At 39.2% G+C, this 107,852-nt stretch overlaps 4 protein-coding genes across 5 annotated transcripts; 3 read left to right on the top strand and 1 right to left on the bottom strand.

Annotated features, from left to right (window-relative positions):
- Positions 1-49,232: 49,232 nt before the first annotated feature.
- LOC733089 (eukaryotic translation initiation factor 3 subunit 1) lies at positions 49,233-58,871 on the bottom strand (the record flags this gene model as incomplete). The annotated part of the gene is given in 7 exon segments (NM_001044199.1): positions 49,233-49,656; positions 51,122-51,261; positions 52,329-52,493; positions 56,198-56,339; positions 58,354-58,467; positions 58,593-58,678; positions 58,757-58,871. Coding segments are annotated over 7 exon segments (726 nt in total). The 3' UTR covers positions 49,233-49,593.
- A 2,008-nt stretch (positions 58,872-60,879) lies between these two features.
- LOC101743774 (uncharacterized) lies at positions 60,880-80,155 on the top strand. Of its 2 annotated transcripts, XM_021346709.2 has the most exons (13): positions 60,880-60,998; positions 61,901-62,004; positions 62,680-62,751; positions 63,407-63,559; positions 68,271-68,469; positions 69,668-69,835; positions 71,463-71,617; positions 72,034-72,165; positions 72,753-72,824; positions 72,951-73,097; positions 76,269-76,394; positions 78,227-78,318; positions 79,959-80,155. In XM_021346709.2, the coding sequence occupies exons 1-13, from the start codon at positions 60,908-60,910 to the stop codon at positions 80,143-80,145; spliced, it is 1,698 nt and encodes a 565-aa protein (XP_021202384.1). In that variant the 5' UTR covers positions 60,880-60,907; the 3' UTR covers positions 80,146-80,155. The 2 variants fall into 2 exon arrangements, with proteins under 2 accessions (XP_021202384.1, XP_062530091.1); XM_062674107.1 differs by lacking the exon at positions 63,407-63,559.
- Positions 80,156-83,045: 2,890 nt separating this feature from the next.
- On the top strand, positions 83,046-89,748 carry LOC101743631 (chaoptin). The gene is made up of 5 exons (XM_004924173.4): positions 83,046-83,150; positions 83,712-83,772; positions 84,567-84,708; positions 86,000-86,037; positions 87,351-89,748. The coding sequence occupies exons 3-5, from the start codon at positions 84,689-84,691 to the stop codon at positions 89,471-89,473; spliced, it is 2,181 nt and encodes a 726-aa protein (XP_004924230.1). The 5' UTR covers positions 83,046-83,150; positions 83,712-83,772; positions 84,567-84,688; the 3' UTR covers positions 89,474-89,748.
- Positions 89,749-92,900: 3,152 nt separating this feature from the next.
- Positions 92,901-106,446, top strand: LOC101735635 (protein artichoke). Its single transcript, XM_021346708.2, has 3 exons — positions 92,901-93,078; positions 94,162-94,228; positions 103,005-106,446. Exons 2-3 carry the CDS (start codon positions 94,198-94,200, stop codon positions 106,325-106,327), a joined length of 3,354 nt encoding a protein of 1,117 aa, XP_021202383.2. The 5' UTR covers positions 92,901-93,078; positions 94,162-94,197; the 3' UTR covers positions 106,328-106,446.
- The last annotated feature ends 1,406 nt before the right edge of the window (positions 106,447-107,852 follow it).

Below are 107,852 nucleotides of genomic sequence, written 5' to 3'. Positions count from 1 at the left end.
GTGCAGACTCACAAGACATTTTACCACCATGCAAACTTCTTACCGCAACAAATCTTACCAGCCACCACGCAAACTACAATTTTACGGGTTCCACCTCTCTTACACGATGTTACTCCCACACTGAGGAAGCCAACCGCGAACACTTGTCAAGCACGCACAAGCACGCACTTCACCGGAAAAACCTGCATCCGCCAGCGGAACCCGAACACCGCCGCATCGCCAGACACGAACGCACCGGACGTCTTATCTTACAGGTCACGACGACTTCAGATGTGTCAATTTTTCTTCCCCACGGAAACTTGCGTGCTTTCTTGTTTGCTTGCTTGCTGGAGCCCGAAGTCATCGAACGTGTAGTGTTATTGGTATTGAATCGAGTAGATTCTAAAATTTCAGCGACAATTCACAGTCTCATGTCCTGGTTTACTGTACTAGTGCCATATAACTCTAGCAGTAGTCATTGGCTTAAAAACGATTCGTGTCGGAACTACCCACTCGTCATGACAGATCCATTATTGCGATCGAAGTTTCACTTGAGATTTGCACTTGCCTTAATTTCTTGCAATAGCTTGTTACGTGTTGTATTTCCGTTAGTAAATGCCATGTGATGAAGTCGACAGTCAAACTGGGCAACATGAGCCAGAACGTAAGATGTGACGATTTCTTCGTGGCTCAGATCTTCCACTAGTATTCTGATCTGCATCATGTTTTTTTTGCTGTACTTCGAACATGTTCAAACACGTCACGCCAGTGAGAGTAGAGTCCTGATCTCACTTCTGATGTAAGCTTGAGGGTAGACATTATCTTGTTGAACACCAAGTAAAACGATGTCACTATTTGATTCCTGATTTAATCAACAATATGTTATCTTAACAATTCACTTTAACACTTGTCCAACTTTAACCAGTACGTACGACAGTCACTGAATCACACAACGTAACGAGGATATAGTAAGTGCACCAGGCAAGCGCAGTCCAACGAATGTTCATTTCAAGGCGCGTTCCGCCTTTTTATACTAGCCGGCGCAGCTGGCTTATTTATGAGTCACTTCTGTTGCACCTGTTGTTTATGAGTCGAACGACACGGCCGGCGCACCTGGCTTGTGTGAGTCACTCCTATTGCACGTGCTAAACAGAAATATCGTTAACGCCGTCAAATACATTTCATTTAATGTTTTTTTTATAATTGCGTTTTGTATCAGCAAGTTTTGTGCACACTAGGTGCAGGATATCTATATATATAAAAATGAATTGTTGTTCGTAAGTCTCGCTAAAACTCGAGAACGGCTAGACCGATTTGACTAATTTTGGTCTTGAATTATTTGCAGAAGTCCAGAGAAGGTTTAAAAGATAGATTAATATGAATTAAATAAAAATTAAAATTTTGATTGTGTTTCTACTTCTAAGTTAACATGAATCAAACAAACAAACAAACGAGCCGAGCCGAGCCGAGCCGAGCCGAGCCGAGCCGAGCCGAGCCGAGCCGAGCCGAGCCGAGCCGAGCCGAGCCGAGCCGAGCCGAGCCGAGCCGAGCCGAGCCGAGCCGAGCCGAGCCGAGCCGAGCCGAGCCGAGCCGAGCCGAGCCGAGCCGAGCCGAGCCGAGCCGAGCCGAGCCGAGCCGAGCCGTTGTTTGTTTGTTTGTTTGATTCATGTTAATTTAGAAATAGAAACACAATCAAAATTCTAATTTTTATTTAATTCATATTAATCTATCTTTTAAACCTTCTCTGGACTTCCGCAAATAATTCAAGACCAAAATTATTCAAATCGGTCTAGCTCGGCTCGGCTCGGCTCTGCTCGGCTCGGCTCTGCTCTGCTCTGCTCGGCTCGGCTCGGCTCGGCTCGGCTCGGCTCGGCTCGGCTCGGCTCGGCTCGGCTCGGCTCGGCTCGGCTCGGCTCGGCTCGGCTCGGCTCGGCTCGGCTCGGCTCGGCTCGGCTCGGCTCGGCTCGGCTCGGCTCGGCTCGGCTCGGCTCGGCTCGGCTCGGCTCGGCTCGGCTTGGCTCGGCTCGGCTCGGCTCGGCTCGGCTCGGCTCGGCTCGGCTCGGCTCGGCTCGGCTCGGCTCGGCTCGGCTCGGCTCGGCTCGGCTCGGCTCGGCTCGGCTCGTTTGTTTGTTTGTTTGATTCATGTTAACTTAGAAGTAGAAACACAATCAAAATTTTAATTTTTATTTAATTCATATTAATCTATCTTTTAAACCTTCTCTGGATTTCCGCAAATAATTCAAGACCAAAATAAGTCAAATCGGCTTAGCCGTTCTCGAGTTTTAGCGAGACTTACGAACAACAATTCATTTTTATATATATAGATATCCTGCACCTAGTGTGAACAAAACTTGCTGATACAAAACGCAATTATAAAAAAAACATTAAATGAAATGTATTCAACTGATAATTATTTTTAATAATTTATTTTTTATTTGATTTGTTTTGGTAATTTTAAGTATGTTGTCAATGATACTATGTACACTTGTCGTCTATAATAAAAAAAATCATTCATTTATCATTAGAGTCAATCGTAAATCAGTAATTTTTTTTTTTTTATATAACAAAATACCCAGCTAACTTTCTTATACTCGCTTTCTTATACTCGATATATATCGACATGGCTGGGGGCATATAAGGTCGTCCCGCAGAGGTCCGTATGTTGCGGCCACCAGACCCTCGATTCCATATCTCAGGAAGGAGCAAACCCTCGCGAGCCTCCACACTATATATAGGCAGGGGGTCGTCGCCACTGCCTATCCCGTACACTGCTAGAAGCATAAGGGGCACGCTGACTGCCGGACCCAGGAACACCGAATTCTGAAATAATGACATATGTAAAATAAATTGATTTGATTTGAACTAGTTTAGTTTGGTTTGGTTTGGCTCGGCTCGGCTCGGCTCTGCTCTGCTCGGCTCGGCTCGGCTCGGCTCGGCTCGGCTCGGCTCGGCTCGGCTCGGCTCGGCTCGGCTCGGCTCGGCTCGGCTCGGCTCGGCTCGGCTCGGCTCGGCTCGGCTCGGCTCGGCTCGGCTCGGCTCGGCTCGGCTCGGCTCGGCTCGGCTCGTTTGTTTGTTTGTTTGATTCATGTTAACTTAGAAGTAGAAACACAATCAAAATTCTAATTTTTATTTAATTCATATTAATCTATCTTTTAAACCTTCTCTGGACTTCCGCAAATAATTCAAGACCAAAATTAGTCAAATCGGTCTAGCTCGGCTCGGCTCGGCTAGGCTCGGCTCTGCTCGGCTCGGCTCGGCTCGGCTCGGCTCGGCTCGGCTCGGCTCGGCTCGGCTCGGCTCGGCTCGGCTCGGCTCGGCTCGTTTGTTTGTTTGTTTGATTCATGTTAACTTAGAAGTAGAAACACAATCAAAATTCTAATTTTTATTTAATTCATATTAATCTATCTTTTAAACCTTCTCTGGACTTCCGCAAATAATTCAAGACCAAAATAAGTCAAATCGGCTTAGCCGTTCTCGAGTTTTAGCGAGACTTACGAACAACAATTCATTTTTATATATATATAGATATCCTGCACCTAGTGTGAACAAAACTTGCTGATACAAAACGCAATTATAAAAAAAACATTAAATGAAATGTATTCAACTGATAATTATTTTTAATAATTTATTTTTAATTTATTTTTTATTTGATTTGTTTTGGTAATTTTAAGTATGTTGTCAATGATACTATGTACACTTGTCGTCTATAATAAAAAAAATCATTCATTTATCATTAGAGTCAAGCGTAAATCAGTAATTTTTTTTTTTTAATATAACAAAATACCCAGCTAACTTTCTTATACTCGCTTTCTTATACTCGATATATATCGACATGGCTGGGGGCATATAAGGTCGTCCCGCAGAGGTCCGTATGTTGCGGCCACCAGACCCTCGATTCCATATCTCAGGAAGGAGCAAACCCTCGCGAGCCTCCACACTATATATAGGCAGGGGGTCGTCGCCACTGCCTATCCCGTACACTGCTAGAAGCATAAGGGGCACGCTGACTGCCGGACCCAGGAACACCGAATTCTGAAATAATGACATATGTAAAATAAATTGATTTGATTTGAACTAGTTTAGTTTGGTTTGGTTTGGCTCGGCTCGGCTCGGCTTGGCTCTGCTCTGCTCGGCTCGGCTCGGCTCGGCTCGGCTCGGCTCGGCTCGGCTCGGCTCGGCTCGGCTCGGCTCGGCTCGGCTCGGCTCGGCTCGGCTCGGCTCGGCTCGGCTCGGCTCGGCTCGGCTCGGCTCGTTTGTTTGTTTGTTTGATTCATGTTAACTTAGAAGTAGAAACACAATCAAAATTCTAATTTTTATTTAATTCATATTAATCTATCTTTTAAACCTTCTCTGGACTTCCGCAAATAATTCAAGACCAAAATAAGTCAAATCGGCTTAGCCGTTCTCGAGTTTTAGCGAGACTTACGAACAACAATTCATTTTTATATATATATAGATATCCTGCACCTAGTGTGAACAAAACTTGCTGATACAAAACGCAATTATAAAAAAAACATTAAATGAAATGTATTCAACTGATAATTATTTTTAATAATTTATTTTTAATTTATTTTTTATTTGATTTGTTTTGGTAATTTTAAGTATGTTGTCAATGATACTATGTACACTTGTCGTCTATAATAAAAAAAATCATTCATTTATCATTAGAGTCAAGCGTAAATCAGTAATTTTTTTTTTTTAATATAACAAAATACCCAGCTAACTTTCTTATACTCGCTTTCTTATACTCGATATATATCGACATGGCTGGGGGCATATAAGGTCGTCCCGCAGAGGTCCGTATGTTGCGGCCACCAGACCCTCGATTCCATATCTCAGGAAGGAGCAAACCCTCGCGAGCCTCCACACTATATATAGGCAGGGGGTCGTCGCCACTGCCTATCCCGTACACTGCTAGAAGCATAAGGGGCACGCTGACTGCCGGACCCAGGAACACCGAATTCTGAAATAATGACATATGTAAAATAAATTGATTTGATTTGAACTAGTTTAGTTTGGTTTGGTTTGGCTCGGCTCGGCTCGGCTTGGCTCTGCTCTGCTCGGCTCGGCTCGGCTCGGCTCGGCTCGGCTCGGCTCGGCTCGGCTCGGCTCGGCTCGGCTCGGCTCGGCTCGGCTCGGCTCGGCTCGGCTCGGCTCGGCTCGGCTCGTTTGTTTGTTTGTTTGATTCATGTTAACTTAGAAGTAGAAACACAATCAAAATTCTAATTTTTATTTCATTCATATTAATCTATCTTTTAAACCTTCTCTGGACTTCCGCAAATAATTCAAGACCAAAATTAGTCAAATCGGTCTAGCTCGGCTCGGCTCTGCTCTGCTCGGCTCTGCTCTGCTCGGCTCGGCTCGGCTCGGCTCTGCTCTGCTCTGCTCTGCTCTGCTCGGCTCGGCTCGGCTCGGCTCGGCTCGGCTCGGCTCGGCTCGGCTCGGCTCGGCTCGGCTCGGCTCGGCTCGGCTCGGCTCGGCTCGGCTCGGCTCGTTTGTTTGTTTGTTTGATTCATGTTAACTTAGAAGTAGAAACACAATCAAAATTCTAATTTTTATTTAATTCATATTAATCTATCTTTTAAACCTTCTCTGGATTTCCGCAAATAATTCAAGACCAAAATAAGTCAAATCGGCTTAGCCGTTCTCGAGTTTTAGCGAGACTTACGAACAACAATTCATTTTTATATATATAGATATCCTGCACCTAGTGTGAACAAAACTTGCTGATACAAAACGCAATTATAAAAAAAACATTAAATGAAATGTATTCAACTGATAATTATTTTTAATAATTTATTTTTTATTTGATTTGTTTTGGTAATTTTAAGTATGTTGTCAATGATACTATGTACACTTGTCGTCTATAATAAAAAAAATCATTCATTTATCATTAGAGTCAAGCGTAAATCAGTAATTTTTTTTTTTTAATATAACATAATACCCAGCTAACTTTCTTATACTCGCTTTCTTATACTCGATATATATCGACATGGCTGGGGGCATATAAGGTCGTCCCGCAGAGGTCCGTATGTTGCGGCCACCAGACCCTCGATTCCATATCTCAGGAAGGAGCAAACCCTCGCGAGCCTCCACACTACATATAGGCAGGGGGTCGTCGCCACTGCCTATCCCGTACACTGCTAGAAGCATAAGGGGCACGCTGACTGCCGGACCCAGGAACACCGAATTCTGAAATAATGACATATGTAAAATAAATTGATTTGATTTGAACTAGTTTAGTTTGGTTTGGCTCGGCTCGGCTCGGCTCGGCTCGGCTCGGCTCGGCTCGGCTCGGCTCGGCTCGGCTCGGCTCGGCTCGGCTCTGCTCTGCTCTGCTCGGCTCGGCTCGGCTCGGCTCGGCTCGGCTCGGCTCGGCTCGGCTCGTTTGTTTGTTTGATTCATGTTAACTTAGAAGTAGAAACACAATCAAAATTCTAATTTTTATTTAATTCATATTAATCTATCTTTTAAACCTTCTCTGGACTTCCGCAAATAATTCAAGACCAAAATTAGTCAAATCGGCCTAGCTGTTCTCGAGTTTTAGCGAGACTTACGAACAACAATTCATTTTTATATATATAGATATCCTGCACCTAGTGTGAACAAAACTTGCTGATACAAAACGCAATTATAAAAAAAACATTAAATGAAATGTATTCAACTGATAATTATTTTTAATAATTTATTTTTTATTTGATTTGTTTTGGTAATTTTAAGTATGTTGTCAATGATACTATGTACACTTGTCGTCTATAATAAAAAAAATCATTCATTTATCATTAGAGTCAAGCGTAAATCAGTAATTTTTTTTTTTTAATATAACAAAATACCCAGCTAACTTTCTTATACTCGCTTTCTTATACTCGATATATATCGACATGGCTGGGGGCATATAAGGTCGTCCCGCAGAGGTCCGTATGTTGCGGCCACCAGACCCTCGATTCCATATCTCAGGAAGGAGCAAACCCTCGCGAGCCTCCACACTATATATAGGCAGGGGGTCGTCGCCACTGCCTATCCCGTACACTGCTAGAAGCATAAGGGGCACGCTGACTGCCGGACCCAGGAACACCGAATTCTGAAATAATGACATATGTAAAATAAATTGATTTGATTTGAACTAGTTTAGTTTGGTTTGGCTCGGCTCGGCTCGGCTCGGCTCGGCTCGGCTCGGCTCGGCTCGGCTCGGCTCTGCTCTGCTCTGCTCGGCTCGGCTCGGCTCGGCTCGGCTCGGCTCGGCTCGGCTCGGCTCGGCTCGTTTGTTTGTTTGATTCATGTTAACTTAGAAGTAGAAACACAATCAAAATTCTAATTTTTATTTAATTCATATTAATCTATCTTTTAAACCTTCTCTGGACTTCCGCAAATAATTCAAGACCAAAATTAGTCAAATCGGCCTAGCTGTTCTCGAGTTTTAGCGAGACTTACGAACAACAATTCATTTTTATATATATAGATATCCTGCACCTAGTGTGAACAAAACTTGCTGATACAAAACGCAATTATAAAAAAAACATTAAATGAAATGTATTCAACTGATAATTATTTTTAATAATTTATTTTTTATTTGATTTGTTTTGGTAATTTTAAGTATGTTGTCAATGATACTATGTACACTTGTCGTCTATAATAAAAAAAATCATTCATTTATCATTAGAGTCAAGCGTAAATCAGTAATTTTTTTTTTTTAATATAACAAAATACCCAGCTAACTTTCTTATACTCGCTTTCTTATACTCGATATATATCGACATGGCTGGGGGCATATAAGGTCGTCCCGCAGAGGTCCGTATGTTGCGGCCACCAGACCCTCGATTCCATATCTCAGGAAGGAGCAAACCCTCGCGAGCCTCCACACTATATATAGGCAGGGGGTCGTCGCCACTGCCTATCCCGTACACTGCTAGAAGCATAAGGGGCACGCTGACTGCCGGACCCAGGAACACCGAATTCTGAAATAATGACATATGTAAAATAAATTGATTTGATTTGAACTAGTTTAGTTTGGTTTGGTTTGGCTCGGCTCGGCTCGGCTCGGCTCTGCTCTGCTCGGCTCGGCTCGGCTCGGCTCGGCTCGGCTCGGCTCGGCTCGGCTCGGCTCGGCTCGGCTCGGCTCGGCTCGGCTCGGCTCGGCTCGGCTCGGCACGGCTCGGCTCGGCTCGGCTCGGCTCGGCTCGGCTCGGCTCGGCTCGTTTGTTTGTTTGATTCATGTTAACTTAGAAGTAGAAACACAATCAAAATTCTAATTTTTATTTAATTCATATTAATCTATCTTTTAAAACTTCTCTGGACTTCCGCAAACAATTCAAGACCAAAATTAGTCAAATCGGTCTAGCTCGGCTCGGCTCGGCTAGGCTCGGCTCTGCTCGGCTCTGCTCGGCTCGGCTCGGCTCGGCTCGGCTCGGCTCGGCTCGGCTCGGCTCGGCTCGGCTCGGCTCGGCTCGGCTCGGCTCGGCTCGGCTCGGCTCGGCTCGGCTCGGCTCGGCTCGGCTCGGCTCGGCTCGGCTCGGCTCGGCTCGGCTCGGCTCGGCTCGGCTCGGCTCGGCTCGGCTCGGCTCGGCTCGTTTGTTTGTTTGTTTGATTCATGTTAACTTAGAAGTAGAAACACAATCAAAATTCTAATTTTTATTTAATTCATATTAATCTATCTTTTAAACCTTCTCTGGACTTCCGCAAATAATTCAAGACCAAAATAAGTCAAATCGGCTTAGCCGTTCTCGAGTTTTAGCGAGACTTACGAACAACAATTCATTTTTATATATATATATATCCTGCACCTAGTGTGAACAAAACTTGCTGATACAAAACGCAATTATAAAAAAAACATTAAATGAAATGTATTCAACTGATAATTATTTTTAATAATTTATTTTTAATTTATTTTTTATTTGAATTTGTTTTGGTAATTTTAAGTATGTTGTCAATGATACTATGTACACTTGTCGTCTATAATAAAAAAAATCATTCATTTATCATTAGAGTCAAGCGTAAATCAGTAATTTTTTTTTTTTAATATAACAAAATACCCAGCTAACTTTCTTATACTCGCTTTCTTATACTCGATATATATCGACATGGCTGGGGGCATATAAGGTCGTCCCGCAGAGGTCCGTATGTTGCGGCCACCAGACCCTCGATTCCATATCTCAGGAAGGAGCAAACCCTCGCGAGCCTCCACACTATATATAGGCAGGGGGTCGTCGCCACTGCCTATCCCGTACACTGCTAGAAGCATAAGGGGCACGCTGACTGCCGGACCCAGGAACACCGAATTCTGAAATAATGACATATGTAAAATAAATTGATTTGATTTGAACTAGTTTAGTTTGGTTTGGTTTGGCTCGGCTCGGCTCGGCTTGGCTCTGCTCTGCTCTGCTCGGCTCGGCTCGGCTCGGCTCGGCTCGGCTCGGCTCGGCTCGGCTCGGCTCGGCTCGGCTCGGCTCGGCTCGGCTCGGCTCGTTTGTTTGTTTGTTTGTTTGATTCATGTTAACTTAGAAGTAGAAACACAATCAAAATTCTAATTTTTATTTCATTCATATTAATCTATCTTTTAAACCTTCTCTGGACTTCCGCAAATAATTCAAGACCAAAATTAGTCAAATCGGTCTAGCTCGGCTCGGCTCTGCTCTGCTCGGCTCTGCTCTGCTCGGCTCGGCTCGGCTCGGCTCTGCTCTGCTCTGCTCTGCTCTGCTCGGCTCGGCTCGGCTCGGCTCGGCTCGGCTCGGCTCGGCTCGGCTCGGCTCGGCTCGGCTCGGCTCGGCTCGGCTCGGCTCGGCTCGGCTCGGCTCGGCTCGGCTCGGCTCGGCTCGGCTCGTTTGTTTGTTTGTTTGATTCATGTTAACTTAGAAGTAGAAACACAATCAAAATTCTAATTTTTATTTAATTCATATTAATCTATCTTTTAAACCTTCTCTGGACTTCCGCAAATAATTCAAGACCAAAATAAGTCAAATCGGCTTAGCCGTTCTCGAGTTTTAGCGAGACTTACGAACAACAATTCATTTTTATATATATATATATCCTGCACCTAGTGTGAACAAAACTTGCTGATACAAAACGCAATTATAAAAAAAACATTAAATGAAATGTATTCAACTGATAATTATTTTTAATAATTTATTTTTTATTTGATTTGTTTTGGTAATTTTAAGTATGTTGTCAATGATACTATGTACACTTGTCGTCTATAATAAAAAAAATCATTCATTTATCATTAGAGTCAAGCGTAAATCAGTAATTTTTTTTTTTTAATATAACAAAATACCCAGCTAACTTTCTTATACTCGCTTTCTTATACTCGATATATATCGACATGGCTGGGGGCATATAAGGTCGTCCCGCAGAGGTCCGTATGTTGCGGCCACCAGACCCTCGATTCCATATCTCAGGAAGGAGCAAACCCTCGCGAGCCTCCACATCATATATAGGCAGGGGGTCGTCGCCACTGCCTATCCCGTACACTGCTAGAAGCATAAGGGGCACGCTGACTGCCGGACCCAGGAACACCGAATTCTGAAATAATGACATATGTAAAATAAATTGATTTGATTTGAACTAGTTTAGTTTGGTTTGGTTTGGCTCGGCTCGGCTCGGCTTGGCTCTGCTCTGCTCGGCTCGGCTCGGCTCGGCTCGGCTCGGCTCGGCTCGGCTCGGCTCGGCTCGGCTCGGCTCGGCTCGGCTCGGCTCGGCTCGGCTCGGCTCGGCTCGTTTGTTTGTTTGTTTGTTTGATTCATGTAAACTTAGAAGTAGAAACACAATCAAAATTCTAATTTTTATTTCATTCATATTAATCTATCTTTTAAACCTTCTCTGGACTTCCGCAAATAATTCAAGACCAAAATTAGTCAAATCGGTCTAGCTCGGCTCGGCTCTGCTCTGCTCGGCTCTGCTCTGCTCGGCTCGGCTCGGCTCGGCTCGGCTCGGCTCTGCTCTGCTCTGCTCTGCTCTGCTCTGCTCGGCTCGGCTCGGCTCGGCTCGGCTCGGCTCGGCTCGGCTCGGCTCGGCTCGGCTCGGCTCGGCTCGGCTCGGCTCGGCTCGGCTCGGCTCGGCTCGGCTCGGCTCGGCTCGGCTAGGCTCGGCTCGGCTCGGCTCGGCTCGTTTGTTTGTTTGTTTGATTCATGTTAACTTAGAAGTAGAAACACAATCAAAATTCTAATTTTTATTTAATTCATATTAATCTATCTTTTAAACCTTCTCTGGATTTCCGCAAATAATTCAAGACCAAAATAAGTCAAATCGGCTTAGCCGTTCTCGAGTTTTAGCGAGACTTACGAACAACAATTCATTTTTATATATATAGATATCCTGCACCTAGTGTGAACAAAACTTGCTGATACAAAACGCAATTATAAAAAAAACATTAAATGAAATGTATTCAACTGATAATTATTTTTAATAATTTATTTTTTATTTGATTTGTTTTGGTAATTTTAAGTATGTTGTCAATGATACTATGTACACTTGTCGTCTATAATAAAAAAAATCATTCATTTATCATTAGAGTCAAGCGTAAATCAGTAATTTTTTTTTTTTAATATAACAAAATACCCAGCTAACTTTCTTATACTCGCTTTCTTATACTCGATATATATCGACATGGCTGGGGGCATATAAGGTCGTCCCGCAGAGGTCCGTATGTTGCGGCCACCAGACCCTCGATTCCATATCTCAGGAAGGAGCAAACCCTCGCGAGCCTCCACACTACATATAGGCAGGGGGTCGTCGCCACTGCCTATCCCGTACACTGCTAGAAGCATAAGGGGCACGCTGACTGCCGGACCCAGGAACACCGAATTCTGAAATAATGACATATGTAAAATAAATTGATTTGATTTGAACTAGTTTAGTTTGGTTTGGTTTGGCTCGGCTCGGCTCGGCTCGGCTCGGCTCGGCTCGGCTCTGCTCTGCTCTGCTCTGCTCTGCTCGGCTCGGCTCGGCTCGGCTCGGCTCGGCTCGGCTCGTTTGTTTGTTTGATTCATGTTAACTTAGAAGTAGAAACACAATCAAAATTCTAATTTTTATTTAATTCATATTAATCTATCTTTTAAACCTTCTCTGGACTTCCGCAAATAATTCAAGACCAAAATTAGTCAAATCGGCCTAGCTGTTCTCGAGTTTTAGCGAGACTTACGAACAACAATTCATTTTTATATATATAGATATCCTGCACCTAGTGTGAACAAAACTTGCTGATACAAAACGCAATTATAAAAAAAACATTAAATGAAATGTATTCAACTGATAATTATTTTTAATAATTTATTTTTAATTTATTTTTTATTTGAATTTGTTTTGGTAATTTTAAGTATGTTGTCAATGATACTATGTACACTTGTCGTCTATAATAAAAAAAATCATTCATTTATCATTAGAGTCAAGCGTAAATCAGTATTTTTTTTTTTAATATAACAAAATACCCAGCTAACTTTCTTATACTCGCTTTCTTATACTCGATATATATCGACATGGCTGGGGGCATATAAGGTCGTCCCGCAGAGGTCCGTATGTTGCGGCCACCAGACCCTCGATTCCATATCTCAGGAAGGAGCAAACCCTCGCGAGCCTCCACACTATATATAGGCAGGGGGTCGTCGCCACTGCCTATCCCGTACACTGCTAGAAGCATAAGGGGCACGCTGACTGCCGGACCCAGGAACACCGAATTCTGAAATAATGACATATGTAAAATAAATTGATTTGATTTGAACTAGTTTAGTTTGGTTTGGTTTGATTCATGTTAACTTAGAAGTAGAAACACAATCAAAATTCTAATTTTTATTTAATTCATATTAATCTATCTTTTAAACCTTCTCTGGACTTCCGCAAATAATTCAAGACCAAAATAAGTCAAATCGGCTTAGCCGTTCTCGAGTTTTAGCGAGACTTACGAACAACAATTCATTTTTATATATATAGATATCCTGCACCTAGTGTGAACAAAACTTGCTGATACAAAACGCAATTATAAAAAAAACATTAAATGAAATGTATTCAACTGATAATTATTTTTAATAATTTATTTTTTATTTGATTTGTTTTGGTAATTTTAAGTATGTTGTCAATGATACTATGTACACTTGTCGTCTATAATAAAAAAAATCATTCATTTATCATTAGAGTCAAGCGTAAATCAGTAAATTTTTTTTTTTAATATAACAAAATACCCAGCTAACTTTCTTATACTCGCTTTCTTATACTCGATATATATCGACATGGCTGGGGGCATATAAGGTCGTCCCGCAGAGGTCCGTATGTTGCGGCCACCAGACCCTCGATTCCATATCTCAGGAAGGAGCAAACCCTCGCGAGCCTCCACACTACATATAGGCAGGGGGTCGTCGCCACTGCCTATCCCGTACACTGCTAGAAGCATAAGGGGCACGCTGACTGCCGGACCCAGGAACACCGAATTCTGAAATAATGACATATGTAAAATAAATTGATTTGATTTGAACTAGTTTAGTTTGGTTTGGTTTGGCTCGGCTCGGCTCGGCTCGGCTCGGCTCGGCTCGGCTCTGCTCTGCTCTGCTCTGCTCTGCTCGGCTCGGCTCGGCTCGGCTCGGCTCGGCTCGGCTCGTTTGTTTGTTTGATTCATGTTAACTTAGAAGTAGAAACACAATCAAAATTCTAATTTTTATTTAATTCATATTAATCTATCTTTTAAACCTTCTCTGGACTTCCGCAAATAATTCAAGACCAAAATTAGTCAAATCGGCCTAGCTGTTCTCGAGTTTTAGCGAGACTTACGAACAACAATTCATTTTTATATATATAGATATCCTGCACCTAGTGTGAACAAAACTTGCTGATACAAAACGCAATTATAAAAAAAACATTAAATGAAATGTATTCAACTGATAATTATTTTTAATAATTTATTTTTAATTTATTTTTTATTTGAATTTGTTTTGGTAATTTTAAGTATGTTGTCAATGATACTATGTACACTTGTCGTCTATAATAAAAAAAATCATTCATTTATCATTAGAGTCAAGCGTAAATCAGTATTTTTTTTTTTAATATAACAAAATACCCAGCTAACTTTCTTATACTCGCTTTCTTATACTCGATATATATCGACATGGCTGGGGGCATATAAGGTCGTCCCGCAGAGGTCCGTATGTTGCGGCCACCAGACCCTCGATTCCATATCTCAGGAAGGAGCAAACCCTCGCGAGCCTCCACACTATATATAGGCAGGGGGTCGTCGCCACTGCCTATCCCGTACACTGCTAGAAGCATAAGGGGCACGCTGACTGCCGGACCCAGGAACACCGAATTCTGAAATAATGACATATGTAAAATAAATTGATTTGATTTGAACTAGTTTAGTTTGGTTTGGTTTGATTCATGTTAACTTAGAAGTAGAAACACAATCAAAATTCTAATTTTTATTTAATTCATATTAATCTATCTTTTAAACCTTCTCTGGACTTCCGCAAATAATTCAAGACCAAAATAAGTCAAATCGGCTTAGCCGTTCTCGAGTTTTAGCGAGACTTACGAACAACAATTCATTTTTATATATATAGATATCCTGCACCTAGTGTGAACAAAACTTGCTGATACAAAACGCAATTATAAAAAAAACATTAAATGAAATGTATTCAACTGATAATTATTTTTAATAATTTATTTTTTATTTGATTTGTTTTGGTAATTTTAAGTATGTTGTCAATGATACTATGTACACTTGTCGTCTATAATAAAAAAAATCATTCATTTATCATTAGAGTCAAGCGTAAATCAGTAAATTTTTTTTTTTAATATAACAAAATACCCAGCTAACTTTCTTATACTCGCTTTCTTATACTCGATATATATCGACATGGCTGGGGGCATATAAGGTCGTCCCGCAGAGGTCCGTATGTTGCGGCCACCAGACCCTCGATTCCATATCTCAGGAAGGAGCAAACCCTCGCGAGCCTCCACACTATATATAGGCAGGGGGTCGTCGCCACTGCCTATCCCGTACACTGCTAGAAGCATAAGGGGCACGCTGACTGCCGGACCCAGGAACACCGAATTCTGAAATAATGACATATGTAAAATAAATTGATTTGATTTGAACTAGTTTAGTTTGGTTTGGTTTGGCTCGGCTCGGCTCGGCTCGGCTCGGCTCGGCTCGGCTCGGCTCGGCTCGGCTCGGCTCGGCTCGGCTCGGCTCGGCTCGGCTCGGCTCGGCTCGGCTCGGCTCGGCTCGGCTCGGCTCGGCTCGGCTCGTTTGTTTGTTTGTTTGATTCATGTTATCTTAGAAGTAGAAACACAATCAAAATTCTAATTTTTATTTAATTCATATTAATCTATCTTTTAAACCTTCTCTGGATTTCCGCAAATAATTCAAGACCAAAATAAGTCAAATCGGCTTAGCCGTTCTCGAGTTTTAGCGAGACTTACGAACAACAATTCATTTTTATATATATAGATATCCTGCACCTAGTGTGAACAAAACTTGCTGATACAAAACGCAATTATAAAAAAAACATTAAATGAAATGTATTCAACTGATAATTATTTTTAATAATTTATTTTTTATTTGATTTGTTTTGGTAATTTTAAGTATGTTGTCAATGATACTATGTACACTTGTCGTCTATAATAAAAAAAATCATTCATTTATCATTAGAGTCAAGCGTAAATCAGTAATTTTTTTTTTTTAATATAACAAAATACCCAGCTAACTTTCTTATACTCGCTTTCTTATACTCGATATATATCGACATGGCTGGGGGCATATAAGGTCGTCCCGCAGAGGTCCGTATGTTGCGGCCACCAGACCCTCGATTCCATATCTCAGGAAGGAGCAAACCCTCGCGAGCCTCCACACTACATATAGGCAGGGGGTCGTCGCCACTGCCTATCCCGTACACTGCTAGAAGCATAAGGGGCACGCTGACTGCCGGACCCAGGAACACCGAATTCTGAAATAATGACATATGTAAAATAAATTGATTTGATTTGAACTAGTTTAGTTTGGTTTGGTTTGGCTCGGCTCGGCTCGGCTCGGCTCGGCTCGGCTCGGCTCGGCTCGGCTCGGCTCGGCTCGGCTCTGCTCTGCTCTGCTCTGCTCGGCTCGGCTCGGCTCGGCTCGGCTCGGCTCGGCTCGGCTCGGCTCGTTTGTTTGTTTGATTCATGTTAACTTAGAAGTAGAAACACAATCAAAATTCTAATTTTTATTTAATTCATATTAATCTATCTTTTAAACCTTCTCTGGACTTCCGCAAATAATTCAAGACCAAAATTAGTCAAATCGGCCTAGCTGTTCTCGAGTTTTAGCGAGACTTACGAACAACAATTCATTTTTATATATATAGATATCCTGCACCTAGTGTGAACAAAACTTGCTGATACAAAACGCAATTATAAAAAAAACATTAAATGAAATGTATTCAACTGATAATTATTTTTAATAATTTATTTTTTATTTGATTTGTTTTGGTAATTTTAAGTATGTTGTCAATGATACTATGTACACTTGTCGTCTATAATAAAAAAAATCATTCATTTATCATTAGAGTCAAGCGTAAATCAGTAATTTTTTTTTTTTAATATAACAAAATACCCAGCTAACTTTCTTATACTCGCTTTCTTATACTCGATATATATCGACATGGCTGGGGGCATATAAGGTCGTCCCGCAGAGGTCCGTATGTTGCGGCCACCAGACCCTCGATTCCATATCTCAGGAAGGAGCAAACCCTCGCGAGCCTCCACACTATATATAGGCAGGGGGTCGTCGCCACTGCCTATCCCGTACACTGCTAGAAGCATAAGGGGCACGCTGACTGCCGGACCCAGGAACACCGAATTCTGAAATAATGACATATGTAAAATAAATTGATTTGATTTGAACTAGTTTAGTTTGGTTTGGTTTGGCTCGGCTCGGCTCGGCTCGGCTCGGCTCGGCTCGGCTCGGCTCGGCTCGGCTCGGCTCGGCTCGGCTCGGCTCGGCTCGGCTCGGCTCGGCTCGGCTCGGCTCGGCTCGGCTCGGCTCAGCTCGGCTCGGCTCGGCTCGGCTCGTTTGTTTGTTTGTTTGATTCATGTTAACTTAGAAGTAGAAACACAATCAAAATTCTAATTTTTATTTAATTCATATTAATCTATCTTTTAAACATTCTCTGGACTTCCGCAAACAATTCAAGACATAAATTAGTCAAATCGGTCTAGCTCGGCTCGGCTCTGCTCGGCTCGGCTCGGCTCGGCTCGGCTCGGCTCGGCTCGGCTCGGCTCGGCTCGGCTCGGCTCGGCTCGGCTCGGCTCGGCTCGGCTCGGCTCGGCTCGGCTCGTTTGTTTGTTTGTTTGATTCATGTTAACTTAGAAGTAGAAACACAATCAAAATTCTAATTTTTATTTAATTCATATTAATCTATCTTTTAAACCTTCTCTGGATTTCCGCAAATAATTCAAGACCAAAATAAGTCAAATCGGCTTAGCCGTTCTCGAGTTTTAGCGAGACTTACGAACAACAATTCATTTTTATATATATATAGATATCCTGCACCTAGTGTGAACAAAACTTGCTGATACAAAACGCAATTATAAAAAAAACATTAAATGAAATGTATTCAACTGATAATTATTTTTAATAATTTATTTTTAATTTATTTTTTATTTGATTTGTTTTGGTAATTTTAAGTATGTTGTCAATGATACTATGTACACTTGTCGTCTATAATAAAAAAAATCATTCATTTATCATTAGAGTCAAGCGTAAATCAGTAATTTTTTTTTTTTAATATAACAAAATACCCAGCTAACTTTCTTATACTCGCTTTCTTATACTCGATATATATCGACATGGCTGGGGGCATATAAGGTCGTCCCGCAGAGGTCCGTATGTTGCGGCCACCAGACCCTCGATTCCATATCTCAGGAAGGAGCAAACCCTCGCGAGCCTCCACACTATATATAGGCAGGGGGTCGTCGCCACTGCCTATCCCGTACACTGCTAGAAGCATAAGGGGCACGCTGACTGCCGTACCCAGGAACACCGAATTCTGAAATAATGACATATGTAAAATAAATTGATTTGATTTGAACTAGTTTAGTTTGGTTTGGTTTGGCTCGGCTCGGCTCGGCTCGGCTCGGCTCGGCTCGGCTCGGCTCGGCTCGGCTCGGCTCGGCTCGGCTCGGCTCGGCACGGCTCGGCTCGGCTCGTTTGTTTGTTTGTTTGATTCATGTTAACTTAGAAGTAGAAACACAATCAAAATTCTAATTTTTATTTAATTCATATTAATCTATCTTTTAAACCTTCTCTGTACTTCCGCAAATAATTCAAGACCAAAATTAGTCAAATCGGTCTAGCTCGGCTCGGCTCGGCTCGGCTCGGCTCGGCTCGGCTCGGCTCGGCTCGGCTCGGCTCGGCTCGGCTCGGCTCGGCTCGGCTCGGCTCGGCTCGGCTCGGCTCGGCTCGGCTCGTTTGTTTGTTTGTTTGATTCATGTTAACTTAGAAGTAGAAACACAATCAAAATTCTAATTTTTATTTAATTCATATTAATCTATCTTTTAAACCTTCTCTGGACTTCCGCAAATAATTCAAGACCAAAATAAGTCAAATCGGCTTAGCCGTTCTCGAGTTTTAGCGAGACTTACGAACAACAATTCATTTTTATATATATATATATCCTGCACCTAGTGTGAACAAAACTTGCTGATACAAAACGCAATTATAAAAAAAACATTAAATGAAATGTATTCAACTGATAATTATTTTTAATAATTTATTTTTTATTTGATTTGTTTTGGTAATTTTAAGTATGTTGTCAATGATACTATGTACACTTGTCGTCTATAATAAAAAAAATCATTCATTTATCATTAGAGTCAAGCGTAAATCAGTAATTTTTTTTTTTTAATATAACAAAATACCCAGCTAACTTTCTTATACTCGCTTTCTTATACTCGATATATATCGACATGGCTGGGGGCATATAAGGTCGTCCCGCAGAGGTCCGTATGTTGCGGCCACCAGACCCTCGATTCCATATCTCAGGAAGGAGCAAACCCTCGCGAGCCTCCACATCATATATAGGCAGGGGGTCGTCGCCACTGCCTATCCCGTACACTGCTAGAAGCATAAGGGGCACGCTGACTGCCGGACCCAGGAACACCGAATTCTGAAATAATGACATATGTAAAATAAATTGATTTGATTTGAACTAGTTTAGTTTGGTTTGGTTTGGCTCGGCTCGGCTCGGCTTGGCTCTGCTCTGCTCGGCTCGGCTCGGCTCGGCTCGGCTCGGCTCGGCTCGGCTCGGCTCGGCTCGGCTCGGCTCGGCTCGGCTCGGCTCGGCTCGGCTCGGCTCGGCTCGGCTCGGCTCGTTTGTTTGTTTGTTTGTTTGATTCATGTAAACTTAGAAGTAGAAACACAATCAAAATTCTAATTTTTATTTCATTCATATTAATCTATCTTTTAAACCTTCTCTGGACTTCCGCAAATAATTCAAGACCAAAATTAGTCAAATCGGTCTAGCTCGGCTCGGCTCTGCTCTGCTCGGCTCTGCTCTGCTCGGCTCGGCTCGGCTCGGCTCGGCTCGGCTCTGCTCTGCTCTGCTCTGCTCTGCTCTGCTCGGCTCGGCTCGGCTCGGCTCGGCTCGGCTCGGCTCGGCTCGGCTCGGCTCGGCTCGGCTCGGCTCGGCTCGGCTCGGCTCGGCTCGGCTCGGCTCGGCTCGGCTCGGCTCGGCTAGGCTCGGCTCGGCTCGGCTCGGCTCGTTTGTTTGTTTGTTTGATTCATGTTAACTTAGAAGTAGAAACACAATCAAAATTCTAATTTTTATTTAATTCATATTAATCTATCTTTTAAACCTTCTCTGGATTTCCGCAAATAATTCAAGACCAAAATAAGTCAAATCGGCTTAGCCGTTCTCGAGTTTTAGCGAGACTTACGAACAACAATTCATTTTTATATATATAGATATCCTGCACCTAGTGTGAACAAAACTTGCTGATACAAAACGCAATTATAAAAAAAACATTAAATGAAATGTATTCAACTGATAATTATTTTTAATAATTTATTTTTTATTTGATTTGTTTTGGTAATTTTAAGTATGTTGTCAATGATACTATGTACACTTGTCGTCTATAATAAAAAAAATCATTCATTTATCATTAGAGTCAAGCGTAAATCAGTATTTTTTTTTTTTTAATATAACAAAATACCCAGCTAACTTTCTTATACTCGCTTTCTTATACTCGATATATATCGACATGGCTGGGGGCATATAAGGTCGTCCCGCAGAGGTCCGTATGTTGCGGCCACCAGACCCTCGATTCCATATCTCAGGAAGGAGCAAACCCTCGCGAGCCTCCACACTACATATAGGCAGGGGGTCGTCGCCACTGCCTATCCCGTACACTGCTAGAAGCATAAGGGGCACGCTGACTGCCGGACCCAGGAACACCGAATTCTGAAATAATGACATATGTAAAATAAATTGATTTGATTTGAACTAGTTTAGTTTGGTTTGGTTTGGCTCGGCTCGGCTCGGCTCGGCTCGGCTCGGCTCGGCTCTGCTCTGCTCTGCTCTGCTCTGCTCGGCTCGGCTCGGCTCGGCTCGGCTCGGCTCGGCTCGTTTGTTTGTTTGATTCATGTTAACTTAGAAGTAGAAACACAATCAAAATTCTAATTTTTATTTAATTCATATTAATCTATCTTTTAAACCTTCTCTGGACTTCCGCAAATAATTCAAGACCAAAATTAGTCAAATCGGCCTAGCTGTTCTCGAGTTTTAGCGAGACTTACGAACAACAATTCATTTTTATATATATAGATATCCTGCACCTAGTGTGAACAAAACTTGCTGATACAAAACGCAATTATAAAAAAAACATTAAATGAAATGTATTCAACTGATAATTATTTTTAATAATTTATTTTTAATTTATTTTTTATTTGAATTTGTTTTGGTAATTTTAAGTATGTTGTCAATGATACTATGTACACTTGTCGTCTATAATAAAAAAAATCATTCATTTATCATTAGAGTCAAGCGTAAATCAGTATTTTTTTTTTTAATATAACAAAATACCCAGCTAACTTTCTTATACTCGCTTTCTTATACTCGATATATATCGACATGGCTGGGGGCATATAAGGTCGTCCCGCAGAGGTCCGTATGTTGCGGCCACCAGACCCTCGATTCCATATCTCAGGAAGGAGCAAACCCTCGCGAGCCTCCACACTATATATAGGCAGGGGGTCGTCGCCACTGCCTATCCCGTACACTGCTAGAAGCATAAGGGGCACGCTGACTGCCGGACCCAGGAACACCGAATTCTGAAATAATGACATATGTAAAATAAATTGATTTGATTTGAACTAGTTTAGTTTGGTTTGGTTTGATTCATGTTAACTTAGAAGTAGAAACACAATCAAAATTCTAATTTTTATTTAATTCATATTAATCTATCTTTTAAACCTTCTCTGGACTTCCGCAAATAATTCAAGACCAAAATAAGTCAAATCGGCTTAGCCGTTCTCGAGTTTTAGCGAGACTTACGAACAACAATTCATTTTTATATATATAGATATCCTGCACCTAGTGTGAACAAAACTTGCTGATACAAAACGCAATTATAAAAAAAACATTAAATGAAATGTATTCAACTGATAATTATTTTTAATAATTTATTTTTTATTTGATTTGTTTTGGTAATTTTAAGTATGTTGTCAATGATACTATGTACACTTGTCGTCTATAATAAAAAAAATCATTCATTTATCATTAGAGTCAAGCGTAAATCAGTAAATTTTTTTTTTTAATATAACAAAATACCCAGCTAACTTTCTTATACTCGCTTTCTTATACTCGATATATATCGACATGGCTGGGGGCATATAAGGTCGTCCCGCAGAGGTCCGTATGTTGCGGCCACCAGACCCTCGATTCCATATCTCAGGAAGGAGCAAACCCTCGCGAGCCTCCACACTATATATAGGCAGGGGGTCGTCGCCACTGCCTATCCCGTACACTGCTAGAAGCATAAGGGGCACGCTGACTGCCGGACCCAGGAACACCGAATTCTGAAATAATGACATATGTAAAATAAATTGATTTGATTTGAACTAGTTTAGTTTGGTTTGGTTTGGCTCGGCTCGGCTCGGCTCGGCTCGGCTCGGCTCGGCTCGGCTCGGCTCGGCTCGGCTCGGCTCGGCTCGGCTCGGCTCGGCTCGGCTCGGCTCGGCTCGGCTCGGCTCGGCTCGGCTCGGCTCGGCTCGGCTCGGCTCGGCTCGTTTGTTTGTTTGTTTGATTCATGTTATCTTAGAAGTAGAAACACAATCAAAATTCTAATTTTTATTTAATTCATATTAATCTATCTTTTAAACCTTCTCTGGACTTCCGCAAATAATTCAAGACCAAAATAAGTCAAATCGGCTTAGCCGTTCTCGAGTTTTAGCGAGACTTACGAACAACAATTCATTTTTATATATATAGATATCCTGCACCTAGTGTGAACAAAACTTGCTGACACAAAACGCAATTATAAAAAAAACATTAAATGAAATGTATTCAACTGATAATTATTTTTAATAATTTATTTTTAATTTATTTTTTATTTGATTTGTTTTGGTAATTTTAAGTATGTTGTCAATGATACTATGTACACTTGTCGTCTATAATAAAAAAAATCATTCATTTATCATTAGAGTCAAGCGTAAATCAGTAATTTTTTTTTTTTTGATATAACAAAATACCCAGCTAACTTTCTTATACTCGCTTTCTTATACTCGATATATATCGACATGGCTGGGGGCATATAAGGTCGTCCCGCAGAGGTCCGTATGTTGCGGCCACCAGACCCTCGATTCCATATCTCAGGAAGGAGCAAACCCTCGCGAGCCTCCACACTACATATAGGCAGGGGGTCGTCGCCACTGCCTATCCCGTACACTGCTAGAAGCATAAGGGGCACGCTGACTGCCGGACCCAGGAACACCGAATTCTGAAATAATGACATGTAAAATAAATTGATTTGATTTGAACTAGTTTAGTTTGGTTTGGTTTGGTTTGGCTCGGCTCGGCTCGGCTCGGCTCGGCTCGGCTCGGCTCGGCTCGGCTCGGCTCGTTTGTTTGTTTGATTCATGTTAACTTAGAAGTAGAAACACAATCAAAATTCTAATTTTTATTTCATTCATATTAATCTATCTTTTAAACCTTCTCTGGACTTCCGCAAATAATTCAAGACCAAAATTAGTCAAATCGGCCTAGCTGTTCTCGAGTTTTAGCGAGACTTACGAACAACAATTCATTTTTATATATATAGATATCCTGCACCTAGTGTGAACAAAACTTGCTGATACAAAACGCAATTATAAAAAAAACATTAAATGAAATGTATTCAACTGATAATTATTTTTAATAATTTATTTTTAATTTATTTTTTATTTGATTTGTTTTGGTAATTTTAAGTATGTTGTCAATGATACTATGTACACTTGTCGTCTATAATAAAAAAAATCATTCATTTATCATTAGAGTCAAGCGTAAATCAGTATTTTTTTTTTTAATATAACAAAATACCCAGCTAACTTTCTTATACTCGCTTTCTTATACTCGATATATATCGACATGGCTGGGGGCATATAAGGTCGTCCCGCAGAGGTCCGTATGTTGCGGCCACCAGACCCTCGATTCCATATCTCAGGAAGGAGCAAACCCTCGCGAGCCTCCACACTATATATAGGCAGGGGGTCGTCGCCACTGCCTATCCCGTACACTGCTAGAAGCATAAGGGGCACGCTGACTGCCGGACCCAGGAACACCGAATTCTGAAATAATGACATATGTAAAATAAATTGATTTGATTTGAACTAGTTTAGTTTGGTTTGGTTTGGCTCGGCTCGGCTCGGCTCGGCTCTGCTCTGCTCGGCTCGGCTCGGCTCGGCTCGGCTCGGCTCGGCTCGGCTCGGCTCGGCTCGGCTCGGCTCGGCACGGCTCGGCTCGGCACGGCTCGGCTCGGCTCGGCTCGGCTCGGCTCGGCTCGGCTCGTTTGTTTGTTTGTTTGATTCATGTTAACTTAGAAGTAGAAACACAATCAAAATTCTAATTTTTATTTAATTCATATTAATCTATCTTTTAAACCTTCTCTGGACTTCCGCAAATAATTCAAGACCAAAATTAGTCAAATCGGTCTAGCTCGGCTCGGCTCGGCTCGGCTCGGCTCGGCTCGGCTCGGCTCGGCTCGGCTCGGCTCGGCTCGGCTCGGCTCGGCTCGGCTCGGCTCGGCTCGGCTCGGCTCGGCTCGTTTGTTTGTTTGTTTGATTCATGTTATCTTAGAAGTAGAAACACAATCAAAATTCTAATTTTTATTTAATTCATATTAATCTATCTTTTAAACCTTCTCTGGATTTCCGCAAATAATTCAAGACCAAAATAAGTCAAATCGGCTTAGCCGTTCTCGAGTTTTAAGCGAGACTTACGAACAACAATTCATTTTTATATATATAGATATCCTGCACCTAGTGTGAACAAAACTTGCTGATACAAAACGCAATTATAAAAAAAACATTAAATGAAATGTATTCAACTGATAATTATTTTTAATAATTTATTTTTTATTTGATTTGTTTTGGTAATTTTAAGTATGTTGTCAATGATACTATGTACACTTGTCGTCTATAATAAAAAAAATCATTCATTTATCATTAGAGTCAAGCGTAAATCAGTAAATTTTTTTTTTTAATATAACAAAATACCCAGCTAACTTTCTTATACTCGCTTTCTTATACTCGATATATATCGACATGGCTGGGGGCATATAAGGTCGTCCCGCAGAGGTCCGTATGTTGCGGCCACCAGACCCTCGATTCCATATCTCAGGAAGGAGCAAACCCTCGCGAGCCTCCACACTATATATAGGCAGGGGGTCGTCGCCACTGCCTATCCCGTACACTGCTAGAAGCATAAGGGGCACGCTGACTGCCGGACCCAGGAACACCGAATTCTGAAATAATGACATATGTAAAATAAATTGATTTGATTTGAACTAGTTTAGTTTGGTTTGGTTTGGCTCGGCTCGGCTCGGCTCGGCTCGGCTCGGCTCGGCTCGGCTCGGCTCGGCTCGGCTCGGCTCGGCTCGGCTCGGCTCGGCTCGGCTCGGCTCGGCTCGGCTCGGCTCGGCTCGGCTCGGCTCGGCTCGTTTGTTTGTTTGTTTGATTCATGTTAACTTAGAAGTAGAAACACAATCAAAATTCTAATTTTTATTTAATTCATATTAATCTATCTTTTAAACCTTCTCTGGACTTCCGCAAATAATTCAAGACCAAAATTAGTCAAATCGGTCTAGCTCGGCTCGGCTCGGCTCGGCTCGGCTCGGCTCGGCTCGGCTCGGCTCGGCTCGGCTCGGCTCGGCTCGGCTCGGCTCGGCTCGGCTCGGCTCGGCTCGGCTCGGCTCGGCTCGGCTCGGCTCGGCTCGGCTCGGCTCGGCTCGTTTGTTTGTTTGTTTGATTCATGTTATCTTAGAAGTAGAAACACAATCAAAATTCTAATTTTTATTTAATTCATATTAATCTATCTTTTAAACCTTCTCTGGATTTCCGCAAATAATTCAAGACCAAAATAAGTCAAATCGGCTTAGCCGTTCTCGAGTTTTAAGCGAGACTTACGAACAACAATTCATTTTTATATATATAGATATCCTGCACCTAGTGTGAACAAAACTTGCTGATACAAAACGCAATTATAAAAAAAACATTAAATGAAATGTATTCAACTGATAATTATTTTTAATAATTTATTTTTTATTTGATTTGTTTTGGTAATTTTAAGTATGTTGTCAATGATACTATGTACACTTGTCGTCTATAATAAAAAAAATCATTCATTTATCATTAGAGTCAAGCGTAAATCAGTAAATTTTTTTTTTTAATATAACAAAATACCCAGCTAACTTTCTTATACTCGCTTTCTTATACTCGATATATATCGACATGGCTGGGGGCATATAAGGTCGTCCCGCAGAGGTCCGTATGTTGCGGCCACCAGACCCTCGATTCCATATCTCAGGAAGGAGCAAACCCTCGCGAGCCTCCACACTATATATAGGCAGGGGGTCGTCGCCACTGCCTATCCCGTACACTGCTAGAAGCATAAGGGGCACGCTGACTGCCGGACCCAGGAACACCGAATTCTGAAATAATGACATATGTAAAATAAATTGATTTGATTTGAACTAGTTTAGTTTGGTTTGGTTTGGCTCGGCTCGGCTCGGCTCGGCTCGGCTCGGCTCGGCTCGGCTCGGCTCGGCTCGGCTCGGCTCGGCTCGGCTCGGCTCGGCTCGGCTCGGCTCGGCTCGGCTCGGCTCGGCTCGGCTCGGCTCGGCTCGGCTCGGCTCGGCTCGGCTCGGCTCGGCTCGGCTCGGCTCGGCTCGGCTCGGCTCGGCTCAGCTCGGCTCGGCTCGGCTCGGCTCGGCTCGGCTCGGCTCGGCTCGGCTCGGCTCGTTTGTTTGTTTGTTTGATTCATGTTAACTTAGAAGTAGAAACACAATCAAAATTCTAATTTTTATTTAATTCATATTAATCTATCTTTTAAACCTTCTCTGGACTTCCGCAAATAATTCAAGACCAAAATAAGTCAAATCGGCTTAGCCGTTCTCGAGTTTTAGCGAGACTTACGAACAACAATTCATTTTTATATATATAGATATCCTGCACCTAGTGTGAACAAAACTTGCTGATACAAAACGCAATTATAAAAAAAACATTAAATGAAATGTATTCAACTGATAATTATTTTTAATAATTTATTTTTAATTTATTTTTTATTTGATTTGTTTTGGTAATTTTAAGTATGTTGTCAATGATACTATGTACACTTGTCGTCTATAATAAAAAAAATCATTCATTTATCATTAGAGTCAAGCGTAAATCAGTAATTTTTTTTTTTTAATATAACAAAATACCCAGCTAACTTTCTTATACTCGCTTTCTTATACTCGATATATATCGACATGGCTGGGGGCATATAAGGTCGTCCCGCAGAGGTCCGTATGTTGCGGCCACCAGACCCTCGATTCCATATCTCAGGAAGGAGCAAACCCTCGCGAGCCTCCACACTACATATAGGCAGGGGGTCGTCGCCACTGCCTATCCCGTACACTGCTAGAAGCATAAGGGGCACGCTGACTGCCGGACCCAGGAACACCGAATTCTGAAATAATGACATATGTAAAATAAATTGATTTGATTTGAACTAGTTTAGTTTGGTTTGGCTCGGCTCGGCTCGGCTCGGCTCGGCTCGGCTCGGCTCGGCTCGGCTCGGCTCGGCTCGGCTCGGCTCGGCTCGGCTCGGCTCGGCTCGGCTCGGCTCGGCTCGGCTCGGCTCGGCTCGGCTCGGCTCGGCTCGGCTCGGCTCGGCTCGGCTCGGCTCGGCTCGGCTCGGCTCGGCTCGTTTGTTTGTTTGATTCATGTTAACTTAGAAGTAGAAACACAATCAAAATTCTAATTTTTATTTAATTCATATTAATCTATCTTTTAAACCTTCTCTGGACTTCCGCAAATAATTCAAGACCAAAATTAGTCAAATCGGCCTAGCTGTTCTCGAGTTTTAGCGAGACTTACGAACAACAATTCATTTTTATATATATAGATATCCTGCACCTAGTGTGAACAAAACTTGCTGATACAAAACGCAATTATAAAAAAACCATTAAATGAAATGTATTCAACTGATAATTATTTTTAATAATTTATTTTTAATTTATTTTTTATTTGATTTGTTTTGGTAATTTTAAGTATGTTGTCAATGATACTATGTACACTTGTCGTCTATAATAAAAAAAATCATTCATTTATCATTAGAGTCAAGCGTAAATCAGTAATTATTTTTTTTTAATATAACAAAATACCCAGCTAACTTTCTTATACTCGCTTTCTTATACTCGATATATATCGACATGGCTGGGGGCATATAAGGTCGTCCCGCAGAGGTCCGTATGTTGCGGCCACCAGACCCTCGATTCCATATCTCAGGTAGGAGCAAACCCTCGCGAGCCTCCACACTACATATAGGCAGGGGGTCGTCGCCACTGCCTATCCCGTACACTGCTAGAAGCATAAGGGGCACGCTGACTGCCGGACCCAGGAACACCGAATTCTGAAATAATGACATATGTAAAATAAATTGATTTGATTTGAACTAGTTTAGTTTGGTTTGGCTCGGCTCGGCTCGGCTCGGCTCGGCTCGGCTCGGCTCGGCTCGGCTCGGCTCGGCTCGGCTCGGCTCGGCTCGGCTCGGCTCGGCTCGTTTGTTTGTTTGTTTGATTCATGTTAACTTAGAAGTAGAAACACAATCAAAATTCTAATTTTTATTTAATTCATATTAATCTATCTTTTAAACCTTCTCTGGACTTCCGCAAATAATTCAAGACCAAAATTAGTCAAATCGGCCTAGCTGTTCTCGAGTTTTAGCGAGACTTACGAACAACAATTCATTTTTATATATATAGATATCCTGCACCTAGTGTGAACAAAACTTGCTGATACAAAACGCAATTATAAAAAAACCATTAAATGAAATGTATTCAACTGATAATTATTTTTAATAATTTATTTTTAATTTATTTTTTATTTGATTTGTTTTGGTAATTTTAAGTATGTTGTCAATGATACTATGTACACTTGTCGTCTATAATAAAAAAAATCATTCATTTATCATTAGAGTCAAGCGTAAATCAGTAATTATTTTTTTTTAATATAACAAAATACCCAGCTAACTTTCTTATACTCGCTTTCTTATACTCGATATATATCGACATGGCTGGGGGCATATAAGGTCGTCCCGCAGAGGTCCGTATGTTGCGGCCACCAGACCCTCGATTCCATATCTCAGGAAGGAGCAAACCCTCGCGAGCCTCCACACTATATATAGGCAGGGGGTCGTCGCCACTGCCTATCCCGTACACTGCTAGAAGCATAAGGGGCACGCTGACTGCCGGACCCAGGAACACCGAATTCTGAAATAATGACATATGTAAAATAAATTGATTTGATTTGAACTAGTTTAGTTTGGTTTGGTTTGGCTCGGCTCGGCTCGGCTCGGCTCGGCTCTGCTCGGCTCGGCTCGGCTCGGCTCGGCTCGGCTCGGCTCGGCTCGGCTCGGCTCGGCTCGGCTCGGCTCGGCTCGGCTCGGCACGGCTCGGCTCGGCTCGGCTCGGCTCGGCTCGGCTCGGCTCGTTTGTTTGTTTGTTTGATTCATGTTAACTTAGAAGTAGAAACACAATCAAAATTCTAATTTTTATTTAATTCATATTAATCTATCTTTTAAACCTTCTCTGGACTTCCGCAAATAATTCAAGACCAAAATTAGTCAAATCGGTCTAGCTCGGCTCGGCTCGGCTCGGCTCGGCTCGGCTCGGCTCGGCTCGGCTCGGCTCGGCTCGGCTCGGCTCGGCTCGGCTCGGCTCGGCTCGGCTCGGCTCGGCTCGGCTCGGCTCGGCTCGGCTCGGCTCGGCTCGGCTCGGCTCGGCTCGGCTCGGCTCGGCTCGGCTCGGCTCGGCTCGGCTCGGCTCGGCTCGGCTCGGCTCGGCTCGGCTCGGCTCGGCTCGGCTCGGCTCGGCTCGGCTCGGCTCGGCTAGTTTGTTTGTTTGTTTGATTCATGTTAACTTAGAAGTAGAAACACAATCAAAATTCTAATTTTTATTTAATTCATATTAATCTATCTTTTAAACCTTCTCTGGACTTCCGCAAATAATTCAAGACCAAAATTAGTCAAATCGGCCTAGCTGTTCTCGAGTTTTAGCGAGACTTACGAACAACAATTCATTTTTATATATATAGATATCCTGCACCTAGTGTGAACAAAACTTGCTGATACAAAACGCAATTATAAAAAAAACATTAAATGAAATGTATTCAACTGATAATTATTTTTAATAATTTATTTTTAATTTATTTTTTATTTGATTTGTTTTGGTAATTTTAAGTATGTTGTCAATGATACTATGTACACTTGTCGTCTATAATAAAAAAAATCATTCATTTATCATTAGAGTCAAGCGTAAATCAGTATTTTTTTTTTTTTAATATAAAAAATACCCAGCTAACTTTCTTATACTCGCTTTCTTATACTCGATATATATCGACATGGCTGGGGGCATATAAGGTCGTCCCGCAGAGGTCCGTATGTTGCGGCCACCTGACTCTCGATTCCATATCTCAGGAAGGAGCAAACCCTCGCGAGCCTCCACACTATATATAGGCAGGGGGTCGTCGCCACTGCCTATCCCGTACACTGCTAGAAGCATAAGGGGCACGCTGACTGCCGGACCCAGGAACACCGAATTCTGAAATAATGACATATGTAAAATTAATTGATTTGATTTGAACTAGTTTAGTTTGGTTTGGTTTGGCTCGGCTCGGCTCGGCTCGGCTCGGCTCGGCTCGGCTCGGCTCGGCTCGGCTCGGCTCGGCTCGGCTCGGCTCGGCTCGGCTCGGCTCGGCTCGGCTCGGCTCGGCTCGGCTCGGCTCGGCTCGGCTCGGCTCGGCTCGGCTCGGCTCGGCTAGTTTGTTTGTTTGTTTGATTCATGTTAACTTAGAAGTAGAAACACAATCAAAATTCTAATTTTTATTTAATTCATATTAATCTATCTTTTAAACCTTCTCTGGACTTCCGCAAATAATTCAAGACCAAAATTAGTCAAATCGGCCTAGCTGTTCTCGAGTTTTAGCGAGACTTACGAACAACAATTCATTTTTATATATATAGATATCCTGCACCTAGTGTGAACAAAACTTGCTGATACAAAACGCAATTATAAAAAAAACATTAAATGAAATGTATTCAACTGATAATTATTTTTAATAATTTATTTTTAATTTATTTTTTATTTGATTTGTTTTGGTAATTTTAAGTATGTTGTCAATGATACTATGTACACTTGTCGTCTATAATAAAAAAAATCATTCATTTATCATTAGAGTCAAGCGTAAATCAGTATTTTTTTTTTTTTAATATAAAAAATACCCAGCTAACTTTCTTATACTCGCTTTCTTATACTCGATATATATCGACATGGCTGGGGGCATATAAGGTCGTCCCGCAGAGGTCCGTATGTTGCGGCCACCTGACCCTCGATTCCATATCTCAGGAAGGAGCAAACCCTCGCGAGCCTCCACACTATATATAGGCAGGGGGTCGTCGCCACTGCCTATCCCGTACACTGCTAGAAGCATAAGGGGCACGCTGACTGCCGGACCCAGGAACACCGAATTCTGAAATAATGACATATGTAAAATAAATTGATTTGATTTGAACTAGTTTAGTTTGGTTTGGTTTGATTCATGTTAACTTAGAAGTAGAAACACAATCAAAATTCTAATTTTTATTTAATTCATATTAATCTATCTTTTAAACCTTCTCTGGACTTCCGCAAATAATTCAAGACCAAAATTAGTCAAATCGGTCTAGCTCGGCTCGGCTCAGCTCGGCTCGGCTCGGCTCGGCTCGGCTCGGCTCGGCTCGGCTCGGCTCGGCTCGGCTCGGCTCGGCTCGGCTCGGCTCGGCTCGGCTCGGCTCGGCTCGGCTCGGCTCGTTTGTTTGTTTGTTTGATTCATGTTAACTTAGAAGTAGAAACACAATCAAAATTCTAATTTTTATTTAATTCATATTAATCTATCTTTTAAACCTTCTCTGGATTTCCGCAAATAATTCAAGACCAAAATAAGTCAAATCGGCTTAGCTGTTCTCGAGTTTTAGCGAGACTTACGAACAACAATTCATTTTTATATATATAGATATCCTGCACCTAGTGTGAACAAAACTTGCTGATACAAAACGCAATTATAAAAAAAACATTAAATGAAATGTATTCAACTGATAATTATTTTTAATAATTTATTTTTGATTTGATTTCTTTTGGTAATTTTAAGTATGTTGTCACTGATATTATGTACACTTGTCGTCTATAATAAAAAAAATCATTCATTTATCATTAGAGTCAAGCGTAAACCAGTATTTTTTTTTTTAATATAACAAAATACCCAGCTAACTTTCTTATACTCGCTTTCTTATACTCGATATATATCGACATGGCTGGGGGCATATAAGGTCGTCCCGCAGAGGTCCGTATGTTGCGGCCACCAGACCCTCGATTCCATATCTCAGGAAGGAGCAAACCCTCGCGAGCCTCCACACTATATATAGGCAGGGGGTCGTCGCCACTGCCTATCCCGTACACTGCTAGAAGCATAAGGGGCACGCTGACTGCCGGACCCAGGAACACCGAATTCTGAAATAATGACATATGTAAAATAAATTGATTTGATTTGAACTAGATTAGTTTGGTTTGGTTTGATTCATGTTAACTTAGAAGTAGAAACACAATCAAAATTCTAATTTTTATTTAATTCATATTAATCTATCTTTTAAACCTTCTCTGGACTTCCGCAAATAATTCAAGACCAAAATTAGTCAAATCGGTCTAGCTCGGCTCGGCTCAGCTCGGCTCGGCTCGGCTCGGCTCGGCTCGGCTCGGCTCGGCTCGGCTCGGCTCGGCTCGGCTCGGCTCGGCTCGGCTCGGCTCGGCTCGGCTCTGCTCGGCTCGGCTCTGCTCGGCTCGGCTCGGCTCGGCTCGGCTCGGCTCGGCTCGTTTGTTTGTTTGTTTGATTCATGTTAACTTAGAAGTAGAAACACAATCAAAATTCTAATTTTTATTTAATTCATATTAATCTATCTTTTAAACCTTCTCTGGACTTCCGCAAATAATTCAAGACCAAAATTAGTCAAATCGGTCTAGCTCGGCTCGGCTCAGCTCGGCTCGGCTCGGCTCGGCTCGGCTCGGCTCGGCTCGGCTCGGCTCGGCTCGGCTCGGCTCGGCTCGGCTCGGCTCGGCTCGGCTCGGCTCGGCTCGGCTCGGCTCGGCTCGGCTCGGCTCGGCTCGGCTCGGCTCGGCTCGGCTCGGCTCGGCTCGGCTAGTTTGTTTGTTTGTTTGATTCATGTTAACTTAGAAGTAGAAACACAATCAAAATTCTAATTTTTATTTAATTCATATTAATCTATCTTTTAAACCTTCTCTGGACTTCCGCAAATAATTCAAGACCAAAATTAGTCAAATCGGTCTAGCTCGGCTCGGCTCGGCTCGGCTCGGCTCGGCTTGCCTCGGCTCGGCTCGTTTGTTTGTTTGTTTGATTCATGTTAACTTAGAAGTAGAAACACAATCAAAATTCTAATTTTTATTTAATTCATATTAATCTATCTTTTAAACCTTCTCTGGACTTCCGCAAATATTTCAAGACCAAAATTAGTCAAATCGGCCTAGCTGTTCTCGAGTTTTAGCGAGACTTACGAACAACAATTCATTTTTATATATATAGATATCCTGCACCTAGTGTGAACAAAACTTGCTGATACAAAACGCAATTATAAAAAAAACATTAAATGAAATGTATTCAACTGATAATTATTTTTAATAATTTATTTTTGATTTGATTTCTTTTGGTAATTTTAAGTATGTTGTCACTGATATTATGTACACTTGTCGTCTATAATAAAAAAAATCATTCATTTATCATTAGAGTCAAGCGTAAATCAGTTTTTTTTTTTTTTAATATCACAAAATACCCACCTAACTTTCTTATACTCGCATATATCGACATGGCTGGGGGCATATAAGGTCGTCCCGCAGAGTTCGTTCGTTCGTTCGTTCGTTCGTTCATTCGTTCGTTCGTTCGTTCTTTCGTTCGTTCTTTCGTTCGTTCGTTCGTTCGTCCGTTTGTTCGTCCGTTCGTTCGTCCGTTCGTTCGTCCGTTCGTTCGTTCGTTCGTTCGTTTGTTTGTTTATAGCGGTTTGTCGTGTGGCTGAGGTCTCCAAATTTAACCCAGACAGCCAATCGACCCCCTACTAAACCACAATGGCATTGCAGAATTGAGAAGCGAATTGATAGGGCCAGGATTCTTATAGCAAAGCTTATGTGCTTCCAGAAAGGAAATACTTGTCCACGGGTTATGTGTTTCGTCGATCAGGCCTTTGCCGGAACTGGAATAAGCTCAAACGAATACATGACCTGTATTATTGAGCGCATAGACTTCTATAAGCAAAAAGTTTATGCTTGGGCAAGCCGTATTCGTCGGTATCGTCTAAGATCTGAGCGATACCATTTGAATAGAGTTTTCCAAAGAGATCAAAGAAGTGTATACAGAAACTGGGAGTCGTCTCAATCCCAAGTGACCGATGAGCCATACAATGTCAACGAAGAGGACATATCAACATTTTGGAATAATATTTGGTCGATACCCATTGGTCACTCTGAAGGAGAATGGATACAAACTGTCAGGCGGGAATGTGAATCGTATATAGAGATGGATCCAATAACAATTTCCGCTGTTGATGTTTCTCGTGCAGTACGTTCCATGCCAAATTGGAAAAGTCCGGGACCGGACGGACTGCACAGTTACTGGATCAAGTGGATCCGAAGTTCACATGAATGCCTGGCAGCTCAATTCCAACAGGCCCTTGAGTTGGGATCACTCCCAGATTTCATGACATCTGGTATCACTTATTTGATTTATAAATCTGGCAATACCTCGGATCCCAAGAATTACAGACCAATTACATGCTTACCTACCATCTATAAGCTACTTACATCCATTTTGAGAATCAAAATTCAAAATCACATTTTTAATAATAACATCTTATCACCTAATCAGAATGGATGTAAGGCAGGGTCTCGAGGTACAAAAGATTTGCTACTCATTGACATGACCATTACTCAACAAGTTCGGCGGGGTAAGAGGAACGTTCATATGGCTTGGATTGATTATAAGAAAGCGTATGACTCTGTGCCTCATACATGGCTAATGAGAGTTTTAGAGCTATATAAAATAAATCCCATACTATGCTCCTTTCTTAGCTCATGCATGGGTCAATGGTCTACGTTTCTTAGTCAACCAGGTCAGATGACTTCTTCTGCTGCCCCGAATTTAATAAAGATTAAGCGGGGTATCTTTCAGGGCGACAGTCTGAGTCCTTTGTGGTTTTGTTTGGCGCTTAATCCTTTAAGTACATTACTTAAAGATTCAACGCTAGGCTACCGACTTCGCAGAGGAGCTGAGGCTATATCACATCTCTTGTTCATGGATGATCTCAAATTATTTGCTTCCAAAAAACCTGACTTAATGACTACTTAAAATAACCGACAGTTTTAGTAAAGCCAAAAAAAAAAGTAAAGGATGGAATTTGGTGTTGATAAATGTGCGTTCATAGATGTACAGAGAGGTAAAGTTGTAAGCTCAGATTGCTTACTACTTAACCATAGTGTGGTCCTCAAGTCTCTTTGTGAATCGGAAACTTACAAGTACCTTGGTATGTTTGAAGTGCTGAATATTGTTGACGCAGATATGAAACAATCGTTTAGAGATCGGTTTTTTGGTCGTCTTCCTCCTTGCGTCGTATTCCTCATTGCTGAGGGTCGTGACCACCCTTTTGTATCACCTTCGCACGCACGATTTTTCTCCATCCATTCTTGTCTCTGGCGGTGTGGAGGGCGTTGTGAAACGTGGAATCAAGAGCGGTGCGGATCTGGTCGGACCAACGTATTGGGCTGCGCCCCCGAGGTCTTTTCCCATCTACTTTACCAGTCACGATGAGCCTCTCGAGATTGCTACCATCCTTTCGTGCGATGTGACCAAAGTATTCAAGGACTCTGCGAAGACACTCGGATGACAGCCGCGAGGAGATTTTGAGTTCTTGCAAGATTGATACGTTGGTCCGAAATGCTGTCCACGGAATACGCAGCATCTTTCTCCAGCACCACATCTCAAAGGCGTCAATGCGTCTGCGGTCTGCAGATTTCAGTGACCAGGTCTCAGCGCCATACGAAAAAATCGAGAAAACTAGAGTCCGTACCAGTTTGGTTTTGGTCTTTACGGATATGTTGCGATCTCTCCAGATTTTTCCGAGCTGAGTCATGGCACTCTTAGCCATACCAATTCTCCGGCGCACTTCCCTCTCGCACGAGCCATTGTTACTAATGTTGGAACCCAGGTAGTTAAAATTGTCCACTATTTCTAGGTCTAATGCGCCAGTGAGTTCCAATTTTCCAGACCTATCCACCACCATGACTTTAGTTTTGGACTTGTTTATGGAAAGTCCCATCTCCTTGCTTATCCGCTCCATTCGGTCCAGAAGCGCAACCATTTTCGACTCATTCGCTGCAAGAAGAGTAGTATCATCGGCGTATCGGAGGTTGGTGATTTTCACGCCACCAACTGTAATGACACCGTCTCAATTCTCGCAGGTCCGTCTCATTATGTGCTCCCCATAGGCGTTAAAAAGAATGGGCGATAAAATACAACCTTGGCGTACTCCTTTGTGAAATTTAAAAGGTTTCGAGGTTGTTCTATCGACTCTTACGACTGCCTGACTTGAGCCATACAAGTTGCGAAGTAAGGCGATGAGATGATTTGGTACCCCAAGTTCTCGTAGAACCTTCCATAAACAACTCCAGTTGACACAGTCGAACGCCTTGCTATAGTCGACGAAACATATTATCACTGGCGTATCAAACTCAAATGCTTTCTCAACAATCTGCCTGATGTTGAGAATCTGTGCACGAGTACCCTTGCCCTTCACGAAACCCGCTTGCTCTTGCGGAATTTGCTAATCAAGGTAGTAACGGATGCGGTTGTTGAGGATGTGAAGCAAGATTTTGCTTGCATGTGAGATGAGAGACAAGGTTCGATAATTGTCGCAATTCTTGGTTGATCCTTTCTTGTGTAGCGGAAGAATAATGGATTCCAACCAATCCCGCGGCCAATCACCGTGTTGCCATATATGTGAGCAGATCTTATATAGAGTCATAACACCCAAGTCACCCATTGCATATAGCACCTCCGCTGAAATCCGATCGCTTCCAGGAGCCTTATTCTTCTTAAGAGATTCCAGTGCGGTGGATATTTCGGAAGGTAAAATCATGGGTTCCAGTTCTAGATCCTTCCATTCAGGGTTAATCCCGGATGTCGAGTGGGAATCTGTATACAATTGCTCACAGTACGCCCGCCATCTCTCGGCAATGCGGTCGAACTCGTGTAGTACAGTTCCGTCGGCATCTCTTATGACCCACGATTTAGCCTTGAACTGCCTGGAAAGGACTCTAACTTTCTTAAAAAGGTCTGCAGTCTGCAACTTGTTCGAGAAGCGCTCAATGTCACGGCAAATACCCTCAACAAAGTGGTTCTTGTCAAGGCGACAACTGACCCGTATAGCTCTGCTAAGTTCGGAGTATTTAACCTTTGCACCATCTTGCAAACCGCTAGTTTTTAAGTCTTTCCTGCGTTGAATAAGCTCCCACAAATGATCGGAGATCCAGCATTTTTTCTTCGGTTCTGGCTTTTTCTTTGAGGAGTTTCACTGATGCCTAGTATAGAGATGTCATGAGATTCCATTTCCTTTTCCACGATTGTCAGCTTACCCGCCTCCAGCAGACCTCGGACGTTCCAAGCGCCAATACGATGACTCGATCGTATAGAGGTCTTCTCGCTTTTAGAAGCTGCAGTACCGACAGTAGTATCTCCTCCTTCTGAAGCCTGTCGATTTACCCCAGGGGAAGCTTCCATTGGGTCCTTCCGTTGGGTCATACCTATGTTAACATATTCCTTTGGCATACTAAAGTGGACGCAATCAGAGCTGGACGTACTGGACAGAAAAGTCAGGCGATTGTTAACGGCATACAGAATGCATCATCCACGTTCATCTGTAATGAGGTTGTATATTCCTCGGAAATGTGGGGGTCGTGGTATTTTGAATGCCAAGGATCTGCATAACCGAGAGATATACAACCTTAGGGAATATTTCCTTAAGATGAACGTGAATATGTATCGGGATGTCGTTGCAGTCGATAAGGGGCTAACTCCGCTATCCTTAGCTAACGGGAATTGGAAGAGGCTGAAGGTAGAGAGTATTTCAGATCGCATAACCGTATGGAGGAGCAAGGAGTTACACGGTAGGTTCCACCGGGCTCTCACAGGGCCTGATGTAGACCAATTAGCTTCCGTGGCCTGGTTACGATTCAGTAACCTCTTTGGGGAAACTGAAGGTTTTATCTTTGCAATTATGATCGAAGTTATCATGACGAACAACTACCGGAAATATATACTAAAGGATGGGACGGTCGACATTTGTCGGACATGCCACCGTCCGGGAGAGTCTATTAGACATATTGTTTCTGGCTGTTCTCGGTTTGCTAACGGCCAGTACTTGCATAGACATAACCAAGTGGCTAGGATTATCCATCAACAACTTGCTCTGAAATATGGTTTTCTTGATTCTGCTGTACCTTATTACCAATACCAACCTCAACCAGTTCTTGATAATGGTCATGTTACGCTCTACTGGGACCGATCTATTATCACGGATAGGTATATAGTTGCCAATAAACCTGATATTGTGATAATAGATCGATCTGCGCGTCGAGCAGTGTTGGTTGATGTCACCATTCCTCATGACGAGAACCTCGTGAAGGCAGAAACGGACAAATTAATAAAATATTTAGACCTGGCCCACGAGACTACCGCCATGTGGCATGTTGATTCAACCATCATTGTTCCAATAGTTGTGTCGGTACACGGCTTGATAGCGAAAAGTTTCGATCAACATCTTAAGAAACTTTCGTTATCCAGCTGGGTTAAGGGCCTAATACAGAAAGCAGTTATCCTCGATACTGCACGCATTGTGAGGAGGTTTCTCACTCTGGAGTCTTAACACTCTTAACCACTGGTGGCTTGTGTCGTAGACACCGCCATCAGCGGCAATCTATTTTTATAGTGTTTTTTAAAAATTGTATTTTTGATATATTTTTTTAAAAATATTATGTAATTAATAAGATTTTAAATAAATATAAATAAATAATAATAAAGTCATTTATTGCCTTTCACACATCTCCAGATACATATCAATACATTTAGATAAAAAAAAGAAAAGAAAAAAAAGGCAAGTGGAGGTAGTATGTGATGATGATATTAGATGTTTGAACGACTATAATGATCCAAGAATAACTAACTAATTTAATCTAGGCTAATCTCGAAACATTCAATCTAGGCTTGATCTACATTTTAATTCGGAATTATGTAATATTTTTTTTTAAAAACACATTTACCTAATGCTTTAATTATGTTTTGTGTTAGTATTAACTAATTTTATATAAAGTGCGTTTTTAATTCAACCTAGGTATTTAAATTTATGAACCTCTTTATAGTATATACGATTTATGGTTTTAATTGTCTCACTTGACGTAGTCGTCAATTAGAAAACAATTGGCGCATACTTGTGGGAATTTAACAAGTTACGAAAGCAAACCCTTTGTCTAGTCGCCGACGAATAAAACGGCAGAACACTTAAGAGAACCAGTCTGTTAATTTAAATAAAATAAAAAAAACATTATGACTCTAGTTAAAAACCCATATTTTTTTCTGTTAAATCAATTGATTTTTTTATTTTAGTTGCGTAAATAATGGAACTGAAAAATTTTAACACCTTCCAGACTTTTAAATGGTATGAATAATTAATAATACATCGATTTCTTGTTGTAATCATAGCAGGTTCACTCATGGCCTGGTTTGTCGGCCAAGCATGTTGATTGTGATTTATTTAGCTTTACCGATAGGTGAGATGGTCCGCGAACACAAAAGTCACTATTGAGCGATAATCGATTAGAATTCAATGCGACTGACGGTAAGTTTGAATACGTCCGTATTAAATTAAGTGATTAAGCTTATCAATTAATCTATCTCTAGATAAATTGTGCCATATATGTTTTTTTTTAAATCGATCCCCGAATGAGACCTTAGAACTCATGTCTTATCCTCCCAACTATGCAATAAAAAAATAAAAAAATTAACAACTCTTATATCTTTATTAACATAAGCGGTTTCTCGCGTCTAATTTAAAAATTAAAATAGTTGAGAGTTGAGTCATTTCACATCAGATGGCTGTGTGTCTTGAATTTATTTAGGTAATAAATTAGGTCTACTAATTTAATTGATCGAAAAAGCGTCACGATGACCCTCTTATCGTGGCTGTCTCTATCTGTAAGCCCGACCTAGTCGACGGGGCAACATAAAGCCGCCGGATCTTCTGAGTGGGTCACGCTAGTGGTGGTAGATTCAGCGAAGCACTGCTCCTGTTAGGATTAGTGTTAGCAAATTCTTTCAGGTTGAACCCGCAAGCTCACCTACCCATCCGCGCGTAGATAAAGTAGCTCCGTAGGCACTATAGACGAATAAGTAGGAAAAAAAGTGAATGTTAATTTATGCAAAACCACATATGCACTTCCTAGCTGAGATTTAAAAAAAAAATGACTCGTGTTGGTTTGCTCGCAGATGTTTTTCTCAAGTGCCGATTAGTCATTAATTTTTTTTACTGTAATGTGGTCGTTTGCCGCTCTTTTACATAACAGCGTTCAAGTGACCAACGTTATCATTGCGTAACGCCGCTACAATGTACCGTTTCTCGTATGATACAGATTACATGTCCGAATCGACTGAATTTATCTTGAATGATGTTGCATTGTGCATAATTTGCACATTTCGACATTCTAGTACATTCTAGTACTGTGAGTTTTGGTTCTGAGAAACGTTTACAGAAATTTCGCCATTTGTGAATAAAGAATGTTTTTTATTTATTTTTTATTGCTTAGATGTGTGGACGAGCTCACAGCCCACCTGGTTAAGTGGTTACTGGAGCCCATAGACATCTACAACGTAAATGCGCCACACACCTTGAGATATAGTTCTAAGGTCTCAGTATAGTCACAACGGCTGCCCCACCCTTCAAACCGAAACGCATTACTGCTTCACGGCAGAAATAGGCGGGGCGGTGGTACCTACCCGTGCGGACTCACAAGAGGTCCTACTACCAGTATTAACAGAATGTAACTCCTTTCAAAGATTTATTTATTCATTTGTTCTAAATATAGTAGTTATTCTATTGAATGTAAGGAATCTGTTTATTGTATTTAATATTGTTTTATGAATTTGGTTTTTGTTAATTTGTTAATAAATAATGGTTTTCTTTGATTCTGCTAAGTTGTACCAGTAGATGTACATTTAGGTACCTTCAAAAAACCATAAATAAAATTATAAGGAGATGAAATTACTCAATTTTGTTAGATTTTCTGACATATTTTTTATATATCATTGCGGCTATCTTATACAATTAACGCTATTCCTGAAGTTTGATATGTTTTTTTCAAGACTGCTTAACAATTAAGCTACAAATTATCTGGTCCAGTATGTAGTAGGACTAGATACCCTAGAGCAGTGATTCTCAACAACTGTTCCGCGGCACTTTTGTGTGCCGCCAAATTTCAAAAGTGTGCCGCCAAATTTTGCGAATATATAATAATGTTCATATTATTAAATTATATCATTTTAAAAGAAAAATATTTTAAACGTGAATATATATTTAAATCCACAAAAAAATTTTTATGGTATATTTTAGTTTATTTCGTATATTAAAATTTTTTGATAAACTATTTATGCAGTGTGTTGTAATAAGTAAATAATTATTTTTATCTTTTTTTTTGTGTGCCGCCAAATTTTGAAATCGTTAAATATATGCCGCAACAAAAAAAAAGGTTGAGAATCACTACCCTAGAGGCAGGATCTAGGAGGAACTATGACGAAAATATCAAAAAAATCATATTCGATTTTTCTCAACTTGATTCGGTTCCATTTATTTTTATTTATGATTAAGTATTGTTAGACGTACATATTATGTATATACGAGTAACTCTTATAAAGTACAGCGAATCACAGTTCGGGACCAGTAGCTGCAGATCATGCGTGATTTGTATCGGACTATATCATTTATATATTTTATCTATTTTTTGCTTTGCGCGCAATGTAAATTATTCACGATCAAATTTGACGCGCAAGGTTTGCGGTCTCAATACTCACAATGGAAACGTGGGGCCGGCTGTTCGTTTTGTTCGTGTTGTGTGGCGCGTCTACGAATCATAAAACAGACGAAAATTACAAATATTACATACGTATCTTCTTCGGTCGTCGCTAATTAAAAGGCTTATTACATTTGGCTGAATTTCGTCGACTGAATTCAGAAGCAAATTTAGAATCTTCTGATTACACTGTTCTAAATTCATTTACTGAATCAATTGTCATTTTAAACGCGACGTAGTAAGACGTGTTGTGTGCGTAAGAGGATGGATTTTGCTTTTGTTCCTTGTTTCAATTTCTCCCCAAAAAAAAAAAACAAGAATCGGTGAAGAAATATTTATTGCTGTGCGGAATGTTAGCAAATATGAACATTATGAGTAATTTAGAACCAGCAGACTTAAAAAATTATCTATAAATGGATTCGATCTCGTTTGACCTAATATTAAACCTTGTGACACCGTTTATTCAAAAGGATATTGTAGTAGAGCAAGAGCCCGCGACAGCCAGACCTTCGTTATTTTATAAAAGCTGAAAGTTTCTCTGTGTATGTCTCCAACACAGGTAAGAACGACCCGCGATTATAGAGTTTCGATTGTGGTTACTTGGGCAGGTAACAGGCAGTAAAGGTATATAAAATAGTACCTTAAATTCGTTAAAGTATAAAGGTTTTTTTTTTTAATATTTACTCCAGAATATCTTTAGAAATCACGATATCCGTTGCCGGACACTTTTTCCAGTTGTTACCCCCTGCCAGACACCCCTAAACTTTAATAAATTTTAATTATACTTTCGTTATACTATAAAAGCTAAATTTTATATATGTTACTTAGGGACTTATAAAAATATGTTACCCCAATAGCCGGACAGTTTTAATGGTTCTTACATCTTGCCAGACACATTGAGAGCCCGCTGTAGGTGCGAGCGCGAGGTAGCAACTGTTCAAGCGGGTGTGAGCGAGATAGAGTGCTTAGTCTATTGTGATCTTTTACTGCACATCAGCTGTCGTTTATAGGATTTATCCGTTCTAAGCAGTGATATCGAGGCGCTACTCGGCATGGGAAGCTCTGTCATTCTGGCGGGCGACCTAAATTGTAAACACATCAGGTGGAACTCACACACCACAACCCCTAATGGCAGGCGGCTCGACGCGTTAGTCGATGATCTCGTCTTCGATATCATCGCTCCGCTAACCGCGACTCACTACCCGCTAAATATCGCGCATCGCCCGGATATACTCGACATAGCGTTATTAAAAAACGTAACTCTGCGCTTACACTCGATCGAAGTAGTTTTAGAGTTAGATTCAGACCACCGCCCCGTCATTATGAAGCTCGGTCGCGCTCCCGATTCCGTTCCCGTCACGAGGACTGTGGTGGATTGGCACACGCTGGGCATTAGCCTGGCTGAATCTGATCCACCATCGCTCCCGTTTAGCCCGGACTCTACCCCGTCTCCTCAGGATACCGCTGAAGCCATAGACATCGTAACGTCACACATCACCTCGACATTAGATAGGTCATCGAAGCAATTTGTGGCGGAGGACTTCCTTCACCGCTTCAAATTGCCCGACGATATTAGGGAACTCCTTAGAGCTAAGAATGCTTCGATCCGCGCCTACGATAGGTATCCTACAGTGGAAAATCGTACTCGAATGCGTGCCCTACAACGCGACGTAAAGTCTCGCATCGCCGAAGTCCGAGATGCCAGATAGTCTGATTTCTTAGAAGGACTCGCGCCCTCTCAAAGGTCTTACTACCGCTTAGCTCGTACTCTCAAATCGGATACGGTAGTAGCTATGCCCCCCCTCGTAGGCCCCTCAGGCCGACTCGATAGTTCAATATCGACGACAATGAGGAAAATTATAAGAACGATTAAATATTTTTCTTTGACATGTAATATTTTGTTTGTACTTTATAATATTAAAATAACCTTTTTTATTTTCTATAATATTGCTATGAACGTAATAAAATAATTTTTTTATTGGATATCTTAAAAGATCACAATAGACTAAGCACTCTATCTCGCTCACACCCGCTTGAACAGTTGCTACCTCGCGCTCGCACCTACAGCGGGCTCTCAATGTGTCTGGCAAGATGTAAGAACCATTAAAACTGTCCGGCTCTTGGGGTAACATATTTTTATAAGTCCCTAAGTAACATATATAAAATTTAGCTTTTATAGTATAACGAAAGTATAATTAAAATTTATTAAAGTTTAAGGGTGTCTGGCAGGGGGTAATAACTGGAAAAAGTGTCCGGCAACGGATATCATGATTTCTAAAGATATTCTGGACTAAATATTAAAAAAAAAACCTTTATACTTTAACGAATTTAAGGTACTATTTTATATACCTTTACTGCCTGTTACCTGCCCAAGTAACCACAATCGGAACTCTATAATCGCGGGTCGTTCTTACCTGTGTTGGAGAACATACACAGAGAAACTTTCAGCTTTTATAAAATAACGAAGGTCTGGCTGTCGTGGGCTCTTGGGCTATAGAGGATATCGTAAAAATAAAGATAAAGGATATCGTAGGATACTATCCTACGATAGTCTATTATATATATTATATATATATATATGTATTATATAATAGACTATCGATTAGATATGTAACTAATCCTACGATAGTATGAGTCCAAAAGAAAGATTGGTTGTAACATTAAGATTTCGTGCAACAGGAAATTCGTATCAAGATAAAATTTAGCTCTTCAATATCCCAACCCCTGATGACAAAAACTATCCCTGAAACTTGTCGGGCTATTTATAAATGTCTGGCACATTAAATAAAGGCGACCGAAATTAATATTTTTTATATTCATCGGAAGCAGAAAACAAACTAAAACGTCCTTACGCACGGAGAGCTACGGGACGACTGAATGAAACCATTCAGTAACTAAATGCGATTACACCTTCCTAAATGCGTTTCTAATTAGGCTTCGCTAAATGATTCAGTTAGTCAGAAACCATCCTTGCTACTGAATTCAGTAGACTAACTTACTTAATGCTATTACACTTGACTGAAATCAGTAGCGACTGAATTCAGTCGTCTAAAATCAGTCAAGTGTAATAAGCCTATAAGCTGTAGCGTGCAATATTCGGTCGCACTCGGGCGTCATCGGAGTTCCCGAACGCGCAGGTGTCCCGTGACGTCATGCAACAAAATTCGCGCGCGTCGATTTAAGTTGAATGTAAAAACGTAATTTTAGTTTTAATTTGTTTCTTCTAGTGCCTAGCGTTGTTTACTTTACTTTTGGTTTATATTTTAATATTATATACATTATAGATATTGTTGAAATGGTGTGTTTGACTTTTATATGTTAGGAGTAAAACATCCCGCGAATGCGAGGGACAATAATAATTAACAAACCACAAAGCTACTTTTACGGCATAATCTTCCTGTATTAATGAACGAATAGCACCAAACGCACCATTACCAAACCCTCAAAATACTATTAGTTCGTTCTGTGTGAAATGAAACGTAAAAGATGAGATTATTAAAAAAATAGAATTTATTCAAATGTCGAATAACAATACAAAAACGAGAGATTAAAACCTACAATTATATTCATATATTCATAGTTTATTAAATGCACAATTTTTTCCTATTCATTTAAGAAAATAGCTAAATCTCGTTTGGGCTCCTTGAAGTAAATCTGTCACTGTTTGTCATTTTAAGAAATGATTTCAAATTTACTATGCACTGTCAAAACCTAATCGGATTACAAGCGACTTTCTCTCGACAAATAGATTGTGATCCAGGAAGCTAAGCTATAATGAAACTCAAACAAAAATATTACCGCGTTACATAAAATCATCGTGGTCTGCCTCTTACCATTGTTGGTGTTCTTCCGCTAATGGATTAATTAGGCGCTAACCGGTCGTATTGTGACCCAAATATACGGTCGTGAAGCTTATTAATAACAGAGTGAGATACTGCTATTCATGCATGCAGGCAGGGACGTCTTAAATTAGGCTGGGGCCCTTGGGCACACAAGAATTTGAGGCCCATTTGGAAAGTAAAAAAATATTTTTTTACTGATTATGACCAATCAAATACAGTATGATATAATATGTCATTAATGATATTAGAATGCTGCTGGTTTTTTGGTTACGATTACGATAGCGGAAACCTTTATCGTGATCGCTAGATGGTGTACTTAGTAAATTAGGTAGGATGCGTTCGGAAATATTATTAATTAGTACAGTAGGAATAGGCGCAGTCATGGATGTAATGGCGTAGTATATGCCTTGAAAATACCTTCTGATAAGATAATGGATTTGTGAAAAAAGTGTAATGTGCCCGACAAAAATGTTTTGAGAATAAATGTGTGAGAGATTTTGTCGGTCCTTCGGGGCCCCCTGAGAATGGGGGCGCTGGGCACGGGCCCCGTATGCCCTTATGGTAAAGACGGTATTGCATGCAGGCTTCTAATAGGTATCCCCTTTGTTGTTAATTTCAGAAGATATGCCGCGAAAATGGTCTGTATTCGTTAGATTAAATTGGGTTTGTAAGTTTATTGCACTAGACTTTTTTATATAGCTTAGTTGGAGGGACGAGTTCACAGCCCACCTATTGTTAAATGGTTACCGGAGCCAAGAGACATCTACAATGTAAATACCGCCACCTACCTTGAGATATGAGTTCTAAGGTCTCAGTTTTCACAGTACAACGGCTACCCCACCCGAAATTCAAACCGAATAATATATAAGGTTAATTCTTGAAAGTTAAACACGTTCTTAAATTATTACACATATTTGGCTTACATCATAAAGTTGCGAAACAAGATACATTCTGAATCCAGTTTTCGATCGGAAATGCGAACCTATTCGTTACTGATACAGGATGTTATGTATATATATATGCTATAATAAACTAAATTAATGTCGTTTATTGTCCCACCCACTGCCACTGTCTATCCTTTTTTTTTATTGCCTTTGTAGGCAGACCAGCGTACGGCCCACCTGATGGTAAGTGGTTACCGTCGCCCATGGACTTCAGCAATGCCAAGAGCAGAGCCAAGCCGCTGCCTACTGCTACAATATAATAATATATAAGACAAGCAAAGTTAGTTTCGTGGTAAGATCTCTTGTGAGTCCGCACGGGTAGGTACCACCACGCTGCTTATTTCTGCCGTAAAGCAATTATTTATTTATTTTTATTTATTACACTTCATGTAAAATTTACATTAGCGGACTTAATGCCTAAGGCATTCTCTACCAGTCAACCAAAGGTAGTGCAGAGTAAATAGTGGTAGGTGCAATGAAATTTATATTAGGTAACGAATACATACAAAAAAGTATATCTACATATATACACACATACATACATATAATAGTTTATACAGTATTAAAAGGAATATATTAATAAATTTCCTTAACAAATAACTTCATCAAGTTCATGACGATTCCGCTAACTTTTCCAACAGCATTCGCCGAACCCTTAACTTGAACGTGCAGCGGTTAGTAATAGTCCTGATCTCGAGAGGAAGCGCATTCCATAGCAGAACAGATTGCACGACGAAAGAGTTACGAACATAACTAGAACTATGTGTGGGACAACGAATTAATAGGCTATTGAGAGAACGTAGGGCCCGCTCATGGCTGGAGTGAAGATATTGAAAATAGGAAGTTAGATAGGAAGGAGGTTCGGGAGACATAAGTAAGGAATGAAGAGTCGTCAGTGCACGTAAATTACGACGCTGGCGAATCGGTAGAAGTTTGAGCTGAGCACGATAGGAAGATATATGATCATATTTACGAAGATTAAAAATAAATCGAATGCAGTTATTAAGAAGACGATCAAGTTTATTAAGAAGGTCTGCATTCAGGTCAAAATAACACACATCACCATAATCAATTATAGGGAAGATCAAGGCTTGTACTAGCATAGTCTTGGTCGCTGATGGTAAGAAATTCTTGAGGCGATACAGAGCACGAAGAATTCCAGAGGTTCTTTGTCCAACGTAAGATAATTATGCGTTTCGGTTTAAAGGGTGAGGTAGCCGTTGTAACTATACTGAGACTTATAGAACGTATATCTCAAGGTGGGTGGCGCATTTACGTTGTAGATGTCTATGGGTTCCAGTAATCACTTAACACCAGGTGAGCTGTGAGCTCGTCCACCCATCTAAGCAATAAAAAAAAAATATTTTGTATTTGTGCTATTTCCCAGTGCAACCTTACGACAGATAAGCAATGAGGGTTCCAATGGTAGACACTCACTCCATCTAAGATTTACAACATACAATTGAGGCTTCTTCCACACTCATCAGGACGTGGCGTCAGATTTTAGAATGTGCAAGGTCACAATACACGAATATCGAAAGACTTTTACTGCTTACATAGGTGGACGAGCTCACGGCCCACCTGGTGTTAAGTGGTTACAGAGCCAAGACATCAGTAACGTAATTGACGGCACCTATCTTGAGACAAGCGTTCGAAGTCTGTTTTTATAGCACGACCCCATCCTGCAAACCGAAACGCATTACTACCTCACGGCACAGACTGGGTGGTGGTACCTATCCGTGCGTGCTCACAATACCAGTAATTAGGTACGCAAATTATAATTTCTGCCGGTTTAATTTTTATTACACGCTGTTTATTCCTTCACCGCGTGAGTCATTCGCGAACTCTTCTTAAGTACGTACTTCATTAGAAAAATTGGTACCCGAGTGCGGGATTTGAACACCCGCATCGAACGATAAGAATGCACCAGGCGTCTTATCCTTTAGGCCACGATGACTTTAAAAGGCAATGTGTTCGAAGTTTACTTATGAGTCTCTCTATTCCATCGCAACTTTTCAATGTCTGTCCAGATTGGAATGTATAGGATACATAATTATTGATTATAACTATGAATGATCTGTCTGTAATCTGTTTTTGAATAGTCGAAATATTTTTTTGAGTCTGTGTTTATACTGGAACGTGTATATTGTGCGAGGTGATAAAGACAAAGACACATCAAGTTTGAGACCCGTTTAATGTGAGAAGATTTGACACAGACTAATCTAATCCCAACAAAAAATGCTTTTGGCAAATACCTTTAAATATGTAACACCAGTGTTTGGTCATTTGCTAACAAATATTGAACACACAAATAATACAATAAAACGTGTTGATCAAATAAAACAAAAATAATATCACAATAAAAAAATTTATTCTCTATATATAACATCGGACAAATAATCGTTCAATGAAACTGTACATTACATGTATATAGTATGTTTATATGCTATACAATGGCATATTATATATTTATCGAGTTGGATTGCTAAATTGTGTAGATTAGTTTATAGAAGTAACAACAATGGATTAAGGTAACAGCCCAATTACTTACAATTCAGTTCGATTTTATGTCACCAAAGATACTCTATGTATTACATAATCGATAATTTAAGCATTCCAACCGGATGTTTAAAACTTTATCATAGCAACACCATTACCATTACCGTTAGCGTAAACAATGCTATGATTATTTTCTTACCTGATGTCCGAATTACATAAATCGATTGTTGTTATCGACAATATCGATTTTGGCCAGTGCCAAATCGATTACCGACAATAAATAAAACGAGATTACAAGAAAACAGACTAACGCAATATCATTCTACAAAAAACATTTATATATATATATAGGAAAGTATTTTTTTTTATATAGTAAATGAAGTTGAAAATTCAATGAATTCGGACATCAAATTTGTGTATAAGTTCCTTATTGGCTTTATTTAAATGAAATCATCGTAGTCGTCATCGAAATTCCCATATGATTCGTATTGATTGAGATGAGCCTGAAACGAGAAAAGTGTAAATATATAAATACCCACGATTGAGAAAATAGTGAAAATTGAAAAAAATTGTACGAGTGAGCTCAACGAGTTTCTTTATTGAATGAGATTTAGTGCAGTATAAAGATCCGTTTAATTGGCTTTATATGCGACTAGCCGTACTCGCCCGCTTCGTTGGGCATTTAAAATTAACATTATTATTAGGGAGTCCAAAACTCATAGAAATATTAGCCTATCTATTAAGTACATGTATTTTCTACATGGATACCAAGTTTCAAGTCAATCGGATGCATAGTTCAGTAGTTATAATGGAACATTCGTAAAAACCACTGTAGATTTATATATTAGTATAGATGTACATTTGATTTCTCTACTAGTCTACTTTCGTAGCGTCAGAAATTCACCGGATCAATGAAGTTATTGTAATATTTAAACCTGTTAATCACACTGATCATCTCACAATCGAATGAACAACTATCAATATATTTTTCCAATTTAGCAATTGCAATGTCTAATAATACCAACAAAGTTCCATCCGTAAAGAATTGGAATGACTTTAAATGTTCAAGAGACGCTATAAGCATTATGTACTGTAGGTTCATGCAAGGGTAAATTTTGTTTCAATCAAATGTTTTTGTTTTTCTCTCACAAAATCAAACTGGCTAAATATACAATTATTGTTCAAGTATAGATTAGGCACGAACTTGACCTATGTCGATACTAGCGCGGTCTGATATCAGCTTATCGACAGCCTACACTTCCTTATCAATCACGTTTATCATTATCACACGAATTATCATTATTTCGTGAAATTTGCACGGTAATTTTACAAAAGTTTTCCTTGGTACAAACACAACTTTTTTTTTAATGTAAATTGTCTGCGCTAATGCAAAATTCTGCTGTTTATAAACATCAAAATATTGTAATTGGATTATTAAGATGTGAAGTCAAAGGACTGTGTGTTTTGAGTTGTTTTTGTTTTTTTTTATTCGTATTGTAGACTTTAGGGAGATTACATATCATGTGGATACTTTAACTCATGTGAACTGCCTACATAAAAACATAATTTAGTCTCAGATTTAAACTGGAATGTTGATTGTTTGTTGTAGATATTAACAGAACCGCTATGCCCATCAGAGCTGACTGTTTTGTTTTTTTTATAGCTTAGATGGGTGGACGAGCTCACAGCCCACCTGGTGTTAAGTAGTTACTGGAGCCCATAGACATCTTCAACGTAAATTCGCCACCCATCTTGAGATATAAGCCCTAAGGTCTCAAGTATAGTTACAACGGCTGCCCTACCCTTCAAACCGAAACGCATTACTGCTTCACGGCAGAAATAGGCAGGGTGGGACCTACCCGCGCGGACTCACAAGAGGTCCTATCACCAGTAATAAACGCAACCTTACAACATACCTTAATTACTGGATATTCGAGTTACTGATAACTAAATAAAAAATAAACTCACATTGTCCCCTTCAAGTTTTAACTTGGCCTTGCCCTTGCCCTTTGTGGCCTTCTTAGTTTTATCATTCTTTTCTGCCTTCTGTTTTTCAATATATAGATTATCGACAGTCAATTTTATTCGTCGGATATCCGCTGATGACACTGTAATTATAGATTCTTCGTCATACTTCAGTCATACTTTATCATATTAGTCATACTTCACCCATTTTAAATACACTTTCACATACAATTAACACATTACATAAGTATTAACTCTCTAAAAAGATCATATGACAAAATAAATTTATTTGAGGATCACAATTAGAAGAAATATTATTCTCTTATGGAGATATTGAAAGCTAGATATGTCATTAAAATCTTAAACGTTCAATGCATCATGCCAATGATTTAACATGCAGCCATGAAGCCTGATATCTCATAAAAGCATAATGGCTGCTGCACAACAGATAAAAGCAGATGACATTTCTTGTAATATGAAAAGATCTAAGCATAGTAAGAAAATTTATTTCCTAATGACTTTAGATGAGATCTTGCGTACCAGATTAATCTGGATATGTTTTTTTATTGCATAGTTGGGTGGACAAATTTACGGCTCATCTGATGTTAAATGGTTACCGGAGCCCATAGATATCTACAACGTAAATACCGCCACCCACCTTGAGACATGAGATGTAAAGGTCTCACTTTTAACAGTACGACAGCCGCCCCGCCCTTCATAGCGAAACGCAACAAAAAATCCAGAATTTATTAAATTTTATAAGACTTTTTACACTTTAGCGGCATCTAATGAAAGAAAGTTCACAATCATAATAATGGAGTTGCTCTGAATTAACTTCAATCTAGAAATGAAAGATTTCATTTATAAATGTCATATTCTACATTGGTGACCACCACTGACAATGAGAAGATATTTACTTCACGATGATGATTACGTATTAAGCAGAACCAAGCCCCATATTAAGCATGAACTATATGTTTATTTATTATTAGGTGAATGAGCTCACGGCCCACCTGGTGACAAGCAGTTACTGTGACATCACAATGTGAATGCTGCCATACTCCTTGAGACATTATGTCGAAAGTCTAAATTGTGCAGTACAACGGCTACACTACACTTCAAACTGAATGCATTACTGTTTCACAGCAAAAATCAGCAATTTGAATTACAAACACAATCAATGAAGTCATAAACAATGAATTTTACTTACTCTGGACTAAAATATTCTTGACTAGGTCATCAATGAATCCTGGAAATTCATCCTTGGCTTTATAGAAAGTGATCTTCTTTGTAAGGAGATCAGCAAACTCTGTGTACTCTTCTTTTGTAGTTGGGTGGAAATTGTCAAGTTTACCAATGTTACCTTCTGTTACACCTGTAATCATTTTCATGGGTAAGTTATCTAATCTGATAACTAGACATATTATAATAAAAACATTGTCTCATATGACTTGAGGCAGTTTTAAGACTTGCCAAGAAATTGTGCCAAGTAATCTTAATATATATTTTGGACAATCAATCATTACATTTGCTAGTAGTTTTGAACACAATAAAATACGATTATTGTATGAGAATATGAATGTTTATTATTTTACTCAAAAGCCTTATTGTTATTAATAAATAATAAAATAAAATAAAATAAAAAGCCTTTTATTTCTTGCATTTAAAAAAAAGTTACATTACAAAAATTATAAAAAAATTGTTGATAATACATTAATAATAATCGATATTAATTATGATAGAATTCTTAATAAATTGTGTATAATATTAGTCGGATCAACATAAAATATGTAAAAAAGGTTATATTAATTTAGCATGCAGGCATGCAAGAACCCCTCTTATGTGAGGGTGAAGGCCTCCTCCAGACTTTTCCATTTGTCTTTATTTTTGGCAATTGTCTTCCAGTTTTTACCAGCGATTTTTATTATATCGTTGTCCCAACGCGTTACCGGTCTTCCTTTCCTTCTAATACCTGCAGGCCCCCGCCATAGCGTGAGTCTACAGGTCCAGCGGTCGTCGCTCATCCTGGCTACATGGCCTGCCCAGCGCCACTTTAACTTTTGTGAGAAATCTAGTGCATCTATAACTTTAGTCTTTTCCCGTATGACATTATGTGGGATTTTTTGTATTTTTCTCACATTCGTAATGCTTCTCTCCATACTTCGTTGACAAGACCTGATTTTGTTCTTTACGCGTAGCGTATATTTCCACGTTTGGCAGCCGTAGGTAATAGAGGGGAGCAGGCACGTGTCCATTAGTTTCTTTTTTAAGTTAATAGGCATCGTTCCCTTTAGTATGTCTTTTAGACTCCAGAATTTTTTCCATGCGCCTGAAATCCTTCGTTCAACCTCTAATTCATTGTTTTGTTTTCCAAAGGAAATTTGTTTGCCTAAGTATATGTAGCTATCTACGTATTCTAATGGTTTTTCGTCGAGATATATGGGATGTTTTATACTGTTCGACATAATTTTTGTTTTATCTAAATTCATTTCCAAACCCACTTCATAGCTCATAGTTTTTAGCGAGTGTATCATTGATTCCATCTCTTTAGCACTTTCAGATAATAGAATAATATCGTCCGCAAATCTTAGATGGTTGATGAAATTGCCGTTAATATTCAGCCCTTTTCTTTCCCAATTTAGTTTGCTGAAGACCATCTCCAGTACCGCTATGAAAATTTTCGGAGATAGTGGGTCGCCTTGCCTCACACCTCGCCTTATGGGTATCGGTGGTCCTGTCGTCTCAAGTTTGACTCTACTTGTGCAGTTGTTATACAAACACTTTATTATTTCTATATATTTGTGTTCAACGCGTTGTGAGATTAGGGCGGTCCATATAGAAGAGTGTCGGATTGTGTCGAAGGCTTTCCGATAATCGATAAACACAACATAGAGTGTTTTCTGATATTCATTATATTTTTCGACAATTTGTTCAATTGCGTGGATATGGTCTATTGTAGAATATCCACGTCTGAAACCAGCTTGCTCTATTGGTTGGTGTTCCTCTATTCTCTTACTAATCCTCTTTTCGATTATTGATGAAAAAAGTTTGTAGAGTGTGGGTAGCAGACTGATAGGACGATAATTGCCTATATCAGTGGGATCACCCTTTTTGTAGAGTAGAATCATGTTCGACTCTGACCATTGAAAAGGTGTGGTGCCTGAATCTAATATAGAGTTAAAGAGCTGTGTCAGAGGATGTGCAAGATATTTAGAGCCTATTTTTATTGCCTCGTTAGTGATTCCATCGGGCCCTGGACATTTTTCAGCTTTAAGTTTTTTTATTTCTTCTATAACTTCTAAATCATCTATCTTTTTTATCTGTGAGACGTCTTCCGCTGGTACTTGTATGCTGGTGCTGACAGATATATTTGTAAAGTTTTGGACTTGACAATCATACAGTTTTTTGTAGAAATTGGTTGCGGTTTTCATAATATCAGTCCTATTATGTGATAGTTTATCTGACTCTTTTAGTTGTTTAATCCAAGGCTTGTAGGTAATTAGCTCCTTGTACGCCTTTTTAATGCTCCCAGTAGTATATGTTTTTCAAATGTTTTTGATCGATGGAGCATGTAGTCTCTCCTTATGTTCTTACTTATGAGTTTATATAAAGCTTTTAGTTCATTTTTCAATGCTCTTGTTTTTGGTTTGGTTACATGTAGTTGCTGTCTCCGCTCCATGAGTTTCCTAGTATAGGCTGATATTACACTAGGTTTAGTAGTGTGTTTTTGGGTGTTTTGTGCGCTACGTAGACTTTTTTCTATATTGTTATTATAATGTATTAATTATTGGAGGAATAATTATTATTGCTCAAATTTATGCAATAATAAATGCTATTGTTACACCACAACCAGTAAACATAAAAAAGCAGTGTATTTATATTTCTTATTTTCCTCTGCATGTTGTGAAAGGCAACTAAGGATTTCACCAGAGAATGGGTAGAAGTATTCTCTGTATAAAATCAGCATACTATGATTGTCAACTGACATTTAATGAAAGAAAGGCACAACATAAACCCACACAGGTAGATACCACAATCCTGCCTAATTCTGTCGTGAAGCAGTCATGCCTTTTGATTTGAACAGCTATTACACAATTCAATGAAGACTTTATGTTTCAAGGTGGGTGGTGGCATTTATGTGACTATGTTTGTAGGCTCCTGTAATCATTTAGATTTAGTTCACCCATCTACTCAAGAAAAGTCATACTTCACCCATTTTAAATACACTTTCACATACAATTAACACTTTACGTAAGTATTAACTCTCTAAAAAGATCATATGACAAAATAAATTAATTTAAGGATCATAATTAGAAGAAATATCATTCTCTTATGGAGATATTGAAAACTAGATATGTCATTAAAATCTTAAACGTTCAATGCATGATGCCAATGATTTAACATGCAGCCATGAAGCCTGATATCTCATAAAAGCATAATGGCTGCTGCACAACAGATAAAAGCAGGGTGGTAATACCTACTTATGAGGGCTCACAATAATCCACTTCACCACAATTTTTTAAATTTTTTTTTTATTGCTAGGTGTGTGGACGAGCTCACAGCCTACCTGGTGTTAAGTAGTTACTGGAGCCCATAGACATCCACAACGTAAATGCGCCACCCACCTTGAGATATAAGTTCTAAGGTATCATGTATAGTTACAACGGCTGCCCCACCCTTCAAACCGAAACGCATTACTGCTTCACGGCAGAAATAGGCAGGGTGGTGGTACCTACCCGCGCGGACTCACAAGAGGTCCTACCACCAGTAATTACGCAAATTATAATTTTGCGGGTTTCATTTTTATTACACAATGTTATTCCTTCACTGTGGAAATCAGTCGTGAACATTTGCTGAGTACGTATTTCATTAGAAAAATTGGTACCCGCCTGAGATTCGAACATCGGTACATCGCTCAACACGAATGCACCGGACATCTTATCCATTAGGCCACAACAACTTCATTATATTAGGGATTATAAACCCTCTTTTAGAATGTCTACTAATTATTGCTTAAAATGAATCTTATTTTGGAATCCACAAACTGTAATACGAGCACACCAAATCAATCAAGCATACCAAAGGTTTCCATGGCTAGTCGCAAATCTGATTCTTCCTGTAGCTTCTGCTGGCGAAGTTTCTCAGCCAACTTCTGCTCTGGAGTCATTTCTTCTGCAGTCTTCTCTGTCACGAGACGTTCAGCCTTCTCACGTTCTTGTCGCTAGTAAAATTTTATAATTTAAATATTATGGATATTATATCAATTCAAGAGCAACTATAGCCTGTCAATTCTATGAAGTTATGAAACTATGTTCATTTTTCTGGTGAATTATCGTATTTTAGATTTGGTTATTATCCCAAACATGATGTAAGTTAACCTTTAACTTAATATTGTCATACCCTATACAAAATTTTAATACAAATTCCTCATGAATTGCAAAGGGTGTTGAATGCTGTGCAAAAGAGTCAGGGCCTCACATGACCTTTGTCTGCACACAATGATCGCTGTATATAAGGTAATAAAGCAATACGCTTTATGCCACCAGGACTACAGAGGTGATATCAAGCAACACCATCAACATAAAGTGTGTAACATCCATACTTTGCATAAAGCGGCAAGATCAAGTCTCAAACTGAGATATTGAGGATGAAGGTAAATAGTATTGAAGCACTTCCAACAAGTGTGGATGACTCTAAGTTTCCTAGATTTGTCTTTTACTAACAGCTGAATTATGAACAGTGAGCACCTGGAGGGCAATGCTAATGTTACAGGGGATGTTTTAGAATGTCATCCAACTGTGTCTAATATCGCACACAACGGAGTCCAGAATGATACAGATATGCTCACAAAGCTGTCTCAAGATTTGAAAAAAAAAAGTGTATACAAAATTTGGCCTTCCTCCTATACTTTATGTAGAATGCTGATGGGCTGTTGTATTGTGCACCCTGCAACAGACCCTTCAAGACAAAATGTGGCTTCCCTAACCATATTTGAGCACATAATCAGTCATAACCAGATGTTGACACACAATATGTCAAGGAAGATGATATATGATGACTGAGTGGGATCGTCAGCTATCATTACTGAGTGAACAATTGCTAGCAAAATGTTATTTTTAAATTCCACTTTTTATGTTACCTAACAGGAACACCCTCACTAGCACCAGATTTCTTTTCTGTTGTTTTTTAAATATTAATAATTAATGGGTTCTTAATATATTTTAATTATTATTCTGATATTTTATGCTGTCAAATGAATTTAATATTAATTGCAAGGTGATGATAATCCATGAGTAATCTATCTTGTTAACCTTCTTTATGCATACTGGAACCTTGATATTTATTATAAATTATTTGTATTTAACTTGTCCTTTTTAATTATTTTTTGTGTAAATATTTATAGTTGAAATTTGCATCAGAGCAGTACATACAGTTACTGTAATTTCATAATATAATAAGTTATCTCCACGAATTTTATATAAATAAGCGTCAATGACTTTTGCAAAACAAATTTTAGACAAACACTGGCTAATGTTAAACTCGATAGGTATCTAATGATTATGTGAATCTAATTTATACATAGATGGGTACAATAAAAAGCTAAATAAAATTTTCTCTTCTGTTTGTCAACAGATTTAGTTTTTTTTATTTATCAGTTTTTTCTTCACTATTAATTAAAAAAATACCATTGACTGCAAACGAAAGAATATGATTCGAGCCCTACACCCCAGCAGAGAGAGAAAGAACAAAGAAGAAGATGATAATTAAGATAATTTGCCAGTGATTGGTATTATAAAAAAAAGAACATTTAAACTGATTTCAAATGGAGTGCATATTTTATCTATTCCACTAGATGGATGATCATGGCGAAGCAGGCAATAAATATCAGTGTCTATATATTAAGTCTTAAATTTTACAATAGACTACATATATTATTTTTCCTTCAAATCTTATTTCTATTTTTGGTATGTATACAATGCAATTAAATGTTTTAAAATTATTTTTAGACAACTTTTGGTTAATAGAGGATGCAATTGGCTTCAACAATGCTCAACATTACCAAGTTTATGTGTAACAAAACTATTAAGTTCATGTGTTAAAATACCACTAAATGGGTAGTAATTTATGTTACCATATAATTATAATTATCTATTCTATAAACTAGAAGCTATTCTAGTAGAGTTTAGACTATAAAATCTCTAAATCATTAAACATATGTTTTAAAAGCACTATACCTCTCTTTCGGCTATTTTATCGTGTATTTTCTTTTTAGGTTTCGGTTGTGGAGGTGGCGCTGCCTCAGTCTTTTCTTCGTCTTTCTTTTCCTCCTCCTCATCCTCCCAGCTTTCCTGCGAATAAAGTCTGACGTCAACACGTAGGCAGTCATTTAGGTTATGTACTGTTTTGAGAAGATTCGTAATACATTTAGAAGTTAGAACACTGTATACAAACTACTTGGCACACCAATGATTACCTTTACGTTATCATCCTCGTCTTCCCCTTCCCATTTGTTGGAAGCTGCCAACGTGGTCGGGAGTTTGGGCTCGAAGTTATCTGCGTCTGGAATGTACCACGATTGACATTACGAATGTAGATATTTATAAAATCTATTTTGTTATTGTATTAAACAGTACGTACCCCATGACACGTCCATTTTTAGGACTCCAGAATCAGCAGCTGAATTAATATGAAAACTTTTCACCTGAACACCAAAATCGGACAACTATCGACAGTGACTTATCACTCACAAGATGTCTCCAGAGTCGTCGTTTTCTAGACAACAACAAAACTCGAGTGTAATTCGTCAAACTGAAGACGATTTTCTGCAATTATCACGGTCGGATTGAAAAACAATGAACAAATGACATAATATTGGCGAAGCCCCAACAGACGTATGTTCACAAATTGATTTAGAAAAGTAAGAATCCATTGCAGACGATAATTCCCGATTTACTAAAATTTTCAATATGGCCGACAGTGTTATATTTTATTTATCTCACGAAACAGGCGAAAGGGTCTTAGCCTATACAGGATCATTTTATGAAAAATCTTGTCAGCTATCAGTATAAATGGTGAAATGAAACGAATAGAAAAATATTACAAGTTTAAAAAAATTGTTTTGTATTTTAATTTAAGAGTAAAATAATGTATTTTCCTAATTAAAAAGAGTGTTCTCGTTGTGTATTTTGAAGCTCCCAAGACTATTTCGTACTCATTTAGCCGTTTTAGCTATTGAAACTAGAAAGACCTTGGGACCGCCAGCTATCCCTACATCACAAAAAATAGATTTGAGTCTATTATAGTTTTCTCTGATGTGTTGTATTGACAGAAATATTTTTGTACGCATTTAAAAACACCAGACAGTACATACATTTGTGTGTGATGGTGTTAGAGCATGTTGAGATGCACTCAACGCTGAGCGGTGTAGCACTGGGGTGGACGGAATTGAGGTATTGGTTGTTGCGTGTTTGATGTCGTACTCGTCCTTTTTTTTGACCTACTTATGGCTACGTGTAGAACGAGCTCATGGTGGTCAGCCTGAATAATTTGCAAACATTAGCCTTAACCAGGACACTGCTTGGCTGAATCTACACCAGATCGGAATCGCAACCCACTGAGAAATTCCGGCGAGAAACTCAGTGCGCTGTGTCTGTGAGTTAATTTACTCGCCGAGCCCTTCATCGCTTGAACGGGTTCAACGAATAAGTTGACCGATGCTTGTGATGCCTAAAAGCATCGAGAGTGGTTATGAAGGATCGCTGCGCTTGTTTAAATGGGGCGGTCGTCTTTCAACGGTGCTGCCACAAGAAGTATTGCCCATGGGCCCTGATTCATATTATGTTTCCGTTTAGATAGTATATATTAAATTATGTATACCAGTTTGATTGTTGCCTACTGCTTTTTTTTTATTGCCCTTGTAGGCAGACGAGCATACGGCCCACCTGATGGTGAGTGGTTACCGTCGCCCATGGGCTTCAACAATGCCAGGGGCAGAGCCAAGTCGCTGCCTACCGCTGCTTAACGCCAAAACTACAAAGCGAAATAATTGACGGTTAATAATCATCTAAATGCGACATCTATTGACAGTTTTGTAATTTTTGTGTTTTTTTCTCTATAATGCTTGAAAATGAAGCCTGTGTCGACTAATAGATGGCACAGTTGTGTTGGAGCGAATTACAATTTGTGAGATAAGTTAGCTAGTTTTTTAAAATAAATATTGGGCAAAGAAGACCCCACCACAATTTTGATAATTACGTTTACCATTTTACGACTTTAACTATTTAAATCCGAACTATGCCATTTTCTGTAACATTTTATCATTATTGACTTTGTAACTCCTTAAATACCTACAATCTTTGTAAATATTTGTCGGTCGTTTCCAGTAAATCGGTAAAAAAGACGATTAAAATTGTCTATACCTAATATCCCACAATAGTTTTTGAAGTTTGATACTGGTGGTAAGACCTCCTGTGAGTCCACGCACGGGTAGGTATCACCACCCTGCCTATTTCTGCCGTGAAGCAGTAATGCATTTCGGTTTGAAGGGCGGGGCAGCCGTTGTAACTATACGAGACCTTAGAACTTATATCTCAAGGTGGGTTGCGCATTTACGTTCTAGATGTCTATGGGCTTCAGTAACTACTTAACACCAGGTAGGTTGTGAGCTCGTCCACTCACCTAAGTAATAAAAAAAAAATAAAAATAAAAAGTTTTTGAAGTAAAAACAGGTGTAGCTAAAATAGTTCAAAGCATGACCAAGCAGTTTAAATTCTTCAATTGATAGTGAAAATGGCGAAACGGAAGATCGACTTGTTTATCGAAATAAAAAACGAAAAGGAATTTAAAAACATATTAAGGACGCATTCAGAAGCCCTTATCTGTTAGTCACAAAAATATAGGATGAAAAGTTATTCGTTGATTTGATTCAGTAGTTGTCGTAGTTGCGAAGGGAGTTTTTCTCAGGTCTCCTTTGAAAAAGTACATGTCATACACAGAATTCTCGCAAAATCTAGGAGCTAATTCATTTCGTAGTTTGATATGACCTGACAAAAATGTTTCGTGGAAAACGCATTGTGCCCCAGCGTTGTGATCATCAAGGTAACCTAAGTGTTCTCCGGTGGCGATTGCTGTGGCGACATGATGAATATGTTGGTATAATTATTTAAATAAGTATTCCAGCAGAATATTGGAACTTAAATGAGTACTCATATTTTTGCAACATTATTTTAGTGTTTGTCGAGCTTAAAATTTTACCAAGAATTTTTATGGACGTGTCGCTCACGGCTTAGTCGGTGTCAAAAAACTCTTTCACTTGTGTGACTTTTTCCAACTTTTTTTTTTCAAGCTGATAGTCTTGAGAGGTTATTTCAGCGTAACTTTAACTAGCAGGTGAGCTCGCGGGGCTCAAATCTGACCACGTTGCTAACACGAACCCTAGCAAGAGTCGTGCTTCGCAGAATCTACCACCGGATCGGAAACGCGACCCACTGAGAAGATCCGGCGAGAAACTCAGTGGGCTGTGTCTGTGGGTTAATTTACTCGTCGAGCCTTTCGTCCCAAGCGACGGGTTCGACGAGAATGATGACCGGTTTTCCAGCATATACTGTCTCTATTTTAGTGGAAAAACACTCCATATTTTAGTGAAATAAATACCTTATGGATCGGATTCAAGAGCGTTTTACAACTGGTATAGACAAGGCAGTGGTAGCAAACGATTTATGCTCAGAACTTGCTGCCACTGAATATGCAAATTCGTAAATTATATTGATTTCTTTATATTAGGTGCCGAAGTGTATAGCCAATTCGTAGGCGCTTGTACTGCACTCGATAGACTTTTCACGATCATCAAGTACGATTGGAGCAATGGAAAAATTATTCTGCTGAAGGTAAATTTTTATAGGTGTTTAAAATTTATAACGTATTCTTTTCTCATTAAGCTGAAGTCAATTGATTTTTTTTGTTTCGCTCACTTCATTTTCTTTGATTTACGTTTACAATATCGTGCCTATTTCATACCGTGAAGCTAGTAATAGATTGTTGATACACGAATTACGATAATATTAAGGTTAAGGCAAAGGCTACTTCCTGCTTTAGACTTCGGAAACTTCTTTTCTGTTGTATGAAATTATAAATACTACATTTTTTTTTAAAGCTTAGATGGGTGGACGAGGTCACAGCCCATCTGGTGTTAAGTGGTTACTGGAGTCCATAGACATCTACAACGTAAATGCGCCACCCACATTGAGATATAGGTTCTAAGGTCTCAGTATAGTTCAACGGCTGCCCCACCCTTCAAACCGAAACGCATTATTGCTTTACGGCAGAAATAGGCAGCAGGGTGGTGGTACCTACCCGTGCGGACTCACAAGAGATCCTACCACCGGTAAAGCGCGGTAACGCTCCGTGTTATTATTGCTAACAATTTTTGTGATCTTTACGAAGTTTTATTTCAAGCGCAACAAAAAATTTTTTAAGCATGTCTACGTTTCTATTTTTTTAAAATTATATTATTTATATATTATATATATATTATTTGAAAATTATAGGTTTTTGATTTGTAGGTGCCGTCGGATGAAGTGGATTCATTACGGAGATTCCGCGATCAAAGCGAACCAGTGTACTTGTTTATTTTTGTAAGTTCTTTTTTCATTAACGAAAAGAACAAAACGTTGAACAACAAAGGGGGGATCGGACTATTGTCCTTTTCTGACTTAAAATTTGAATAAGTTTTTTTTCATTTAATCGTCACTACGAGACATTTGTTTCTTCTGTTTTAATTTAAATGGAATTGTATCTATACTGTATTTTGACAGTACCGATTTTTGTCATGTTGTGTACATATTTGCAATCTATATATTAATACGGGAAGCAAAAACTTTGTGTCCCTTTTTACGAAAGTTGCGCAGACGGAGGAGGATGAAATTTTCCACACTTATAGAGAATATAGAGAAGAAGTGCACAATGTTAATTTTTTTTCTAAATAATGCGTAAAATATACTTTAAATCAATAAAGAAAACATTACACGCATGCATACTATTTATTGTCAAGTGATTGTCAAACTTTTGTTCTTGACGCCTGTTGTCAAATTGAGAATAGATGAAATATTGTTTGTCTTTGTTAATATTTTTTACAGTGTAGTCTTGGCGAAATTTGTGAATATAAAAGTATAAAATACAATCATAATAGTGTACAAACTTACAATTCCAATTAATTATAGTCGAATTTCGACTACTGCGGGACCTCTAGTCCTTATAAAACGTCTAATCGATGTGTTAATGTTCGTTTAGAAACAAAAAGTTACAAACATATTTCGTGGGGTGGACAGCATCAAATTCGCAGAAGTAGCCAAACGTGAAGTGAATATTTACGAAAAGGAAATAGAAGGATACGAGAGCGAAAGACCAACGTATGACCTGAGTGAGCCCACGCCCGACGAAATTGTTAGTCACGATACAATGAATTTAAAACAAATACCAAAATTTCGCTATAATTCTAAAACTTCTAACATCTAAATGCTAATTTCACGAACGACATTCATGACGAAGGAATAAAAAACATCGTGCACAGTAAAAGTGTAATTTTCAAAATTATATTTAGGATCTTTTTTTTATTGGAACGAAATTCCTTAAGGGACGATGCGGAGGGGTACCCTAACCGGGAAAAAACGTCCGTAACGTAAGATTTTTATTAGTAATGCACACAGTGTACGACTTAACTTTGTCATAACGTACAAAAAATAACATATTTTTTATCATTCATTGTTACACAACATGGACATGGTTGCTTCCGGATGAAGTCCCGTATCTTGGAAATATTCATCAGGATTTCGCATACATCGGAAAATCTTCAGTGGACGTTACAGCCGGACCACTGAAGGGTCGAAGCCACGGTGGACTTGGAATTTTATGGCGTAGAAATATGTTTCACGCGGTATCGGTGATTGACTGTGTAAACTCACGTATTGCGGCAGTTAAAGTGGCTCTTGATGAACGTGAGTTTCTTGTTTTTTCTGTTTATATGCCGACGGACAGCGCGAATAATCTAGACGAGTTCATAGACTGCCTTGCAGAGATAAATGCTGTTATAGAAACTTGTAGTGTAGATTCTGCGTATATACTGGGTGATTTTAACGCACACCCGGGTTCACTGTTTGGTACGGAACTTCTTGACTTTTGTGTTGAACAAAAATGGACATGCGTTGACGTGGAACGTTTGGGTGTACTTTCAAATTCATACACTTATTTGAGTGACGCGTGGGGAACTACGTCATGGTTAGACCACATAATCACGACTGAGGTCGCTACAAAAAGCGTTAGCAGCGTAAATATAAGATACGAAGTATCGTGGTCTGATCATTTCGCGGTCGAATTGGTCTGTGATCTTCAAGTTTTAGTGCCCAAGTTTGCACAACAAGGCTATGTGCCTGATAGTGCTACTTGGGGTGACAGAGATAGGGCCCAGATTAATCAATATTGGGAAGTTTGTTCGGCTAATTTGCGAGATATAGATTTTCCAAACGATATGCAAAAGTGTGGAGATATAGTTTGTAATAACTTAGAACATAGACTGATTATCGATAAAATGTACGATAAAATAGTAAGCACACTTCGTAGTGCTGCTTTTGTTCCATAAGTTATAATTTGAAGCGCAGACGTAAGAGAAATATGTATGTTATGGGTTGGAACAAACATTGTAAAGATGCACATAGGGAGGCTCGGCTTAGATTTCATAATTGGATCGCTCTTGGAAAACCGAAATCTGGTCACGCGTATCAGCAAATGCGGGAAGCACGGAGAACTTTTAAAGACAAAGTAAAGTGATGCAAAAAGAACCAGACTCAAATTAAAATGGATATACTTGCTACACAACATTCAGCAAAAGATTTTTCGAAATTTTGGAAGGAAACAAATAAGTTGAATTCGAAGCCGAGTGTCCCAGGGAGCGTTGAGGGTATAAGCGACTCCGGTCAGATTGCCAATGCATTTAGGGAACATTTTAGAGTGAAGTCTCCATTGGTAACAGCGAATGCTGGTGCGAGTGATAGTCGGCTTGGGGAACCAATTACGCGAATCACGGCGAAACAGGTTGCACGGGTGGTGAGTGACATGAAGCGAGGAAAATCGCCTGGTCATGACTCATTGAGTATTGAGCATCTACAATACGCAGGTGTTCACTTGCCCAGAGTGCTTGCCATGTTGTTCACTTTCTGTGTAGGCCATTCATATTTGCCTAAAGCGATGATGAAGACCGTAGTTGTTCCGATAGTTAAGAATAAAACCGGGGATGTATCCAGTTTAGGTAACTACAGACCTATATCACTCGCAACAGTCATCGCTAAAGTACTGGATGGTATAATTGATATTCAGTTACGAAGACACGTAAAGCTGCATGATGCCCAGTTCGGCTTTCGACCTGGACTCTCGACTGAAACGGCTATACTGAATCTCAAGCATACCGTCCAGTACTACACAGACAGAGGCACTCCTGTATACGCCTGTTTTTTAGACTTATCCAAAGCGTTTGATCTGGTGGCGTATGACAGGTTGTGGCATAAGTTGTCGAACGATACAGACTTGCCTCATGAGTTTGTTTCTCTCTTGAGATACTGGTATGGTAATCAGAGCAACTTTGTGAAGTGGTCGGGGTCGCAGTCGGATATGTATAGGCTGGATTGTGGGGTAAGACAGGGTGGCTTGTCATCGCCAAGCCTTTTTAACCTATACATTGACCGCCTGATTCGTGGGCTCAGCAATTCCAATGTCGGATGTTCCATTGATGGTGTGTGTGTTAATAATATCAGTTATGCAGACGACATGGTGTTGCTGAGCCCATCGATCAGGGCTCTCAGAAAGCTGATTAGGATATGCGAGTGTTATGCGGAGGAACATGGGCTCAGATATAATGCCGTAAAAAGCGAACTGATGGTATTTAAATCAGGCAGAAAAACCTACGAAACTGTCCCATCAGTCATACTCAACGGCAGTGTCCTTAAACAAGTATCACAATTCAAGTATCTGGGTCACTGGGTCACTGAGACGCTTGCAGACTATGTAGACATGGACAGGGAGCGCAGGGCGTTGTCAATCAGGGGTAATATGCTGGCCCGTATGTTCGCGCGGTGTACTGCAGAGGTGAAAGCTACTCTTTTTAGAGCATACTGCCAGTCTTTCTACACGTGCAGCCTATGGGTTAAGTATACCAAGAAATCTTACAGCACCCTGCGTGTCCAGTATAATAACGCTTTCAGAGCGCTGATGTGGCTGCCGCGTCACTGCGGTGCGTCGGGGATGTTTGCGGATGCGCGAATAGATAGCTTCGCAGCAATCATTCGTAAGCGAATTGCTTCCCTAATTCGCCGTGTGCGGGTCAGTCGCAACCGCTACCTACGGCTGTTCGCCTCACGGATGGATCTGGACTGCCCAATAATGCAACACTGGACATCGTGTGCATTTTGAGCACTCTGGATCCAAATCAGCCTTTAGGTTAAGGTAGTTTTCATGTTAATTTAGAGTTTTTGTTTTATTATTATTAATTTAGAGTTTTTGTTTTATTATTATTATTATTATTATTTGTTTTTTTTTGTTTTTATTATTATTATTATTGTTTTTGTTTTAGTCCGAGATTAGTTATTATTTTTATTTAATTTTAGTATAAATTAAAAGTTAATGCAATGTAATTAAGACGTGTAATATGGATGTAAAATCTGAAGTAAATTAAATAAATAAAAAATAAAATTGACCACGATCTCAGAGCGTTCGTTTGCGCAATACACTAACTCTTAAGCAAACAACCGTGAATGAAGTGTACCACAATAAGCTCGCACGTTACCGAATGACCGTGGGCTGTTGCGAAACCTCCAGTTTTATTGAAGTTATACTTCTTTAGGCACGTTATGAAAAATTGATGAGAGTGAAATTTACGATACGCGCGCACCGTGACACAAAATGAACAGAACGAAGCTGCCCACTAAATCGCTCATTATAATACGACCGACGTAACTTGGCGAGTCTGAATATAGCCGCAGGTGAACTTTCCGAACCGTACCGAGAATTACCGAATTTATACGATGTCAAGAAAAGGGATGTCCAATATGCGTGTTTGAGGATGTTGTTTAATCGATTTTTTTTCAAATTGATTAAAATTTAAATAAAAAAAAAGAAATAATTTTAATAAAAATAAAGTATAACTTCTTACGCGCGTACATAAGTACATGCACCCTTTTTTTCTTTATACCTCGAATAAAACTTAAAATTAATGTTCTTATAATAAGGAACTTCGTTCCTATCCGGTGTCCCACGACACCACACAATTTTTTTTTTTGTGTCCCTACTTTGTAGAGTGTATTTAATACCCACATGGGTAGCTAGCATCAAGCTGCCTGTTTCGGTAAGTAATTAAGCATGCGTTAGTGTACGATTGGTAGGACATTAGTTTCACTATAAAATCGAAAACCATGTTTCAAGGTGGGTGGCATCATTGACGTCGATGTACATATTATTATTATGTGGGTTCCACTAGCCACTTAACAATATATGAGCAGTGAAATCGTTCACCTATTCAGGCAATAAAAGAAGCTCTTATATTTGAGAGATTTGTTCTATAAGAAAAAGTAAAAAAATGCTTAAACCAGATAATTTATTAAGAATACTTTGTTAATTACAATTTTTTGAATTATAAACATTAGAACACACAGCCAGTGTTATAAACGCCTCGTTCGCCTTTTTGTTGGGAACGCTAGTAGTGAAATTATGTGCATTATAGGTAGGTACGTAATGTTTTTAATCTCGCATTACAACGTGTAAGCTGACTTACAAGGAGTCTTATGGGAACTTGTAAATCGGTTAGTAAGCATCAAAGAGCACAAGAGGGAGATCTGAAAAAAAAAAGATTTTTTCCCCCCACTTATTCACTGATAGCTGGTATTTAACGATAGGCAGAGGCTTGGCTCTGCCCCTGGAATTGCTGATGTCCATGGGCGACGGTAATCACTCACCACCAGGTGGTCCGTGTGCCAGTCTGCCGGCTCGGGCAATAAAAAAAAAGTGTGAGTCGACATAATCAGTATATTTATGAAATATTGCTCTTTCTGTGTTTCCCGCACCAGTAAAACAACTGAAAGATTGATTTATTTACACAGTTCTACGTAAACAGGTATGGTTTAACAAATTATCTATGGAAAAAGAGCTTGAGGTCGCCGCCCAGCATGATCGTCGAGTGGCTCGACAGGCTGCCCGGAAGCGACACCGAGCTGAACTGATGGTGCCACATCTAGAGAGAATAAACTTTGTCTTGTTCTGGCCACACTGCAAGCACGCCCATCCAGAGTTGTACGAGCAATGGGATCTAAACGGTGTGTGTTAACGAAGCCGTGTGCTTAGTGCGAGTTTTGTTAACGAAGCCGTGTGCTTAGTGCAGTTGAAACAGCGCCCTCTAGCGGCAAACGAAGCCATTCCATAAAAATATGAGCTAACTTTTACGCTATCGAGAACGTTAAAAAACTCGCACTAAGCAAATAATAAAAAAAAGCAAATTAACTACACACTTTTTGCTTTTATTCCCCTACTTATTCGCTGGTCTATGAGGCTATTCCGGCTACGCCCTGACGGGTAGTTGAGCCCACGGGCTCAACCTATGAGAATTTGCTGACACTAGTCTTATTAAGAGTAGTGTTTCGCCGAATGTACTACCAGATCCGAATCGCGACCTACTGTGAAGATCCGACGAAAAACTCAGTAGGCTAAAACTTTTTGCTTTACACGGGCAGACGTGATAGAAAAACATCCGTATCGTCACCTATATTGAAACATTTGGTTGAGGTCTCAATTTTTCCTGTAGGGTTCAAGACTGATTGTACCGTATCTAGTTTTTTAGTGGTGGTAGTGTGTCCCGCCTGAGTAGATACCACAATCCTGCCTATATGCCTGCCTGCCTGCCTGCAGTAATGCCTTTCGGTTTGAAGGGTGGGGCAACCATTGTTTTGTAAAAACTGAGACTTACGGCTCATGTCTAAAGGTTCCTGACAACATTTAAAATCTATGCATTAAAAAGTCTTTGCTGATACCATACAGTCAAATGACGGTGATTTAACGGCGAAGAGCTATTCAGATTTGAATAAAAATACTTTAATACGTTTTATGTTTTTGTGGCAATTTTTACGTTGCCAACAAATGCCACCGCGTTTTTAATTTGAGGCCTTATACTGGGTAAAATACAGTGGCAATAGGAAATTCGTGGTGGTAAGCAGTCGCTGGTATCAACGGCAACTTTATGCGCATTGCTTAAGAAAGAGACCCCATCATTCGAACAGACATAATACGTCATAGCTTTTAAGGAACACTAAAGCCCCAGTCCATCATCATCATCATCATTTCAGCCTATCGCCGTCCACTGCTGAACATAGGCCTCTCCAATAGATTTCCAGTGCGACCGGTTCATTGCCACCTGCATCCAACGAGACCCAGCGCTTTTTACTAGGTCGTCTTTATTTTTTTAAAGCCCCAGTCCATAAGAACTTAATATTGGAAATAACTAAATAAACTATTGCCTAGGCATAATAATGATTGGCCGAGAAGAACTTAATCTGATGAAGGAGAAAGCGGAAGATATACTCTATGAAGGAGACGCGCCGATCAATGAGGCGTCAATGCAGATGCTTGTATCAGGCACAGCCCTGGCTATTTGCTTTCGGTTATTGGACACCGATAAGCATTTTGTTTGTGAGTTTTATGTATATTTGTATATTTACACCAGCTCTGGGTATTGTGAGGAATTCTTTTGAACCCCATCTTCTTTTCCCCCATCCACCTTTTTTTTTTTTCCCATCCACCTGCCATCGTAGATCAATGATGCGTCAATGCAGATGCTTGTATCAGGCACAGCCCTGGCTATTTGTTTTCGATTATTGGACACCGATAAGCATTTTGTTTGTGAGTGTTATGTATATTTGTATATTTACACCAGCTCTGGGTATTGTGAGGAATTCTTTTGAACCCCATCTTCTTTTCCCCCATCCACCTGCCATCGTAGATCAATGAGGCGTCAATGCAGATGCTTGTATCAGGCACAGCCCTGGCTATTTGCTTTCGATTATTGGACACCAATAAGCATTTTGTTTGTAAGTTTTATAGATATTTGTATATTGACATCAGCTCTGGCTACTGTGAGGAATTTTCTTGAACCCCATCTCCTTTCCTCCCATCCACGCACCATCACACCTCCCGCCATCGGAGCAGAGTTCATCAACACTACTTGGAATTGATGCCTTCATCTACATTGCGTTTCCAGAGTTTTTTTGACACTTATCATCCAACTCTGGAATGTCTCCACGGTGTCTTTCAAGTGCTTTGAAGGTCATGCCTTAAATTTTTTTTTATTTTTTTTCTTAGATGGATGGACGATTTCACAGCCCAACTAAGTTAAGTGTTAAGTTGTTACTGGAGCCCATAGGCATCTACAACGTAAATGCGCCACCCACCATTAGATATAAGTTCTAAGGTCTCACTATAGTTACAGCGGCTGCCCGTCCCTTTAAACCGAAACACATTAATGCTTCACGGCAGAAATAGGCAGGGCGGCGGTACCTACCCGTGCGGACTCAGAAGAGGTCTTACCACCTATAATAATCAATAGAGGCTTGTGGAGGGTACTTAGCATAGGCAACGACTTGGCTGTACCTCTGGCATAGATGCGTCCTTGAGCGACGGTAACCACTCACCATTAGGCACGTCGTATAATACTCGGCAATCAAAAAACAATACCATATCTTTAATTTTATAATTTATACCTATAGGTACCTGTAATTTACACTTTTTTATTAGCTTAACTTGTACTATCTAAGGAATGAAAATTTTCAACTTAACATAAAACAATCTGAAGACGCCCGATTAACTTATAAATTTGTATACGCTTCAGATGACAGTGCAATCAATAATTTAATTACTTCAACTTGATTTTTTGACAAGGATCAGTAGGATAGACATATGATAATTTTTAAAGTTCTTCTTCGGCTTGTATTAAATATTATATTTTATTTAATTATTATTTTCTAATAGAGATCATCGCCTAAAAAATGACTATTACTTAAATTTTGGAGTAAGCAGTTTTTTTCCCTACCTAACCGAGTATTTGTGTGTTTGAGATTTTCGGCAGATCCGTGAACAGGACAACTATTACGATCTTAATTGAAAAAAACAATAAGCCCAATAAGGAACCGTTAACCTACTTATTATTAAAACTGTTCTTCTAATTAAAACTTCAAAAATCAATAGGCATTAGAGATTATTGATTTCAAATCCCAGTGACGAGACACTTAACATCATTCCTTATATGTTAAAACGTTTTCAGCTTTGGTTCGTAAAATTTTATATGAAGACGTCCAGCAGTATAACGATGATTCTTCAGCTAAATCATTCGGAACCGCTTTTGATCACTACAAGAGTTACAGCCAGACTAAAGAGAAAATTCTTTTGAAGCGGCACGAGGAGAAGGTCACAAGAAAGGTATACCTACTACTCTACTAGTGCTCTACTAGGTATTTTTTTCCCACAACAGAAAATCGCGGGATCCCGTATGTGGGAGTTGAGCCTCACTAAAAACTCCTGCCGGCGCCCTACCCCAGACCGGGCGGGAACCCAGTCGGGGCTATTAAGACGGCGGGACAGGGCTTACGCAGAGCATATTACATCCATCCCGAGTGCTCTACCAGGTACCTCTACCTACAATTCAAGCGAAAAGTATAGCGAAGTATACTTTAATATTAATCTGATGTGTGTCTCTCAAGGGATTTATCACACCTATTTTTTGTTATCAAATGTCCAAATATCTTACGAACATCTCTTGTATGAAATTTAAATTAATGTTTTGAAGGTAAAATTGTTTTATATTATTTTCCAATTTTGTTTCGTTGTACACTTAGGCGGAGGAAAAAGAGAAAAAATCTAGGAGACTATCAGAAATGAAGCGCCTTGCATTGCAAGCTCTTCAAGAAGCCACCGAAGCGAAGAGGGCGAAGAGAGAGCAGAGAAAATTAGAATTGCTGAAAGCTGGCGCAAGTGACTCAATTATGCTAAAGATTCTTATGTCCTTTTAAGGTAGACGACGAGTATACAACCTAATGACAGTGATAACCATTGCACATGGACCTCAGAAATGCCAGAGTACAGCCAAGTTGTTACTTATCGTTCAAAGAAAGAAGTCGTTTTAAGAATTAAACCAACCTAACCAATGGTAGGTTGTAGCATTGTCAAGGAGGCCACAAACACCAGCGTCCCGGGCCCCATTAAGCAGGCCGAATGCAGGCAACATTGGAAGAAGCTGGTACAAAAACTAGACCAAGGTGGTCACGACTCTGAGTAATGAGGAAGCGACGAAGAAGAAGAACCAATGGTAGGCAGCGGCTTGGCTCTACCCCTGACATTGCTGACGTCCATGAGCGATGGTAACCACTTACCATCAGGTGGACCGTGTGCTCGTCTGCCTCGAGAGGCAATAAAAAAAGACTTAGAAGTTTTCAGTTTAGTACTGTATGTGTTAGCTTCTATGAAATCTCGTAAAAAAACAAGCTTTATGGTATTATTAGCACCATGAGTAAGAGACGAACCAAACTCGTCTTCTAGGGTTTTTATTTTCCTTCAGGATCTGACTGCCTTGCAAAATCTAAAAGAACAACCCAGCGATGATGAACTAAGCTTCGCGCAACCACAGCAGGTATTTAATACTACGCTAATTGCTGTTCTTAAGACTTCGAGAAACTTCTCAACTGTTTGATTTTATCAGTTACTAAAAGAAATTAATATTCTAATTGTTCATACGAATTCTATCTTAAATCAACAGCCACAAGAATCGTCCAGTGATACAGACAGTTCTAGTGAGAGTAATGAAGAAGAGTATTTTCCTCCACCGGGCTTGGTTATCCCAGGGTTTTATGCTCCGCCTAACGATATAGCTAAGGCTAATGGACTGGCCGTACTTTTCCCTAAGGTTAGATAGATAACGAAAAAAATTGTTCTGGTGCTAGCAATTTATAATAATATTAAGCCTTAGTTCCTCAATTTTACGTGTAGAATAAAATTTTATATGGTAATTAGATTTTCATGAAACACATTTTATTGCGTTATTAATAGGAACCCGGTCACCGTCCTCGCCGAATCCGTCTCTTGCAACGAAGGGCTCGACGAGTAAATTAACCCACAGGCACAGCCCACTGAGTTTCTCGCCGGGTCTTCTCAGTGGGCCGCGTTTTCGATCCGGTGGTAGATTCTGCGAAGCACTGCTCTTACTAGGGCCAATGTTAGCAACACTCCGCTTTGAGCCCCGTGACCTCACCTACACCTCAAGGAGAAGCTGAAATAGCCTCTTTAGACTATCAGCATAGGGAGGAGAAAAAAAATTAGGAACATAAACAAAAACATTTTTTTTTTTTATTGCTTATGTAATAGGTTGGGGAAAAAATCTTTTCGCATTATGGTATGTATGAACTTGTAATAAAATCTCTTTTTTATACTATTTGTATCTGGCTGGTTTTGGTATCGTTAAAAGTTTAAATTTTAAAGAAGATAATTCCAAATTCAATTTAGGAAAATGTGTTATTTTAATTTATTTTGCGTACTGTCAAGATGAGTGAATATAATGAAGGAATTCGATACATTTTAAAATGTTACTACAAAAAAGGTAAAAAGACAACACAAGCCGCGAAAAAAATTTGAGATGTTTATCGACCTAGTGCAGTATCTGTGAGAGTAGCACAAATTTTGTTTAAGCGTTTTTAATCCGGAAATTTTGATGTCAAAGATCATGTCTCTCTGATCGCCTTGGATGGAAAATGGATGCCATTTTTGAAAAAGTGGAACAAGATCGGCATATCAGTAGTTACGATGTAGCTGAAGACCTGGAAATTGACCACAAAACAGTTTTGGCGCATTTGAAAAAAACTCGATATTTGGGTACCTCACGAGTTCACTGAAAGAAACCTAATGAACCATGTATTCATTTGTGATTCTTTATTACGACGTAATGAAACCGAACCATTTTTGAAGAAGCTGATAACTGGCGATGAAAAGTGGATTACGTACGACAAGAACGTGCGAAAAAGGTCATGGTCAAAGGCCGCCAGGCTTCACAGACTGTGGCGAAACCCGGGTTAACTGGCAACAAGGTGATGCTGTGTGTATGGTGGGATTGGAAGGGCATTATTCATTATGAGCTGTTACCACCAGGCAGGATCATCGATTCTGAACTCTACTGCGAACAACTGATGAAATTAAAGCAAGAAGTTGAGAGAAAGCGGCCGGAATTAATCAACAGAAGGGGTTTTTCATCATGATAACGCTAGACCTCACACATCTTTAGCTACTCAGCAAAAATTAAGAGAGCTTGGCTGGGGGGTGTTAATGCATCCGCCGTATAGTTCTGATCTTGCACCTTCAGATTTCCACTTGTTTCGGTCTTTTCAGAATTATTTAAGCAGTGTCAGGTTAACATTACGAATTGTCGCGGTATTTTGATCAGAAGCCCCAAAATTTCTATAGCAATAGGATCATGTCCCTACCCACAAGATGGCAAAAAGTTATCGAACAAAATGGTACCTACATACTTTAGTTAAATGTAAATAAACAATATTAAAAAGTGTCGTGAATTTTCTTAAAAAATGAGAAGAAACTTTTTCCCCGACCTATTAATTCACAACGCGATACCGTTACCCACTTTGAGGCAAGAGGTCATTCATAGTCTCATAGCATACAGTTTTTTTTGCACACGCATCATATAATGATGGAATATCCCGGTCAGAACAAGAAAGACGGTAGACCTCTTGGCTATGCCCTTGGCATTTCTGGAATTAACGTGTAAAGTAGTTTTCGGTATACGTACAAAAAAAAAACATTTTTATTTATTTATAGCTGCTATCGAAAAAGCGATATACATAGCATTGTTCTTTTTTTTTATTTTTTATTGCTTAGATGGGTGGACGATCTCACAGCCCACCTGGTGTTAAGTGGTTACTGGAGCCCATGGACATCTACAACGTAAATGCGCCACCCACCTTGAGATATAAGTTCTAAGGTCTCAGTATAGTTGTTCTAGAGTAGATCGACTTTTTTTTGTTCATGGCCAATCTGGTGTTGTCACCCTAGCCCATAGACATCAACAACGTAAATTTCATCATCCACCTTGAACCTTGAGTTTTAAACCTCCGTTTTTAGTACTTAAGATGTACAGTACATATTTATGAGAGATTTACACCTCAACCCTGAATGTACATATTTGAAAAAGATCGATAAAACGACCGTGAATCGAACCCAGACTTCTTCCTGCGTGCTTAGTGCGAGTTTTTTAACGTGTTCGATAGCGTAAAAGTTAACTCACATTTGTATGCAGTTGGAGCAGCGCCCCTAGCGGCAAACGTAGGCAAACGTTCCAACTCCATACTTGACTTAAATTTTACTCAATACTGCTGTACTCAGTAGCTATACTAGCCATATATTATACTAGCTACAGAGCTATAATAGCCATATACTATACTAGCTACAGAGCTTTACTAGTCCTATACTATACTAGCTACAGAGCTATAGATACTAGGCATGTATTATGCTAGCTACAGCTATACTAGGCATATACTATACTAGCTGCATAGCTATACTAGGCATATACTATACTAGCTGCATAGCTATACTAGGCATATACTATACTAGCTGCATAGCTATACTAGGCATATACTATACAAGCTTTTTTTTTTTTTTTTTTCCCTACCTATGCTGATAGCCTTGAGAGGCTATTTCAGCTTCGCCCTAACGTTAGTAGGTGAGCTCGCGGGGCTCAACCGGAGAGTTGCTAACACTGACCCTAGCAAGAGCAGTGCTTCGCAGAATCTACCACCGGATCGGAAACGCGACCCACTGAGAAGATCCGGCGAGAAACTCAGTGGGCTATACTAGCTACAGAGCTATACTAGCTACAGAGCTATACTAGCTATATACTATACTAGCTACAGAGATATACTAGGCATATACTATACTAGCTACATAGCTATACTAGGCATATACTATACTAGTTACAGAGCTATACTAGGCATATACTATACTAGTTACAGAGTTATACTAGGCATATACTATACTAGCTACATAGCTGTATCAGTTATAGTCCATAATAATACAGATAGTTGCGGAATATGTTACACCGGAGCCGGAGTTCCTTCCGCCGCATGTACTCGTGATGCTGGAGGCTTGGAAACGTCACAAAGCCCTGAAGGTGCTGTCTAAATATGAGAACTCGGTTATCCACGTGAGTTGTAAATTTCATAACAATGCTTTTTTTTTGTTTACGTAAGAAATACGTTATACCGTCGGGTATATATTATACAGGGTGTCCCAGAAAGAATGGGTAATCCTGAAACAGCTCATACGAGTAGTAAACCAATTGGGGACACTTTAAAAAAAAAACTCAGGTAATACCCACCCAAATTACGTATTTTAAAAAAAAGTTGATATTTTCCATACTTCTGTGCGTTTCTGGAATAAACAACAGCTACAAATAAATGAAATCCATAGGTCATAACTGTTTGTTGTCAGATTTTTAGTCGAAAAAAGAATATAATACGGATATACCGAATAGCCGGTTATCCGAACCGGGATACAATAAAGCGGTCAGGGGTGCCGACTACTCCGTTACAGAGTCAATCACCATTTGAACGACTGGATATATGTATATTTTATGAGCCAAGAATACCTACATATATGTATTAGTCCCCGATCTTACGGACCGAATGGTAAACAGTCGACATCGCCCAAAACACACCATTTCGGTTCCTCCCGATACACCAACGGCACTTTTAGGTACCCCAAGCCCTGGTCATTGTTCTCGTCGAACCCGTCGCTTGTGACGAAGGGCTCGGCGAGTAAATTAACCCACAGACACAGCCCACTGAGTTTCTCGCCGGATCTTCTCAGTGGGTCGCGTTTCTGATTCGGTGGTAGATTCTGCGAAGCACTGTTTTAGCTAGGGCTAGTATTAGCAACGTCCTCTGGTTTGAGCCCCGTGAGCTTACCTACTCGTTCTGCGAATCTAGCATAACCCCACGAACTTACTAGAATAGTTAGGTAAAAAGACGAGTAATAAATAAAACACCGACCTATTTTTACGTTCGATCGACCATGTAACCTATAAGACGGATATAAGAAAATGTTAAGGTAGAGTCGTTGAATTGGTGGTTGACTCTGTGAGGGAGTAGTCGGCTGAGGCCGTCAGCGCAAAAATGGCCTAAGCTTACCATAGTTATTTTGTAGCAATGAGGTTTAAGTTTTCATGAATTTGAATTTGAGTAGGCAAAAAAACAATACGCGCAAAACATTACATTGTGCACCAAGGGGATGAGATGTCCTACTTTTTCTCCTACCAGGCCGAAAGTTCGTGGAGTACCGAGCCGGGGTCCAGGGGCGAAGCCCTGGCAGGGGGTAAGGGGGAGGGGGGGCGGTGCCCCTCTTATTCATAAAAAAATAATTTAACTGTTTTTTAATTTTTAAATAAACTACTACTAATTGAATAAAAACTGTCTGATGAACTCATCTTTGTTTAATAATTCACTATTAAATTTTATTGCTTTTTGTTTAATTCACTTTTACACTAAACACGATATTGCAAATTACTCGAGCACAACAATGGCGGAGAATTTTAGGTGCATGAGAACAGACGTAGACACTAACGCGCATGCGCACTTGTACCCAGGGAGGAAAAGGTACACTTTCTTCCCTGTACAGCGGAAAACCGAACTTTCAGCTTAGGTAGGAGAAAAATAATGTTTACAAAGCCATCTGTTATCTATGTGTGAAACTATGATGATAGGCCGGTTTTGCATCAAAATTTATTATTTTGAAATAAATTTTAATATACATAATTATAAGCATGATTATGTAAAATTGTTGGTTCGGCCACTTTTGCGCTGACGACCTCATATAGCTGTTTTTTTTTTTCATATCCATGTTGCCCTCTCTTTCACTTTGACTCGCGTGGACTTTGGACCGAACCAATATTGACGTATTTTGTTTGATAATTTCAAAAATTACATACATATTAATAATTCAAATCGCTTCTGATCTAAGCTATTCGCAATTGTACAGGTCGGCATATTTGAAGCTACCACGCCATACGACGGAGTTCATATTGCATACAACGTAATGGAATTCGACGCCGATAATACTTCTCAGAAGACGTTAGTAAACAATATCCGTTACAACAAACTATGTTGACGTGCCTTAAAGCCCGCTCCACATTACTCGCAAAGCTTAAATAAAGACGGGAATGTAGAAAGTCGTTTAATTGGCTTTGTTTCCAACTGTTCTAGACCCTAACAGTTTTTGGTAATGGCATGACTTAAGTCCTTTGAAGTCGTCGTGGCCTAACGGATAAGACGTCCGTTGCGTTCGTGTTGAGCGATGCACCGATGTTAGAATCTCAGGCGGGTACCAATTTTTCTAACGAAATACGTACTCCACAAATGTTCACGATTGACTTCCACGGTGACGGAATAACATCGTGTAATAAAAATGATACCCGCAAAATTATGATTTGCGTAATCACTGGTGGTAGGACCTCTTGTGAGTCCGCACGGGAAGGTACCATCACCTTTCCTATTTCTGCCGTGAAGCAGTAATGCGTTTCGATTTGAAGGGTGGGGCAGCCGTTGTAACTATAGTGAGACCTTAGAACTTATATCTCAAGGTGGGTGGCGCATTTACGTTGTGGATGTCTATGGGCTTCAGTAACCACTTAACACCAGGTGGGCTGTGAGCACGTCAACCCATCTAAGCAATAAATAAAAAACTTAGGTCCGATCAGAATCGTTGTAGAGTTTAACAAGTGTTTAATGACATAGTTTGTACCTTGATCGACATAATAATAATAATGTCACTCAATACTTTGACAAAAGATTCGGACGAGAGCGCGGTGTTAACAAAAGATTCTCATTGAACGAACGATTTTACTGGTAGCACTTCCTGTGAGTCCACACCATCCCATCTATTTCTGCCATGAAGCATAATGCGTTTCGGTTTGAAGGGTGGGGCAGCCGTTGTACTGTTAAAACCTTAGAACTTATGTCTCAAGGTGGGTGGCGGCATTTACGTTATTGATGTTGCGCTCTGATGACCACATAACAACAGGTGGGCCGTGAGCTCGTCCACCTAGAAAATGTATACCACTTACATTATCGTATTAAATACTAGGGACTCGCCCTCGCTTCGCTTCGGAAACTGTAATTTATTATTGATTTCTCCACTATTTAATAGATGTTATTATACACGTAAACGTTGCTCTTCCAACACTATATCTATTAAAAAAAAACCGCATCAAAATACGTTGCGTAGTTTTAAAGATTTAAGCATACATAGGGATATAGGGACAGAAAAAGCGACTTTGTTTTATACTATGTAGTGATATATTTTTAAGCTATTGCATAGCTTTTATCGCGGGCCTTGAGCGCGGCGACCGAATCGTGAAATTCCGTCACGAAAAAAACCTTACACCCCTCACTCCGCCTACCATGTGACTCGCGTTCAACACATTTACACGTTGCGCTTGTATAGTGTTTGTGAATAAGCGCGCGGCGTGACGTCACACTGCATGCGCATCATGAAAAGTCTGCCCATCTCTCTCTTGCGCGGTCTATCTTATGAGTGTGAAGGGGACAGTTAAGGTTTTGCTTTTATTAATGTTTAATATAATGTGGTCTTGTTTTATTATTGTTTTAATATTAAATTATCATTGTCTAATTATAATTGCATAAGTTGATAAAAAATGCTATGCAATAGCTTTATCGCGGCAGTTCCCGAGTGCCACACGTTTTTGTTTCAGGGAAAATGTAAAGATAGCGATTATGTTGTCTATCGAGAATGACGTTCCTCTGCTGGAGCTAATGGACTTGAATCCAGTACACGTGAGTCGCGATCCGATGGCAGGCGAGGAAGAATGTTCAGCCATGTTCCCTGTTGATTACGCTGACACGAAAATCGATTTGAAAGATTTTCAATTGAATAAATAATTTCTAATTATGGCTCATTTTGAAATTCCTCTCAAACATCCAAAAAACAGGATCACCTGCTAGGCTATATTGTGAAGATTTTCTGAAAATTTTATCTAAGTGGGTGCAGCCGTTTGCAATGTAGTTTATAGGGAACACACACACACATACACTGGTGGTAGGACCTCTTGTGGGTCCGTACGGGTAGGTACCACCACGCCGCCTATTTCTGCCATGAAGCAGTAATGCGTTTCGGCTTGAAGGGTGGTGCAGCCGTTGTAACTATACTGAGACCTTAGAACTTATAATATATCTCAAGGTGGGTGGCGCATTTACGTTGTTAATGTCTATGGACTCCAGTAACCACTTAACACCAGGTAGGCTGTGAGCTCGTCCACCCATCTAAGCAATAAAAAAAACACATATTGACTTTTATAAATACATAGGCACTAGATAAATATGTTGTTAGCCGTAAAATAAACATTAATATTAACGTGTTACAGGTTTTTTTTTAATAAAATTTCACTACGGATGTGCAAAGGGTTTTATTTTTACCAAAGTTTCAATACCGCAGTTTATTGTTTTGTCAATACAAATGTGAAAGAGAGTTCATTTTACTCTTACTAGTAGTTTTAAAGGATCGCGCAGTCTTTGGGCATAACAGCGTGAGTGATGTCACATCTAGTATTTTCCTGAGGTTTGTTGAGGTTGAGGACATGTTTGCGGCCTTAATATATTGTGGTGGTAAGTACATAAGCGACGGCTAATCACCAGCAGTGAGGTTTACCCCGGTAACCGTACTCGTCGAACTCGACAAAGAGTTCGCCGTGCAACCTAACCCATGAATCAGCTCGCTGAGTTTCTCGCCGGATCTTCTCAGCGGGTCGCGATTCCGATCCGGTAGTAGATTCATTCGCGAAGCAGCTGCTCTGGAGCTGTTAGGTCTCCTTCGGAGGTGCTCGGGTAGCTGTTAGCAAATCCCACCCCTCCTGGCTGAGCCTTTGCTCGCCCACCTGTCCTGGTGAAACTGGAAAGGCCTCCGGGCCACCAGTAATCCTTCAATCATAAAAAAAAACCAGCTGTGAGGCTGTATGCTTGCATGCCTTCGAAGGTAATATGACCCTGGTATTTGAAGTTAAAGCAGCATTGTGTTGACGGTAGCGGCTGTAATGAAACAGCGAGATAATGAATCAGTAACATGACCATAACGAATAGAATAAATACAAATAAATCTGTCTTAGCGCCTTTGTTTGTTTTTTTGTTTGGCCTCTTCAATGCCCAGACAGACACGTAACTTAAATTATCGAATTACGTGTGTAATAAGAAAAATTGATGCTTTTGTTTTCATAGTCTCTGACCACCCAATAATTTTCAAGCGTTATGACAAACACGTTACATTGTAATTAAAGTTTTGGTTTCCGCTGATAGCAAATTTATAAATTGTATTAATATTGAATGTAATATACAACATTTGATACTGAAGGGGGCTAAACGAGTATCCAATTATTGGAGTCGCCATTTCGTTTTTTTGCTATCGAAAAACGGTAATTGTTTTAATTTTAATGTAACTTCGACTTTAAAGGGCTAAAGGTTATAGTCATATTAAGGTGAGTTTCACTTTATAACATTGAAAGAAGAACAGAAACATGAAAAACAAAATGAAGTCTCTGCTCCGGGGAATTCCCGCCAACGGCATCCGTTTAGCGCCAGATAATGTTGCCTGAATATTATAATTAACATAAAATTTACGGGAATCCCCTCGTAATGCATATTGCTGTTGTCTGCGTTATATGATAGTATAAAAACGTTAATTAGTAAGTAAGAAGGTTTCGAAATTTGTTTGTGAGCTGTTTATAATTAATTGAATGTATAAAAAGTCAAAAAGGTGTTCTATTTGAAAAAAATAGTACTTTTAGATATTATTACTAATAAGTTACTATCAATTTATGAGTTTTAAGTGATTATCAAAGAATTTTGTAAGATAAAAAATGGAGTTCGAATTTATTTATAGAATTCTTAAGATTATTTAAAATCAAATATATTTTTTGTACCTTTAACCATGATTATGTCTAAACTCCTCCAACGCTTTCGCGAGTTATGCGAATTTCATTAGCAGAGTCTATACTAGAGTATGACACAAAATTTCTTTGAACTCACGAAATTCAATGATGCAGGCCTGCCAGGCAAGTACGATTGAAAAAAAATTATATAAAAACATGTAAAAATTTCAATGGGGAGATCATTATCTATAGAATATTGTTTTATGTACACACATATTAATACTCGTATAGCCACATAATTATATCAGCCTTCTGTCCTAAATGATATAATTTAATAAAATTGTGTAATAAAAATCAAGCCCGCAAAATTATAATTCGCGTAGGACTTCTTGTGAGTCCGCGCGGGTCGAAGCAGTAATGCGTTTCAGTTTGAAGGGTGGGGCAGCCGTTGTAACTATACTGAGACCTTAAAATTCATTCTCAACTATCAGGACTGTGGCTTTTTTTGGAACCGGTGGTAGAGTTAACATTGTTATTTATATTTTGACATTCAACAAGTGTGTCATACTGACATCTAAGTTGAGATAAATGATTTTGAATTTGAATTTGAATTCATATCTCAAGGTGGGTGGTGGCATTTACGTTGTAGATATCTATGGGCTCCGGTAACCATTTAACACCAGGTGGGCTGTGAGCTCACACATCCATGCAAAAAAAAAGGATTATAACTGCATCTTTTCAGTTGGCAGTTTCTTATATTAGTGCAGGCGACCACGCGGTCTAAATAAACTACATGAATTATAATATTAACGAAAACAATAAATCGACCTTTGTACCGTAATTTTGCAAAACATCTAAATCAATATTTATTTTTAGATGAAATTGCAACATCAGCCATTTCGTTATTGCAAACTATAAAACATGATATGTTTGTGTTTGAGTGAGGTGTCTTTTGAAATTTAATTTAAAGAACGACTTACTGTAGCGCTTAGGATTCACAATGGGTGTTACATCCTGAACTGGTTGGTACGTAAGAAAAACATTTGACTTTGTGGCGTTTAAGAACGCACCTTTTTATGATGCGTAAGCCGGAACGCACGAGAGGCGGGAAAAAGAATATAGTCTGTGACACGGGACCTTTTTACCGCCAAATATTTAAAACGTAAAAATAATTTATAATGTGTTAAATAACTAATATAATGTAATTACTTAGAATTGTTTATGCCGCTACAACAATAAAATTTATATTGTTCCAACTGTGGTGTTAATTACATAAAACACGACTTTACGGCGAAATAAAGAAGGGACTCTATATGAACTCCCTCAACTTGTAATGCAATGGCTATGTATTACTCGTTGTAGGGACGAACGTGACTACTTCAACGCGATGATATTAATAACAGTATGCATTACCTGACTGTAATCTTCTCCAATGCTATTCGTGACTCTCTGATCTTCTCCGAAATAGGAATATGTATTTCAGAGGATATTTGATATTGAAGACTTACAGAAGAACTTACAGTCATTGTTATACAAATTACCTCACTGTCGTTAGGCAGTCATTTTTTGTGATCGCTTACATTGTAGAAATCGAAGAAGTCCAAGGAGCGCAGGAGAGTCGGGTGCTGGCCTCGAGCAAGAGATCTCTGTAAGTAGACATTACTATCCTGCTCATCTCCGCGGCGAAGCATTAATGCGTTCCGCTTAGAAGGGTGGGGCAGCTGTTACATAATTACAATTGAGACTTACAACTCATATCTCAGAACGGGTGGCGACATTCACGTAGTGATGAATATTAGCTTCGGTAACTACTGAGCATTAGTTGGGCCGTACTGGTGGTAGGACCTCTTGTGAGTCCGCGCGGGTAGGTACCACCACCCTGCTTATTTCTGCCGTGAAGCAGTAATGCGTTTCGGTTTGAAGGGTGGGGCAGCCGTTGTAACTATACTTGATACCTTAGAACTTATATCTCAAGGTGGGTAGCGCATTTACATTGTCTATGGGCCTTAGACGTCTATGGGCTCCAGTAACCACTAAACACCAAGTGGGCTGTGAGTTCGTCCACCCATCTAAGCAATAAAAAATATAATAGCACTACTGGAAGAGGTAGACCTAAGAAGGAATGGATGGATTGCGTGAAAGACGATATGTGTAAGAGGGGAGTGAGCGAAGAAATGGTATATGATAGAGGAGCATGGAAGAAGATAACATGTTGCGCCGACCCCAGGTGACTGGGAGAAGGGCAGGAGAATGATGAGCACTACTAGTGGTTGACATTCAGAATTTATCCGTGTCTGCCTGAAATAAGCCCGCTCTATCTTAGCGATTTCACTTCATACAATTCCTCTGAAAGCCTGGGGTCTTTTAGCGTCCAGTATTAAAAAAAAAAACTAAGTTTTGCTTCTACGCGGAAAGATCGCACACAATCCTGAATCATTCTAGGTGTCTCGATTCTATGGCAGTCAATATCTCTGCGGGTCCAATTTCGCCGAATAAACGAAATGCCGATTTAATTATGTAAGTAAGCTCCGTGCTCACATTCGGACTTTGTAATTACGACGAATATGTTGTGCCTCTCATACAGGTGAGTTATTATTATTATTATTATGTTCATAGAATACCCCAGTTCAAATTCAAAATCATTTATTTCAACTTAGATGTCAGTATGACACACTTGTTGAATGTCAAAATATAAATAACAATGTTAACTCTACCACCGGTTCCAAAAAAAGCCACAGTCCTGTTGAAGAACCGGCGAAACAAACTCAGCGGGCTTTTTCTTTTTTGTTTTTTCTCAAATATTTTCTTTTTTTTTTAAATAAATAAAAATATTTACTCATCAGTCTTAGTTCAGTCCGACAGAGCCGGTATATACGGGCTTTTGGCCAAGTAATATACAGTAGCTATGAGTTAATATGCTAGTTTTTATTACTTGTAGTAAGTTTGGTTTTCTTCAAGCTGCAGGAATTTTCTTACTATTACTATTATTATTATTTTGTGTATTAAACACTGCCTCGCCTGAGAAGACGGCAGGACACACTCCGGCGAGGTGGGCAACAATCGGCCGGAGCGTTAGGGACTATTGGGAGAGAGACCGGCGAACTATACGGGCATTGTCCAGCAAGACTGCTTTATCAAAATATTATTATGATTATTACTAACTACAATGGCACTCACACGTTCCACAAACTGTCAGCGAAACTAGGAACATAATATTAAAGTGTACATCTGATGGATGCTCACGGTATTGTGGAAAACATAGCCTACCGACATTAGAACTTGAATTCCACCACCCACATTGACACATAAGATCGAAGCCTCAACTGCATTGAGTAATGGCTGCTCCACGATTGGAAATGGAACGTATGACTGTTTGGTGGCAAATATAGGTGGAACGGTGGGTCCTAGCCGTTCGGACTCGCAATACCGGAGTTAACTGTCAGTGTAGTTATTAATGCGTCACGTTAGTACTAAAGAAGTATTGTTTGAGATTATCCTTTCATCTCAATTTTAATATCGTGCTTTATTAAGTCTTAATCGTGCTCGTGCATCTTAATTTTAATAAGTGACTATCTGGCACTGGAATTCATACCCTCTCAAAGTGCTTTCCACGGGCTATAACATGTCCATGACAACAACACTCATAAACAGTTAAGCTCCTATGAAAGCCAAATAAAAACTCTAACTAATAAATAAAAAGCTCTAATCCTCTCATAAGGAAGATCTTTCTAAGTAAATAGTAAATACGAATTTTCATTTGGACACGAAAGCCTCCCGCGATGAAAGAATAACTTCGTAAAATAAAATCAAACCGGGAAGAAAACTCTCTTTCTCTCTCTCTCTCTTTCTCTTACAAACCTTGGCTTTGTTTTCAGAGTTTCGTTCCGAGCGCACGGTGCTAAGATGGCGAAAGGTAACAAACAACATTTATTTATAATTAAATTCAAAAGTAATTCTTTACAACAGATATTATAACTAGTATTAGTGTAGTAATTGTGTATACTGGTCAAACTATAGGTATAGTTCTACCTTAGGTCGAAGGCCGGGAATTGAGTTAAGAACTTTAAAATATTAAAGACAAAAATATTAACACTAAAAGCAATTGAAAAGTAGATGTAAAGTATGACAGATATTGGCGATATTGTCCGCCATAGACCGTTTAGTAGCAGTCACTGTTTAATTTCTGCTAATTTAGGGTGACAATTTGGGAAATTTTCGCCATGCCCCGAATCATTTTTATTGCTCAGTAGTTGTTTCTGTTCCATTGTTACCAAGCAGACATAGCGCTGAATTGTCACTCCTAATACCTTATGATCAAGGCCTGGGCCTAGCTCAAGTCAAGTCCACCACTGAGGCACCAGTGCGTGCTCGTGGCACGATACAACCCGTGCCTCTCGTGCGAAGTGAAATGTTCGATACTGAACATTTTGGACAATACTACAACCATTCTGAGAGACTAGATCAAGTTTCAATTGCATTAGCTGTCGGGCCCTTTAGGTTCGGAAACTTCTTGGGCGGTGTGACTACTGACTTGGGTCCGAAATAAACAAAGGCCCTTGAAACAAACGCATTTCTGCTTTCTAGCGAAATAGGGAGGTGCGTAGCGACTTACAATACCTTACTGCTCGTAATTACACGAATTAAAATTTTTACTGGTTTGATTTTTATTACACGATGGTGTCCTTCATCATGGACATAGTTCGTGAACATGCATTAAGAACATATTTCAATACAAAAATTGGAAAGATACGATACATTCTAAATATTGGCATCAACATCTAAAAACCAAGTATTCTCAAGTCTATCATTGAAGAGAGCTTTTTTTCTTATACTACAATCCCGTAATGTCTCTCAAAATTGTATAAAATTTTTCGGACTTAAGCTTATTAAACATTTTTTTTTAATTTTTTTATTGCTAAGATGCGTGGACGAGCTCACGGCCCACCAGGTGTTAAGTGGTTACCGGAGCTCTAGACATCTACAACGTAAATGCCGCCACCCACCTTTGAGACATGAGCTGTAAGGTCTCATTTTACACAGTATTACGGCTGCCCCGCCCTTCAAACAAAAACGCATTACTGCTTCACGGCAGAAATACGCAGGGCGGTGGTACCTACCCTTGCGAGCTCACAAGACGTACTTCCACCAGTAATTACGCAAACTATAATTTTGCGGGTTTGATTTTTATTACACGATCTTTAATAGTAAAATAATGGCAATTTCCAGGTTATCAACTTTTGGTTTTCCTGACCAGCCTGGTATTGGTAGCCTGCAACTGCCCTCGTGAGAACATCCACAGCTTAGGACAGTGCGCCTTCAAAATCGAGTGTACTACCAACGTCAGAGGAATACGCCTCCCCAATGAATGTCTAGAGGCAGCCAACTTCCCCGTCACTGTTACCGTAACGCTTAAAAATGTCGCCGAAGATTACTATCCAGGAGACCCAGAAACTAGACTCTTGGGTTTCATTACTTCTTTAAAAATTACAGGGCAAATGCCGAAAACGAATTTGACATTATTGCAATATACATATAGGCTACAGGATTTAAATTTGACAAATAATCAAATTGAGAGAATCGCTGGCTCACCTTTTTACTACCTCGGCAAATTAGAAACCATTGATTTATCTCATAACAGGATTAGCGATCTGGAAGAACTATTTCGTTTTGAAACGCGACCATACAAACTCAACAAATTAGTACTTGCCAACAACAATATAGAAGAACTGCCCCAAGACGCTTTTGACGAACTGTCATCTCTCGTCGAACTCGATCTCTCATACAATCGCATTTCAAATCTGAACGAAGAGCCATTCGCCAATCTATCCAGTCTCGAAACACTAAGACTGAACAATAATTCCATCAAAAACCTAAACGGTGCAGTTAATAACCTTCAAAATCTGAAGCACCTATATTTAAGGGGAAACCAAATACAGCATATCGACGTAGAATCACTTAAAATCATAATACACCTGGAAACGTTCGACGTGTCGAGGAATCAACTCGAAAAAATCAACTCAGTCATGTTCTCGAGGCACTGGAAACACATGGGGGGCCATTCCATTTGTAAAATCATACTGTCCGAAAACCGCATAGCATCATTACCGAATGCATCAATGGAAATATCTGCTAGAAACGTCCGTGACTTGAGACGTTACAGCGTGGATGTGCTGACCGAATTAGATTTGTCGAACAATGAAATAACAGAAATAGCTTACAATGCGTTCCATTCTCTTTTGAAAATGATCTCATTGGATCTATCCCGGAACCAAATTACCGATTTTAGTGTAAACGCTGACGATCTCCAATTCGTAAAGAAACTGAACCTAAGCGGAAACCATATTTTCCAATTATATTACAAGAGCTTCTCGGCAATGGGAAACCTTGAGAATTTGGATCTCTCTCACAACAAACTTTACGAAATACCAGAAACAGCTTTTAAGAATTACTTTAGCCTTAGAATTCTGAATATGACGTTTAATGATATAGACAGCGTTGAGAATTTACGTATAACCAGATTCCATCCCGCTGGAGGTGTTCTGGACTTGTCAAACAACGGCTTGACGCAATTGAGGATACCATATGGTGAAGGAGCCCGTTTGATGATTTTGAGATTACACTCCAATAATATATCAGATGCTAAGCTAATCGAATTGATTCATCAGAACGATCTGAAAAATTTGGATCTCAGTCATAACAAGATACGCGAGCTTAATGACACATCTTTACGTATTCCCGTCAGTCTCAATTATTTAGATATCAGTTTTAACATGATCATTAGAATTGGACCATCATCTTTTTATCGTGCCGGTCATTTGAAAACTCTACGCTTGTCACACAATCAACTGACCAAGATTGAGCATGGAGCATTTCATGGATTATCAGCGCTTCTCAACCTTGATTTGTCTTACAACAAATTTGGGTACTTCAATTCTGAGTGGCTGATGGACCTTAAAAGTTTGGTTGTTCTTTCTCTCAGGAACAACTGGATGCATAATTTGGACTATAAGAGTTGGTTTGGCCACAAACCTGACCTGCGAGTGAATATCGAAGGAAATAGATTGTCTTGTGAGTGGCTTAGCGGTGTGTTGCAGAATTTTAATAACGGCTTCCTGAAGATGCACCCTGTCGTGTTGACGCCAACAATTTCAAGCCACTCTATAGAAGGCATTCCGTGTATCGAAAAAACTGAGGTCCTAAGTCAAATCTACAGCAGTCCGATGATGAGCGATGACCGTCTACTTGTGTCGAACCAGAAGATCCTGGAGGCTGTTAAGGAGCAGACGTATTATCTGCGCAGATACGTCATGCGTTCTCTTGTGGAGGAAACAGAAAGGGCGAAGCTGTAAGACTCATTTCTAATAAGTCCAGTTTAATTTTACAGTATCTAGTTTTTATTGTGTAATCTCAGTTTAATGCGTTTTTTTTAATGTTACTTACTTTATGGGTCTCACTTCTGGCCTTATAGTCGTAAGCGTACAATATAGCATAGAATTATCGTTCGATACAATTAACAGAATGAATATGATAACTAAGCTGTGTTGTTTTTTTTTTACAAAATATGTCATTTTATGGCTCTTTATGTACACAGTATTAAATGTTATGGAAATAAAAATATTCACAATATATTATTTATGTTGTTTCTTATGGCCTTTGTAGGTAGATGAACACGGTCCACCTGATGGATTCCATATGGTGATCAACTCCATGGAATTACTCAGGTCAACTGTCACTCGAGGACTTCAGTAATGCCAGGGGCGCATCAGTTGCTTCCAAGAAAAACCAAGTCGCTGTCTATGTTTATATTAAGCATTCCTTGTATGTACATGTTTAATGGCTTTTGGTGTTCTTACTTGAAGTCGTCTTATTTGAAGTCGTCGTGGCTTAAAGGATAAGACGTCCGGTGCATTCGTATCTCGCGATGCACCGGTGTTCGAATCCCGCAGACGGGTACCAATTATTCTAATGAAATACGTACTTAGCAAATGTTCACGATTGACCTCCACGGTGACGGAATAACATCGTGTATTAAAAATCAAACCAGCAAAATTATAATTTGCGTAATTACTGGTGGTAGGACCTCTTGTGAGTCCGCACGGGTAGGTACCACCACCTTGCTTATTTCGGCCGTGAAACAGTAATGCGTTTCGGTTTGAAGGCAACCGTTGCAATTATACTTGAGACCTTAGAGAACTTATATCTCAAGGTGGGTGGCACAGTTATGTAGATTGGCGTTGTAGATGTCTATATGCACATAATTTGTCCTATTATTGAAGATGATATTACCCGCGTTCATTCAGTTTCCGAATGGACTCTCTCGCCTTTTTGCCAAGCTGACATCGCCTTCTTCAAACGAGGCTTGCAAAGAGTATTTTGGGGCAGACAGCTACTTGGCTACAAATCTTTTTATTTTGTCGCCTTTCCTGAAGTGAAAGTATAACTTTATAAACATGAATCCGCTGTGTTATGACCTATGCGAATATGGACTTTGCTCATACTGCCAGCACGTACGTAGTCTTCCCTTCAATCGTTTACGCAACATACAAGATGGAATGCCGTGAGAAACGGCAAGCTTTTCGATGATTTGAGTCTCGAATCCATCAGGAAAAAAACTATAGTCAGCGTCAGAACGAGACTTCGAGGCAGTTATACGATGCGATAACTCCCCTATTGTGGCTGACGCTATCTACTCCTTATCCGACCTACTGAGAAGCCAGTCACCGCCAGTGCCCTAGACAAGTCCTAATGTACCGACATGATCCATTCACATTATTGTTGTACGCATTTAGTTATAGCGCTGGGATCAGGCAGGTCACGGTATTTGCCGAAGAAATTCTCAGCAGGTCACGATTCTGATCCAGTAGTAGATTCGCAAATTAGCTGCCCTTGAGGTGTAAGGTCTCCTTCGGAGGCACACGGGCCGCTGTTAGCAAACCCCAACCCTCCTGGCCGAGCCTGTGCTCGCCAACCCCTCCTAATGAAGCTGGAAAGGCATTCGGGCTAACAGCTATTCTCCCATCCCAAAAGAACTTTATAAGTGCAAGCGTCTGTGCAAGTGTCTGCGTCGATTGAAATAACGTCAGCATGAACGAGGTTCATTAACCCCTAAATTGTTACGTCATATTATTTAATAGTACATTATGAAATGTTTTCTTGTTCATAGTAATTCTTTTATTGGGATTTATTATCACAAATAAATTAATAAAGGACAATGGCCAGAGACCATGTAGGTTATCGATGACAATGGAACAATGTTATTGTATTTTGAAGAAAAAAATTGCACATAAAATTAAACATTCACAGAATATACCTAGTCTGTTTGATGGCTGATACTACGCTTCCTGTCAGCGTTACAGATAAAGTTTCAAACACAAGTATATCTTTTTGACCATTAATTGGTTCCGCATAATATAAGATATTATGATCATTGTTCTATTGGTCCAGGAGCCAAGTACATTTTCGGTCAATTATTTCCTCTCGAGCGAAACTCCGTAAAATGCATTAGGGACCTATACTATGAATACTCGTGACCGTCAGCTGCGACTCCGTGGGTGGGGCGGGCGGTAGCAGCCTCCCACGCATGGAGAAAAAAAAAGTTTTTTCAGTCATTTCCTCCCATTTGAAATTTTGTCAGATTATAGTCAACCTAGTATTTTGAAGAAAAAACAAAGTCAACTGGCCATAGCATGGTGGATTATACGTCAGCTGACTGCATGAACATGAAAAAAAAATTATATTTTCAATGATTTCCTGTCAACTAAAAATTTACCTGGTGATCGTTTATATTCTACTATGAATGAAAATTAATGTCAGCTTGCTGTATCTCAGTGGAAAGTTTGTCAGCTGGTACCTTGAAAGGTGTAACGCAGCAGCATCTATCACGTCAGTATAAACGTATCAGTAAATGAAAAAACAAGTCTAAAAAAGATACAATTAAAAAATAATAATTATGAAAAATGGAAATGAAAATGAAAAGGCCAGGAGCGAACGCCTCATTCCCACGTAATGCCATCTAGTAAATAATTCTTAACTTTATAATGTGCCTTGTTGCACAAATGTTCTTTGACAGTTTTCTTAAATCTATGAACAGGTAGTAGTTGAACGTTTTGTAGGATCTTGTTGAAAAGTTGTACACCCAGCTCCCTAAAAGAGTTGCTTATTTTCTTGATTCCAGCCGCCGGCAATGCAAGCCTATGTTTGTTCCTAGTGTTCACATTATGCAAATCGTAGACTCTGGGAAATTCTTCAATGTTTTTACGCAGGTACAAAAAAGAATGTTCTTCTTATTATGAGAAATGATAATGTTGAATTAGCTCACTGAGTTTTTCGCTGGATCTTCTTTGTGGGTCGCGTTTCCGATCCGGTGGTAGATTCTGCGAAGCACTGCTCTTGCTAGGGCCAGTGTTAGCAATACTCCCGGTTTGAGCCCCGTGAACTCATCTAGACGTCAAGGCGAAGCTGAAATAGCCTCTCAAGGCTATCAGCATAGATAGGGGAAAAAAGTTTTGGTTTTACAGCGATTACAGAATCAAATCTTTGGATTTACGAATTAAATTAAATACATTCGAAATTAAACCTGGACCCGCCTCGATCCACTGCCGAGTATTCGCAGATTTTTTTCCAGATATCAATTGGTTTTCAAACTCCCACAGTGTGCCAACAATTTTTACAGTAAACGTAAAATCAGATTCGAATTTGAAGGTTTTGTTTTTATATAGTGCTTTTATTTACCTAGCTTAGCTGTTATTTCTTACGGAACCCTAAGCATAATCGTTTATTTGGCAAAAACAATCGTGTCTCGTTACACACAGCGTCAGCATTACAAGCGGGTCAGTTTGAAATTAAAAGCTGTTGGTAAACATCGTTATAATATAATTTAATAAAAATAAAAGGTGGACGATTTTGATTCTGGAGCATTCAACGTAGAAGAGTGTAACGAATATCTTTGATGCAGGTATTTCATTTTCTTTTTTTTATTGCCTTGGATGGATAGACAACCTCAAAGCCCGTCTAGTGTTGGCTGCTACCGGGCCCACAGACATAGGTTTAAGAAAACTATTATAGAACATCTGTGCAATAAAGCTTACTATAAAGTCAATGATTATCTAGAAGATTTTACAAAGTGGGAATGAGTTGCTCGCTCCGGGCATTTCAATATTGCATTAATTGTTACGATATATTCATTGTAAAAATTTATATTTAAAATAAAATTCATTAAAAAAAAGAAAAAGACATGCCCGCTGAGTTTGTTGCCAGTTCTTCTCAGGACCGAGGCTAGTTTTTGTGAATTGGCGGTAGTTCTTTTTGACGTTCAACAAGTATGTACTTTCATATAATTTGAATAAAATTTTTTTTGATTTGATTTGATTTGATTTGATCAACAAAGTAAATACCGACCCACCATGAGACATTAGTTCTAAGTCTCGATTTATAGGTATATAGTAGGACTGCTGCCCCACTGTTCAAACCGAAACGCGCAGACGACAGATATAGGCAGGGTGGTGATACCTATCCGTATGGGCGTAAGTCACACTCATCACTATCCATTGTGTTAAAGTAAAAGTACTTATTTATTATTCGTTTTATTAAAAAATATTAGCAATAATAAATGTTTTCTTTGTAATACTTACAACAATACTAATAGGGAAATTAAATAAGACATTCACACATTCAGTCTGATTTCGAAATCGTAATATATTAGTCAAATGAAAATAATCTTTTATTTATTTTTATTGCTTAAATGCTTGGACGAGCTCACAGCCCACCTGGTGTTACGTGGTTACTGGAGCCCATAGACATCTACAACGTAAATGCGCCACCTACCTTGAGATATAAGTTCTAAGATCTCAGACAAGTTCCAAACCCAAACGCATTTCTACTACACGGCAGAAATAGGCAGGGTGGTGGTACCTACCCACGCGGACTCACAAGAGGTCCTACCACCAGTAAAAAAGAGGTCCTACCACCAGTAACAATAGGTCCTACCACTAGTAATCCAGTCACTAATCTAATCACAATATTACTATTATTGTTTCAGTGACTTACGTGGACGTATTACACGGATGTACTAATCATGTTTCGTCGCAGGGGCGATATATTTTCGTGTAAGTATTTTAATTCATTTCATAACTAAGAATTCAGTAGAGTTGCTTCATATATATTGACGTCCTTTATTTGCTTGGGATTCCATGTGACTAACGATGTATTTTTGAAGGGTCGAATGGAATGATGCTCAATTATATTATATAATAATGTAGTGCCTCAATCGATAAATAAAAGACCTAAACTTTTGTATAAAATAAACTTAAAACAAACAAAAGGAATCCGTCCGACGGTGGACGCATCAAAGGAAAAACAAAATTGTTATTTTTATTTAATTCCGAGCATTTTCATATTTATCTACCTTTTAAACCTTCTCTGGACTTCCACAAATAATTCAAGACCAAAATTAGCCAAATCGGTCCAGCCGTTCTTGAGTTTTAGCGAGACTAACGAACAGCAATTCATTTTTATATATATATAGATTATTAATATGTGAACAGACATAACAACATAGTAAAGTATATTTGGTGGGCAATAGGAAGAAAATACAATTTTGAAATAGACCCGCTATGGTGGAAGGTGAATTTGACTCAACCTCAGATAAAGGAAAGCAGCTCCGCGAAGCTAATGTGGGAGATACCAGTGCAGACGGACGCTACAATAAAGCACACTAGACCAGACATAATATACATAGACAAGACAGAAAATAAAACCTACTTAATAGATATAACCGTACCATCTGACTACAATATAGTATCAAAAGAACCGAAAAAACTTAGTAAATATCACCCCTTAAAAGTAGAACTAACACGACTCTGGAATACACACACAGAAACCATCCCCATAGTAATAGGCGCAACAGGCGTAGTGGCAAAAAGTATACATAGATACATAAACAAATTGGAAGCAAATATAAACATACATATAATACAAAAAGAAGCAGTCATACACACATGCACAATAATAAGTAAGGTTTTGGGTAACACAGTCTTCATAAATTCAAGGGAATCCGAAACTCCTCTTCCCTAAAGGTTTCAGGGTGGGAGCTAGGAACTAAACCGAGTCAAGAGCTCGAGAGAAAACTTAATACAATTACATAATCATATATGCACTTAGCTCGTCTAATCTTGCAATGCATCGGTGTTCGAATACCGCAGGCAAAGTACCAACTTTTCTAGTGAGATACGTACTTAATAAATGTTCACGACTTCCACGGTGAAGGAATAACATCGTGTAATAAAAATCAAACCCGCAAAATTATAATTTGCGTAATTACTGTAAGTAGGATCTCTTGTGAGTCCGCGCGGGTAGGTACCACCACTATATATGACGGAGAAGGGACCGCCGTGATGTTTTTAAAAAGTGTGACGTCAGCATTGCTGACGTCACTGTTATTAATTGGTTGACGAATGACTCATGTTTGGGTTTCCGAAACAAAACTTCACGAGAACTTCACGAGAACTTCGTATATTGCACGAGAAGCATAACAACGTTACAGAGAGATCCGTGCTGTACTATGGCTCGGACACGAATCAATCAGTGCTAGACAGCACGGCCGTATTTATGGGGCTTCGTACCCGTGAGCGTGTTGACACGTTTTAAACACGTGAGCGTGTTTACACGTTTTTCAAACACGTGAGCGGGTTTACACGTATTTCAAACACGTTTTAAAGTATTGAAATTAAAATAAAAGGAACTGTTAAACATCAATTTCTTATCACAGAGTAATTAATTGTTGATCAGTAGGTAAATAGTCATATTTGCGCCGACACGGCCATACTGACAGGCGGTGCGCGCTCTGCACCAGCCGCCCATGTATGGTGAATCACCAGAGAGTTCTTGGAGTCCATCTGAAACAATGGAATGTCTGTTTCTGAGATTGGTATCTGTGTACCTTTTTATGTTACTTTGAAAGTAACTTATTTTGTATAGTTTTATATTGTGGCGTACACTGTGGTACTTATAGGAGTGGGTAATATCGGTTTTGCCGTGTATCGAATCGTATCTATATATCGAGGATCAATATCAGATATTGAATCTATATATTTTCTGAATCTATATATTGATGGATGCTAGTAGATTTTCTCGATTCATGATATTTGAGATTTGAAACGATACGCTGATATAATATCATAGTAGATATAGATTTAAGTCAACGTTATACGGTTGGTTTTCTGATATCAATTTATAATATGATCTTAAAGTAATAAAAAGAACATGAAAATAAAAATATCAAAAAAACTTTCCTTCATGCTTTTACCAGGCTTAGGACTGGCTACATTATTTTCAGTTTTTAGTATTTTGTGTCTTAATTTAAAATTACAAAATATACCAAAAGAGTGTAGATTTCAAAAGTTTAATACAAACACAAGAAATAAACTCAATTATTTGGATTCAACTAAAAATAGAAAAATGTGTACTTTAAAAATCAAACACAAAAAACTTTTAAGTATTTATAAACACTTGTCCAAAAATTCTAGTTCAAGGTCAAAGCGCGTGAAATTAAATTCAACGATGCAAATAGGCTATACTGCATTCAAGTTAGGGTCGAAAGTTGAAACTTCTTTCCTTAATTGTATCCTGCTGATACGCTAAGAATAATCTACAGACATATGGACTTAAATATAAGGTTTACAATTGTATGGATAATGCCTGTTTCTGTTTCATTCATCACATGATATCCCTATCGTGCGCTCACTCACTCTGGCCGATTCGATACGAACCAAACGAATATCGCTGATATTCACGAATCGGTACGATATGCCGATGCGCATCACATCGAGCAATATCGTGTCAAATTCAAATTCAAATTCAAATTCAAAATCATTTATTTCAACTTGGATGTCATCAAAAACACACTTGTTGAATGTCAAAATGTAAAAGAAAATGTTAACTCTACCACCGGTTCCAAAAAAGCCACAGTCCTGAGAAGAACCGGCGAAACAAACTCAGCGGGCTTTTTTATGTATTTTCTCAACTATTTTCTTCTTTTTTTTTTTTTAAACAAGAAAACATATTTACAGTATACAAAAAGACAAGTCAAAAAAATACAATTCAAATAAATAATAATAATAATGAAAAATGAAAAGGCCAGCAGCGAACGCCTCATTCCCACGTAGTGCCATCTAGTAAAAAATCCTTAACTTTATAATATGCCTTGTTGCACAAACGTTCCTTGACAGTTTTCTTAAATCTATGAACAGGTAGTAGTTGAACGTTTTGTGGGATCTTGTTGAAAAGTTGTACACCCAGCCCCCTGAAAGAGTTGCTTATTTTCTTAATTCGAGCCGCCGGTAACGCAAGCCTATGTTTGTTCCTAGTGTTCACATTATGCAAATCGCAGACTCTGGGGAATTCTACAATGTTTTTACGCACGTACAATAAATTTTCAAAAATGTATTGGGACGCTAAAGTTAGAATTTTGATTTCCTTAAACTTGTCCCTCAAGGATTCCCTCGGGTGCATATTATAAATAGCACGAATAGCCCTCTTCTGCAGGATGAAAATCGTTTCGACATCGGCAGCATTGCCCCACAGCAAAATGCCATAGGACATAACACTATGAAAATAACTGAAATAAACTAGACGTGCCGTATCTTCATCAGTATACGTTCGTATCTTTTTTACCGCAAACGCTGCAGAACTAAGTCTATTCGCTAACTTGCATATGTGAGGACCCCACTGCAGCCTGGAATCAACTGTTATACCAAGAAAAACTGTCGAATCAACAAGCTCCAGTGTCTCTCCACTTACAATGATATTAGTGTCTACTTGTCTAACATTGGGTGTGGTAAATTTTATACATTTTGTTTTTTTGTTATTTAATAACAGATTATTAACACTAAACCAATGTACCACGCGCGAGATAGCATCATTCACATCGTCATAATCTTCCAATTGTCGTTTAATTTTAAACAATAAGGATGTATCATCAGCGAATAATACGACCTCGTGACGGGTTTCAATAAACTTTGGTAAATCATTGATATACACAAGAAATAAGAAGGGACCCAATATGGAACCCTGAGGAACACCCATATTAAGTAAGACACCGGAAGATCTCTTTCCTTTAACGTCTACCTTTTGGATTCTTCCGGATAAATAAGATTTAATAAGTTCTAATGAAACGCCCCTAATACCATAATGGTGTAATTTCCTCAACAATGTATTATGCTCAACACAATCAAAAGCTTTAGATAAGTCGCAGAATACCCCAAGGGCATTATGCGATTCCTCCCAAGCCTGAAAAATATTTTTAATAAGATCTACACCTGCATCAATAGTCGAACGACCTCTAGTGAATCCATATTGTTTGTTATGAAGCAGGTTATTGGAATAGAAATGGTTCAAAAGCTGTTCCAAAATAATTTTTTCAAAAATTTTACTCAATGTAGGTAGTACTGAAATGGGTCTAAAGTTAGTGGGGTCAAAAGTACTACCAGATTTAAACAGAGGTATTATTTTACTATATTTCATTAGATCAGGAAACACACCATTATAAATACAGTCATTAAATATTGTAGCAAGGTAAGGTGCGATTATATCAATAATGGATTTTATAACCTTAATTGATATTCCCCATAAATCACCAGTTTTTTTAATATTAATGGTCTTGAAATTATCAATTATGTCCTTTATAGCAATATTTGTGAACTTAAAGTTAACACTGCATTCATCAACATGATCTTGCAGTAATGATTCGGCGACGGTAGGAGATGAAATTAAAGATTTTGTAGTAGAAGCTGGGATATCAGCAAAGTAGCGCTCAAAAGCACTGGCCACTTCTTGATGAGAAGTTATTATTTTATCATTGATTTTCAAAATTGATTCAGCATTGCTGTTTCTGACATTCCCAGTCTCCCTATTAATGATATTCCAAGTCATTTTAATTTTGTCAGGTGCATTTTTTATAAGTTTGCCTAAGTGCAATGACTTGGCCAATGTACAGACTTTTTTAAAAAGCTTGGAATATTTACAGACATACTCATGAAATGACTTATTATGATTATAGGATTTTTCATGATAAAGGTCATATAATCTCTGCCTACTTTTGTGAATTCCAACAGTCGCCCATTCATTGAATGATCTTTTATTATGTAAGATCAGAGTTTTAGAAGTAAAGATGGCACTAAATTCATCATTAATGCAATTAAATAAATCCATGTAGTGAACATTAGGATCTTCACTATAACAAACATTCGCAATTCTTGCCAAAACTTTACCTCTAAACTTCTCCATACGTCTAATATTAATAGGAACAAACTGTAGGTTTCTTGAACTATTAACATCTGTAACAGATTTAATTTTAAAAGATATGAATTGTCCACTGTGGTCTGAACTTAAATGATTAATAATATATTTATGCAAAGGTTTTACGTTTGTGAAAATATTATCTATACAGGTTGCCGATGTGCTAGTTTTTCTTGTGGGCTCTGAAAATAAATTGCTAAGGTTATATGATTTTAACAATGTTCTGAATCTAATAGTGGCATTTGTATTTTCTAATAAATTTATATTAAAATCACCACAGATAAAAATATGTTTATTAGAAACAGAGAGCTTTAATAAAACATGTTCCAATATATTTTCAAAAGAATCATATAACGAATTGGGGGGCCTGTACACACTTACAACAATGAATCGCTCAAGCTCTACACATGCCATTTCAATAATCCGTTCCACAGAGAGGCTCACAATGTCTCTACGTTCCTTACATTTATAATCTTTATTAACAATGATAAGAGAGCCTCCTCGTATAGCATTCTCTCTGCAGAAGGAACTCATAACCTGGTGATTTTTAAAATTACAATTTAATTCATATTTTTTAAGCCAATGTTCAGTTACACATAGAAAGTTGACTTTGTTGTAATCTAGAAACAAATCAATTTCAAGTTCTTTACCCATCAAACCTTGTAAGTTCTGATGCACCAGGTTGATCACAGTTGTTTTCAAAGAAACAGTATTTGTTGATGGGCTGTGTCCAAATAAATCATATTTACTGCAAGAGGTAAACTCTGTTGTCTTAGTATTTAATTTAAATTACTTGGAACGGATTCCAAATTAATAGATGTCATATTTTTTTCCTGCTCAAAAGAAGCAGTAGGTTGATTAGCCAAATTCATGGCTAGATAAATGTGTAAAAAATAATGTAGCGAGTTTGCTACTTGTCTAAAATTGTAGCTACCTAAATAGTATTTGTTAGGTTTTGTCATACTAATACATTTATTTTTTATCATGCAATTAATGTCAATAGTGTAAAATATATTTTGTGACTTGCATGGTGTCATGACATAATAATTATTTACATTTGAAATTGTTTGCATAAAATCATTAATACTATGTCTCATTTTGTTTTCCGCTGGCATACTCTGAATAAATGGAAATGCAAACATAATGATCTTTTTCACCTGTAGTGTTAATTAGTAAGTGTGTATCGGCTGATATCGCAATATAGATTTCGATTCACGAATCGGTACGATATGGCGATGCGCATCACATCGAGCAGTATCGTGTATCGGCTGATATCGATATATAGATTTCGTGCGGGGCGATATCGGATTCAACGATATTGGTGCGATATATAGATATTGAATCTATATACGATTTATATCACCCACTCCTAGGTACTTATGTAGTGAGCGTACACTTTGGTACTTATGTAGTGGACGTACACTGTGGTACTTATGTAGTGAGCGTACACTGTGGTACTTATGTAGTGGACGTACACTGTGGTACTTATGTAGTGGGCGTACACTGTGGTACTTATGTAGTGGGCTTACACTGTGGTACTTATGTAGTGGGCGTACTCTGTGGTACTTATGTAGTGGGCGTACTCTGTGGTACTTATGTAGTGGGCGTACACTGTGGTACTTATGTGGTGGCGTACACTGTGGCACTTATGTGGTGGCGTACACTGTGGTACTTATGTGATGGCGTACACTGTGGTACTTATGTGGTGGCGTACACTGTGGTACTTATGTGATGGCGTACACTGTGGTACTTATGCGATGGCGTACACTGTGGTACTTATGTGATGGCGTACACTGCGGTACTTATGTAGTGACGGAATTTTAGTAATCAAAAATAAAAACTTATCCTTATGCCGATTGTTGATTTTGCTGCTCGACCATCCTGGTTTGTGAAGTAGATGGTAGAGGTTCATTGGCTGATGCTGGTGGGTAGTCTTCATCCGCCGATACGGTTATCTGGTCTCCACGTTGTTGCTCAGCGGAGGCGGCATGTGATCCCACTTAGGCGGTGCGCGCTCTGCACCAACCTCGTTGATTCTCGTAGGTTTTCTTTGATTCCCATTGATCTGCAGGAATAAAAAGGTTTCTTTGAGTAGCGCATCTGTTATACTTGCGTTACTTGTAACTATGTAAGTTTGAGACTATTAATGCGATTTTATTGTAGGGTTCTCAGAGGTTCTCGTAGATTTCTCGGAGGTTCTCGTAGATTTATTGAAGGTGGGATAAGGAAGTGTAAGGTGTTGTTCGTTGTGTAAGGATATCATGGTCTTCAGATGAATTTTGTGGTGAAATTTTAGTAATCAAAAATAAAAACTTATCTTTTGTATTCATTGATCAGTTGATTGTTGATCCCGTCGCTCGACCATGCTGGTTTGCGAAGTAGATGGTACAGGCTCATCGGCTGATGCTGGAGGGTAGTCTTTTTCCGCCGATACGGTTATCTAGTCACCAGGTTGTTGCTGAGCGGAGGCGGCATGTGATCCCACTTCTGATGACGGAGAAGGGACCGCCGTGATGTTTTTAAAAAGTGTGACGTCAGCAATGCTGTTATTAATTGGTTGACGAATGACTCATGTTTGGGTTTCCGAAACAAAACTTCACGAGAACTTCGTATATTGCACGAGAAGCATAACAACGTTACAGAGAGATCCGTGCTGTACTATGACACGAATCAATCAGTGCTAGACAGCATGGCCGTATTTATGGGGCTTCGTACCCGTGAGCGTGTTGACACGTTGTAAACACGTGAGCGTGTTTACACGTTTTTCAAACACGTGAGCGGGTTTACACGTATTTCAAACACGTTTTAAAGTATTGAAATTAAAATAAAAGGAACTGTTAAACATCAATTTCTTATCACAGAGTAATTAGTTGATGATCAGTAGGTAAATAGTCATATTTGCGCCGACATATATAAAAATGAATTGCTGTTCGTTAGTCTCGCTAAAACTCGAGAACGGCTAAACCGTTTTGGCTAATTTTGGTCTTGAATTGTTTGTGGAAGTCCAGAAAAAGTTTAAAAGGTAGATAAATATGAAAATGCTCGGAATTAAATAAAAATAACAATTTTGTTTTTCTTTTGATGTGTGTCCGACGGGGGTCGGACGGATTCCTTTTGTTTGTTTTAAGTTTATTTTACACAAAAGTTTAGGTCTTTTATTTATCGATTGAGGCACTACGAAGACTGCAGGGTCAGCTAGTCTATAATAAATATAATATAATGTAATCTATAAAAATAAGTATCTTTTTTTCTTTTTTTATTGCCTTTGTAGGTAGACTAACATATGGACTACCTGATAGTAAGTGGTCACCGCCGCTCATGGACGTTAGCAATGTCAGGGGCAGAGCCAAGTCGCTACCTACGATTAAGTACTCTCCGCAAGCCTCGTTTGAAGAAGGACATGTCATAGCGCTCGGAGAACACCGCGGAGGGGAGGGCTCATTCCAAAGACGGATGGTACGTGACAGAAAAGATCTTTGGAGACACACTGTCGATGAACGCAGCGGTTCCAGATAATATGGACGAACTCTGCTCCGATAGCGGGAGCTGTGAATCTGCAATTATTAATCCGCAATTTTTTATTTTCAGGTTACCTATTAGTTGGTTTATTATCTTTCGTTCAGTCGGGTCCATGCAGTTTCAGTTTTGACGAGAACGCGTGTAAATACAATATGGTTTGCCTTGGTAAATTTAGCGGGTATCAACGGCATTACTTCTCTGTCGATAGTTTTTATAATACTAATTACTACAATAGGAATTCACCTACTAATTGTGTTAACCAGATAGCAGCTTCAGTTTATTCCAACGAAAAAGTTTTCCCAATTGCATTAAATTTTCGGGATATTGATTTCAGTAGCAATGATCAGTCCGATCAGTTTACAGTACCCGGATATTCTGGACTCACAGAAAGCCTCATTGAGTCTTTGAACATCAGCAGTAACGACATCAGGTTTACGCCGATACTAACTCCTATGGAAAAATTGGTGTCGTTGAATATGTCAAATAACTTTTTGTCAATTGCGCAACTTTCAAATGTTCACGAGCTACCTTCGCTTGCCGATATCGATTTATCCGTTAATAACATATTGGAAATTCAAACCATCGAAGGTCAACATCCGTACACAAGTTTGAGACATTTAAATTTGTCTTACAATTATCTCGTTGGTCTTCCGGATATGATATTTGACGATTTCCGTTTACTGGAATCAATTGACCTATCGCATAATTCGATTGAAGTTTTGTCAAGCAACACGTTCGAAGGTACCAGGAAATTGTTAACGCTTAATCTAGCTTTCAACAGAATATCCGACATAAACACGTCATTATTCAGATTCATCAATCTAAAAGAGCTCCATCTTCAAAATAACAGACTTGTAGAATTGAAAGCGAACGTTTTCGAAAATCTCATAAGCTTACAATATGTAGATTTGAGTTTCAATTCCATAGCTGTAGTCGAGAAGAACGTTTTTTGGAATCTATTAAACATATCACAGATAGATCTGAGTAATAATAAAATACAAGTTATCGATGACGAACTATTCAAGAATACAACAACACTCAAAACGATAAATTTTTCGAATAACAACATTAAACGCCTTCCGACAGATTTGTTTAAGGGCAACGATATCGCGAGATTCGAAATTCAAATGAATAATTTGGAGGGTTCACTGAAAAAAGGCACTTTCAATGGACTGAAATCAGTACTGCACGTACAATTGGATCACATGCACATCAGAACGATTGAAAACTTTGCATTTTTTGGATTAGATAACGCTATTATATTATTGTTGAACGACAATGAAATAGAAAATTTATCAGTGAATAGTTTCAAGACTTTACGGAATCTAGCTCATCTGGATTTATCTAATAATAAAATAAAACACATTGAATTCGAAACAGATGATCTTTTGAGTCTACATGAATTATTGTTGAGAAACAACTTTTTGAGTTACATAAATAGTGACAGTTTTCAAGGCTTGAATTCACTTTTGTATTTAGATTTATCGAACAACAACATTTCTCGGCTTTACTCGAATTCGTTTGCGTCATTGAAATCGTTGGTAAATTTTGAAATAGGGAATAACCCACTGGTCGGAGCCTTGGAGGAACGTAGCTTCGACGGACTCAGCTCTCTGCCAACGCTTGATATATCCGGGACCCTATTGACTGTTATTCAAAATAATTCTTTTGAAGGAATGATAAAATTGAAAAATGTCAATATGTCTCATAGTAACATCGAAAGATTGCAATACAACGCTTTCGCTCACACTGGAGATATGGATACCCTTGATGTATCTTACAATATGCTAATAGAGTTCAACTTGAATAACACCCAGATTTCAAGCTTGACAAAATTGTTACTAAATAACAATTTTATTAAAACTATATCCGACAGAACCTTACTTGGACTAACGAGTCTGAAAGAAATCATTGTTACACATAACAAAATTGAACATTTTTCAGATAACAGTCTGTTAGACCAAATGGATCTCAATTTTTTGGACATTTCGTTTAATGATAAACTGGCCTTTAATGCGAATATTGTAAAATCATCCATGTATTTAAACAAACTGATTATCTCGGGTTTGGAACCTAATATATCATTAATTGGCCTCGGAAACTCGTCTGTAGCTATTCTAGATATTTCTTGTTCCAAAATAACAAACGTTCAGAAGTTGCATTTAAACGAACTAAAGAGGCTAGATGATTTGAAATTGTACAAAAATAATATAATTAAATTGGAAGTCGGAGCGTTTTCGGATTTGAAATCTATGAGATTTCTCGATTTGAGCTACAACAAAATTTCTTACATCCAACCTGGGGTATTCAAGGATAACATCCTACTGCATTCCCTTAACATCTCACACAATTTACTGACGCAGATTCAATTCGGCATTTTCAGTGGCCTCGTTTATTTGAGTTCTTTAGATATATCGTACAACGATTTGGATGATCTGAAGGGTGAAAGATTTTACCAATTGCAGAGTTTAACCACACTGATAGCTGATAATAACAGGATAAGTACAATAAGTGCTGAAGATTTCATGGGTACAAATTTAAAGAAGCTGAGCATTGGCGGGAATCCATTGCCTTGTGAAATTATCGTAAAATTCAAACAGAATGATGTTCCTTTTGAACTGACTTCGTTGAGAATAGATGAACACAGTGCTGAAAATTTCGAAGGCATCGTATGTAATGTCAATAGACGTAAGGAAGTTATAGGTGCCACGGATAGGAGGACTATTTACGGAGAGGAAAATAAAATGCTAATGAAAATCAGAGATATTTTATTAAAATTTACAGAAAATTTACCCTTGAATAACCGAAATGATAATATTTCTGTCACAGTTAAAAATGATTTAAGTCAAATTGAAAACATTACGAGCAAATTAGAAAAAACTTTAACTGATGACAACGTAAAGTTATATAACGCTACAAATACAATTGCTGATGAAAACAGAAAAACTAACGACTTGTTAGAGAAAATGTTGAGAATTTTATCTTATCGACCTAAAATAATAACAACTAATCCAACGATTGTAAAAGGCAATGCCACTTATGAAAATCTATTGTCCTATGTGAACGAAATCAAGCAAAACATTGAAGATCGTTCGAAAGAAAGACAGAATGTTTTAAATGATCTTCAAAACGATATTGCACAGTTACATTCTCGAATTGAAATCTTAGCTATGACAGAAGAGCCGAGACACGAGAGACTATCAAAGGCCCAGGATAGCTCACCAGCAACAAACTCAGGTTCAATGTTCACTGAAGTATGTGTCGCGTTTATACTAATCATATTGTTGTGTTTCATTTTATATAAAATATACAAAAAAAAATCAATTTTCAAAAGACGTCTATCTATTAGCACTCGCGTACTGCCGGGAAACATGGAGAATTCCGATTTGTAAAAACAGTTTTTAAAGATTTTCATTAGATTTTAAGCTTCATATTATATTAATAATACATTGTAAGCTTTCTGCGTGTTATGCGTATCTGTTAATAAAGCTTTTATCTTGCTCTCGGCGAAGGTTATTTTTTATGAACTTTCACCTACGTTACTGTGAATATTTTTTACAACTCTTTAGTTAAGAAGAAAGTCGTCGCTTTCGCTCAGCGCGTTGGGGACTGAAGATGGGATATGATGGGGCGACTACGACTAAATGACGTGTTTTGGGCGATGTCGACTGTTTACCATTCGGTCCACAGGATCGGGAATTACTCCGGCGGCCACGATGAGAGGGTTCTCGTGTCATGCCGCTTTCGCAAAATGGCGCACTCATGTCGGCTGTAAATACTCACTAATGGACTCTAGGTCCATGTCGTCGTGGAGATCCACGTTTCTTACGTACCACATGGCTCCGACGGCTATCTTCTAAAAACGGAATTGTATGATTTGAAGGGGTTTCAAGTCAGTGTGGGCTGCGTGAGCGAACACTACACTTGTATAGGTCATGACCGGGCGTATGTAAATTTTGTAGACCGTCACCTTATTGCGAAGGGACAATTTACTTCGTTTGCAAATCATCGGATAGATATGGCATTAAGGGCTCTCCTACCCTTTAAAAGACAAGTTTCTCCGGCGAAACTGTTCGGGTTGTGGTTCACAAAATTCCGGTTAAAGAATCGACTAATCCTGCGTTCTGTATGAATAATGATAGGCTAGCATCTAATTTTTTTCATCATCATTCATTTCACAGGTGAGCACAGAGACTTTTATTTATTTATTTTTATTGCTTAGATATGTGGACGAGCTCACAGCCCACCTGGTGTTAAGTGGTTACTGGAGCCCATAGACATATACAACGTAACTGCGCCACACACCTTGAGATATAAGTTCTAAGATCTCAGTATAGTTACAACGGCTGCCCCACCCTTCAAACCGAAACGCATTATTGCTTCACGGCAGAAATAGACGGCGCGGTCGTATCTACCCGTGCGGACTCAGAAGAGGTCCTACCACCAGTAATTACGCAAATTATAATTTTGCGGGTTTGATTTTTATTACACGATGTTATTCCTTCACCGTGGAAGTCAATCGTGAACATTTGTTAAGTACATATATTTCATTAGAAAAATTGGTACCCGCCTGCGGGATTCGAACACCGGTGCATCGCTAGATACGAATGCACCGGACGTCTTATCCTTTAGGCCACGACGACTTCGACGACTGCACCGTACACTGCGTTGAGTAGTTACTGAAACCCATGAGGTCGGAGTCTCAGTTATGTTATTTATTAATATCACAACATTCCACGCTTGGGACAATTTAATAAGTCGGTTTGCGGAAGCAACGTTTTATTTTATTTTTAGCCTGATAATTAACCTTTTTGTGGAAATTATAGTCACAAAAGGCGCCAAAGTGGGTTTTTTTTAAGGGATTTTATGACCTGGTAACTAAGACCTTTAGGTCATGTCTTATTTTAATTTTTATTC

The sequence above is a fragment of the Bombyx mori genome, chromosome 19 (genome assembly GCF_030269925.1).
Source record: "Bombyx mori chromosome 19, ASM3026992v2".
Taxonomy (NCBI): Eukaryota; Metazoa; Arthropoda; class Insecta; order Lepidoptera; family Bombycidae; genus Bombyx; species Bombyx mori.
The sequence above is the reverse complement of the archived record's forward strand: the minus strand, read 5'-3'. Positions and strand labels throughout refer to the sequence as shown.

Bases quoted from the DNA above. Each gene is read 5' to 3' on its own strand.
- LOC101743774 (XM_021346709.2), top strand. From the start codon at position 60,908: ATGGCGAAACGGAAGATCGACTTGTTTATCGAAATAAAAAACGAAAAG. The intron at 68,470-69,667 runs GTGTGTGTTAAC...ACTATTGCCTAG, and splicing joins CGAGCAATGGGATCTAAACG to GCATAATAATGATTGGCCGA. The intron at 73,098-76,268 runs GTTAGATAGATA...ATAATAATACAG, and splicing joins TGGCCGTACTTTTCCCTAAG to ATAGTTGCGGAATATGTTAC.
- LOC101743631 (XM_004924173.4), top strand. From the start codon at position 84,689: ATGTTGTGCCTCTCATACAG. The intron at 84,709-85,999 runs GTGAGTTATTAT...CTTTGTTTTCAG, and splicing joins ATGTTGTGCCTCTCATACAG to AGTTTCGTTCCGAGCGCACG. The intron at 86,038-87,350 runs GTAACAAACAAC...GGCAATTTCCAG, and splicing joins CGGTGCTAAGATGGCGAAAG to GTTATCAACTTTTGGTTTTC.
- LOC101735635 (XM_021346708.2), top strand. From the start codon at position 94,198: ATGTTTCGTCGCAGGGGCGATATATTTTCGT. The intron at 94,229-103,004 runs GTAAGTATTTTA...TTTTATTTTCAG, and splicing joins CAGGGGCGATATATTTTCGT to GTTACCTATTAGTTGGTTTA.